The following is a 121896-nucleotide window of genomic DNA, read 5'->3' on the forward strand; positions in this document are numbered from 1 at the left end:
GATAGCTAAAACATAAAATCTGACTAAAATATTGTTCTCCGCCCTCACCGCCAACCCCACCCCAGCAAATTCTAGCCCACTGGCTATTTGACTGTCGCTAATCAATGTTACTTTTTTTCTGAACAGAAAATGAACTGTGCATCTCCTTTAAAAGAGTGGGCATTAGCCAGAGTCTGATTTCTCAATATAGTTGTGTCCAGAAATATTTTTTTTCTTTTAGAAAATGGAATATCTGGAAGAAACCTCCTTAATCATCGTTATTGCTCTGTTGAGGGAGAATAAAAATCATGATGGTTGTTAACTCACATTTTTGCACCATAGATGATGGTTTCTAAATAAACTGGATCATTGTGATTAATAAAACATAATTCATTAGAAAATCAAGAGATGTAAGAGAGGCAGCTGTGTCTAAACAGAAAAAGTCAGGAAGATTGGAGTGTGAGGAGGAAACAATGAGCAGGGATGGCGAGGAGAATAAACACATTTGGCACACTTAGTGGTGATATTGACAGAGATAACACACTTGAAACCAAAATATGGAGACTTAGGGAAACATTCTGTCTCCTTTCTCTCTCTGAGTATTGTAGGTCCATTTAATTTTTTTCCCCTTTATTGTGACCATCCATATATTTGGGGATACATATGAGAAGTATTGCATGCCATAATGTATTCAATATTTCTTGTCAGAAAATTCCCCAAATAATTTGATCAACATGTTTTGAAATTTTACACTATTAGCAAAGATGCTCCTTGAAGAATATGAAAATATGGTAGTATATAGCAAACCATTTCAAAAAGTACTAAAAGGACATAATACTCAAAGTCTTCTCTTTCCTTGCTGCTGCCAGATATGCTTTTCAAAGATATCCACTGTGAATGCTGTCTAATGTATATTTCCATTTTTATGAAACCACGTGTGTGCATGTTTTTTCACAGGTAGAACTATACTAAATACACTGTCCTCCATTTTTCACTCTAAAAAATATTTCCTTTCCAGCCTGTATTGTTTTTATGGTCAGCATTTTTAATGGATGTGCTATAATTTATTTAAGCATGCTTATATGGATGGACATTAAGTTAATTCCTATTCAGATCTATTACAAAAAAATTATAGAGTGAATTATTCATTTTGTTCACAAGTTTATATGGAGCATAAACTCCTAGAAGTATAAATACAGGTCAAAGGCTATGTATTATTGAATGCTGAAAGTATAATTCCATATTGTTCTGCAGTTATATGAGTGTTGGAATGTTTATAGAGTTAGAAAAAGCCAGTATGTATTTCAATTCAATTGTGTTCAAACATAAAAAGAACTCATCATTTAAACAAACATAAATTTTGACAAGTATAATTGCATTCTTATGCTAATCAGAAAGAAACGTATTTTGAGATAATTTTTTTAAATGTTCAGAGTTCTCACAGTAGGTAGATAATCTATATGGCCAATTATTGCTTTCTATTTCTATTTTCTTTGGATGATATGTAGTCTCTAGTTATCCCAACTGTATTATGATTAAAGTATTCATTTCTTAAATACATATTTAAATGTTTTTTATTTGTGAGTTTCATTCACTTTGCGTACATAATTTCCTTTTAGATTTTGGCAAGGACACTTCACTTCGGTCACCTCATCTGTGAATGGAGTTATTTGGTTTAGACGTTCACCAAGCTTCTCTTCTAGCTCTAATAGTCAGGGAAATCCATCAGTATTAAGTTCAAGGGAATAATCTGTACTTTCAGCATTATAGGAGCTTTGTATTTCAGTTTATATCTTCCAAATGAGGATATCTATTTGCTTTGCACATATGTGAAGGGAAAATATCAATGATTAGACAAAAAGGCACTATAGCAAAAGGGAATTATTCTTGCCAAATGAGCAGTTCTGTTCCTCTTCCTCTCCATAGTAAAGTACTTTTTACTAAAGTTTATATCTATTAAAATAATTAGTTTTATTTGCAGCAACTCAATACCAATTTGGGACAGCCACAGTTCCTTTGGAAACTGGTAAGTTTGCTAAATAACTTATACTGAAAGAGTACTAGGACTTCCTTTAAATAAATATCAGTTTAATCAAAAACATTTATTGAACTTTGATTTTGTTTGAGGCTCAAGCACTTATGTCATCTAATGAGAGGCAAGGCAATGGTGAGTTATATAAACAAAAAAAACTTCTACAGTTTAATTACCCAAGTTCCAGGTAGTTCAGTCAAGTGAAAAAACCAACTAAAGATTGATTCTCCTGACCTTCAGCTTTCTAAGAAGACTCCATGCTTCTGGCACTCACAATCAATGTTTCATTGGGACTAAGTTATCCATTCATCAACATGAGATATATTCTGTATTTTATTTAATCTTAAGAAACCCTTGCTCAGTCGGATAAAAAGCTAATCTCTGCTTTCTCATACTCTTTAACTTGAAATTCATGCATAACTGACATGTAGAAATCAGAGACAGAAAAACTCTGTTGGCCTAACTCTATTTCCAAACTGGTGCAGAAGGGGGTGAAAAAAATGAGTCCAAAAAAGAACACATGTATAAGAATTGGGACTCAACTCCCAGCTCCAGAGGTAAGCTGTTCCCACACCTGACAACACAGAGCTGAACACACTGTACCTTAAAGATGAATTTGCAGGTGAACTGATATCCTGCTGGGTTACAACAGAGGGCAAGTCTCCCAGTCCCACTCCTGGATCCTTAGCTCTGATTTGTGAAGGCTTCAGGTGCTGCCCTGAAATCTCATTGTTACAGCCCTTTATATATGCGGAGTTATACAGAAATCCCTCAGTTTTTCAAGGTCATCAGAACTAAATTAGTAGCAGAATCAGACAGTATATTTCCAGGGACATTGTAGCCTTCCCTAGTGGTGAGAGATGGCTCTAAACAAATTCCATCTCTTGCTACGCCACCCACCCCAGGGCAGGGGTGCTTCTGTTTTGGCAGATCCCACAAGTGCCATGACTTGGCCTGAACCAAACAAGATGATTTAGAACATGAACCGGATTATTCATGTGCCCTGTTTCTCTGAGACTTGTAAAAAGCCATCCTCTGTCACTCAACGTGCAAAGGGGACTGGAATGGTGGGACAAGTCACTACTGGGTGTAACATTACAGGAAGACTTAGAGAGGCATCTTGCTCTTTGGAGCCATTAATCCTTGAATGGAATCTGGTGATGACATATCACGGTCCGCTCAGTTCTCTACCAGTTGAAACAGGAACTGACCCTTGCTGAGTGTCTTCCAATAAAATGCATCCAAGTGAGATGACTTCTCATTTTAGAGTGGCTCTTATCCCATTTTGGAGGAGCACACTTTGTCCTTAGGGAAAAACATTCAGAATACTCACTCATCTGATAACAAAAATAGCTCTGGTTTTCAGCAAATCCTTCTACTATGCTATTAATTGCATGCTCATTCATTCAGTGGGTTATAATTATTCAAACTTACATTACATGTGACAACCTTATCTAACATTGATGTTTAATTTTTATCTTATTAAAGTGTAATATTTGATATTGAGTCTATGAAAGTACTTTCAGTTCAGACGCTTATTCGTGTCTGACTCTTTTGGACCCCATGAACTGGAGCATGCCAGGCTTCCCTATCCATCACCAACTCCCAGAGCTTGTTCAAACTCATATCCATCAAGTCAGTAATGCCCTCCAACAATCTCATCCTCTGTCATTCCCTTCTCCTCCTGCCTTCAATCTTTCCCAGCATCAGGATCTTTTCCAATGAGTCAGTTCTTCGCATTAGGTGGCCAAAGTACTGGAGCTTCAGCTTCAGCATCAGTTCTTCCAGTGAATATTCAGGACTGATTTCCAGGATTGACTGGCTTGATCTCCTTGCAATCCAAGGACTCTCAAGAGTCTTCTCCAACACCACAATTCAAAAACATCAATGAAAATACTTTAATAGGTCAATTTACTGTAAACTGAATGCCTACTTTAATAGCGGAAACAAATTTTACAGGAGAAAAATTTTTTCATAGAGAAAGAGAGGAATTAATTCTGAAAACATATTGTAGGTTACCACCAATACAAAAAAAAAACAATTTAAAGTAAGAAAAACTCAGCAAAAATGTTTCCAATGAGCACATTGAAACCTCAGGAAAAAATAGTGAAGCTGAATAACTAGCAGATGACAGATTACTTGATGACAGTTTCTTTCTCTCCCTCTTGATGAAATAAAATTCATATTTTATGGCAAGATATGAAAGTTTTATACGTAAGATTTTTCTTTGACCATTTGGGCTTCCTCCCTCCCCTTTAGCACTTGTTGTGCGTTTGTACTGACCAGACCTCCTTAGGAGATAACATTCCTTCTTAAGCTCATCCAGGGTCACAACTATTTAGTGGGTAATCTTTTGTCTTCATCTTGTAAGGGGCTATGATGACCCACGACCTACCACTTGCTTTTTACATGTAGATCTGGACTGTGTAAACTGTTAACAGTGCATCATTTGACATATAACCCTTTATCTCAAACTTATTTAACTGTGCTTTGACCTCTAATGGGTAGGAACAGTCCTCAGAGCTGTCTAAAACACTGTCCCCTGGGTTGTAATCTTCTGGGTGGTTTGAATAAAAATTTCCACTTCTTTCTTAGGCCTATTGATTATTTTTTTTCAGACATTCATAGTGTAACCAGTAGGATTCACAGATACCCACCAGAGGACACCTAGGGTTTCCCCAAACTAGTGTTTAGAGCAAAGCAGGGGCCCATTGAGCCCCACTGACTTCTCAATACTCCTCAGGAGTTCTTGTGAGTTATCCTGGTATCCAACTTTCATTGTTTCAGCAGTGATCCTGAAAGTTTTATTCAAGCTGTTTTTACTTAAGAAAGACTTGGAATCTTAAGGGACATTTCCTAAACACGGTCCTAGGAGGATGTGAGCAGAAGGCTGAGGAAAACAGGTGGCTGGGTTTTTGTTAAATTTGGCTTTGAAAAAAACCTAACAGCTTGAAACCCAAATGTTCATTGATAAGTGAATGGATAAAGAAGAAGTTTTATATATATATATATATATATATGAGGAACTAAAGAGCCTCTTGATGAAAGTGAAAGAGGAGAGTGAAAAAGCCGGCTTAAAGCTCAACATTCAGAAAACTAAGATCATGGCATCTGGTCCCATCACTTCATGGGAAATAGATGGGGAAACAGTGGAAACAGTGGCTGACTTTATTTTGGGGGGCTCCAAAATCATTGCAGATGGTGACTGCAGCCATGAAATTAAAAGACACTTACTCCTTGGAAGGAAAGTTATGACCAACCTAGATAGCATATTAAAAAGCAGAGACATTACTTTGCCAACAAAGGTCCATCTAAGGCTATGGTTTTTCCAGTGGTCATGTATGGATGTGAGAGTTGGACTATGAAGAAAGCTGAGCGCCGAAGAATTGATGCTTTGAACTGTGGTGTTGGGAAAGACTCTTGAGAGCCCCTTGAACTGTAAGGTGATCCAACCAGTCCATTCTAAAGGAGATCAGTCCTGGGTGTTCTTTGGAAGGACTGATGCTGAAGCTGAAACTCCAATACTTTGGCCACCTCATGTGAAGAGTTGACTCATTGGAAAAGACTCTGATGCTGGGAGGGATTTGGGGGCAGGAGGAGAAGGGGATGACAGAGGATGAGATGGCCACAAAAAGGAATGAGATAATGCCATTTGCAACAACATAGATGGAGCTAGCAATGCAATGACCAGACTAAGTCAAAAAGAGAAAGACAAATGCCATATGGTATCACTTATATGTAGAATCTAAAATATGATACAAATGAACATATCTATGAAAAAGAAACAGAAACAGACTCACAAACGTGGAAAACAGACTCATGGTTGCTGAACAGGTTAAACGAGGAACAGACTGGGAGTCTTTAGTTAGCAGATACAAACTATTATATACAGAATGGATAATTAACAAGGTCCTACTGCATAGCACAGGGACTATACTCAATATCCTGAGATAAACAAGAATGGAAAAGAATATATACATAATATATATATTCTTCCATTATCTATCTGTCTATACCAGATATATATATGTATATCCAGTATATATATATATATTTATATATGTGTGTGTGTATATATGTTTCTGCTGTACAACAAAAGTGATTCTGGTCAGAATCACTTTTATTGTACAGCAGAAGTTGACACAGCATTGTAAATCGAATATACTTCATAAAGTAAACAAAAAATCAAGTTATGATCTGAAGAAAACTTTTGCTAGTGAAATGAGATGTTAAATTATTCAGCTCCAAGGAACAAGGGAGACCCACTACAACCAGTAAATAAACACTGCATGACAGAGGCTAATAACCTAGTGCTCCAAGCACTCATAGGGGTTTTTAATCCTGTTAAAATGTTGGAAGGAGAAATTGAGACATGCAAAAGAGTCAACTGACTCAAGGGTAACTCCTTGAGTAGTTAGACTCAGAAGTAGTACATATTCAATCTACCACACTCTCCTCAGAAAGTTGTTCAGATCATATCTCATATGTGAATTAAGCTTCCAAATAAATAATGGGAAAATGTGTCTTAAAAGCCAAACAGCTCCCATCCAGGCAACCACCTACAGGAATGTCAGCCGAGTTTATGTATGCTTCAAGGACTTAATTGGAAATTAAAGGAAATTCTCTTCTGAAATGGCCAAGATGGGGTTCCTTTTGTTTGAATTCCAAAACTGATTTTTCACAAACAATTGAATCCAGCAGTTTCCTGGATCTCCGCTTGTAGGGTCTACCGGAAACAACAGTGGTAAGAGTTTTTCTCTTCCTAAAAGCAGATTAGCAGGGAAAACTATTTTTAGAGCTAGCTCTTTGGATCCTTTGACCTGGAAAAACTTCTAAATTGTTAAAATTTTAGAGAGCTCTCATTTTAAATTGTCTATCTTGATTGGTATTCAGAATTCACAAAAGGCTTCAAAATTCCAAAATAACCTCACTGAAAGATTTGTTTTAAAGGCTAACTAAAGGCTAATGAAACAGCTCAACTGGAATTCCATCACCTCCACTAGCTTTGTTCGTAATGATGCTTTCTAAGGCCCATTTGACTTCGCATTCCAGGATGTCTGGCTCTAGATTAGTGATCACATCATCATGATTATCTGGGTCGTGAAGATCTTTTTTGTATAGTTCTTCCATGTATTCTTGCCACCTCTTCTTAATATCTTCTGCTTCTGTTAGGTCCATACCATTCTGTCCTTTATCGAGCCCATCTTTGCATGAAATGTTCCCTTGGTATCTCTAATTTTCTTCAAGAGATCTCTAGTCTTTCCCATTCTGTTGTTTGCCTCTGTTTCTTTGCATTGATCCCTGAAGAAGGCTTTCTTACCTCTTCTTGCTATTCTTTGGAACTCTGCATTCAGATGCTTATATCTTTCCTTTTCTCCTTTGCTTTTTGCTTCTCTTCTTTTCACAGCTATTTGTAAGGCCTCCTCAGACAGTCATTTTGCTTTTTTGCATTTCTTTTCCATGGGGATGGTCTTGACCCCTGTCTCCTGTACAATGTCACGAACCTCAGTCCATAGTTCCTCAGGCACTCTATCAGATCTAGTCCCTTAAATCTATTTCTCACGTCTGCTGTATAATCATAAGGGATTTGATTTAGGTCATACCTGAATGGTCTAGCGGTTTTCCCTACTTTCTTCAATTTGAGTTCAATTTGGTAATAAGGAGTTCATGATCTGAGCCACAGTCAGCTCCTGGTCTTATTTTTGTTGACTGTATAGAGCTTCTCCATCTTTGGCTGCAAAGAATATAATCAATCTGATTTCGGTGTTGACCATCTGGTGATGTCCATGTGTAGAGTCTTCTCTCGTGTTGTGAAGAGGAGCTAAAAAGCCTCTTGATGAAAGTGAAAGAGGAGAGTGAAAAAGTCGGCTTAAAGCTCAACATTCAGAAAAAGAAGATCATGGCATCCGGTCTCATCACTTCATGGGAAATAGATGGGGAAACAGTGGAAACAGTGTCAGACTTTATTTTGGGGGGCTCCAAAATCACTGCAGATGGTGACTACAGCCATGAAATTAAAAGACGCTTACTCCTTGGAAGAAAAGTTATGACCAACCTAGATAGTATATTCAAAAGCAGAGACATTACTATGCGGACTAAGGTCTGTCTAGTCAAGGCTATGGTTTTTCCAGTGGTCATGTATGGATGTGAGAGTTGGACTGTGAAGAAGCCTGAGCGCCAAAGAAGCGATGCTTTTGAACTGTGGTGTTGGAGAAGACTCTTGAGAGTCCCTTGGACTGTAAGGAGATCCAACCAGTCCATTCTAAAGGAGATCAGCCCTGGGATTTCTTTGGAAGGAATGATGCTAAAGCTGAAGCTCCAGTACTTTGGCCAATTCATGCGAAGAGCTGACTCATTGGAAAAGACTCTGATGCTGAGAGGGATTGGGGACAAGAGGAGAAGGGGACGACCGAGGATGAGGTGGCTGGATGGCATCACGGACTCGATGGACGTGAGTCTGAGTGAACTCCGGGAGATGGTGATGGACAGGGAGGCCTGGCGTGCTGCAATTCATGGGGTTGCAAAGAGTTGGACACGACTGAGCGACTGAACTGAACTGAACTGAAAGGCTAATGATGGAAAAGGTACCTAAAACTTTACTGCTCCCCTCTAAGTTTTATTTGAGTAGTGGTTCTAGTGATCCTCTGTCTGAGTTGACTATTCACAGTGAAGACACTATTAAATGGTTCCCTTTAGAAATACAAACACCTGAGGCTGTGGATGAGCCCCTTCAGATCAAAAATGAACTAAGGGCCATAGTCAAAGAAATTCTTAAGCCTAGGGAGGATCCCCAAAAGTGTTTGTAAGCAAATTGCCTAGATTAGAGACCATCAATCTGACTATCATTCCAAGTCTGGTAGGAATATCAGACTGGTTATAGCTATTATTTGGTGTCTGATGGGAATTTTTTCGAGGGGGCCTTCTCCCCTAAGCTAAATGAGGAAAAGTAAACATTCTGACACAGGTGAATGGATATCTCAGTCTTTTGATACCATTTTGGTGGCCACTTAATTTTTTGAAAAGTTACAAAATGACTGTCCTTACTTTACAAATCTAGTTTTCATAGGTGGAAAAGGAAATGGCAACCCACTCCAGTAGTCTTGCTGGGAAATCCCATGCAGAGGAGCCTGGTGGGCCACAGCCCAGGATGTCACAAAAGAGTCAGACACAACTTAGTGACTAAACAACAAAAACACAGTCTTTATAGAACTGAGAAGAATGTGTCTTCAGTTCAGATCAGTCACGCAGACATATCTGACTCTTTGCAACCCCAACACGTCCGACTCAGTTGCAACACACCAGGCCTCCCTATCCATCATCAATTTCCAGTTTACTCAAACTCATGTCCATTGAGTTGGTGATGCCATCCAACCATCTCACCCTCTGTCGTCCCCTTCTCCTCCCACCTTCAATGTTTCCCAGCATCAGGGTCTTTTCAAATGAGTCAGTTCTTCACATCAGGTAGCCAAAGTATTGGAGTTTCAGCTTCGACATCAGTCCTTCCAATGAATATTCAGGACTGATTTCCTTTAGGATGGACTGGTTGATCTCCTTGCAGTCCAAGGGACTCTCAAGAGTCTTCTCCAACACCACAGTTCAAAAGAATCAATTCTTTGGCGCTCAGCTTTCTTTATAGTCCAACTCTCACATCCATACATGACTACTGGAAAAATCATAGCCTTGATTAGATAGATCTTTGTTTGCAAAGTAATGTCTCTGCTTTTTAATATGCTGTCGAGGTTGGTCATAACTTTTTCCCAAGGAGTAAGAGATGACAAGAGTGAACATCAATGTTCTAGGAATCAGCGAACTAAGATGGAAGGGAATGGGTGAATTTAACACAGATGACAATTATATCTACTACTGTGGGCAGGAATCCCTTAGAAGAAATGCAGTAACCATCATAGTCAACAGAAGAGTCTGAAATGCAGTACTTGGATGGAATCTCAAAAACAACAGAATGATCTCTGTTCATTTCCAAGGCAAACCATTCAATATCATGGTAATCCAAATCTATGCCTTGACCAATAATGCTGAAGAAGCTGAAGTTGAATGGTTCTATGAAGACCTACAAGACCTTCTAGAACTAACACCCAAAAAAGATGTCCTTTTCATTATAGGGGACTGGAATGCAAAAGTAGGAAGTCAAGAAACACCTGGAGTAATAGGCAAATTTGGCCTTGGAGTAGAGAATGAAGCAGGGCAAAGGCTAGTAGAGTTCTGCCAAGAGAACGCACTGGTCATAGCAAACACCCTCTTCCAACAACACAAGAGAAGACTCTACACAAGGACATCACCAGATGGTGAATACCGAAATCAGATTGATTATATTCTTTGCAGCCAAAGATGGAGAAGCTCTATACAGTCAGCAAAGATAAGACCTGGAGCTGACTGTGGCTCAGATCATGAACAGCTTATTGCAAAATTCAAACTGAAATTGAAGAAAGTAGGGAAAACCACTAGACCATTCAGGTATGAACTAAATCAAATCCCTTATGATTATACAGTGGAAGTGAGAAATGGATTCAAGGGATTAGATCTGATAGACAGAGTGCTTGGATGAACAATGGATGGAGGTTCATGACATTGTACAGGATACAGGGATCAAGACCATCCCCAAGAAAAAGAAATGCAAAAAAGTAAAATGACTGTCTGAGGAGGCCTTACAAATAGCTAGGAAAAGAAGAGAAGTGAAAAGCAAATGAGAAAAGGAAAGATATTCCCATTTGAATGCAGAGTTCCAAAGAATAGCAAGGAGAGATACGAAAGCCTTCCTCAGCAATCAATGCAAAGAAATAGACGAAAACAACAGAATGGGAAAGATTAGAGATCTCTTCAAGAAAATTAGAGATACCAAGGGAACATTTCATGCAAAGATGGGCACAATAAAGGACAGAAATCATATGGACCAAACAGAAGGAGAAGACATTAAGAGGTGGCAAGAATACACAGAAAAACTATACAAAAAAAGATCTTCACAACCCAGATAATCACGATGGTGTGATCACTCACCTAGAGCCAGACATCCTGGAATGCAAAGTCAAGTGGGCCTTAGGAAGCATCACTATGAACAAAGCTAGTGGAGGCAATGGAATTCCAGTTGAGTTATTTCAAATCCTAAAAGACAATGCTGTAAAAGTGTTGCACTCAGTTCAGTTCAGTTCAGTTGCTCAGTCATGTTCAACTTTTTGTGACCCCATGAACCACAGCATTGCAGGTCTCTCTGTTCTTCACCAACTGCCAGAGTCTATTCAAATCCACATCCATTGAGTCAGTGATGCCATCCAACCATCTCATCCTCTGTCGTCCCCTTCTCCTCCTGCCTTCAATCTTTCCTAGCATCAGGGTCCTTTCAAATGAGTCAGCTCTGTAAATCAGGTGGCCAAAGCATTGGAGTTTCAGCTTCAACATCAGTCCTACCAATGACTATCCAGGACTGATCTCCTTTAGAATGGACTGGTTGGATCTCCTTGCAGTCCAAGGGACTCTCAAGAGCCTTTTCCAACATCGCAGTTCAAAAGTATCAATTCTGTGCTCAGTTTTCTTTATAGTCTAACTCTCACATCCATACATGACCACTGGAAAAACCATAGCCTTGACTAGATGGACCTTTGTTGGCAAAGTAATGTCTCTGCTTTTCAATATGCTGTCTAAGTTGGTCATAACTTTCCTTCAAGGAGTAAGCGTCTTTTAATTTCATGGCTGCAATCACCATCTGCAGTGATTTTGGAGCCCAGAAAAATAAAGTCTGACACTGTTTCCACTGTTTCCCCATCTATTTCCCATGAAGTGATGGGACCAGATGCCATGATCTTCGTTTTCTGAATGTTGAGCTTTAAGCCAACCTTTTCACTCTCCTCTTTCACTTTCATCAAGAAGTTCTTTATTTCTTTTTCACTTTCTGCCATAAAAGTGGTGTCATCTGCATATCTGAGGTTATTGATATTTCTCCCGGCAGTCTTGTTTCCAGCTTGTGCTTCTTCCAGCCCAGCGTTTCTCATGATGTACTCTGCATATAAGTTAAATAAGCAGGGTGACAGTATACAGCCTTGACGTACTCCTTTTCCTACTTGGAACCAGGCTGTTGTTCCATGTCCAGTTCTAACTGTTGCATCCTGACCTGCATACAGGTTTCTCAAGAGGCAGGTCAGGTGGTCTAGTCTTCCCATGTCTTTCAGAGTTTCCCACAGTTTATTGTGATCCACACAGTCAAAGGCTTTGGCATAGTCAATAAAGCAGAAATAGATGATTTTCTGAAACTCTCTTGCTTTTCAATGATCCATTGGATGTTGGCAATTTGATCTCTGGTTCCTCTGCCTTTTCTAAAACCAGCTTGAACATCAGGAAGTTCACGGTTCACGTATTGCTGAAGCCTGGCTTGCAGAATTTTAAGCATCACTTTACTAGCGTGTGAAATCAGTGCAATTGTGCGGTAGTTTGAGCATTCTTTGGCATTGCCTTTCTTTGGGATTGGAATGAAAACTGAGCTTTTCCAGTCCTGTGGCCACTGCTGAGTTTTCCAAATTTGCTGGCATATTGAGTGAAGCACTTTCGCAGCATCATCTTTCAGGATTTGAAGTAGCTCCACTGGGATTCCATCACCTGCACTAGCTTTGTTCGTAGTGATGCTTTCTAAGGCCCACTTGACTTCACATTCCAGGATGTCTGGCTCTAGGTGAGTGATCACACCATCGTGATTATCTGGGTCATGAAGATCTTTTGTATACAGTTCTGTGTATTCTTGCCACCTCTTCTTAATATCTTCTGTTTCTGTTAGGTTCCTACCATTTCTGTCCTTTATTGAGCTCGTCTTTGCATGAAATGTTCCCTTGGTATCTCTAATTTTCTTGAAGGGATCTCTAGTCTTTCCCATTCTGTTGTTTTCCTCTATTTCTTTGCACTGATCACTGGGGAAGGCTTTCTTATCTCTCCTTGCTATTCTTTGGAACGCTGCATTCAAATCTGAATATCTTTCCTTTTCTCCTCTGCTTTTCACTTCCCTTCTTTTCACAGCTATTTGTAAGACCTCCTCAGACAGCCATTTTGCTTTTTTGCATTTCTTTTTCTTGGGGATTGTCTTGATCCCTGTATCCTGTACAATGTCACGAACCTCAGTCCATAGTTCATTAGGCACTCTGTCCATCAGATCTAGTCCCTTAAATCTATTTCTCACTTCCACTGTATAATCATAAGGGATTTGATTTAGTTCATACCTGAATGGTCTAGTGGTTTTCCCCACTGTCTTCAATTTCAGTCTGAATTTGGCAATAAGGAGTTCATGATCTGACCACAGTCAGCTCCTGGTATTCTTTTTGCTAACTGTATAGAGCTTCTCCATCTTTGGCTGCAAAGAATATAATCAATCTGATTTCGGTATTCACCATCTGGTGATGTCCTTGTGTAGAGTCTTCTCTTGTGTTGTTGGAAGAGGGTGTTTGCTATGACCAGTGCGTTCTCTTGGCAGAACTCTACTAGCCTTTGCCCTGCTTCATTCTCTACTCCAAGGCCAAATTTGCCTGTTACTCCAGGTGTTTCTTGACTTCCTACTTTTGCATCCCACTCCCCTATAATGAAAAGGACATCTTTTTTGGGTGTTAGTTCTAGAAGGTCTTGTAGGTCTTCATAGAACCTTTCAACTTCAGCTTCTTTAGCATTACTAGTCAGGGCATAGACTTAGATAACCATAATATTGAATGGTTTGCCTTGGAAATGAACAGAGATCATTTTGTCATTTTTGAGATTGCATCCAATAACTGCATTTCAGAATCTTTTGTTGACTATTATGATTACTCCCATTTCTCCTAAGGGATTCTTCCTACAGTACTAGATATAACGGTCTTCAGAAGCAAACAAAAGCCCATCAATCCTTTTACCACTCCCAAAACCTCCTCCATTTATCTTAAGAGTCTGATAAGTGTTAAAAAAATTTTTTCTGGCCCTAAGAGAACTAAGATTCCCAGGAGGGACTTGTCTTTCTACTCCTATGCATTTGATATGCAAATATTCTAACTCATCTTCTCCAGGAGACAAGTTTCTTCTCCAGAAACTCTTATGTTTAATACACAAATATCACAAAGGTAAAACAAAGAAGGAGAGATAATTAGGGACTCGACTTGTCAAGGACAGAAAGAGATCTTAAGAGTCTTTTCCACAAGTATTAGTAAAAAGGATGTAGCCATCTGGACAGATAACCTTGATTTGTTTCATCTTCCAGAAACCCAATTTGAATCCATCCCCTTTTGTAACTGATGAACCCATCAGTTTATATTATTGTAACTAATTCATGGATGTAATTTTGTGATGGTAACTATGGGGTGTCCGTTTGTGTTTTTATATATGTGTATAGGAGAAGGCAATGGCACCCCACTCCAGTACTCTTGCCTAGAAAATCCCATGGATGGAGGAGCCTTGGTAGGCTGCAGTCCATGGGGTTGCGAAGAGTCAGACATGACTAAGCGACTTCACTTTGACTTTTCACTTTCATGCATTGGAGAAGGAAATTCAACCCACTCTGGTATTCTTGGCTAGAGAATCCCAGGGATGGGGGAGCCTGGTGGGCTGCCGTCTGTGCGGTCGCACAGAGTTGGACATGACTGAAGCGACTTAGCAGTAGCAGCAGCATTGTAGATGTATGATATTCTCAAAGTTAATTTGTAAAAGAGCTCTATTTAATTGGTTTATAGGAAATTAAGCACTTGTATAAATACTCAGAAATATAAAAGAAACTGGTCAGCATGAGTTTTGAGTTCACATAATCTGAGAAATATTTAGTACTGTGTTAAAATCTGATATTAAAGATACTGTTTTGTTGGCTTAATTATTAAGACATGTCTTTAGAGTTATCAACATTGTCAACTACAAATTGGCACTTGCCATCTATCTTTATAGGGATTAAACTATGTGGTGTTGCAACTGGTGATTTTCAACACTTCCTGCAAGGAGTTCAAGGTAGAAAGCGGAAGTGAGGCACTCTGTCCTTGGGAAAAATCTGTCAGGACAGGACTTCAGATATTTAGATATATTCAGGAGCTGATTTTATGAGCCCAATTCTTGTATCTCCTCATGTCTAGAAATGCACTGAAATCCTTCATGGTGATGATTATTTCTCATGACTAGCAGAAATCTGGAAAAATATGTGCTTGATTGCATGTATTTCCCCATCACCAGAATCACATATATACTGACCTTCCCCTTGGCCTCTTTGGAGCAGTTTCTCAGAGCTATTTGAGGTATTGTCTCCCAGGCTGCAGTCCTCATTTTGCTCCAAATAAAACTGACCTCACAGCTCTCACATTGTGCATTTTTTCTAAGTCAACATTAAATATAATACTTTTATTATACCCAAGTTTACTAGAAATCAAATAAGATATTATTCCTGTTAAAAAGTTTGTCAGCAAGAAAAATAATTTGGTATGATGAAATTCTTAAGTAAAAGAAGAAAGGTAAATGAGATAAAATGTGTTAGATAAACTCTTCAGGAATGATTACATTTTGGGAGTAACCTTTTAAAAATAGTCTCTCCAGATTTTGGTAAGTTGAGCTTTGTTGAAGTAAAATGATGGGACTCCATTAAAAATCCAGATCATTTCCAAATAAGATATTGGAACATTGATTACTGCACACTGACTTCCTTTTACAGAGAAACTAAAGATCTTTATGAATATTAATAAATATGTTTGGTGCCACATTAAGAAAATTTCTATTTAAAGAGCATATATTTTCTAGAAACTGTAAGTAGTATTTATGTTTGCTAAATCTATTTAATGCTAGATGGTTCATAATTGAAAAGTAAAAGACATTGAAGCAGTAAAAGATAGTTCATACTTGCTTACTTAGTTTTTTAAAGAAACCAGGTTTTAAGGTGAAGAATTAAAATATATGTTTTAAAAAACTACTAAAATAGTATGGGAAACATTTCAGTATGTAAGGAAAGTAGGAGGTGTGTTTTTAGTAATAGAAGATGTGAGAAATGGAAGTGAGCTCTATTTAATTGGCTTATATGAAATTAAGAGAAAAGAAACCCTGAAGGAAAAATTTTATGCATAATAAATATTGGTTAATATTATATTGACTGATAAGGAAATTTTAATATTAAAGGTAAAGTGATACAAAATCTGACTCTGGTTTTCTGTTAAAAGGATAAATATTTCTTAAAATACTGATCTGCTTTTGATAGCAGATTCCAAAGTTTCTCTACCTTTAACTGGCAATCTATTATGACTTTCTGTATTTTCTTTCAAAATCTTTTATTGTCACTTTCGTTAAGTGAATAAGCATTGTTCCATATTTGACCAAGTGTTTTGAAACCTTTTGACATTTTTTTTCCAGGATGTTTTTCTGTTTGTTTTAAAATATTTATTTATTTATTTGTCTGCTCTGAGTCTTACTTGCAGCTCTCAGGATCTTTGATTTTCATTGCAGCACACAGGACATTTAGTTGCTACGTGTGAACTCTCAGTTGTGGCATGTGGGATCTAGTTCCCTGAACAGGGATCAAACCCAAGTCCCCTACATGGGGAGCATGGAGTCTTAGTCACTGGACCACCAGGGAATTTCCAAACGTTTTGATATTTTTGACAAACTTCCCAATACCGAATTCTAATAATATTTTGACCTCTAACCTTGGGATGTTTAACTCTTTTTCTCAGAAAGAGGGAAATATTAAGCTAATTAGGCTTTTTGGTATGTTAAATTACATGGGAAATATTGTTAAATGACTAGTGATAAACAGGTAACATTTTATGGGTAAATGTTACTAATATAGATTTTTAGAAATAATGAAGAAATCAAAAAAATCTGGTATGTCCTGGTAGAATCTTGCTGTTGTTGATATTCAGTTGCTAAGTTATGTCCAACTCTTTGCAACCCCATGGACTAGAGCACACCAGGCTTCCCAGTTCTTCACTATCTCCTGGAGTTTTCTCAAGCTCATGTCCATTGAGTCAGTGATGTTATCTAACAATCTTATCCTCGGCTGTCCCCTTCTCCTCTTGCCCTCAATCTTTCTGGACCTCAGGGTTTTCCAAGGAGTCAACATTTCCCATCAGGTGGCCAAAGTATTGGAACTTCAGCTTCAGCATCAGTCCTTCCAATGAATATTCAGAATTTATTTCCTTTAGGACTGACTGGTTTGATCTTCTTGCTGTACAAGGGACTCTTCTGCAGCATCACAATTCAAAAGCATCAATTCTCGGGCACTTGGCCTTCTTTATGGTCCAACTCTCATATCCATAAGACTAACATAGCTTTGACTATACAGAACTTCGTCAGCAAAGTGATGTCTCTGTTTTTTAATATGCTGTCTAGATTGGTCATAACTTTTTTTCCAAGGAGCAAGTGTCTTTTAATTTCATGGCTGCAGTGATTTTGAAGCCCCCCAAAATAAAGTCTGTCACTGTTTCCATTGTTTCCCCATCTATTTGCCATGAAGTGATGGGACCAGATGCCATGATCTTAGTGTTTTGAATGTTGAGTTTTAAGTCCACTTTTTCACTCTCCTCTTTCACCCTCATGAAGAGGCTCTTCAGTTCCTCTTTGCTTTCTGCCATTAGAGTGGTTTCATCTGCATATCTGAGGTTGTTAATATTTCTCTCAGAAATCTTGATTCCAGCAATCTTGATTCCACCTGCACTTCATCCAGTCTGGCATTTCACATGATGCACTCTGCATGTAAGTTAAATAAGCAGGGTAACAATATAAAGCCTTTACATACTCCTTTCCCAATTTTGAATCAATCCATTGTTCCATGTCCAGTTCTAACTGTTACTTTTCGACCTGCATACAGGCTTCTCAGGAGGTAGGTAAGGTGGTCAGGTATTTCCGTTTCTTTAAGAATTTTTCACAGTTTGTTGTGATCCACACAGTCAAATGCTTTAACATAGTCAATGAAGCAGAGTAGATGTGTTCTTGGAATTCCCTTTCTTTTTGTATGATCCAAAAATGTTGGCAATTTGGTCTCCTGTTTCCTCTGCCTTTTCTAAATACTGCTTGTACATCTGGAACTTCTTGGTTCACATACTGCTGAAGCCTAGCTTGAAGGATTTTGAGCATTATCTTGCTAGCATATGAAATGAGCACAACTGTACTGTAGTTTGCCCATTCTTTGGCATTGCCCTTGTTTGGGATTGGAATGAAAACTGACCTTTTCCAGTGCTGTGGCCACTGAGTTTTCCAAATTTGCTGGCATATTGAGTGCAACACTTTAACAGCATCATCTTTTAGGATTTAAATAGCTCAGCTGGAATTCCATCATCTCCACTAGCTTTGTTTTTCGCACTGCTTCTTTTTTTTAATTTAAATTTATTTGTTTTAATTGGAGGCTAATTACTTTACAATATTGCATTGGTTTTGCCATACGTCAATATGAATCTGCCACGGGTGTACACGTGTTCCCAATTCTGAACCCCCCTCCCACCTCCCTCCCCATACCATCACTCTGGGTCATCCCAGTGCACCAGCCCCAAGCATCCTGCATCCTGTATCAAACCTAGACTGGTGATTCATTTCTTATATGATATTATACATGTTTCAATGCCATTCTCCCAAATCATCTCACCCTCTCCCTCTCCCACAGAGTCCAAAAGACTGTTCAATACATCTGTGTCTCTTTTGCTGTCTCACATACAGGGTTATCATTACCATCTTTCTAAATTCCATATATATGTGCTAGTATACTGTACCGGTGTTTTTCTTTCTGGCTTACTTCACTCTGTATAGTCGGCTCCAGTTTCATCCACCTCATTAGAACTGATTCAAATGCATTCTTTTTAATGGCTGAGTAATATTCCATTGTGTATATGTACCATAGCTTTCTTAACCATTCATCTGCTGATGGACATCTAGGTTGCTTCCATGTCCTGGCTATTATAAACAGTGCTATGATGAACACTGGGGTACACGTGTCTCTTTCAATTCTGGTTTCCTCTGTGTGTATGCCCAGCAGTGGGATTGCTGGGTCATAAGGCAGTTTTATTTCCAGTTTTTTTAAGGAATCTCCATACTGTTCTCCATAGTGGCCATACTAGTTTGCATTCTTACCAACAGTGTAAGAGGATTCCCTTTTCTCCAACACCCTCTCCAGCATTTATTTAGCACTGCTTCTTAAGGCCCATTTGACTTCACACTCCAGGATGTCTAGCTCCAGGTGAGTGACCATACCATCAAGGTTATCTGGATCATTAAGACCTTTTTTGTATAGTTCTTCTGTGTATTCTTGCCACCTCTTCTGTGTATCTTGACACCTCTTCTTAATAGCTTCTGTTTTTGTTGGGTCCATATCATTTCTGTCCTTTATTGTGCCCACTTTTGCATGAAATATTCCCTTGATATCTCCAATTTTCTCAAAGAGATCGCTAGTCTTTCCCATTTTATTGTTTTCCTCTATCCCTTTGCATTGTTCACTTAAGACCTTTTAATCTCTCCTTGCTATTCCTTGGAACTCTGCATTCAGATGGGTACATCTTTCCCTTACTCCTCTGCCTTTTGCGTCTCTTCTTTTCTCAGCTATTTGTAAGGCCTCCTCAGACAACCATTTTGCAGTGCTGCATTTCTTTTTCTTGGGGATGATTTTGGTCACCACCTCCTGTACAATGTTACAAACCTCTGTCCACAGTTCTTCAGGCACTCTATCAAATCTAATCATTTGAATCTATGTGTCACTTCCACTGTATAATTATAAGGGATTTGATTTCAGTCATACTTGAATGACCTAGTGGTTTTCCCTACTTTCTTAAACTTAAGTCTGAATTTTGCAATAAGGAGCTGATGATCTGAGCCACAGTCAGCTCCCAGTCTTGGTTTTGCTGACTGTGTCTAACTTCTTCATCTTCAGCTGTAAAGAATACAATCAATCAGTATTGACCATCTGGTTCAGTATTGACCATCCTGATGATGTCCATGTTTAGAGTTGCTCTTGTGTTTGCTGTAACCAGTGTGTTCTCTTGGCAAAACTCTGTTAGCCTTTGTCCTGCTTCATTTTGCACTTCAATGGACAAAATGAAGCTTATTTTGTACATTGTACAATGTAGCTCAGCTGCATTCAGAGACCCAGATCCCTTCTGATGTGCTGTCTGTGTAAGCACAAGTAACGGCTGTGCCTGCGTTGCACAGATGGGGCTCCAGGTCTGAGGCACCCTTTCCTCTCACAGCTGAGCTTTTTCCTCAGCTTCAGCAGCTCTCCCTCTGGTGTGGAGCTGTGTTGTTAAGGGAGTGGGACTAGCTTAGTTGTTTTCCTCAGGCTGGGGTGTGTCCCAGAGTGGTCAGGGGAAACTGGCCAGTAACCAGTACAGTTATAGTCGCCTCTCTCTGTCCTGTTTCAGGAGTAAACAAGCAGGCACCTGCTTCCCTCAGCTGAGTTCAGGCTTCCCACAGCCCTCCTATTCGTTGCTCCAACCAACAAAACAGACTGGTTTTCTTGATGTTGGATCCCAGAATGGGAGCACCCAAAATGTGACTTGAACCACTCACTCCCCAGTGAGGATCTCTGCCCATGTTATCTTCCTCCTCTCCCTCCTACCAAGGGCACAGGTCCCGACCTTATCACTTCTAGTCCCTTCTTATCCAATTGCATGTGATCTTTCTCACTGAATTGGTTATAAAGGAATCTTTCTGTTAGTCTTGTTAGTATTAAGTGAGAACAGTTCCATAAGTAGATATATTGTGATGTGTTCATGAGGGAAGCAGAGTTCCATGTCCTCCTACTCCATCATCTTCATCTCCTCCTCTTTCTTCATTTATTTCTTTCTATCCCTAACACTTAATATCCAATTGTCCTATCTTCAGGTTGGCTGATTCTTTAAACTTCTGCCTGCTTAAATCTGCTAGTATATTCCTCTTGGGAATTTTTCAATTCATTTCTTATGCTTTTCAGCTCCAGAATTTGTTTGGTTCTTTTTAAAAAATAATTTCTATTTTTTGTTGGTATTCTCATTTCCATATAATTTTCTTGATTTCTGTTAATTCTTTTTCCTTATCGTCCTTTAGTCTTTCAAATACATGTAAAGCAATTGTTTTAAAATATTTCTTCTATAAATCTGATGTTTGAGCTTCCTCAGAGATGATTTCTGTCAATTATTCTGTTCCTTTGAAGGGCCATCTTTTTCTGTTAATTTGGATTCCTGTGATTCTTTTGTTGAAAGTTGAGCTTTGCAGCAACTAGGGAAATCGAATTCACCCATTCCCCAAAGCTTTTTTTTAATTGTTGAAGGCTGTACTAGTCTGTTTTGTTTTGAGAATTTTCAAAAGTATTTTTTAAAGGCTGTTACTTTTTGTTTCTTATTACCGAAGTCTCTCTTATATTAGCTCATGTTCAGCTAAAGTCTGGACAGATGTACTTGAATGGCAGGGCCCCTCTGAATTTCATGTGTTAGCTCTGTTCTAGAGCAATCCTTCAACATTTAGCTATGCTAGCTGTGAGCCTAGGCTAGCTTTCAGCCCAAAGTGAAAGCTTAAAGTCTTCTCAGGTTTTTTCTGAGCATGTATCTTGCCTGGGCTTGTGCATAGTTTCTAAATTCTCCAGTAAAAACCACTGATTTTGAATATCCTAATTTCCCAAATTGTCTCACCCTAACTCCTCCTTCCTCATGTGGTCTTTGGTATGTTTTCATCTGGAACCTTTTGCTCAAGTCACTATAGGTCTGTATAAGCAGTGCCTATCATTTTTGTACCTGAGTTCTCAGTTAGGCAAAAAAGAGATGAGCATCTTGTATCAGCCACTCAGATATCCCCTAGATAGGTTAGAATAGATGTACGCGATAATATGCAATAAATTCAGCTTCCTGTGGTTGACAGGGAATAACTGGGAACTGTGATGGTACCATGTAGAGACAGGAACTGCCACTGTGTTGGAAGGTATTGGCACAAGGGTGAGTAAAAATGCCACGTAGTTTTCCTTACATTTTGAAGATGATTTTTCTTAATTGGGCACTTTCTTTGTTATTATAAATCTTTCACTGTTTTCCAGAGCTCTGACAAAGTTGTTTCAGTTTCTCCTTTAAAAAACAAAAAGTTTCTATGAGACGATGAGAGCTTAGAGCTTTTGAGTCTGCCATTTTGCTGCCATCCCCTTTGAAAATAGTTTTAAACAAAACAGTATATTGCATGAGGAATCAGGGCAAGAAGGTAGGAAGTGTGGAATTTTATTCATGAAAGAGTAGCTTGATAAATTATTTTAGGTGTTGAGGAAAAAAAACAGAGTAAAATGAAATTCTTAGCTTAAAATGGAGAAAATGAAGTTTTATTTAAAAGGGATTGAAATAAAAATATTTGCTTTCAATTTTGACATTATAGTTTTCTTTCAGCCTTCTCACCAGTGTTATTAGGTCATTAAATTATTGAAATCAGTCAAAAGCCCTTCTCCAAGAAGAAAGATGAATGAGACCATCATCATCACTAGAGAAGCTGCTGACAGCACTGTCTTGTTAGCATTAATCTCACAGTAATCAAAATTAAATAAGTTGCCCTGGTAGAGACAGGCCAGCTACATATGCTGTCAATGGTAGGTAGACATAAACTTGAGGTTGACATACAGTTTGCAGGAATAAAACCCAATTTATGTAAAGAGGAGTTCATGCAGAAATTCTTTAATTAACATTCAGTTTGATGAGAGCTCCCAACCCAGGGGTCAAACCTGGGTCTCCTGCATTTTGGGTGGATTCTTTACCATCTGGGCCATCAGGGAAACCAAGATTTGTTGTGATACTTAGAAAGATAATTTATTTATTTATTACTTTTGAAAATTTAAACAGATGGGCTAACCCAGGTCTAAAGCAGTGATTTTTAATGCTGACTGAACTTTGGAACCATCTGAGGAAACTCAAAATTATGGCTGACCAGAGTGATCAGAGGCTTTCCTGATGGCTGAGATGGTAAAGAATCTGCCTGCAATACAGGAGACCTGGGTTCAATCCTTGAGTTGGGAAGATCACTTGGAAGAGGGCATGGCAACCTATTCCAGTATTTTTGCCTAAGAATTCCACGGACAGAGACGCATAGTGGGCTGCAGTTCATGGGGTCTCAAAGAGTCAGTGATGACTGGCAATTAATGCTTTCAGAGTGAACCACAGACTAGGTCAGAATCTCTGGAGATTTTTTCAAACATATTTATTGAGATATAGTTTGCATAACATAAAGTTAACCTATTAAAGTCTACAGCATAATGATTTTTAGAAGTAAATTTATAAAGATGTACAATTATGGTGGCTCAGACAGTAAAGTGTATGCCTACAATGCGGGAGACCCGGGTTCAATCCCTGGGTTGGGAAGATGCCCTGGAGAAGGAAATGACAACCCACTCCAGTACTGTTACCTAGAAAATTCCATGGATGGAGGAGACTGGTGGGCTACAGTCAATGGTGTCACGAAGAGTCAGACATGACTGAGCGACTTCACTTTCACTTTCATAATTATTAGCATGATCCAATTTCAGAACATTTCCATCATTTCAAATAGATTTAACTTGCTGGTTTGCTATTAATCATCACCTTTATTTTAACCTTTCATAAAAATGGAATCATACAATATGTGCTCTTTTACATCTTACTTCTCTCTTCTTACATTACACATACATTCATGTATGTTGTTCACCTTTCCCCATTAGATTACTTAGCATATATATTACAGTTCCTGTAAACTCCTGGTCTGATAATTCCAATATCTCTGCTACATATGAGCCTGGTTCTGATTCTTCCTCTATCTCTTCACACTGTGTGTTTTCTTTTAGTACGTGTATAATTTTTTTTTTTTTTTTCTGAAAATGAAACAGGCTGTTAGAGTGAGGTTTCAGTTATCTGGCTAGGAGTTAGGCTGAGTTTAGTGTTTGCTGTAGCTGTAGGTGTCAGGAGCTAAAATTTTCTCTGGTGTCCTTGTTTTTGTCCTTTTTACTACCTTTAGGTTTTCCAAGAGACTTCTGAAATGAGGTTTGAGACATACAGTTTTTTCAGTTTGGCCCTCTTGTTACTTAACAGGAGCCTTATTGATGTGGCAGTAAACTATGAGGGTGAAGGGGGAAATAGTCTATAGGCTTATGCTTAAGTCTCGGTCTTTTAGTGATCCTGTGACCATGGGCTGTGACCTTCACAAGTGCTTCTCAGTTTTTTCTTTAGGTGGCAAAGGTATACCAGAGAGCCTGAAGTTGGATATTTTCCTTCTCCCATGTTGAAGGCTAGCTGGAGCTGGAGTTGGGTACTTTTCCTACCCCGTTCAATTAAGCCCAGTCAGTTAAGGTTTTGCAGAGTAGTTTCTCTTGATAAAGCATCTTATTGAGAATACAATGCTTTGCATGCATTACAAAATTACTCTTCCCCCCCCGCACTCCTCTTCTTCCCAGAAGCATAAAGAGACTTTTCTCAGATATTCACTGTGAGAGCCTGGTTGGCCTCTTAAAAGTAAAACACAAAAGTTGTGCGGCCTCCATTAAGACTGGTTTGCCGTGGCATTTTTAACTCTCAAATTTGTCCACAGTGAGCCTCCAACAATTTGTCAATTACATTTTAATTTTTTGGTATAGTATAGTCAAAGCTATTGTTTTTCCAGTAGTCATGTACAGATGTGAGAGTTGGATGGTAAAGAAGGCTAAGCAACCAAAGAATTGATGCTTTTAAACTGTGGTGCTGGAGAAGACTCTTGAGAGTCCCTTGGACAGCAAGGAGATCAAATCAGTGAATCCTAATGGAAATCAATTCTGGATATTCATTGAGAGGACTGATACTTAAGCTAAAGGTCCAATACTTTGGCCACTTGATGCAATGAGCTGACTCATTGGAAAAGACCCTGATGAGGGCAGGAGGAGAAGAGGGTAACAGAGGATGAGATGGTTGGATGGTGTAATCAACTCAATGGACATGAGTTTGAGCAAACTCCGGGAGATAGTGAAGAACAGGGAAGCCTGGCATGCTGCAGTCCAAAGTCAGTCATAACTGAGCAACTAAACAACATGATATGAAACCATTTCAATATTAAAAGTTCCCAAATTTCAAACAAAGTAAGTACCCTTAACCTATAAAATGAAAGTTGCCAAAGAAGGGAGAAAATAAGCAATAAGGAAAATATAGAAAATGAAGCATAAAATAAGATGACAGAAATTGATCACAATAGAACAATAATTAAATAAATCAAGATAAAAATTGTCATATGATTTTTAAATCTCAAAAGAAATAAAATAATATTGAAAATAAAGTAATAGAGAAAACTTAGAGAGCAAATGTGAATGCAAATTTAGACCTAAGTCTAAATTTTGATAGAAGGTTGAATTCATGATAAGAATATTATAAAGAAGGAAAAGACTGTTAACTATAGGAGCAACAATTGAAGTATACATTCATGGCAATATAGCTAAATAAACCCACAGGCCCACATTCCCACTAAAGCTATATGAAAACAGTATAACCCGCAAATAGAGAAATACACATTATTTTAAACCTCCATGGAGCATTAAGACAAATCTCCATGTGAATCCCTCATTGGATCCTGTGTTACTAAGGGTTAGAGAATTGCAACATAAGGGAATTTTGTGTAAGACTCAAAGCTCCTTCTCTATATAGTTCAGGCTGGACTTAAAGCTTCAGGAGGATGCAGTGAGGGGAATGGCAAAGCACACTCAGAAAAGAGAGTATGTACGTAACATTCTAGGCCTGTCTGAAGAGGCTGCTCAAAAAGAGACTCAGCCCCAAGGGTTTGACCCCTAGTCCTACACTTCACCCTACAACCATTTAAGGTCAGTACCTTACCTCACCCTGACTCATTCCTGGCTTCTGGATATAGCACAAGTGCATATTTTGAATGTTCATGTTCCCTAAAAATTTAAATGTTGAAATCCTAACTCCTAAAGCTGGGAGGCGAGGACATAGGAATGTGCTTATGAGCTTTCATGAATGGGATTAGTGCCTTATAAAAGAGACACCAGAGATATCTCTAGCTTCCTCCCATCATGTAATAATACAGAGAGAAGACTCTGGCTTTGAACCAGGAAGAGAAGTCTCACTAAGGTAACCGTGCTGGGTGAGAATTTGATCCTGGACTTCCTAGCCTCTAGGACTGTGATAAATTTCTATTGTTTTTGATCAAGCCAGTCTAAGATATATTGTTATAGCAGCACTAACAGATTAAAACAACATGTTCCAAAACTTATGTAGAGAGTTGCTGCTGCTGCTGCTGCTAAGTCGCTTCAGTTGTGTCCGACTCTTTGCGACCCCAGAGACGGCAGCCCACCAGGCTCCCCCGTCCCTGGGTAGGGACTGTCTTATTGTTGCAAACTAAGAAGTTGTGGATAAGGAAATGGCAACCCACCCTAGTAGTCTTGCTGAGAAACCCCATTGACAGAGAAGCCTGTTTTGCTACACAGTCCATGGGGCTGCAAAAAATTGGACATGACTACCAAACAGCACTAAACAGCAACAGCAAGAAGTTGAGTAGAGACAACATATGAAAGGTTTTAAGTAGAAAATTATGGGTTATTAGATTTGAAAGTACTGGACTGATTAAGAAAAGATGAGTGTCTGTGTGTATAAGTGCGTTTGTAGTATGTCCCAAAGCTCTCTATGCAGTTTAAAGCTTTACTAAATCCCATGGACGGAGGAGCCTGGTAGGCTGCAGTCTATGGGGTCGCGAAGAGTCGACTATGACTGAGCGTCTTCACTTTCACTTTTCACTTTCATGCATTGGAGAAGGAAATGGTAACCCACTCCAGTGTTCTTGCCTGGAGAATCCCAGGGATGAGGGGGCCTCATGGGCTGCCATCTATGGGGTCGCACAGAGTCGGACACGACTGAAGTGACTTAGCAGCAGCAGCAGCAGCAACTCCAGAATTATAAATGCTTCAAACTTACAAAAATATCATCTGAAGGTTTAACTGTTGCCAGATGCAAGCATGTGTGTGCCCATTTTAAGCAATATTGAAACGTCAGAGTTTGGAGCAGAGAAAGGTTTATAGCAGGGCCATGCAAAGACACAGGTGGCTCATGCCCAAGAAAAACCCTTGAAGCCTTTTAGAAAACCTTTCTTAAAGGCAAAGTGAGGGAGGGGGATGGTTAGATGTTGCAAACTACTGGTGTTGGATCCTTTGTTCTAGCAGCTGTCCAGGTAGGTCAAGTCACCATCATGTCATGATATTCCTGTAAACCTCCAACAAAACAGATGTTATTTTCTGTTCAGCAACTTTTTATCTCCATATGAATGAGCTTTTAAAAGTCAATGCCATGAGAATAGGCTATCCTGTATATTTCAGGCTATAGACAACATTCTTCTACAAAAAAATACAAAGCCAGCATGACTAAACACAGTTTACCTCCATTTACAAAAGATGCAGAGCCATTCTGGGGTCCAGGGAATGGGTGAGGTCAGCCTGGAGTCACAGGAATGGGCAGAGTCAGCATGAATAAACATAAGCAACAAAGCACTAAGATTAAAGTAAAAACCAATCTAATGTGGAGTCAGATTTGTTCTTCCTTATTACATAACTACTTATAATTCTTTCATGTTTATGAATTTTTAAAAATAGTTTTATGTTTGCAGGTTGGTCTCTTTGATAGAAAATGGGATAAAACATATACTATTCAAAATTCACAAAACTAAAGAAGTCTCTAGATTTACATAAGACACAAACATGTGGGGAAGTTGGAGTTAAGGATAAAAGAATTTCTGAGTGTAAAAACTGCTGGCAAATAGCCAAACTTTCAGGGTCAACTTCAGATTTTCAAGAGTTCTAAAACTGGTAGGCCTTGGCTCCAGACCTCTAATGGATGAAGGAACCCAGTAATATCTGTACTCCACATGGAATGAATAGAAAATTGGCTAAGGTCTCTCTGAGTGGATGAGACTAGTTGGAAGGAGAGATCTAGAAGCCTCAGGAGGGTGCGGGGATCTGTGAGGCTCAATGAGAGGGAGCCATGATTCAGCCTACTCCTCTTCCTGCCCCTCCCCCACCCTTAGGACCCCTTTGTGACAAGGCCATAGCTCTGTGATGCAGGTCTGGGGTTCTGACCTCAAGTGAACTCCCAGTACTCTGTTGCCTAACGGCAACAGTGCATTTCAGAAAATGGAGAATTTCTTTTCTTTGAAAAGCATCAATTCAGAAAATGGAGAATTTCTTTTCTTTGAAAAGCATTCTTGCTACCTTGCTGAGATCCAGCTCAACTTCCTGGTTGGTTGATATCATTCTTGCGTTCTTCTATGGACTGGGGCTCTTCCTTCTGTTACTCCCATGCTTGCAGAGTAATCCATACTTACCACCAACTAGAAACTATAGAAACATCAGGAAGGTAAGAAACATTTCCCTCAATCCCAACAGAGATTATCTCTTTTTTTCTTATTCTTATATCCACTTTTTAAAATCACTCAGAGAGATTACTGAGATGGGAACTCTCAGGAAAGCATAGAACATCATCCTTCTAGGGACAAGCCAGGCCAGACAACGGTTAGAGTGGGCATAAAGATTTATAGCCCAAGATCTCAGGCCAGGAGTCCAGGTATGGTGGAGAGCTCTGGGCAAGTCCCAGATGCAGTGACCAATGGCCAAGGACTGAATTACTAAGAGTTCAGTCTCTGTAGGAAGACTGACCCCTGAGCACTGGTTCACTAGCCACCTTCCCATAGCAGGTGTTGAGTAAGACTTTTCCCTGTATTGGGACTGATCCTTATAAGTGCAATGTTGAGTCCCTGAGAGCCTCAGAGCAGAGGGTAGAGTGGAGGTCTGGCCTTGGGAAGCAGAACCCTATCTGACAAAGCTCACATGGGAAATTAGTTTCACACAACTGAGAATGTGTGTGTTTCTTGATCCGAGGAACAATGACAGAAGAAATCTATGGTGAGTATCACTTACAAAATCCTTCTTTGCACTCTTCAAAGAAAAAACTGAAAATATTGTTATCCACTTTAAAAATAAGTAAACAAGGAAAAAACCACAGAGGCCCATTAGTTAAATGTAGAAAGTCATACTGTTCATGAATACTAAGCATCTGTAGCTCACCTGGAGAGAGGAGAGGGTTGGGTGATAGTCTCTCCTCTTTTTTTAATCTCTCAGCATCAAGTGGAGATGAAGGGGAGGAGCCAGAGTAGGAAGAAACGTGAATCTTTGAAAGGTAAGCCTTTGCCATTCAGTCCTGCATGCCCCAAGAGTTAGTTTCCATCTCTCCTGTCCCTGAGGGCCCAGCTCCATGGTCTCTGAGGATGCCAGTGGCAGAGCCTATTCTTCAGGAAAGAGAGCCTTAGGGAGGCTCCTGGGAAGGAAATCAGAGTCCAGATACTTCCCAGAAATGTGTGCTTAGACTATGAAGCCATGAAGAACCTGGAAATGGGGTATGTGGATTGGGGTGGAACAATTGTGCCTGTGTTGGGAGGTGGTACCTCCAAGTCTAACTGTGGACAAGTTGTTTAACTTTGCTCAGATTCTTCTGTGAGATGATGCTGACCTTTCTCCTACAGGGCAGTTAAAAGGGCCAATAGGGAGTAACGAATGTGGAAGTACTTTGCAAAGGACAAACACTTGTCAAGTGAGCCTTGCCATCACTGGCAAGGCTCCTGGTTGCAGCTTCTGTCTCCTGCCTCCTAAAGCCACCTGGGGAGGCTCCCTGACAAGAGAGGGACATATGCCTTGGACATTGATGCTTGGGCTCTAGAGCTTAATCCCCCAAAGATTTCCTTTAAAGAGCCATTGCACTTAGCCTCCTGAAGCACTCTTAGGCCTCTGCCTTCACCACCATGACACAATCTCCTGATTTCCAGCTTGCAGAGATTGCCTGGAAGAACTGGAGGGGACTCGCCACTTGGTTTCACTTCTTCAAAGGTAATGAATCTTCCCCCTTCCCTCCTGGGTCCTCCTTCCTTCTGGAGCCAATAATGTGACCCCAGCCCTGGGAAGGTTTGTGAAAGCCCTAGGGTGAGGGACAGCAGGAGCATTATGAAGTCAGTGTGGGGGCAGAGGAGGGATCCTGGGCTGCAAGTGTCCACCCCTGCCTGGCCTGCCCAGCCCTCCTGGGCCCATCTGCTCCTGGTTGCAGCTTCTGTCTCCTGCCTCCTGCAGCCACCTGGGGAGGCTCCCTGACAAGAGCAGCTTTCATCACTTCTCCCGTCAAGATCTCCTTGATGAGGTGTGCAAAGCAGTGCCTGCTGGAGCCCACCAGCCATGCGGGAAACCTGTGGAAGACACCGCTCCTGCCATGCCCCTGTTGGCTCCTCTGACCAAGCATTGTCTACCTCTGGCCTCCATTATTTCACCAGGCCCGACAACTTCCTCAGTTTCTGTTCATTCACACACATCCCTGAGTGCCTCTCAGCCACTAGAGCCTTTTATTTCCCCAGACATCCTTTCATCCTCGCCAGTTGCTCTTTCCTCACCCCCACTGTATCTGCCTGATTCAGAGGCCTGTCCTCTGACAGCCTCCTCTGCCCCACCACTGCTAGACTCCGTTTTGACTCTTACTCAGCGTGACTCCTCGATGGCACTACCACTGGGACCTGCCCCACAAAGCTTGTTTCCACATCCTCCTTGGTCAGCTTCTCTTATCCCAGCTATCTCAGGCCTTGGTCATTCACATGGTCCCGTTTCAGCCCTGTCCTGGTGGCAGGCTGCTGCAAAAGCCTTGTATCTCTCAACCTCATCAGAGTACAAGTCCCAGAAAAAGCACCTTTCCCACAACCCAGCAGGGGCCTCATTCTGGATAGGCCCCACAGACAGACAAGTAGAGGCTAGTAGCCCTTTTTTGCTCAGCTCTCATGAACAGATGCTCCTAGATATACAAGTGACAAAGAGAGGTGAGATCAAGATTTGGAAAGAAAAAGAAAAAGATGAATCACATCTAAAACAAATGAGCCCAGACTGTCACCTGAATTCTTTGGGGAATATGTTGGAATCTCTGCATGCTGAACAGGACACCACAACCCCCCAGGCTTTCTGGAGCACAAAAGACAAACCAGGGCAGCTGCCTGGTCCTCAGCAGTTTTCATATCCCAAGGTCCTGGGGAACAATCTACAGCAGAAATATAACCAGCTTTTCTGGGGTCTCCCTTCTCTGCACAGTGAATCCTTGGTGGCCGCTGTTTCGATCCCTGAGACCTCTTCTGTACCACAGTCTCCTTTCTTATTCAACAGAATTTCTCATGCCTGCCCAGTTCAAATGCAAGCTAAAATATCTCCACTGCTTTCCCAGTTCCAGCCCTTCTCCCATCTAGAGTTCCAGTCTCAACCCTTTATTCCAACAATACCTCAATTCCAGCTGCCTCCTCTGGCTCAGATCCAAACCCAAGCACATCTAAAATCCTCTCTCCCAATCCTACCATCTTCTTCTTCAGCTCAGATTAGGACCTTTGGACTGTCTTGCCCTATAGCCCAGAATAAGCCACAGTTTCTTACCCCAACTGAGATTCAACATTCAGAATGGTCCTTGTTGCAGAAGCAACTAGAAAATGGGAGGACTTTATCTTCTGTAGTCAAACAATCTGAGGAAGTCTTTAATGTCTTCCCTTCCAACCTTCCTGAAGACAGCTGGGTGGTCTCCATCCTTCCTGAGAATTTTCCAATCAGTCCAGAGCTCAGGAAGCAGCTGGAACAACATCTCCAAAATTGGCTCATCCAACATCGGTGGGAGCTGCCCCAAAGGATCCAAGAGTCTTCAGAGATAAGGCAGCTTCAGGGAGAATTACCAAGCACATGCCAAGCAAAGGGCAAGGATAGACCCCCACAACCATCTTCGTTTACAGGTAAAAGCAGCAAGGAAGCACAGAAGGTGAGGTTCCAGCTAAGCCAGGGTGTGGGCAAGGGCCTAGGGCATATTCTGGGGAAGGTTCCAAAAGATCTGTCTAGGAAGTCAGAAAGCTCTGTAGTGAAGTTTCAGGAGGTGAACTCTGAGGAGTCAGAAAATGACCTAAGGCTCTTGAGGAGTGACTCAGGAATTGATTTACTAAGGAGCTTAGATAAGAACCTAGACAACATTCTGAAAGGCCACTTGAGCAGGAAGCTGGGGCAGAACAGCAAGGGTTTGGTTCCTGTGAATGTACATCAGTCTAGCCTTGATGTCAAGCATCCTTCTTCCAAGTCTGATACTCAGGAGGAGACCAGCAATCTAGGCATCCTGAAGGGTTGGGAACCCTGTGTGAACACCGGTTATAGGGTTTCCTTCCTCGATCCAGATACTCAAGAGGAACTGGAAGAACATATTACAAGATTTAGGGTAAAGCATAGGTGGGGCCTACCTCTCAAGGTCCTCAAGCCCATAAATCTCTTTAAATTGAAAAAGCCTCAACCCTCCCCCATGCAGTTTGTCTCTGCGCCCTCAGCCACCTATGTGCCTGAGTCCCACTCAACAGTAAAATTTGCTGAGTTCCTCGGAAAACCTCCTCAGGCCCATTCAAGAGAGAAGGTGATAAAAGAAGAGTCAGTTCCCACCCTGATAAGGCCTCTCCTTACCCCGTCACCTGTGTATAAGGAAAATCAGAGGGTGCTGGCAAGTATCCCGTGTGATGACTACCATGGACCCTCAGAGGCTTCTCTGACTGCACTGGAGGGCAGGTCACCTTCTCAGTCCTTCAAACTCAGCGTTGTGGGAAGAACCTGGAAGACTGAGACTGTGAAATGGACCAAGAGGGACAGCCTAGAGTCACATCCAGGCTCTACAATGGTCAGGAATGAACCAAGAGAGGAGAGTGGTAGTCAGGCCTCACAAGACCCCTACCAAAGGGTAAAAATGATGGAGGTGAACTTAGGATCCCAATCTTTGAGAAGTGAAGAGGCCAGGGAAGCAGCGGAGCCCAAGGAGTCTCCTGCTTTTCATCAACAGTCTAGAGTTACATTGGGAACCAAAGTGTTAAAAAAACCCCAAACCACAAGTGTACATAGGAGGAATTTAGAGGCCCTAGGGGCCAGTAAACACTCCCCACTCACTAGAATGTCTGTTTTCCAACATCTAGGTGAGCCATGCCTTAACACAGACGTTGCTAGTAAGTTTAAGTCCAAAGTAAAGGCGCCGTCAAACACCCAGCTTCAGCACTGTCCCGAACACACATGCCTTGCTGCAGACAACTTGACTTCTCCAGTGTCTCACTGCCATCCCCAGAGACTCCCCACCAGAGACAGATTAGCTTCCCAGACACTACGTGGCTTTAAGGCAGCCCAAAGGAGAAGCCTAGGGCAGCAGGAGCCCAAAACTTCAAAACTTCAGGATTCAGGGAAGAGCCAGAGCAAGATGAGAGCCCCTACTTACAAAAGAGAGGACTGTAGGAGGCATAAACCAGGAGAGCATAAGGAAAGCTTCAAAGAATTAGGGACCTCTCAAGCTGGAAATATGAGACGCCCTGCCCAGGTCTGGGGAATAATAGAGTCTTTTAAAAGCAAATGTCTCCAAGTCATGCCAGAGAAGAAACAGGGTCCTCAAGAAAGCCTCTTCAGAAAAAATATAAGGCTACTTTTAAAGTGGATTTTCCCCAGTAGAAAAGTTAAAGGTGGTGATGCCCTGCAAAACTGCAAGCCCAAATCGGCCACTGCCCAGAGCGAAGGACCAGTCGAAAGCAGATCAATCCTGAACAGTGAGAATGCTGAGGCTCAGGCACTTATGACAGCTGTTGGACAGATCCTAGAAGAAAAAATGACAACTCACCATGGACTTCATGCCACAAAGTTAAAAGAACCCAAACAGGAACTCCAAGCCCCGGTATGTAGGTGTTTCTGCTACCATAGGCTTTCTTCCTACCCACAGCAAGGGAAAAATATGGGTTATACAGCCTGTAGTCATCAAGCCACCTCCAAGGGCCAGAGTTGTTCTTTCAGAGAAAGGGAAGTCAGACATCAACAGAGCTCAAAAAGTGTAAGATTCAGTGATGAGCAGCTGAGCCCAAGGTGCCTCCCAACCTCATTCCCCAAGAAGACTGTGATTCCGGTCTGTCCCTGCCATTATGCACCAAGGATTCCAGGTGCCCCAGTCCACCATCAACACTGTCCAAGGCACTGTCATCTTTGGGGAGGGGTCTTGCCTGCTCAACCATAAAGTACTACTCTAGTCTTTCCTTTAGAAGAAAAACATGTCTCCAAGAAAAAATTCGGTCCATGTAAAGAAAGTTTTTCTTAGCATATCCAAGATATTTAATGTTCCCCGATACATATGTGTTTTTTTTTTCTCATAAGAATATATAGCATAAAGAATGCAGTCTGTGCTGTGCATTTTGTTTTCTAGATGGCGGGGGCTTGGAGGGAGGAATATAGAGAAAGTTTTTATCAGCCTAACCAAAATATTTACTGTTCCCCGATACATAGGTTTTCTTTCTCATAAGAATATAGTGTAATGACTGCTGTACACTTTGTTTTCTAGAAGGGAGGGGCATGGAGGAGCATAGAGGGACGAAGGAGAGTAGCACTGGAAGCTTGCTCCTTGTCTCGAGTCTCTTCATTGCACCTTATAATACTGTCATTACACAAACAAAAACTATGAGGTGGGAAAAAGCTATGAAGCCCACACAAAGGATTTGGTTCAACCAGTCTTTTTCCTGCTTCTGCTCTACTTTGAACTTTATTCAGCTATAGCAGATAGGTTTACAGAAGCATGACAGAGCTAGACATTCCAACTGAGGCTTCAGGAAATGTCAGAAGCAAGTGGATGGAAGTTTGGAGGGAATTAGGATACCGGGCTCTGAGTTTAGAAGCAGGAGAAATCTGCCCCTGGATCTCTTGTTAGGCAATATACAATACCTACCCTTGAGAGATCCTTCTCTCTATGACGAAGGCTGGGATTGACATATGCCCTATGAACCCCTTTGAGTTTAGCATTAATAAAGTGTACAGCATCACTCTCCACCTCCTCTGCTCTTCCTACACTTCAGAGCAGAGCGAGGATCTGCTCTGTGTGTGTAGGTGGGGGAGGATTAGGGAGGCTGCTGAGGGCTGTGTTGACCCCTGTCCCATACAAATGAATAGCTATGTTCATGGTCACCTACCTTCCCCTCTATGTTAACCCCAGAGAAGAAGTTTTAGATGAATAGAACAGGGCTGTGACTATGTACTATCTATCTGATGGTCATACACTGTGAATCTAGTGTAAGATGTAGATGAAGATAAAAGGTTGTATCCAGGGAAGAAGGCAAAGTGGTATCAGGTACCCATAACTGTGCAGTGAAAGAGAAGTCTCCTGACATACAGCCATCTAAAGGCCTAGAAGGGAGGAAAAGTTGGGAGTCCAGCAGCTCATCATGGCCCCACCCCAGGGTCTCTACCCTATTCCAACTCTAAGATCACAGACCTACAGAAAGCACCTTAAGGTCAAAACAGAAGGTCAAATGTGTAGAAGTAAAGCAAATCAGGGAAGATTAACACTATATTAAACAAGCTTATACATCACTTCTTGAGTTCTCAAAAGCATGATTTGACAAGGAGTGCTGTACTTAGTCACTCAGTCATGTCTGACTCTGTGTGACCCCATGGATTGTAGCACGCCAGGCTCCTCTGTCCATGGGGATTCTCCAGGCAAGAATACTGGAGTGGGTTGCCATGCCCTCCTCCCGGGGATCTTCCCAACTCAGGGACTGAACCCAGGTCTCCCACATTGCAGGCTAATTCTTTACTGTCCAAAATGGGGGGCGGGGTGCAGTCCAAGAGCGTTCCACTGCTCTGCTTCTAGCACAGCATTTCTTGTCCCCTGGCCCCCATTCATATGGGAAAGCAGGGAAATTAGGAAGAATTTCTCTAGAGTGATTAGGTGCATTCTGCCATGTGCAGGGTACACAGTGGACACAGCTCCTGGGAGTGTCTTTCCCATTGTGGAGAGTTTTGCTTCAGCATATGCTCCTGATTCAGATGGCAACAGAAATGGACCCCATCCCCCATACCTGTCCGACTTCTCAACATGTGGAACTGAGAGCTGGGGTGGTAAGGCAGAGTGGACACAGGACTGCTCACAACCCTGCTTTCTCCCTGGAGCCAGTTCCTGCCTCTGAGGTCTAATTTCCAAGACAGTCTCGAAAATGGGCAGAGCAGTGAGAATGGAGCCAGGACTTGTGGGAGGAGTCGGGACTCAGGGCTGGAACCTGAGCCTGGCTGTTACTGGATCCTCTCCAGGGCACCCAGAAGTGAGCTCTGGGAATGTGGGGAACCTGCACACAGACCTCTATGGCTCCTGCCTGGAGGAGACAGGTGATGCTGATGGAACAGGAAGAAAACAGAAAGAAGCAAGTCCCTTTGCCCTTCTTTCACTGCTCAATCTTCCATAAGGTACAGTAAGATCAGAAATGGAGAGAAACAAACAGAGACAAGACACAAAGACTTTACAGACACACCTCTCAAGAGAGACTTCTTGCACAGATACCTTCCACAGGGAGTCCATACTGAGGCCTCACTCAGGGACCTCATGTTGCCTCACAGACCCTCAGACAGAAACCTAGCACAGATTTAACAGACTTCCCAGAGATACTTTCCAAAGGGACCTCATACAGAGACTTCACCCAGAGACCTCATGTGGCCTCACCAGAGACTTCACATGGAAACCTCACAGAGAGTTCATTTAGGGACAGAATGTAGGAGATCTCTTGTGCCCTAAAGAGACATCTTACTGAAACCTTACACAGATAACCCACAGAGACTTGACACAAAGGCCTCACAGAGACCTCACATCTTTTCTTTAGGATCCATTGACAAATCTTCTTTAGTGAATATGAAACCACTAGCAAATTGGCAGCATAAAAAGAATATTATCTGTTGTGCTCCCTTGAGATCCACCATTACTAAGTGGGGAAATGCTGGGGAAGTTTTGTTCTTTTGTAATGTCATTGTCTCTGAGCCAAAGAATTATTCATTCCACATGTAGATCTGCAAAGTTAATTCTTAGGTGTTCCTTAGCTTGAGAACCACAAATTCTATTTTTTAATTTTTATTAGAAAAATGAAGAAAATGTTATTTCTTAAAAACACAAGTACTTGATTTACTTATTTTTTTAAAAAAAATTATTGGAGTTCAGTTAATTTACAATGCTGTGTTAATTTCAGATATACAGCAAAGTGAATCAGTTATAATATACATATGTCCACTTTTTTTAAAGATTCTTTTTGCATATAGGCCATTACAGAGTATTGAGTAGAGTTCATTATGCTCTACAGTAGGTTCTCATTATCTGTTTTATATATAGTAGTATGTATACTTCAACCTCAATTTCCCAGTTTATCCCTCCCCCGCTCCTTATCCGCTAGTAACCATACGTTTGTTTTCTACACCTGTGATTTGACTTCTGTTTTGTAAATAAGTTCATTTTTATCCTTTTTTTAAGGAAAAACACAAATTTTAAGCACAACACTTTCAGTCTCCAATGAGAAAAATATGTGTCCAATTTTAATTATCATCCAGTCATGGTATATTTCACATTTTTTACTTTATTGGAGGTAAGACCTGAATTTGAGATAGCTTACTTATTTCCTTCAGAAACATAAGAAAAACCTTCAACAAATGGATTCTAGGGATGAAATAAATCAGTAAAGAAGCATCAGGACTCACATTCACTTCCCAGAGGACTTTGTAACTAGCACATTATTTTGCGCATAACAGCTTGCAATGGGTTTGTGGAGTCTTGTTTCCTTCATTTTTTTAGCAGGCCAGTAATCATGTGAGAATTTTTCACAAGTCAAATTCTTGGCTATTAATATTTTAATATATTTTATCTGGCAAAATTATGTTCCTTAACATTATTTTATTTCTTAAAATGTAGTAACGCCCTAAAATGATATTAGACAATCCCAACACTCTGCTAACATACCTACAAGGATGGTCTATTAAGGATTCATTCTTAAATAATTCTATGAAATGCACATTTTATAAAATATCAGTTGGGATCCATTTTATATTTATTATAGGGTTAAAAATATATTGCTTTAAAATTTTTTGAAGTATTATAGATATATCACAGCCTATGCTTGAGATTATACATGTGACCTAATAAAATCACTGCTGCTGCTGCTGCTAAGTCACTTCAGTCGTGTCCAACTCTGTGAGACCCCATAGACGGCAGCCCACCTGGCTCCCCCGTCCCTGGGATTCTCCAGGCAAGAACACTGGAGTGGGTTGCCATTTCCTTCTCCAATGCATGAAAGTGAAAAGTGAAAGTGAAATCATTCACTCGTGTCCAGCTCTTTGCGACCCCATGGACTGCAGCCTACCAGGCTCCTCCGTCCATGGGGTTTTCCAGGCAAGAGTACTGGAGTGGGGTGCCATTGATGGTTACATTTCCCAAACAGAGGTAAGTTGTCTTCCCTACTCGGGTTTGCAGGGGCACCATTCACTGTGGAAACCAGAGGAACCCATCCCACCAACCCTTTCCAACCAGGGACCCACAATCTGTACTCCACAGGCATGTTGTACTACAGATATCTAAGTGGTGTTGATAAAACTTCCAGAAAGTTGTAAAGTAGTGCATTCCAGGCAGGGTGGATGAGGATTCAGAAAATGCTAACATGTTTTGTAGAAATAGAGATGATATACCATTATGGCTGTAAGCATTTTTGCACATTTCCTGGCTGCCTGGATCTGGGAAAATGCACCCGATTTTAAAGTTTCTCAGCCTCATTCTCTGCAGTGAAATCTACAGCTCTTCCTTCCTTTTCTGAGTCTGGAAGCTGGAATTCAGAAAATCTTTTTCTCTGTGATTTCACAATCTCTACCATCTGTTTCCAATGACCACTTCAACTCAGATATCTCTCAGTTCAGGGATCACTCTTAAACATCAAGACCTTAAAAAAGGTCTCTGCCGTTGTTATTCCCACCACAATTTAATACTACTAACATTTTACAATGTCAGTAAATCTATTTTGTAGAATGTGGCCCCTGGACTCCACCTACTAAATGTTATTTAGGCAAGTCATTTGTTACCTAGCTATACAAATTTTATAAAATCATTTTATAAAATTGTACTTCAAAAAATGTTATTTTACACAAATGGTAAATCTAGGTATTTAGGCTAAAATTATTGCTTTTAAAAATGTTGGTTCTTATCCAAAATATTTGCCAATTTTCTTTTCTTTTTGCATATAGTGGAAAATATATTTAAAAATAATTCAACTGTGAAGATATCACTATTTTATTGATTTTTTTCACTTTGTATACTTGTGTAACAAACCCTTATTATTGTACAGGAGACAAGAAAGTTTGTTTCTTGGGAAATATCAGCCTTAGAAACTCATTAGGTTAAAGCTTAGCATGTTAGATATGAGGGCAAACATCATATTTTTTTTTTTTTTCGAGATGGCAAAAAAATAGACCTTAAGAACTTGGCAACAGAAGCAAATTGAAAATTGAAATCCAAATCATTGAAATGAAATTTGTTGGAACAGTTTCTGTGTGGAGAGGCTGACTTCTAGGCACTGAAGAGAAATGAGGACAGAACTGAGACTAGCCAGCATCTTGCAGAGCTTCGCTCAGAGACGCTTTAATGCAAAGATCTGACTAGATTTCACAGAGAGACCAGGCGGGGGGTGCAGAGATCACTAAATCACATTCAAGTACCTGTTTATTTGGGTGATAAATTCCATGATATGGTGGATCAGATGCTGTTGAGGGGGACACTGGTGCAGGGGAGGTGTTGGGGAGGTTTTCTGAGTGATTTTGCAACTGTAAATTCATCGAATAGAGATGTTAAAAAGTTCTGCTCCTAGTAAGGAGTGTCCAATATGGTATTTTGGAACAAAAATGTGTATTTGGAAGAACTTTCTAGAAAAAAGCCATAATGAGAGGAGAAAATTCATCTGGGCCTGGCTAGTAATATTCTTCCTTCACAATTTTGTTGTGGGTTCCTGAGGCCTGGTGTCACTTCTTGGAGATCTGGTCCCAAGAACTGTGCCCTACTTTGTTATGCTCAGGGCAACCTGGGAACCAGGAAGTTGCTTGTCTGAAAGCAGACAAGGTTCTCCCTTCTACACCTATCATCTTGCTCTCTAGATGGACACATATCATTTACAGCTGAGAGATATGTGTTAACCAGCTTCGTTTCATAAGACACAATTCATATACTCTGTAGTAATGTTTCCCTCTGTCTTTTATAAGCTCAGGGTAAGAATCAGTGCTAAAATTATTCTACTGGAGTAATAAAATACATGATTTTTTTTCCCAAATAGTGATTATATTAGTTTGCTAGGGCTGCTTTAACGAGGTGGCTTAAACAACAGCGGGTGGTAAATTCCTTGATATTGTGGACCCAGCAATGCCAAAGAATGTTAAAACTACCACTCAATTGCACTCATTTCACATGCTAGCAAAGTAACACTCAAATTCTCCAAGCCAGTCTTCAACAGTATGTGAACTGAGAACTTCCAGATGTTCAAGCTGGATTTAGAAGAGGCAAAAGAACCAGAGATCAAATTGCCAACATCTGTTAGATCACAGAAATAACAAGAGAATTCCAGAAAAACATCTACTGCTTCATTTGGGATTCCCTGGTTACTCACAGTAAAGCATTTGCCTCCACTGTGGGAGACCTGGTTCCATCCCTGGGTCTGGAAGATCCCCTGGAAAAGGCAATGGCAACGCACTCCAGTACTCTTGCCTAGAAAATTCCATGGATGGAGGAGACTGGTAGGCTACAGTCCATGGGGTCGCAAAGAGTCGAACACAACTGAGGGACTTCACTTTCACTTTCTGCTTCATTGATTACAATAAAGCCTTTGACTGTGTGGATCACAACAAACTGTGGAAAATTCTGAAAGAGATGGCAATACCAGACCACCTTACCTGCCTCCTGTGAAACCTGTATGCAGGTCAAGAAGCAACAGTTAGAACAGAACATGGAACCATGGGTTGGTTGCAAATTGGGAAAGGAGTACATCAAGATCGTATATTGTCACCCAGCTTATTTAACTTCTATGCCAAGTATATCATGTGAAATGCCAGGTTGGATGAAGTAAAAGCTGAAATCAAGTTTGCTGGGAGAAATATCAATGACCTCAGTGCAAATGACAACACCCTTATGGCAGAAAACAAAGAGGAGCTAAAGAGCCTCTTGATGAAGGTGAAAGAGGAGAGTGAAAAAGCTGGCTTAAAACTCAACATTTAAAAAGCTAATATCATGGCATCTGAGAAGGCAATGGCAACACACTCCAGTACTCTTGCCTGGAAAATCCCATGGATGGAAGAGCCTGGTGGGCTACCGTCTATGGGGTCGCACAGAGTCGGACATGACTAAGTGACTTCATTTTCACTTTTCACTTTCATGCATTGGAGAAGGAAATGGAAACCCACTCCAGTGTTCTTGCCTGGAGAATCCCAGGGATGGGGGAGCCTGGTGGGCTACCATCTATGGGATCGCACAGAGTCGAACTTGACTGAAGTGACTTCGCAGCAGCAGCAGCAGCATGGCATCCGATCCCATCACTTCACAGCAAAGAGATGGGAAAACAATGGAAAAAGTGACAATTTTTCTTTTTGGGGGGCTCCAAAATCACTGCAGATGGTGACTGCAGCCATGAAATTAAAAGACAATTCCTCCTTGGAAGAAAAGCTATGACAAACCTAGACAGCATATTGAAAAGCACAGATATTACTTTGCCAACAAAGATCCACCTAGTCAAAGCTATGGTTTTTCCAGTAGTCATGTATGGATGTGACAGTTGGACCATAAAGAAGGCTGAGTGCCAAAGAATTGATGCTTTTGAGCTGTGGTGTTGGAGAAGACTTTTGAGAGTCCCTTGGACTGTAAGGAGATCAAACCAGTCAATCCTAAAGGAAAACAATCATGAATATTCATTAGAAGGACTGATGCTGAAACTGAAGCTCCAATACTTTAGCCACTTAATGGGAAGAGCTGACTCATTGGAAAAGACCCTGATGCTGGGAAAGATTGAAGGCAGGAGTAGAAGGGGATGACAGAGGATAATGGTTGAATGGCATCACTGACTCAATGGACATGAGTCTGAGGAGGCTCTGGAAGATGGTGAAGGACAGGAAAGTCTGGCGTGCTGTAGTCCATGGGGTCCCAAAGAGTTTGACATGACTGAGTGACTAAGCAACAACAACAATCTTCCCAGAAGGAAAAAGGGGCTGACTTTCTTGTCTCTCCCCAACTCTGGAGATCCCAGAGCCTTTTATATAAAAGTAGGTGTTGGAGAAGACTCTTGAGAGTCCCTTGGACTGCAAGGAGATCCAACCAGTCCATTCTGAAGGAGATCAACCCTGGGATTTCTTTGGAAGGAATGATACTAAAGCTGAAGCTCCAGTACTTTGGCCACCTCATGCGAAGAGTTGACTCATTGGAAAAGACTTTGATGCTGGGAGGGATGGGGGCAGGAGGAAAAGGGGACAACAGAGGATGAGAGGGCTGGATGGCATCACTGACTTGATGGACGTGAGTCTGAGTGAACTCCGGGAAATGGTGATGGACAGGGAGGCCTGGCGTGCTGTGATTCATGGGGTCACAAAGAGTCAGACATGACTGAGCGACTGAACTGAACTGAACTGAACTGAACTGAGGTAAAAGAGACAGGGAACAGAAAGAAAAAGCCTTCTAAACTTACCCTTGAAAACCAAAGCTTGTACATAAAGAAACTAACCAAAATAGCTTTCAGGTTCAGGCGAACTGGGAAATATTCAATATTAAGTTGATACTAATATTGTTTCAGTTTGTTGATCTAATTAATATAGGCATGCCATTAAGAGTCAAAGTTCATTTACATGGGACTGAATTTACTAATAAATATGATTTCTAACTTCACGACTTTAGAAAATATACTAGCTTGAATCTTCATTTTCTCTTATGCTGTGACCTACAACAAGGTATTAAAATATTCCCCTGTAAACAGAGATAAAACATCTTTGTTTTCTCTGTACCTGATTCTGCTAGAGTTTAGCTTCTTCAGCTAGCTCCCATGGACTTCATGATTTACTGCAACTGGATTACAACTATTTATACTAATCATTGCTTAATTTCTCCTTTGTTTCCCAATTGTTTGTGCATTTGTCTCCCTGTTATGCTATGACTTTGTCAGTGTTATTAGCTTCATTGCTTATATCTTGTCTATTTTATAAGATTGTCTCTTACTGTACCCAGTGTGTAGCCAGTCCTCCCAGCAACAATAATGATGACTAGGTGATTTAAAGCAGTTGATTAGAAATGCAGTTCCATATAAGATCAATGATTATAATGGTATAATTCTAGATAGGGGAAGAAACAACAAAAGGCAATATTTTTCTGGACTGCAAAAGACTAGTAACTACAGGTAGTGCAGAGAATTTTGAATACTGTTTTATGGCCTAGTCCAGTAACAGCACATTGAGTGGCCTGTTAAAAGAAATCTCCACAAGACCTGGGAATGACCATTTCTAGCACTGAGGGAAAAAATGATCATGTAATGCCCCGAATCCATGGTTATATTCATGAAAAGAAAAGCTATAACCAACCTAGAAAGCATATTAAAAAGCAGAGACATTACTTTGCCAACAAAGGTCCATCTAGTCAAAGCTATGTTTTTTCCAGTAGTCATGTATGGATGTGAGAGTTAGGCTATAAAGAAAGCTGAGTGCCAAAGAACTGATGCTTTTGAACTGTAGTGGAGAAGACTCTTGAGTGTCCCTTGGACTGCAAGAAGATCCAACCAGTCCATCCTAAAGGAAATCAGTCCTGAATATTCATTGGAAGGACTGAGGCTGAAGCTGAAAATTCAATACTTTGGCCATCTGATGCAAAGAACTGATTCATTGGAAAAGACCCTGATGCTGGGAAAGATTGAAGGCAGGAGGAGAAGGGGACAGCAGAGGATGAGATGGTTGGATGGCATCACCGACTCAATGGACATGAGTCTGAGTAAACTCCAGGAGTTGATGATGAACAGGGAGGCCTGGCGTGCTGTAGTCCATGGGGTCGTAAAGAGTTGAACACGACTGAGCGACTGAACTGAATTGATAAAGCAAAAGTCAAATTAACTTTTTTTTGACAGAGAAAAATTAGTTTAGGAAGCTTCATTGTGGCCTTCCCCTCAATGGGCCTTACAGATGCTAATAAGAGCAACTAAAAATATCAACAAAAAACTTGGAGGAAAAAGTCTGGCTATTATTTCAATGAGGTAAAAAAAATTTTTTAAGGAGTTACTTAAAATGAATAAAAAATTGTTTGGATGGTTATTTAGAATGGGATAAATAAAATAGGCATTTACAAGATTAAACAAGATTTGATACTACTACACTATGGGATGGGCTTCCCTGGTGGCTCAGCTGGTAAAGAATCAGCTTGCAATTCAGGAGACCTGGGTTGGGAAGATCCCCTGGAGAAGGGAATGGCTACTCACTCCAATATTCTGGCCTGCAGTCCATGGGGTTGCAAGAGTTGGACACAACCGAGTGACTTTCACACTTCACTTCACATACTACTGGCAAAGGTCAGTTTTCATTCCAGTCCCAAAGAAAGTGTCACTCAGTCATGTCCAGCTCTTTTCAATGCTATGGACTGTAGCCTGTCACACTATTCTGTCCATAGAATTATCCAGGCAAGATACTAGAGTGCATTGCCATTTCCTTCTCCAGGGGATCTTCCCCACCCAGTGATTGAACCCAGGTCTCCTGCATTGCAGGCAGAGTCTTTATCAGCTGAGCCACCAGGGAAGCCCAATCCCAAAGAACCCTAATCCCAACACCAAAGAATGTTCAAACTACCACACAATTGCACTCATTTCACATAAAATAGCAAGGTAGTACTCAAAATCCTTAGAGCTAGGCTTCAACAGTTCATGAACCCAGAACTTCCAGATGGACAAGCTGGATTTAGAAAAGACAGAGGAATCAGAGATTAAACTTCTAACATCCGCTGGATCACAGAAAAAGCAAGGGTAGTCCAGAAAAACATCTACTTCTGCTTCATTGACTACACTAAAGCCTTTGACTGTGGATCACAACAAACTATGGAAAATTCTTCAAGAGATGGGAATACCAGACCACCTTACCTACCTCCTGCAAAACATTTATGCAGGTCAAGAAGCGACAGTTAGAACTGGACATGAAAAAACAGGCTGGTTCTAAATTGGGAAAGGAGTACATCAAGGCATATATTGTCATCCTGCGTATTCAACTTATTTGCAGAGTACAACATGCAAAATACTGGGCTAGATGAAGCTCAAGCTGGAATCAAGATTGCCAGGAGAAATATCAATAACCTCAGATATGCAGATGACACCACCCTAAAGGCACAAATCAAAGAGGAATTAAAGAGCCTCTTGAAGAAAGTGAGAGAGTGAAAAAGCTGGTTTAAAACTCAACATTCAAAAAGCTAAGGTCATGGCATTGGGTCCCATCACTTCATTGCAAATAGATGGAGAAGCAGTGACAGACTTTATTTTGGGGGGCTCCAAAATCACTGCAGACAGTGACTTGAGCCATGAAATTAAAAGATGCTTGCTCCTTGGAAGAAAAGCTATGACAAATCTAGACAGCATATTAAAAAGTAGACACAGCACTTTGCCGACAAAAGTCTGTTTAGTCAAAACTATGGTTTTTCCAGTAGTCATATATGTATGTGACAGTTGAACCATAAAGAAGACTGAGCACAGAAAAACTGATGCTTTTGAACTGTGGTGTTGGAGAAGACTCAAGAGTCCCTTAGACGCAAGGAGATCCAACCAGTCAATCCTAAAGGAAATCAACCCTGAACACTCATTGGAAGGACTGATGATAAAGCTGAAGCTCCAGTACTTTGGCCACCTGATGCCAGGACCCAACTTGAGATAGGAGATAGAGTGGCTCTAGGTTGGACATTTGCAACCATCCAGCCTCCTCTTTGCATTTCCTGAAGCAAGAGATAGATGGGGTCCAGTTGAAGAATTTATAAGCAGCCTCTCGTGTGTTCTCGAGATGGAAGTAACAGCAGAATCAGGGTAAATAGCCTGTCTTTGTCTTTTGTAAACATCTCAAGAAAATAATCATGGCAAGGACAAAGAGAGGCAAAACCCTGTCTGAGTAAAAGATTAAAGGATCTCTGCTTCCCCCTTTTTAGGATGAGGGAGACACTACACAAGTACAGAAAGTCTCCTTGGAGTCAAGGATAATGCCAGGTCATAATGAGTCTTGCTACTCCCAGAAACCTTCACTTCGAGATCCACCTTGGCTAAGGTGTGTGTGCGCACCCCCAGGGGAGGGTCCTGAGACAAATTAACCAGGGGCTGGAGGGAGACAAAGCAAGATTATTGGCCTGAGGGAAGACAAAGACCGAGAAACTGCCCCCTAATAAAGGATTTAAACTTCCCAAAGGTGAGACTCTTTCTGAGCTCATCCTTGCACCTTTCTGCATGTAATTTTCCTTACTGTCTACCTTCTGCCCCCTTGCCTGAATTTGTTCTTGACTGGACAGGCAAGACTAGGGACCTTAACCCTAACTGCTGGCTCCTGTGGTCCAGTGGTTAGGACTCCCAGTCTGGGAAACAAAGACCTTGCTTTCAGCTACTTACTGCTCACCGCTGCTTACTGCATCACACATCCTGAACCAGATTCATTGAAAAAGACCTGGATGCTGGGAAAGATTGAGGGTAGGAGGAGAAGGGGGTGACAAAGGATGAGATGGTTGGATGGGATCACCCACTCAGTAGATATGAGTTTGAGCAAACTCTGGGAGATAGTGAAGGACAGGGAAGCCTGGCATTCTGTAATCCATGAGGTCACAAGGAGTCAGTCAGGACTGAGCCACTGAATAAACACAGTAAATGAACCATGAGGGACCCCTACTGGTCTCTAACATTGAAAGCTAAACAAGCCTGTTCTATTTACCCGTTTTAAATTATCTATTTAAGGGGCTACTAAACTTTACACTGAGGACGGAGGAGCCTGGGGGGCTGCAGTCCATGGGGTTGTGAAGAGTCAGACACGACTGAGCGACTTCACTTTCACTTTTCACTTTCATGCATCAGAGAAGGAAATGGCAACCCACTCCAGTGTTCCTGCCTGGAGAATCCCAGGGACGGGGGAGCCTGGTGGGCTGCCGTCTATGGGGTTGCACAGAGTCGGACACGACTGAAGCGACTTAGCAGCAGTAGCAGCAGCATCTGACCAATAATTTTGGGACAGTTAGGCCAAGGGGCCTGACTTCTGGGCTTTACCTGACTCTGGAGATAGGAGAGCCTTTTATATAAAAGTAAGTAAAATAAGACAGGGAACAACAACAACAAAAGCCTTCTGAACTCTCTTAAGATCAAAGCTTGTTGATTGGATGCTTATGAAAACTAAAGTTGAAGGTATACAGTTGGTGGAATTTAGATAAATGTATACAAATTGCTATATTTAAATGAAGTTTATATAAGGTGGTTACAGCTCTTATTTCATTATATTGTGGGAAAGACAAGGCATATAGATTGCCACTAAGGAAATATTAACTAAACATGCTGAGGATACCAACAGTTACCTGATTTATACAGAATAAGTAAACTGGGAATTAACATGCAAAGGTTAATTTTTTTTAAAAAGTAGTGCTTTTGCTTGGGTTTAATTTATAAACTTAGAAAAGTCTTTGCTAAATGCCTTATACAAACCTTTGAAGACATGATAAATTAAAACTTAAGTTATAAAACATAGAACTTTGTAAATTAAAATTCAGTTTTATTAAAAATCTTGCCACTGATTTTGGTAACTTTAGGTGACAGAACTGTTCTTTGAAAAACTAAATAATTGCCTTTGTCTTGCAAGTATGTAAACCAGAATATGAATACAAGCCTCTAGGAGCTGAGGCTAAGTCTAATTAAGCAGGCAAGTCTTAGGAAATAAAGAGGGGGGAAAAATGGCAGTTTTAAATCAAACTGCTGAGAATATTCCCTCAGCCAGACCTTACAGATAGCACGTCTTAACCACCTGAACAAGAAACTTTGAGGTATTCCAACTGTTTGTTAACTAGTAAGTTTATATCTATATTATAATACCTGGTTCATGCTAAGTTTTTAGTAAGCCATGAGATCTTGTAAATCTCTGCAAATTGTAGCTCATATAAATCATAGCTGCCATACAAAGAATACAATGATGGGGGAAAATAATAGTAGGTAAGGTATTATTATGGGGTTTCCCAGGTGGCACAAGAAGTAAAGAACCTGCCTGCCAAAGCAGGAGACATAAGTTTCCATCGCTGGGTTTCGAAGATCCCTGGAGGAGGGCATAGCAACCCATTCCAGTATTCTTGTCTGGATAGAGGAGGCTCATGGATAGAGGAGCCTGGTGGGCTACAGTCCATAGGCTTGCAAAGCGTCGAACATGGCTAAGCACACAGCACAGCATTTTGGTTTGTAACACTAGTAAAATCCTGTGAATTACACAAGTCTCTGAGCTTCCCTCTTACCCTCTAGAAAATGTGATAAATTGCGTCTATATCATAGATAAGAAATTTGAAAGGGAGAACTACACAGAGAACACACTGTGATGTCTGAAGAGAGTAGATGTTCACTAGTGATATTCCAGCTCAATGCTTCAGGCCACAGGCAGGCTCCTAGGGGCCAGCAGGAGACACCTGGAACAAGCTCTGATTCTCAGCAGGGCAGGTGCAGGGATCATTGGTGCCTAGAAGATACACAGTCAGGCAGATGCCATGGCTCAAGGAGCCCCAAGAAATGGCTAGCACCCAACTCCTGTGTGTAGCTACATCCCTCTTTCTGTCCCGGTGTCCTGAAGGTCTGTGCTGGCAAGAAGCAGGGCATCTGCAGCAACCCCTCTCCTGCCCCATCCTGTAAGAGGCACACCTCAGAATTGGGCAGTCAACAACTTCACCTTGTCATCTGGGACCCACTAGGAAGATCGGGGGAGGGGGAAGGAGATGAGGGGAAGGGAGGAGCCGGTCTGGGCTCTGGGAATTCTGGGGGAGGGGGAGAGGAAGGAGATGAGGGGAAGGGAGGACCCGGTCTGGGCTCTGGGAATTCTATGCCAAGTGGTCTCAGCAGTGGAGAAGAGGGAGGACCATGCAGTGGACTGAGAAGCTCAGACTGACCCGACTTTTTGCTTCCAGTTCCCCTCCCATTTCTGGAGCTGCGCCCCCACGCCCCCACCTACCCACCCACCAGGATGTTTCCTTTGCTCAAGTTCATTCCCACCCCCTCAGGAAGGTCCTAACCCTGACGGATCCATTGAGCTCCTTCCCCCGCCCCTGAAAACTGCCGCTCCCTCTCAGCAGGACGCTGACTCACACTGTATCTAGAACTGCAGAAACGTGGTGACCTCCCAGTGTCTACGCCCATCCACAATAGGAGGATGTGAACGCCTTTCTGGGGACGAGGAGTGCCCACTCCTGCCCAAGGCCACCTGGGCTACTTTGTAATCTCTGCTGCCACAACCCACAGATCCGCCTCCCCAACTTCCAAACCCTCCTCAGGGTGCCTGCAGGCAGGCCCACCCCTGCTCCTGGGACCCTTTCCTAGAATTCTGCGCAGGGTCTGTGTTTGCAGAACTCCACCTGAGATGCCCACGGTTCCATTTTCCAGCCCCCTGCCTGCCGCCCCACCTCCCACCTGGCTGTGGTCACACAGCTGTAACCCAGGGGACAGAAGTGTGTCTGCTTCAGGGCCCAGCCCGGAATCCCTCAATCCCATGGGGTTTCCTGGGTGCTGGGAGCATGTCTGTTCCTGGATGGCTTCAGGACAGGGGCTCTGTCACCAAAATTACTGAGCCAGGATTTCAGGCTTAGAACTTCCAGCTCTACTCGCCTCCCAGCAGGAGGGCAGAGGCTGGAGACTGAGTTTGTGATGGATCCTGACTGTGCCTACATGATGAAGCCTCCATCAAAACTCACGAACTATTGGGTTCAGAGAGCTTCCAGAAGCATGGGCACAGTCCCAGCTCCACAGAGCAGATACTCCTGTCTCCCAGACGCTCCCAGACCTCGCCCTCTGTGCCTCATCATCTGACTGTTGGTTTGTATCCTTTAACTTCATCCTTTCCTGTATTAGGTAACAAATCAGTAAACACCTCATGCGAAGAGTTAACTCATTGGAAAAGACTTTGATGCTGGGAGGGACTGGGGGCAGGAGGAGAAGGGGATGACAGAGGATAAGATGGCTGGATGGCATCACTGACTCGATGGACGTGAATCTGAGTGAACTCCGGGAGTTGGTGATGGACAGGGAGGCCTGGCGTGCTGCGATTCATGGGGTCACAAAGAGTTGGACACGACTGAACTGAACTGAACTGAACAGTAAACATAAGTAGTGTTCCCTGAGTTTCATGAGCAAATTGAACCCAGGGAAGGGAGCCCTGCTGCTGCTAAGTCACTTCAGTCGTGTTCGACTCTGTGCGACCCCATAGACGGCAGCCCACAAGGCTCCTCCGTCCCTCAGATTGTCCAGGCAAGAACACTGGAGTGGATTGCCATTTCCTTCTCCGTAGGTCAAAGTGGGAGAGGCCTGGAGTGGTGTGTGGAGCTGGGTGTTTGTTGGACCCAGTCCTTAACTGCAGTGACCCTCTCTTCATCCTGCATGTAATCCTCCAAAAATGACCCTAGTCTTTATTTCAAAGGAGATGGTTGCTCACGAGAATGATAAGATGGAAAATTCTGACAACACCAAGTGCTGACAAGGCTGGGAGGGGGCAATGACTGGAATTCTTGTGTTGATTTTTGGGGTGCAGATAGAACATTTTATCAGGAACACCATCTGCAGTCTCATAAATTAAGCATGTAAATACCATCAGATCCAGCAATACCACTAGGTATTTATCCTAACTACGTAAAACCATGCGTCCATGAGACTTGTACAAGGAGTCTTCTTGGCAGCTTTATTCAAAACAGTGCCTGTGAAGAAACAACCCAACAGTAGGTGACTAGATAAACAAATCCTGTTACATCTCATGCAATGGAATGCTACTCGGATTAAAAAAAAGAACAATATTGATAAATCTGAAAGAAATCGTACACCCAGACTGTCTATTTCCATGTATGTGAAGTTCTTGAACAGGCAAAAATAACCTCAACAAAGCCTAGGACGAGATGCAAGCCCTGGGAGGAGCCCCGAGGTCATTTGGCTGATGGAGATATAGGCTGGTTGCCGGCAACACAAGCGTACGTGTTTTTCTAAACTCATCACACTGTACATTTTAAATGGGCCCATTCGTTTGATAGCATGTAAATTGTCCCTCCAGGGAGTTCTTTTTTTTTTTTTTTTTCTTTTTCAAATGAGTTGGATATCAAGGTAAAGAAGAGGCAGAATTTGAAGTGAGTTTTAACGTGATCAAGAAACACTATGAATGTTAAGTCCATCATCCCTGTGGGTTCATTCAGTCTCAAGGCTCTCCTTCTATCTTCTTTAATTAAACCTACTTCCTATTTCATCTCCGCTGAACTAGCCTCCAGTCCACTTCCCCAGTCTGCTCCCTTCTCCTTCCATGAAGCCTCAGTTTCTAGAACGTGGTCCAGTCCTTCTCCCTAAACCCACACTAATGGATTCTCTCCCCTATACAACGTTCATCACTATCCTCCTTCTTGCCTAGTAGTACCTGTGCACAAGAACCGCTAGGTACATTTTCATGGTCAAGATTCCAGCCCTCCCCCAGCTGCCTATGCTCCCCTGGTTCACCACGCCCCCCGCGTTTCCTTCACTCCACGTCCCCACGTCCATGCCCTCCGTGCCCTGCGTCCCCACGTCCACGCAGGCCAGGTCAGTCGTCCATCGCCTCTTTCCCGTCAGTCCTTGGACTTTGCTGAGGCGTCTGTAAAGATTTTCATACCCTCTTGTCCTCTCTCTGTGAGGAGCCGCTCTCCGTGCTTCACCTGTTTGTTTTGCGTTGAACAGAACCAACTTGGTGACGAATTTGGTGATGAATTGGGAAGCGGTCCGAGAAGGAGGGAGTACAGGGGACATTGGCCAAAAGACTTGGCCCCTCAGGGGGATCGAGAGGCCCAGCCTGAGCCTCGGGTCCTTCTGCTCCAGAGCCGCCCCCCAGGTCCCCACCGGACACCCTGACCTCCTGTGCTGTTTCGTTTTGTGGCAGAAAAGCGGTTTGGAGGTTCGGGTAGAAAGACGTCTTCTGGGTGTGTAGCCTCGTTGAGAGACCCTCCTGTACTGGGTCATCAGATGGTCCTGACTGGACGGAGCTGGAGGCTGGTTGGAGGGGTCTGGAGACAGTTAAGGAAAGTCCGGTAGCTGAGGGGCTTCCTGGGTGGCTCAGTGGTAAAGAACCCGTCTGCCGATGAAGGAGAGTCAAGAAATGCAGATTCAATCCCCGGGTCCGGAAACTCCCCTGGAAAAGGAAATGGCATCCCACTGCAGTATGCTTGCGAGGAGAATCCCATGGACAGAGCAACCTGGCGGGCTACAGTCAATGGGGTTGTGAAGAGCCGAACCAGACTGAGTGCCCACGCGGCGCCAGCTGGGGCTGGAGACGCGGGTGCTGGTGTTCACGTCGGTCTATATGACTATCTTAACTGTTGAGAACTGGCTGCTGGGTTATTGGTGATAAAAGAATGGCCCCAGATCTTGGTTCTGTTCAAGAAACAGTTATCTAAAATGGTAATAAACTGAATATGCCACTCAACTCTGAAAGAGTTAAAGCTTAGGCAGGCAGTCCAAGGCCTTTTAAGGAGGAGGTGAACATTCTCGCTCATGCTTTCCTTAAGCCTTGTGCAACAATGTCTCTTGCCTTTCTTTATGAGCTAATGATCACACAGCACAATCTCTTACTCATGGAAATGTTTTTCTTAGGCTCTGTATTAATAATTATAATGGTAACAAATCTTGCCTGGGAATCTGTTTCTCAAGACTTGTACCCATGATTACATATCATCAGTGTATCTCGCCCAAAGACATTGCTCGGAACCAGTTCTTCTGGCTAATGTTGTGCCAAAGTTATCTCAGGAGGTATACCTTGGGGAAGGGTCTGGTGGTACTCTTACAACCCTGAGGTATTCTTTTTATCTGTTTGCAGCAGCCGGGTGAGAAGTATATAATGCCCTGCTTAACTAGTGAGGGTGGGTGCTCTTCTACTCTGTTTTGATGTCTATGTCAGAAACTTTTTCTATTACTTTCACTTTAAATAAAAATCTGAACAAAGCTCTGAGTGACTGAAATGCATCTTTGGTCCCAGAGTTAAATCTTCTCCTTCGGAGACCACAAATCCAGCAGCCCTGAACATCTTAAGCTATCAACTCTGAGAAAATTATACAAGTTAAGAAAATACACGTCTGCATGAGGTTGTGCAGAGTATGGAAGTGTGTGGATGAAGCAGCTGATGTGGAGAACTTATTTTATTAATCTTTGTATTTGTGGATAATTGTTGAAATTGGACAGTTGAAATAATACAGAGATTCTGTATACCCTTTACCCAATTTCCCTCATAATAACACCCATGTTAAACTGTAGTTAAACATAGTAACTAGCATATTGACCCTGATATAGTGACATGCTAAGTCGCTTCAGTCATGTCTGACCCTGCGACCCTATGGACTGCAGCCTGCCAGGCTCCTCCGTCCATGGGATTCTCCAGGTAAGGATATTGAAATGGGTTGCCTGGCACTTCTCCAGCGGATCTTGCCAACACAGGGATGGAACCTGTGTTTCTTATGTCTCCTGCATTGGCAGGCAGTTTCTTTACCACTAGCGCCACCATACAGTCACATACAGAACATTTCAGTGCCCACAAAGACCTTGTTCCTTGCCTGCATTTTAACAGCTATACCTGCTTTCCTCCTGTCCCTCCTGCTACCTCATTCATCCTTATCTCCATTTCTGTAATTTCCTCACTTCACAGATGCTGTTTAAATGCAAACAATACAGTATGTAACCTTTGGCTTTTTTCACTCAGAATAATTCTTGGGAGATTCATGCAGATTGAGGGCTTCAATGATCTTTTCGTTTTCATTGCCAAGTACTGTATCATTATATGGATTCATACAGATTGAGGGCTTCAATGATCTTTTCATTTTCATTGCCAAGTACTGTATCATTATATGGATGTATTACAGTTTATTTATCTGATGAATGACATCTGCATTGTTTCCTGTTTTGTGTTATAATAAGTTAAACTTCTGTAAGAAAAGCAAGATATGGCTATTGGGGACTAAGCTTCTTGGTGACCATAGCAAGGACCCTTACATTTCATTGTTGTGACCCCTGGAAGCAAAGCCACTTCAGAATGGGAGATGCTAATTGCAATTACGCTGTGTTCTCCAAAGTTGGGTGACCTTGACTTGTGAATCCACGCACAAGGAAGAGGTGGTTTTCTTTCTGCCTGTTCTATGCCTCCACCCTGACACACACCCACCTACACCCACCCAACCACCTACCCACTCACCCACCCACCCACTCCGTGGCCACAGTATCCTTTAGACTCCAAAGGAAAACAGCCTGGAAATGGATTCTTAAGTTACAATACAACTTTTTAAGATTTACGTTGTAACTAGGAAGGTGAAATGCTTTTTCACAGTCTCCTATGTTATATCAGAATAAACGTATGCAAAGAAGATATAAAGTGCCACAGGGAAGGAAAGAAACATGTTTTGCTTGGTCCTAATGAAAAGGACTTAACATTCCAGGTTCCTATGCAATATTGCTCTTTATAGCGTCAGACCTTGCTTCTATCACCAGTCACACCCACAACTGGGTATTGTTTTTGCTTTGGCTCCATCCCTTCATTCTTTCTGGGGTTATTTCTCCACTGATCTCCGGTAGCATATTGGGCACCTAGCAACCTGGGGAGTTCCTCTTTCAATATCCGATCATTTTGCCTTTTCATACTGTTCATGGGGTTCTCAAGGCAAGAATACTGAAGTGGTTTGCCATGATCCATCCGTCTTGGGTAGCCCCACACTGCATGGCTTAATTTCATTGAGTTAGACAAGGCTGTGGTCCATGTGATCAGATTGGCTAGTTTTCTGTGATTATGGTTTCAATATGTCTGCCCTCTGATGCCCTCTCACAACTCCTACTGTCTCACTTGGGTTTCTCTTACCTTGGACGTGGGATATCTCTTCACGGCTGCTCCAGCAAAACACAGCTGCTGCTCCTTACCTTGGACGAGGTCACCCCTCCTGACCCTGAAGGTGGAGTAGCTCCTCTTGGCCCTCTTGCACCCATGCAGCCGCCACTCCTTGGACGTGGGGCTGCTCTTCATTGTAAAGAGCAATATCACATAGGAACCTGGAATGTTAGGCCCATGAACCAAGGCAAATTGGAAACGGTCAAACAGGAGATGGCAAGAGTGAACATCGACATTCTAGGAATCAGCAAACTAAAATGGAAGGGAATGGGTGAATTTAACTCATATGACCATTATATCTACTACTGTGGGCAGGAATCCCTTAGAAGAAATGGAGTAGCCATCATGGTCAACAAAAGAGTCTGAAATGCAGTACTTGGATGCAATCTCAAAAACAACAGAATGATCTCTGTTCATTTCCAAGGCAAACCATTCAATATCACGGTGATCCAAGCCTATGCCCCAACCAGTAACACTGAAGAAGCTGAAGTTGAATGGTTCTATGAAGACCTACAAGACCTTTTAGAACTAACACCCAAAAAAGATGTCCTTTTCATTATAGGGAACTGGAATGCAAAAGTAGGCTCAAGAAACACCTGGAGTAACAGGCAAATTTGGCCTTGGAATACAGAATCAGTTCAGTTCAGCTCAGTTCACTCTCTCAGTCATGACACAACTTAGTGACTAAACCACCACCACCACCTAAGATGTCTCGCTCATCTTCTCTTGTGAGAACTCCAAAATTAAAACTCACTGCTGAACAACTGTAGACAGGAAAATGTTCAGTTCAGTTCAGTTCAGTCGCTCAGTCGTGTCTGACTCTTTGCGACCCCATGAATCGCAGCATGCCAGGCCTCCCTGTCCATCACCAACTTCCGGAGTTCACTCAGATTCACGTTCATCAAGACAGTGATGCCATCCAGCCATCTCATCCGCTGTCGTCCCCTTCTCCTCCTGCCCCCAATCCCTCCCAGCATCAAAGTCTTTTCCAATGAGTCAACTCTTCGCATGAGGTGGCCAAAGTACTGGAGTTTCAGCTTTAGCATCATTCCTTCCAAAGAAATCCCAGGGTTGATCTCCTTCAGAATGGACTGGTTGGATCTCCTTGCAGTCCAAGGGACTCTCAAGAGTCTTCTCCAACACCACAGTTCAAAAGCATCAATTCTTCAGCGCTCAGCCTTCTTCACAGTCCAACTCTCACATCCATACATGACCACAGGAAAAACCATAGCCTTGACTAGATGGACCTTTGTTGGCAAAGTAATGTCTCTGCTTTTGAATATGCTGTCTAGGTTGGTCATAACTTTTCTTCCAAGGAGTAAGCGTCTTTTAATTTCATGGCTGCAATCACCATCTGCAGTGATTTTGGAGCCCCCCAAAATAAAGTCTGACACTGTTTCCACTGTTTCCCCATCTATTTCCCATGAAGTGTTGGGACCAGATGCCATGATCTTCGTTTTCTGAATGTTGAGCTTTAAACCAACTTTTTCACTCTCCTCTTTCACTTTCATCAAGAGGCTTTTTAGCTCCTCTTCACTTTCTGCCATAAGGGTGGTGTCATCTGCATATCTGAGGTTATTGATATTTCTCCCAGCAATCTTGATTCCAGCTTGTGTTTCTTCCAGTCCAGCGTTTCTCATGATGTACTCTGCATATAAGTTAAATAAGCAGGGTGACAATATACAGCCTTGACGTACTCCTTTTCCTATTTGCAACCAGTCTATTATTCCATGTCCAGTTCTAACTGTTGCTTCCTGACCTGCATACAGATTTCTCAAGAGGCAGGTTAGGTAGTCTGGTATTCCCATCTCTTTCAGAATTTTCCACAGTTTATTGTGATCCACACAGTCAGAGGCTTTGGCATAGTCAATAAAGCAGAAATAGATGTTTTTCTGGAACTCTCTTGCTTTTTCCATCATCCAGCGGATGTTGGCAATTTGATCTCTGGTTCCTCTGTATTACCCTTTAAATTCAAAACATGGGCACATAACTGAAATTAACTGGGAGCTCCAGACAGCATAATTTCACAGTCAAATCAGGAGTTTAATTCACAAAGATCTTTCACACTCCCTTGTGTCATGATGTGAGGTCTCCTGGGGCAGGTCCATTATCCAGGATTTTATTAACGGGAAGCCTGAGATCTATTGTGGCCAAAAATATATAGTCTTGTTTGCTGATAACAGACAGTAGCTTTGGTTAATTTAAGCAGACTATAAATTTATCAGAATGAGCAAAGAGATGCACAGAATTATAAAAGCCTGGAGAAACAGCCATGGTAACTTATTGGAAGCTGATGGATGATGAACCACTGCAAAGACAACACTTTTTAAATTTCTCAGATATATACTGAGCAACTGTTGTGTTCCAGGTTCTACTGTAGGAATTGGGGGTTTAAGAGGAAAGCTGGCCATAAAACTACCTTGGTGTCATGCAACTGACATTCTAGCAAATGTGGGTCCTGGGGAACCTGTCCTGTGTGCCAGCATTGTTGTAAGTAGCTGAGACATCCTGACATTTCATTCTCACAATAAACCCCTGGAGGGGCCCTTGGAGCAACACTGGGTTCTCCCTGCTGGACAGTGCCACACCTGGTGGCTGGGTGTTACTGCTGCATGCTGCCTCCAGACTGAACTGCACCCCTACACCCCCCACCCCCCCCCTCCCCTCCACGGTGGCTGGAACCACCACCAGGGAGCACTAGATGCTGTCCCTAGGGCCCTAACCCCATCACAGGAAACTCTGCATCACTCACACTAACCCGATGCCCAGGGAAGGAGCACCCCATTGGCTCTGCTCACAAGCCTGGATGCTGACATTTAGGAAAACAAGTATCTTGCATCTCCTGTACATGGCAGTTGGTGAATGCGCCTGAAAATGAAAAATTAAATCTGATTCTTACATGCTGATACAGAAGGAATGCAGAAAGGTATGGTTGATTTACAAGGCACCAACATCCAGGATAAAATATGTTTACCTAAAACCTGAGGTAGTAGGGAGTAGCATAATCCTGCATATACGGAAGATGTGTGTGCATGCTCAGTTGCTCAGTCAAGTCCACCTCTTTTCAACCCCATGGACAGTAGCACACCAGGATCCTCTGTCCATGGGATTCTCCAGGCAACAATACTGGAATGGGTTGCCATGCCCTCCTCCAGGGGATCTTCCCCACCCAGGGACTGAAACCATGTCTCCTGCATTGGCAGGTGGATTCTTTACCCTTGAAACACATGGAAAGCCCTAGTGAATGAATAGTATGGAAGTTCCTTAAAAAACTAAAAATAGAACTACCATATGATCCTGTAATCCCACTACTGGGCATATATCCAGAGAAAACTCAGAAAAATATATAATTTGAAGAAACACATGAACTCCTGCAACATTACTAATTACAACAGCCAAGTTATAGAAACAACCTAAATGTCCATTTACAGATGGATGGAGAATATGTAATACATATGTATGCATGTGTGTAATACATATGTATCTATGTATACACACACATGAATATGACCCAGTCATTAAAAATAATGAAATGAAGCCATTTGCAGCAACATGGATGAACCTAGGGGTTATCATACTAGGTGAAGTAGGAGAAAGACAGGTATAATATTGCTTATATGTGGAATCAAGAGAATGATACAAATGGACTTTTAACAAAACAGAAATTGCATCACAGACATAGAAAGCAAACTTATGATTATGAAAGTGGAGGAAGGGGATAAATTAGGAGTCTAGGATTAAAATATATACATGACAATAAAACAGATAATCAACAAGGACCTACTGTATATCACAGGGAACTATACTCAATATCTTGTAATGAGGGATAATGAAAAAGAATTTTAAAAGAAAATATATGTATTATATATATATATATATATAGCAAAGTGATTCAGTTATACATACATATACACATATACATGCCATTTATTAATTTTTAAATGTCAGGTTAAGTATTTGAGAGGTCTTGACTACCAAGGCAGAGCAGCATGGCACACATGAAATAAAAGCAGTTATATTGTGTATTCTACATGCTAAGCCATGTTTTGGGGCATTCTGTTATGTGAAAACTCAATTCTCCAGACAAAACTGATGAGGTAGACAGTTTTCTTCATTTTTCAGATGAGCAAACATACAGGCAGAAATACTAAGAGTCTTGCCTGCCATCATATAACTAAGAGAAGCAAAACTAAAATTTCAACCTTGACCATCTGTTTCCTGTGTATTCTCTTAACTATCCATATTATCTCTTTATTCATGTGTTTTACATCTTATTGTGCTATTTGGGCCAATCAAAATGTTTGTGTGTGTTTTTTTTTTTGAATTAATATGTTACTCCGGTACAGAAAATCTCACATAGCATTAAATACATCTCTCTGTCTCAGATTTATCCCTTGAGCTGGCTTTGCGAGAAGGGAATGGTATGTTTCTATCTTTGAATAACCTTAATTAACAAATCTCCTTGCACAGACTATCTATCTATTATATATTATCTAGCCATCTGTCTTTGCTGAGTGAAAAAGAACATGTTTCTAGGAGTCAGTCACCAAAACACATGTTAAAAGAGCTTTTGAAAAGGAATGAATTATTTTTGATCCAAAGTGAAAGCTTTTCTGGGTAGTTAAAAATATCAGGAATGATTAGCAATCATTGATTTTTTTAATGTGACACTCATCTAAGTACTTTATAGCCATCTTTTGATGAAGTAATTGTAAAAATTAGTCCATGGTTTTACATTCCAAATAATGCTTACCAACAAAAGACAAATTCTACCCAGTCTTAATGGTCAACTAGGTTTGTTTTCAATTAATCAATAACCTTAATATATTGTCCCACAAAGAGCTAAAAATGTCATTCAAAGGATGAAATGCAACAATATTTAATCTCCTTCCCACTCAGCTAAACATTTTAAATTCCTCTTTGGTAAGCAAGATCTGAGGATAGGGATTGCAGCCTGTTTAAATACATATTGATATCAATTATAATTTTGCTCATCTTCCAAAGGATCAACCTTGAGGTTAATGTAATCACACTGAATAATGGAGGAAAACACCCAGAAACAGAAATATTTTATTTTAAAAAATGACCTCTTAAAATTCAGTTACATATGTTTTCAATGAAGAAGTTTAACTCAATTATAATGACTCATCAAAACAGTGTAAAATGAATCATTCCAGGACTCTAAATTCATTATGGAATTATTCTGAAATCTGCTAACTTTTAAAATTATGTTGGAAAACCCATCACTATTAAGTTAGCATTAATTTTTTAGAAAATTAGTAAGCCAATATTTTTGAAAAGTATCTGCCTCATCATTTTAAATTTGAATAATCCAATAAAAATCCAAAAAAAATGAACTTCGGGAGTTGGTGATGGACCGTGAGGTTTGGTGTGCTGCAGTTCATGGGGTCACAGGGAGTCGGACATGACTGAGCAACTGAACTGAACTCTGAATATAAGTTAAATAAGCAGGGTGACAATATACAGCCTTGACATACTCCTTTTCCTATTTGGAACCAGTCTGTTGTTCCATGTCCAGTTCTAACTGTTGCTTCCTGACCTGCATATAGGTTTCTCAAGAGGCAGGTTAGGTGGTCTGGTATTCCCATCTCTTTCAGAATTTTCCACAGTTTATTGTGATCCACACAGTCAGAGGCTTTGGCATAGTCAATAAAGCAGAAATAGATGTTTTTCTGGAACTCTCTTGCTTTTTCCATGATCCAGCGGATGTTGGCAATTTGATATCTGGTTCCTCTGCCTTTTCTAAAACCAGCTTGAACATCAGGAAGTTCATGGTTCACGTATTGCTGAAGCCTGGCTTGGAGAATTTTGAGCATTACTTTACTAGCATGTGAGATGAGTGCAATTGTGAGGTAGTTTGAGCATTCTTTGGCATTGCCTTTCTTTGGGGTTGGAATGAAAACTGACCTTTTCCAGTCCTATGGCCACTGCTGAGCTTTCCAAATTTGCTGGCATATTGAGTGCAGCACTTTCACAGCATCATCCTTCAGGATTTGAAATAGCTCAACTGGAATTCCATCACCTCCACTAGCTTTGTTTGTAATGATGTTTTCTAAGGCCCACTTGACTTCATATTCCAGGATGTCTGGCTCTACCTCTGTGTAAAATCAAATCAAGCTCCTGTACAACTAAAACTAACAAAACAATGGAAGTCAACTTGACTCCAATATAAAATAAAAATTAAATGACAAATTAAATGACCTGAGGTATGTCTAGGGGACATCAGACAGTGGTGACCCTACAGATTAGATATGTGATATGCTATGACATTAATATGACACTACCAAAGGTTTTCACTCAGTAGAATACAGAGCAACAACCCACTCAAGGTGCCTGACCTCATGTGAATGAAACTAGGTGAACAGAAGAAAAAGGACCGCAGGTTAATCAGGGAAATACCCTCAATTCTGATATTGGAAATCTCAAATGGGACAAGACACACTGAGCAGATACAGTGTCCCCAGGTACAGGATCCTGACCCATGTGCATGGAGTGAGACCCACAGTCTCCAGACCCTGCACCTGGGGTCACATGACCCTTGGTTAGGACACCAGTTTCTGCTGGTTAGGCCCCTCAGGAGTGGGTCCCTGTAACCACCTGGGATGGTATAAAGAAGTGTAAGATCAGTCTCCTCTCCCCACACTTGCCCCAGAGAAGTCTTCATCTCTTTCCTTTGGTTCTATGTGATTTTAACTGTTTTTACAGTTATGATAATGCTGGACACACTACCTTGGTTCTGGCAGGCTTGGTCCTTTCTTGCCCCACTGAGGTGTTGAGAAAACACACCAGACGCAGAGCTGGAAGAAGAGGGCCAGGTCTGTTCTCTGCTGAGCAAGGACAGCCGACTGGAAGGAGATCATAGCAACAACCTCACCTGCTGCCCTTTGGCCTTTTGTCTGACCCATGTGCCCTGTAATCAGTTTTCCAGGTAAACCTGCTACCTTCCCGCCATGCTTGTCCTGGTAAATTAGAATGAATACCAGGTAGCCCACCTGAGAAGTCTCCAGGAGCCCCATGGAGGGTGAACCTTGAAGGGGTAAAGATGCAAACAGGCACATGTCTCTATAAAGTGAATACCATAAGGTATTAATTCCTAAACACAAACGAAGTTCACATGTATTCATCCCTTTTTCTTAGCTTTGTGTGTGAGGCCTCTCCGTACACATGATCCTGACCCATGCAGATAGGGTGAAATTCACACAGTCCCCAGATCCCCAAACCTGGGGTCAACACATCCCCTTGGTTAGGACACCATGGCTATGGTCAGTGGGCTCCCAATGTGAAAGCAAGCCAGGCCCCTGCGACCTCCTGAGACCCTAGAAAGAAGTGTAGGGTCTGTCTCCTCTGCTCACAATTGTCACTGAGAAGTCAGGCCTCTCCTGTTTTCACTTCAGGCCTGTGACTTTTTGCTGGTTTGAGAGTTCATGCTTGAGTTGAACATACTACCTTGGTTGTGGCAGGCTCTGTCTTTCTTGTCCCGCTGAGATGTTGAGAAAACAGAATAGCTGGGCTGAAAGACGAGGGCAGCTCAGTTGTCTTCAGAGGAGAGTCAACTGGAAGGAGATCACAGCAGCAAACTGGCCATTGGCCGCCCATTGGCCATTGGCCTAATCCCTGTACCCTGGAACCAATGCATCAGGTGCACATGCCTCCCTACTCAAACTGAATGTACTGGTAAATTGGAATAATGACCAAGAAGCCCACCTGAGAAGTCTCCATGAGCCCCAGGGAAGGTAAACCTGGCAAGAAGAAAGACTACGAGCCCTACTGCACCACTGACCCCTGGGAGGGCCATGGAACACCACTCAGAGGAGAGCACACTTACTCAGAGAAGCCCACCTCAGCTCCAGACCCCAGACATCTGAGCACTGACATTCAGAGGCAGGCACGGAGTTTTCCAGGACAGAGGCCAGGCCAGATCTCTACCCAAGTCTCCATGTCTTACTGCACAGAGAACACCATCAGGTGTAAATGTTCTCATCTTAGAAAGCATGGCAGTCTCATCTAAACATAATCAGTGTAGACAGGACTTTGAAAAGTGAAAGTGTCAGTTGTTCAATCATGTCCAATTGTTTGTGACCCCATGGATTGTAGCCCTCCAGGCTCCTCTGTCCATGAGATTTCCCAGGCAAGAATACTGAAGTGGGTTGCCATTTCTTTCTCCAGGGGATCTTCCTGACCCAGGGATTGAATCTAGGTCTCCTCACTGCAATGGCAACCCACTCCAGTACTCTTGCCTGGAAAATCCCATGGACGGAGGAGCCTGGTAGGCTTCAGTCCATGGGGTCGCTAAGAGTTGGACACGATGAGTGACTTCTCTTTTATTTTTCACTTTCATGCTTTGGAGAAGGAAATGGCAATCCACTCCAGTGTTCTTGCCTGGAGAATCCCAGGGACAGGGGAGCCTGGTGGGCTGCCATCTATGGGGTCGCACAGAGTGGGACACGACTGAAGTGACTTAGCAGCAGCAGCAGCTCCTCACTGCAGACAGATTCTTTAGCGTCTGAGCCACCAGGGATGCCTGTAGCCAAGACTTAAAGTGGTCTGAACTTACCTTGTATGATAGAAGTTGGTCAGGTTTAAACTAGCTTAAAGCTGCTCTCCCAGGAGGCACAGGTCACATGCATGCAGGGTCTCTCATCGTTGGACAAGCAGCTCACCCTCGTGTGGGAACTACGGATGTACATTTCTTAAAGAAGAAATCATCACTGGGCTCCACACATCACCCACATCAGGAAACTGAAAGAACCTTTGTCATTAAACACTTCAACAGGCAAAGCAAAACTGTTACTAATATCTGGCCACATGACGGTCAGGATCCAGGGAAAAGCCAGGGATTTTTTGAGTTCAGCCCCATGTCCTGTAAAGACAGACAGGAAGTGCCCTGATTCCATCATCCCAGGCTTCCGGCAGAAGGCAGTCACATTGGAAGTCTGCTAGAAAAGGATATTCTTTATCGGAATAAAAATGTATTGTTGAAATTGCAAGCACACTAGTTATTATTTGCCAACCTCAAATATTTTTACAAGCTTAGTCCCCTGATCTTTGTAGATCATTGGCTCCTTTGTATTCAGATTTTTGGGGAATAAACAAGCCATCATTTCAAATTAATTTCTTATAATTCTGTTATTTGCTATTATACGAATGAAAGGTCACACTTGAAAAAAATACATAAGAAAACCCCTGCAAAAATCAGAGCCAAGAAGCCATCAGCTGCATGCATTTTGCCTTCTAACAGTTTCAACTTTCTCCCTGAAGAAACCTGGTAAAATAGGCACCCTGATTTTTTCACTTCTCTGTTCAAACTGTGCTAAAATGAAACGATTTTCATATCAACAAGTAAGAATTTCTGAGTTTTGAGATGTCACACCAGGGTAAGAGGTGCTGGAGAAAACAGAACACTCCTATGCTACTGGTAGGCAAACCACATCTTTAAAATAAGCTTAGTTCCAAAGTGTATTTAATTATGACACCACATGATTACATGAAGTATGAAGCAAGAGTCTAAAGGTCACAGGTAATATGTAACGACAAATTTGATATGTGTAACCACATATGTGAGAGTAAAAGCTACTGGTTTTTCCAGTACTCATGTACGGATGTGAGAGTTGGACCATAAAGAAGGTTGAGCACTGAAGAATCAATGCTTTCAAACTGTGGTGCTAAAGAAGACTCTTGAGAGTCCCTTGGACTTCTAGGAGATCAAACCAGTCATTCCTAAAGGAAATCAACCCTGAATATTCGTTGGAAGAACTGATGCTGAACCTGAGGCTCCAATTCGTTGGCCACCTGAAGCAAAGGGCCAACTTATTGGGAAAAAATCCTGATGCTGGGAAAGACTGAAGGCAAAAGGAAAAGTGGGTGACAGAGGAAGAGATGTTTAGATGGCATCACCAACTCAATGAACAAGAGTTTGAGCAAACTCCAAGAGATAGTGAAGGACAGGGAATCCTGGTGCACTGCAGTCCACGGGGTCACAAAGAGTCAGACACAACATAGCAACTGAACAACAACAATGTAAGAGTAAATGTTTCTTGTCAGATCTGCAGCTGGTATGCACAAATTGGCTTAGAATACTCTCCAACATAGAGTAAGTTGATTTAAGTAAGTAGGGCTTAACTAAGTCTGGTTAAGTGTGTCACAAGTGCATGAATCAAAAGGTGATGTATTCGTTCCAGGAGGGAATAGAATGTTACTTTGAACAGTCTGTAAAACCTATATCTAATCCACTCAAGATTTAAAATAATAAAACATTTATCTGAAATGTACAGCCTTCTGGAAAGTTGTGTTCTATCTATGAAAACATTTCCTCTCTGCCTTCCTGTTAATTGAGGCTTCCCTAGTGGCTCAGATGGTAAAGAATCTGCCTGCAATGCAAGACACCCAGGTTTAATTCTCGGGTTGGGAAGGTCCTCTGTAGAAGGGAATGACAACCCACTCCAGTATTCTTGCCTGGAAAACTCCATGGATAGAGGAACCTGGCTAGCTACAATCCATGGGTTCACAAAGATTTGGACACAGCTGAGCGACTTTCACTTTCTGTTAATAATTTTTCACAGATTTAACACTTTAACTCCTCAGTTGCTGATGTTATTACCAAAAAAACTTGTCTTCATGGTTGAGGGAGATGGAGTTGATCCATTGTGATTGCTGTCTGGTCAAATGACTCTGCCAATTTCTCATCATGTTTCTTCATTCAAAATATTTCTTTTTATATCCATCAAAGTCTACTTCTCACATCTTCATGTACACCAAATGAGAAATATCTGGTTTCCTTAAAGGAAACAATTACATTCACCATTGCAATGAAAAGAATAAAATACTTAGGAATATATCTACCTAAAGAAACTAAAGATCTATATATAGAAAACTATAAAACACTGGTGAAAGAAATCAAAGAGGACACTAATAGATGGAGAAATATACCATGTTCATGGATCGGAAGAATCAATATAGTGAAAATGAGTATACTACCCAAAGCAATCTATAGATTGAATGCAAACCCTATCAAGCTACCAATGGTATTTTTCACAGAGCTAGAACAAATAATTTCACAATTTGTATGGAAATACAAAAAACCTCGAATAGCCAAAGCAATCTTGAGAAAGAAGAATGGAACTGGAGGAATCAACCTGCCTGACTTCAGGCTCTACTACAAAGCCACAGTCATCAAGACAGTATGGTACTGGCACAAAGACAGAAATATAGATCACTGAAACAAAATAGAAACCCCAGAGATAAACCCACACACCTATAGACACTTTATCTTTGACAAAGGAGCCAAGAATATACAATGGAGAAAAGACAACCTCTTTAACAAGTGGTGCTGGGAAAACTGGTCAACCACTTGTAAAAGAATGAAACTAGAACACTTTCTAACACCATACACAAAAATAAACTCAAAATGGATTAAAGATCTAAACAAAAGACCAGAAACTATAAAACTCTTAGAGGAGAACATAGGCAAAACACTCTCCGACATAAATCACAGCAGGATCCTCTATGACCCACCTCCGAGAATACTGGAAATAAAAGCAAACATAAACAAATGGGACCTAATTAAAATTAAAAGCTTCTGCACAACAAAAGAAACTATAAGCAAGATGAAAAGACAGCCTTCAGAATGGGAGAAAATAATAGCAAATGAAGCAACTGACGAACAACTAATCTCAAAAATATACAAGCAATTCCTGCAGCTCAATTCCAGAAAAATAAACGACCCAATCAAAAAATGGGCCAAAGAACTAAATAGATATTTCTCCAAAGAAGACATACAGATGGCTAACAAACACATGAAAAGATGCTCAACATCACTCATTATCAGAGAAATGCAAATCAAAACCACAATGAGGTGCCTTTTCATGCCAGTCAGATTGGCTGCGATCCAAAAGTCTACAAGCAATAAATGCTGGAGAGGGTGTGGAAAAAAGGGAAACCTCTTACACTGTTGGTGGGAATACATGCTCAAAATTCTCCAAGCCAGGCTTCAGCAATATGTGAACCGTGAACTCCCTGATGTTCAAGCTGGTTTTAGAAAAGGCAGAGGAACCAGAGATCAAATTGCCAACATCCGTTGGATCATGGAAAAAGCAAGAGAGTTCCAGAAAAACATCTATTTCTGCTTTATTGACTATGCCAAAGCCTCTGACTGTGTGGATCACAATAAACTGTGGAAAATTCTGAAAGAGATGGGAATACCAGACCACCTAACCTGCCTCTTGAGAAATCTGTATGCAGGTCAGGAAGTAACAGTTAGAACTGGACATGGAACAACAGACTGGTTCCAAATAGGAAAAGGAGTACGTCAAGGCTGTATATTGTCACCCTGCTTAGTTAACTTTTATGCAGAGTACATCATGAGAAATGCTGGACTGGAGGAAACACAAGCTGGAATCAAGATTGCCAGGAGAAATATCAATAGCCTCAGATATGCAGATGACACCACCCTTATGGCAGAAAGTGAAGAGGAGCTAAATAGCCTCTTGATGAAAGTGAAAGAAGAGAGTGAAAAAGTTGACTTAAAGCTCAACATTCAGAAAACGAAGATCATGGCATCCGGTCCCATCACTTCATGGGAAATAGATGGGGAAACAGTGGAAACAGTGTCAGACTTTATTTTTTGGGGCTCCAAAATCACTGCAGATGGTGACTGCAGCCATGAAATTAAAAGACGCTTACTCCTTGGAAGAAAAGTTATGACCAACCTAGATAGTATATTCAAAAGCAGAGACATTACTTTGCTGACTAAGGTCCATCTAGTCAAGGCTATGGTTTTTCCTGTGGTCATGTATGGATGTGAGAGTTGGACTGTGAAGACGGCTGAGCACTGAAGAATTGATGCTTTTGAACTGTGGTGTTGGAGAAGACTCTTGAGAGTCCCTTGGACTGCAAGGAGATCCAACCAGTCCATTCTAAAGGAGATCAGCCCTGGGATTTCTTTGGAAGGAATGATGCTAAAGCTGATGCTCCAGTACTTTGGCCACCTCATGCGAAGAGTTGACTCATTGGAAAAGACTCTGATGCTGGGAGGGATTGGGGGCAGGAGGAGAAGGGGACGACCGAGGATGAGATGGCTTGATGGCATCACGGACTCGATGGACGTGAGTCTGAGTGAACTCTGGGAGATGGTGATGGACCATCACGCAGCCTAGCGTGCTGGGATTTATGGGGTCACAAAGAGTCGGACACGACTGAGTGACTGAACTAACTAACAGCCACTATGGAGAACAGTGTGGAGATTCCTTAAAAAACTGGAAATAGAACTGCCTTATGACCCAGCAATCCCACTGCTGGGCATACATACCAAGGAAACCAGAATTGAAAGAGACGCCTATACCCCAATGTTCATTGCAGCACTGTTTATAATAGCCAGGATGTGGAAGCAACCTAGATGTCCATCAGCAGATGAATGGATAAGAAAGCTGTGGTACATATACACAATGGAGTATTACTCAGCCATTAAAAAGAATACATTGAGTCAGTTCTAATGAGGTGGATGAAACTGGAGCCAATTATGCAGAGTGAAGTAAGCCAGAAAGAAAAACACCAATACAGTATACCAATGCATGTATATGGAATTTAGAAAGATGGTAATGATAACCCTGTATGTGAGACAGCAAAAGAGACACAGATGTATTGAACAGTCTTTTGGACTCTGTGAGAGAGGGAGAGGGTGGGATGATTTGGGAGAATGGCATTGAAACATGTATAATATCATATAAGAAATGAATCTCCAGTCTAGGTTCGATGCAGGATGCAGGATGCAGGATGCTTGGGGCTGGTGCACTGGGATGACCCAGAGTGATGGTATAGGGAGGGAGGTGGGAGGGGGGTTCAGGATTGGGAACACGTGTACACCTGTGGTGGATTCATATTGACGTATGGCAAAACCAATGCAATATTGTAAAGTAATTAGCCTCCAATTAAAATAAATAAATTTAAATTAAAAAAAGAAATATCTGGTGAGTTCAGATTATATTAAACACTCTTTCCATAGCTTTTCCCATGTCAGTTGAGTCAGAACAGGGTCAAGCAGGGAGAAGGGTTGCAATTTTAAATGACTTATAAGGCCCCTAAAAAAATATACATTAGACAGAAATCCTAGCTTTCACTGGTCTATACGAATGAATTACAATGTGTCTTTCTTATGAAATAGCAAGACATGACTAATAAGAGTTGCAACAAATTGGAGTTATGCTTGGAATGATTTGAGCTGAAACAGTTTGGATGAGGGCATATGAAGATGTGCTGAATGACACATACTTAAGGAGGTATCAACAAGTATGTATCATTAAGTTGATAAGGTATACTTTGTAAACAAAAATGAAACATTTAACTTCTTTTCACCACCTGACCCTTCCAGAATTTGCCATCACCACCTGAATCTCCTGTGACTTGATGGTTTATTGCCACCAGATTAAAACTAGTTACATGAGTCCTGGTTAGATTTGTTTTCTTTGCTTTGAAATTCTTTATGTTTCTCTCTCATAATATGATTTTCTAAATGCCACTATCTGTATCACTTATTTTGTCTACTTATAAGGGTATCTCTCACATTGTCCACTGTGTAACCATCTTCTGTGTGTATAGATATTTATATGTCTGTGTATATAGATATCTACATCTATATGTATGTATGATAAATATTTACATCTGTATGTACATAGATAGTTATATTTCTTTTTATGAAGATATTTATGTTTCTATGTACCCTGGCATTTATATCTCTATGTATATAGACATTTATATATCTATATACTTAGAATTTACGTTTCTGTGTACCTAGATATTTATATATCAGTGTTCCTAGACATTTATATATCTATGTACCTAGAATTTACATTTCAATGTAATCTAAACATTTATACATCTAACTACATGGATATTTATGTCTCTATGTACCTAAAATTTATGTACACATATGCATAAGCAAATAGATGTCTTACAAGTGTAACAGGGCCTGGAGAAAGGGGAATGCTCCTATAAATATAGTCAGACATGATGACTAAACAACAACAAAATGGAAAATATATTTGGTTCACCTGCCACCAATAACACATTGTATATCAGTGTTACTACAATATGAAATAAAGGTTAATTTAAACAAGAATGCACAGGGGTACTTCCCCGCAGTCCAGTGGTTAAGATTCTGTGCTTACCTGGATGAAATATGGAAAACAATTCTGATTGAAATTATATTCAGTTCAGTTCAGTCGCTCAGTCATGTTCGACTCTTTGTGACCCCATGAATCACAGCACGCCAGGCCTCCCTGTCCATCACCAACTCCTGGAGTTCACCCAAACTCGTGTCCATTGAGTTGGTGATGTCATCCAGCCATCTTATCCTCTGTCGTCCCCTTCTCTTCCTGCCCCCAATCCCTCCCAGCATCAGAGTCTTTTCCAGTAAGTCAACTCTTTGCATTAGGTGGCCAAAGTACTGGAGTTTCAGCTTCAACATCAGTCCTTCCAATGAAGACCCAGGGCTGATCTCCTTCAGAATGGACTGGTTGGATCTTCTTGCAGTTCAAGGGACTCTGAAGAGTCTTCTCCAACACCACAGTTCAAAAGCATCAATTCTTCGGCGCTCAATTTTCTTCACAGTCCAACTCTCACATCCATACATGACCACTGGAAAAATCATAGCCTTGACTAGACGGACCTTTGTTGGCAAAGTAATGTCTCTGCTTTTCAATATGCTATCTAGGTTGGTCATAACTTTCCTTTCATGGAGTAAGTGTCTTTTAATTTCATGGCTGCAATCACCATCTGCTGTGATTTTGGAGCCCCCAAAAATAAAGTCTGACACTGTTTCCACTGTTTCCCCATCTACTTCCCATGAAGTGATGAAATTATATTATGCCTGAAAATTATACTATTTTCAGGAAAATGTATTTACATATTCTCATCTAAGGCAAGCTTGTCAGAAACACACAGAAAACTGCCATAGGAAATCATATGTAAGTTCAATCCAAAATATGACACAAATGAACTTATTTATGAAACAGAAAGAGATTCACAAATCCAGAAACTAATGGATGCCTGTGGGGATATGGTTGTGGGTGTTGCCAGATGAGGGTAAAGGTTAAGAGATTAAAAATCACTATGTATAATGTATGGAAAATAATAGGATATAGTATGCAGCAGAGGGAAATAAAGACACGATTTTGTAATATCTTTAAATGGCATATATTCTATTAAAATATTGAATCACTATGTTGTATCTCAAAGCAAATACATAATGTAAATCAACTGTAACTCAGTTGAAAAAGAAACAGTGGATGGATAGCTACAAACACAAGAAATAATCAAGGATGAAGGTTAGCAAAGTAAAAATGGGAAATTTTTAGGAACAGAAATTCCCATCAAGAAATTAATTCAGATGAAATTGCTAAAAATGTTCATTGGTTCATCCGCTAGATGGAACAATATGAGGATCTTCGAAAAATATAACATAGAAGTGCCTTAGGAAGCAGTAATCACATGCCTTGATACAGTCAGAGAAAAGCAACATGTTCAAAGACAAGGGTACCCTTACCATCCCTGCCAGAACAGTTTCCATAGCAAGGACACTGGTGTGACCTAAGTGTACAAGGACACAGAAATGAATAAAGAAAACAGGTTCTATACACACAATGGTATATTAATCAGTCATAAGGAACAATGAAACAATGCCATGTTCAGGCACAGGCAAGAAGGTAGAGATGATCATAGCAAGTGCAGTAAGAGAGACAGGGAGTGACAAATAGGATATGATGCAACTTCTAGGTGGAATCTAAAAATGGATACATATGAGCTCTTCCAGCCAAGATAAACAGTTCACAGACTTAGAAAACACTCTTCTCACTTACTGTTAGCAGAGCAGAAAGGTTTTGGAGTGAGCTACCTGACTAACAAGTGTACACTACTATTGAGAAAATAAGCCCCAAGGACCTACTAGGTAACACTAGGAATGATACTCCACTTTGTGTCATAATCTATACATGAACAGTCCCTGAAATACAGCATATACACATCAATGTGTGAGTGAATCAAGTGACTATGAATTTAAATTAAAAAAACCACTGCCTTATAATTCACCTATATACTCAAGTTCAAATAACTGGATAAACACAATAAATATATAAACATATACTGACTCTATTCCCTTCATCGCATGGTTACCTTGGCTGGTATCACATCTGGGCAGGCTTGCGTCCCAAGGCTGGATTGTTGTGGGGCTCAGGGTCCTGGGAGGATGTGGCAGGCAGTGTGACCCCACAATGTTGCTGGAGTGCCTCTTGCCCTCTGCAGAAGCCCTCCATCTCTAGATACAGGTGAAGTAAATTAAGAGATTTGAATTAACATAGACACACATATATATCCAATAGATGATGGAAAACAACCTGCTGAATAGCAGATGGAAGTTTACTGAACACACTGTAATCACCTAGGTGGGAACAAGAACTTGAAAGAGAATAGATAAATGCTCATACATTAATGTACACCCAAAACACACATAATATCAGAAATCACTTCGATTCCAATATAAAATCACACAGAAATGACCCGGGGGGGTGGGGCAGGGTGGAAATGTGGAAGCAACAGTTAGAACTGGACATGGAAAAACAGACTGGTTCCAAATAGGAAAAGGAGTATGTCAAGGCTGTATATTGTCACCCTGCTTAGTTAACTTTTATGCAGAGTACATCATGAGAAACACTGGGCTGGAAGAAGCACAAGCTGAAATCAAGATTGCTGGGAGAAATATCAATAACCTCAGATATGCAGATGATACCACCCTTATGGCAGAAAGTGAAGAGGAACTAAAAAGCCTCTTGATGAAAGTGAAAGAGGAGAGTGAAAAAGTTGGCTTAAAACTCAACATTCAGAAAACGAAGATCATGGCATCCGGTCCCATCACTTCATGGGAAATAGATGGGGAAACAGTGGAAACAGTGTCAGACTTTATTTTGGGGGGCTCCAAAATCACTGCAGATGGTGATTGCAGCCATGAAATTAAAAGACGCTTACTCCTTGGAAGGAAAGTTACGGCCAACCTAGACAGCATATTGAAAAGCAGAGACATTACTTTGCCAACTAAGGTCCGTCTAGTCAAGGCTATGGTTTTTCCAGTGGTCATGTATGGATGTTTGAGAGTTGGACTGTGAAGAAAGTTGAGCGCCAAAGAAGCAATGCTTTTGAACTGTGGTGTTGGAGAAGACTCTTGAGAGTCCCTTGGACTGCAAGGAGATCCAACCAGTCCATTCTAAAGGAGCTCAGCCCTGGGATTTCTTTGGAAGGAATGATGCTAAAGCTGAAAATCCAGTACTTTGGCCACCTCCTGAGAAGAGTTGACTCATTGGAAAAGACTCTGATGCTGGGAGGGATTGGGGGCAGGAGGAGAAGGGGACGACCGAGGATGAGATGGCTGGATGGCATCACCGACTCGATGGACATGAGTCTGGGTGAACTCTGGGAGTTGGTGATGGACAGGGAGGCCTGGCGTGCTGCGATTCATGGGGTCGCAAAGAGTCGAACACGACTGAGCGACTGAACTGAACTGAACTGAATAATGCTGCCGCCTTGTGGCCATTTTCTGTAACAATATCTTGAAAAGCTGTGCTGATGGGCATCGAGTGTTCTCAAGGCCAAAGGGTCTCTTAAGTCAAAAACAGATGATCTTAACAAACGTCCTAGGGGTGGTCATCAGAAAAGAATTCAAAACAGGGCCAAGTTACAAGAAGCCGCCTCAAGAGGTAACATGAACTCACCCTTGAAAAGAAATCACATGAAAAGAGGTCAATTTCACAAAATATTAGAAATGCAAATCGAAACCACAGGAACTCGACAAACAGTAAAGGTGTGAAGGTGTGGAGAAAAGAGAGTATTCCTCCCCTGATGCTGGGAATATACATTTGTAACAGACACTATGAAGTATCGTTCGAGGGTAATTAAAACTAAGAAAATGAGAATGAGGTTAGAACACTCTCTAACACCATACACAAAATTAACTCCAAATAATAAAGATCTCAAGGTCAGGAGGGAGTCTATGAAATTCTTAAGGAAAACACAGGTAGGACACTGGAGGATATAAACTACAAGGTCTTTTGGGGTTTGGATGACAACATTACAAGGTCTTTTGGAATCATCCCTTAGAGCCATGAGAAATAAACCAAAAACAGCAAAGCATGACCTACTTCAATTTCAAAGCAGGTGCCCAGGAAAGGAAACCTTAAGGAATGAAGAAGGCAACCCAGAATATGAAGAAATATTTGCAAACCATGATATCCACAAGGAATTCATCTCTGAAACCAGCAAGCAACTCACAATTTGGTCAGATTTAAATAAAATTTATTCTGTAAAAGTATTGAATCATTATGTTGTATTGCAACACAAATATAGTTATGTTAATATACTATACTTAAATTACAAAAAATATTTGATGTAGAGCTACAAACACAAAAGAAAAACAAGAAGAAAAAAGAAACAAATGAAAATGGAAAACTTTATACAACAGAAAAAACCAATTGAGAAATTACTTTGGATGAGATTATTATAAATCACATAAACTAGATTTACTGCTTTAATCTTTGCTTCAAAAAGAACTAGTCAAGAGAGGCCAAAGAATCTACCAACAAGATAAATATGGACAAGGAAGTGATGCAAAAGTCACATTTTACCAAGCCCATGTTTTGATAATGAGTACCGTCATAAGATGCATAAAAATTTTGATGATTTTTTAAAAACAATTCAAAAGGTGTTAACTCTGAAAATGTATTTCTCATATTTTTATCTAAGCCCCAATTTTTCTGGATGAAATGTGTAGAATTTCCTATTTCAGGCAGGAAATTCTGCACCCCAGTTCTCCTGAATGAAATATGGGGAGTTTCACACTTCAGGCAGGAAAATCTGCACCTCAATTTTCCTGCATGAAGTATGGAGAATTTGACATCTCTTGCAGGAAAATCTGCACCCCAATTTTCTTGGATGACGTATGGAGAATTTCATATTTCAGGCAGGAAAATCTGCATCCCAAGTTTCTGGGCTGAAATATGGAAATTTTCTATATTTCAGCCCAGAAACTTGGAGTGTAGACTCTGCACCACAGGTTTTGGGCTAAAATATGGAAAATCTCATACTTCAGGCAGAAAATTCTGTGCCCCCAGTTTCCTTGCTGAAATATGGAGAAATTCACAATGTACCATTCCATGAGAAAAGAGGTCAGGGGAGAGTGTTCTGTGAGTGTTGACTGCCATATCTGTTGTTACCCTGATTAGTGAATCTGTCCTGTCAGAGGACTTCCCAGGAAGAAGTGGCAAGCAGCCTGTTTCTTTCAGAAAACAGAAAACTAGACCAAAGCTTTTGCTATAATGAATAGAGAAGTGAACCGGTGTGATTTTCTGGCAGGACTGAGGCTGCAACTATTGACCTCTCACAGTTGGAAAATAATTCTTTAGCCATTAGACCCCAGGTCCCAGGTTTTTAAAAAACCATATTTTCCTGCATTGAAAAGAGCTTTGTAAAACACATGTAGGAAGCTGTACCACTCCATGAGAAAGGAGTTCAGGGAAGAATGTTCTGTGTTCTTTGAGCGTTGACTGCCATAGCTGTTGTTACGCTGATTAGGTGAAACTGTACTGTCAGGTGACTTTCCAGCAAGAGGTGGCAAGCAGCCTGTTTCTTTCATTAAACTCAAAAACTTTTCCAAAGCTGTTTGTGAATGAAGAGAAAAATGAACCAGTGTGGTTTCCAGGCAGGTTGAGGCTGCAATTATAGAGCTTCCACAGGTGGAAAACATTGCTTTTACCATAAGGGCACAATTCCCAGGTTCACAAAGGCATGTTTTCTGGCTGTTTCAGAGTTGTATAAAGACACAGGTAGAACACGCTGTACCATTCCAATTGTGATAAGATGTCAGGGGAGAGTGTTCTTTAAGTGTTGACTGGCAAACCTGTTGTTACCCTGATCAGAGAATCTGTCTTGTCAGAAGACTTCCCAGCAAGAAGTGGCAAGCAGTCTCTTTCAGAAAACTCAAAAACTAGATCAAAGCTGTTGTTATAATGAAGAGAGACATGAACCAGTGTGTTTTTCTGGCCAAATCAAGGCTGCAACTATTCTGTTTTCACAATGAGAAAACACTTTGCCATCAGGCACCAATTCCCAGGTTCACAAAAACATGTTTCCCTGCATTTTCAGAGTTCTGTAAAAACACTCCTATGAAACGATGTACCATTCCTTGAGAAAAGATGTCAGGGGATAGTGTTCTATGGGTGTTGACTGCCATACCTGTTGTTACTCTGATTAGGTGAAATTTTACTGTCAGATGACTTCCCAGCAAGACATTGGAAGCATGCTTTTTATTTCAGAAAACTCAATTTGTTTGTGAACAAAGCAGTTGTAATGAAAAGAAAAATGAAGAAGTATGTTTTTCTTGCAAGTTTAAGGCTGCAACTATGCAACTTATACTGGGGGAAATACTTCTTTTGCCATAAGTTCCCAGTTCCCAGGTTTACAAAATCATGCTTTCCTGTAGTTTCAGAACTGTGTAAAGACCTCATAGGATACACTGTACCATTCCATGAGAAAACAGGTCAGAGGAGAGTGTTCTGTGAATGTTGACTGCCATACCTGCTTTTACCCTGATTAGGTACTGCTGTTACTCTGAAATGGTGCTGTTATGTGACTTCCCACCAAGAAGTGACAAGCAGCCTGTTTGTTTGTTTTTCAGAAAACTCCAAAATTTGACAGAAGCTATTGTATTGAAGAGAAAAATGAACCAGTGTGTTTTTCTGGCAGGTTTGAGGCTGGAATTATCCAGCTTCCAATGGTAAAAAATACAACTTTTACCATAAGGGCCTAATTCCCAGGTTCACAAAAGCATGATTCCTGGCTGTTTCAGAGTTGTGTAAAGACATACCTATGACACATTGGACCATTCCATGAAAAAGGTTGTCAGGGCAGTGTTCCGTGAGTGTTGACTGCCTTATCTGTTGTTACCCTGATTAGGTGATTCTGTACAGTCAGACAACCTCCCAACAAAAAGTGGCAAGCAGCGTGTTTCTTTTGGAAAACTCAAAAACTTAACCAAAACTGTTGCTGTCATGAAGAGAAAAATGAACCAGTGTGTTTTTCTGGCAGGTTTGAGGCTGGAATTATCCAGCTTATAAATGTGGAAAATACATGTTTTGCCATAAGGGCCCAATTCCCAGTTTCACAAAGGCATGTTTCCTGGCAGCTTCAGAGTTGTGTAAAGACACACCTAGGACACACTGTACCATTCCATGAGAAAAGATGTCAGGGGAGATTGTTCTCTGAGAGTTGATTTTCATACCTGTTATTATTCTCATTAGGTGAAACGATACTGCCAGGTGACTTCCCTGCCTGAAGTCGGAAGGAGCCTGTTGCTTTCATAAAACTCCAAAACTTAACCAAAGCTATTGCTTTAATGAGGAAAATGAAACAGTGTGTTTTTCTGGCAGCTTTGAGGCTGAAACTATCCAGCCTTCACAGTGGGAAAATACTTCTTTTGCCATCAGGCCCCAATTCCCAGGTTCACAAAATCATGTTTCCCTGCAGTTTCAGAACTGTGTAAAGACATTCCTAGGACACACTGTACCTTTCCATGAGAAAATAGGTCAGAGGAAAGTGTTATTTGAGTGTTGACTGCCATACCTGCTGTGACACTGATTAAGTGAAATAGTAGTCATGGGACTTCCTAGCAAGAAGTGGCAAACAGCCTGTTTCTTTCAGAAAAATAAAAAAATCAACCAAAGCTGTTTGCAATGAAAGGAAAAATGAACCAGTGGGTTTTTCTGGCAGGATGAGGTTGCATATTTCCAGCTTCCTAAGGTGAAAAATACAGGTTTAGCATCAGGGCCCAATTCCCAGGTTTACAAAAGCATGATTCCTGGACATATTGTACCATTCCATGAGAAAAGATGTCAGGGGAAAGTGTTTTGTGAACAAATTGACTTACAAACGCATGCTCAGAATGGAACTCATTCATAAGTAGGGGACTTACTGTAATATATAAAGCTTAGCTAGGACTAGAAATTCAGAAACTATGAAAGAAGAGACGGGCATATTTAAACATGTAAAAATTACTTGTGAATGAGAACTATCATATACAAAGTCAAGAGACAATAAGTTTTTTCTTAAGTTACTACACTTAATATATAAAGAGCTGTAACATACTGACAAGACAATCCAAAAAGCAAAATTTATGAACAGTTTATAAAGACAACCTGCAAATTAGCAAAGTGGTAAAGGAACTTTTAAACAGGTATATCAATATGTCCATTAAAATAAAACTAGTTATCACTTTGAAATCATAAAATTCCTCAAGGTTAAAGAATAATAGCTACTTTTGATAGAGGAGAAGCGCACATTTTTATCCTATTAGAATTAGGAAATATTAGTCTTATTCAAGAGAAATCTGGCAACCTCTGTTAAAATAAGAAAACATAATTCAATCCATCAATCTCATTTTTACAAGTGAAAAGAAGACTCTAGTTGGTAAGAGCATAATTATGCTGTCCTCTAACCTGTTTTCTGTGCCACCTCTTGAGGATAGCGGATCAGTTTTCCTTGTGACGAAACTGTCAATAAACAGTGGCAAGTGGTTGAAAAAAATACGGCATGTCCATACCATGGGCTCTTCAGCTGGTTAAAAGTACTATTGAGTTTAAAAGATGCCAAAATGCATGTATAATTCTAATTAAGATAATGAAAATACACGAGTGAGTGAAGTAGCTCAGTTGTGTCCAACTCTTTGCGACCCCGTGGACTGTAGCCTACCAGGCTTCTCCATCCATGGGATTCTCCAGGCAAGAATACTGGAGTGGGTTACCATTTCCTTCTCCAGAAAACACACATATGTGTGCACAAATAACATATTAAGGTGTCCATATGTGATCATGTGTAAAAAGAAAAATATAAGCTCATCAACATTGCTTATCTGTTGACAGACTGTTGATGGCTGGAGTTACTGAGAATGGAGAAAGTATACAATTCAAGAGACAAAATATGTCACACTTAATAAAGTTTTGCATGTATGCACATGTGTGTGTGTTTTTAATTAAAAGAGAGGCAATTTTTGGACTGGCCTATTTATCCTCACTTGTTCTACAGACATGAGCATGAAATCAAAGCAATAAACAAGATGAAAAATTGCTTCTAGAGGAAGACTTCTTCCACTGTATCAAATATATAGTTTCCTCCTAGTATTAATTTTGTGGCATTTTAAGAAAATGATATATTCTTAGAAGATTTACTTTTCTTGGTTATTTATCTGTTGTCAGTAAGGTGTAACTCGTGGACAAAGACATATACAAATTACAATAATCATAGGGCCTCTCTATTGTGTATGGTTAGTCACTCAGTTATGTCCAACTCTTTGCAACTCCATGGAGTAGCCCACCAGGCTCCTCTGTCCATGGGGATTCTCCGGGCAAGAATACTGGAGTGGGTTGCCATGCTCTCCTCCAGGGGGTCTTCCCAACCCAGGTCTCCTGCACTGCAGGTGGATTCTTAACTGTCTGAGCTACCAGGGAAGCCTTTTTAAAAATATAATTATAAATTACATAAATTATAAATGAATAATTTATAATTCTGACTTGTGTGAGAAAACTTTCTCACTTTTAAGAAATAAACAATTTTACTTGTGTATAAATACAGAATACTGAAAACTGATTTATGAAAGAAAATATTCCATTTAGTGCATTAATCTTCCTCTAACAGAAAATTTCTGATAACTTCCAGCTGTGGAGTTCTCTAGTTATTGCTTTTATAGGTTTTTCCCTCCAAAATGAGTTTCTCCAATGAAGTATAATTTATGAATGCACTTCTACTCAAATTTAATCAGACAAAAGTTCTCTCCCCTATGAATTATCTGATGCATAAATATTGGTTTGAGTGAAAGCGTTCTCATACTTACTGAATTAACAGAACAAGATTCTTTTTTGAAAAATTAACATAAACTGCACTTTAATTAAAAAATTTATATTTCAAGCTGTCTTAAAATAATTTTGCTGTAAATACAAATGAATTGTATTATAGTACTGTCATTAAAAGATATGGCTAACTCACACTACTTTCCCTAGTCAAGTCTGTACCCTACACTTCCCTCAATCAGTTTATACTGACCTTGGGATTTACCTACTTAAGGTTTAGTTCTCATATTCCACTGATAATTTTCCATCATCCATTCCTCAGTTAATTCCCAAGTATTCCTTGAGATACAGGGAGGCCCACAAAACAGTCTTCCTTTGTCCTAGGAATTAACAGTATGTTTATAAAAAGAAAAGTGTCTCTTTTTGGGGGGTGAGGGTCTTATTCATATAAATTATACTTTTTTAATGTATCTGAAAATAAAAAGGTTGAAAATCATCTTTCTGTGTTGACCAAAAAGTTCATTTGGGTTATTCCATACTATCGCATGGAAAAACAAACATTTTGGCCAACTCAATATTTTTAACTCACTGACTTCAACACCAGTTTTCATTAACTTAATTTTCTATTAATCATCCAAAGAAAATAAAAACATACTCTCAAAAAAGAAATCTAACAGAGTCCTTGCCAATCTCCTCTTTTTGCTAAAGTTTGACAATTACTATAATAAAATTTTATACCACCAGAAATTTTCTCACATTAGTTTATGAAGTGTTTAACACAAGAGTGAATGACAACTTCTACAACAAAAATTGGGAGTAAAGTCACATTACAAATCACAGCACTTACATTTTTATGTTAGTTGGAAAGTTTTGATTATATATATATATATATATATATATATATATATATATATATATATATATATTTCTGGACTCTGCATTCCAGGAACAGCTATCTCAGTAAATTGAAATTTCCTGCTAATGGCAGTGTAGGTAGTCTGTACCAGCACTCCCTCTGTGAATTAAAAATGGTGGAAGAAAATATTAAATATGTTTAATTTTGTGATAGTATTGGAGAGCTACAAAGGAAGTGAGAAATTGCAGGAATTAGAGATAAGATGTGAGTGTGTGCTAAGTCACTTCAATTGTGTCTGACTCTTTGCAATCCTATGGACCATAGCCTGCCAGTCTCCTCTGTCCATGGGATTCTACAGGCAAAAATACTGGAGTGGGTTGCCATTTCCTTCTCCAGGCGATCTTCCTGACCCAGGGATCAAACCCTCATCTCCTGCATTTACTGCATTGACAGGTGGGTTCTTTACCACCAGCACCACTTGGGAAGCCCTGAGATGAGACATAACCTCTGGAATTTGGAACTCCTTTTTTAAAAAAGAGGTGTCTGTTAATTCTTACAGCAAATATTGGACAAAAGAAGATTAACACAGCCTTTTGACAAATTTATGTGACTTGGATGATCGAAAAAGGAAGAGAGTTCCAGAAAAACATCTATTTCTGCTTTATTGACTATGCCAAAGCATTTGACTGTGTGGATCACAATAAACTATGCCAAATTCTGAGAGAGACGGGAATACCAGACCACCTGACCTGCCTCTTGAGAAACCTATATGCAGGTCAGGAAGCAACAGTTAGAACTGGACATGGAACAACAGACTGGTTCCAAATAGGAAAAGGAGTATGTCAAGGCTGTATATTGTCACCCTGCTTATTTAACTCATATGCAGAGTACATCATGAGAAATGCTGGACTGGAAGAAGCACAAGCTGGAATCAAGATTGCCGGGAGAATATATCAATAACCTCAGATATGCAGATGACACCACTCTTATGGCAGAAAGTGAAGAGAAACTAAAAAGCCTCTTGATGAAAGTGAGAGGAGAGTGAAAAAGTTGGCTTAAAGCTCAACATTCAGAAAACTAAGGTCATGGCATCTGGTCCCATCACTTCATGGGAAATAGATGGGGAAACAGTGGCTGACTTTATTTGGGGTGGGGGGCTCCAAAATCATTGCAGATGGTGATTGCACCTATGAAATTAAAAGACACTCACTCCTTGGAAGGAAAGTTATGACCAACCTAGATAGCACATTAAAAAGCAGAGATATTACTTTGCCAACAAATTTCCGTCTAGTCAAGGCTCTGGTTTTTCCAGTGGTCATGTATGGATGTGAGAGGTGGACTGTGAAGAAAGCTGAGTGCCAAAGAATTGATGCCTTTGAACTGTGGTGCTGGAGAAGACTCTTGCGAGTCCCTTGGACTGCAAGGAGATCCAACAGTCCATCCTAAAGGAGACCAGTCCTGGGTGTTCATTGGAGGGACTGATGCTGAGACTGAAACTCCAATACTTTGGCCACCTCATGCGAAGAGCTGACTTATTTGAAAAGACCCTGATGCTGGGAGGGATTGAGGGCAGGAGGAGAAGGGGACGACAGAGGATGAGATGGCTGGATGGCATCACTGACTTGATGCACATGAGTTTGGGTGAATTCTGGGAGTTGGTAATGGACAGGGAGGCCTGGAGTGCTGTGATTCATGGGGTCACAAAGAGTCAGACATGACTGAGCAACTGAACTGAACTGAACTGAAAGGAATGAAGAGCTTTCCAGGAGGCTCAGTTGATAAAAATGTGCCTGCCAATGCAGGAGATACAGATTTTATCCCTGGGTCAGGAAGATCCCCTGAAGAAAGAAATGGCAACCCACTCCAGTTATTCTTACCTGGGAAATCCCATGGACTGAAGAGCCTGGCAGGCAACAGTCCATGGAGTTGCAAAAGAGTCAGACACGACTTAGTGACCAGACAACAAATGGACAAAAGTAGAATTAAGGTCCTTCAGTGGAGGAGGGGCCTGATAAACCTCTCAAAGACCTAAATCTTGAAGAGTATCCCCTAAGAATAAGAGTGAAAAAAATTAAAGAAGCCTTCACAGGGACTGAAACCCAGTTTCGAATAATCTCAATATATGATTGGATGAAGGCAATCAGGGACTACTCGTGTTCCTAGACTGTTCACCTGTTAAAAGCAAAGACAAACCCTCTCTGAAAGATGATATCATCCAGACCATCTAATTATATCTACAATTTTTAATATATAGTATCTAAGCTGTTCATCTACAATCACAAGTTACGTGAGAAAACAAGATATCATCAAAACCCAATAGAAACAACAACCAACAGAAAAGGGCTAACAAGAAATCTAGACAATAGGGTCATCACTAGAAGAGATGGAAGATAATCAAGTAACTGCATAATTTGAATAAATAATAACTAAAAATTTCCCCAAGTGTGCAAAAAACCCCACTAAGCTACAGGTTTTTTAAAAAAGACTGCAAATCCCAAGCAGAATACATATAACATCGTACCTAAGCATATCACCGTCAAACTGTTGACAGCCTAAAACAAAGACATAGATTTTCAAGGAGTGAGAGAAAAGAATTTTAAAAAGAACATAACCTTCAAAGATAACTAGATTGAAAGCTTAATTTTCAACAAAACAATGAAAGACAAATCATAACAAAATATCTCAAAATACTAATAGGAAATAAAACTTAGAATTCTAAACTCAGTAAAAGCATCTTTTAAAAATGAAAGCAAAATTAAGACATTTTCCAACAAATGAAAACAGTTTGTCACCAGCAAACATACACTAAAAGAAATACTAAAGGCTGCTGTTCAGTCAGAAGAAAAAAGATTCAAGAAGGAAAATTAAAGGACAAGATAAGTAACAAAAAGGGTAAATATGTGCATTAATTTAAGTGAATATTGAAACAGTAATGACTAATGAAATAGTGATGATTGAACATGTCAAATACATATAGAATTAAAATGCATGACATCAATACCATATAAGTCAAAAAGGAAATAACAATATTCTATTCATCTTACAAAGAAAATGGTGAGTACTAATTTACATTAGTCCTTAATAAGTGAAGTATGCATAGTGTATTAATCTTACATAGTAAAATTTGAGACAAAAAGCATGACTAGAGATAAAGAGGAATATTTTATAATGATTAAGTTTCAATTAACCAGAAAGAGTATAACAAGTCTAAATGTAAATGGATGTAGAACCAAAGACTTAAAATATATAAAATGAACATTGGTAGCTATAAGGAGAAACAGATTCACAATTACTCTGGAAGACTAGAACACACTTCATTCAGTACCTAATAGAATAAAAAACCAACAAAAAGTTTTAAAAAAATAGAGTATTTGAGATAGAAATTAATTAAAATCAATTTGTAGAGATTAAGAGGAGATAGGAATACTCTTTCAAATGTGCTGCTAAGTCGCTTCAGTCGTGTCCAACTCTGTGAGATCCCACAGATGGCACCCCACCAGGCTCCACCGTCCCTGGGATTCTCCAGGCAAGAACATTGGAGTGGGTTGCCATTTCCTTCTCCAATGTGTGAAAGTGAAAAGTGAAAGTGAAGTCGCTCAGTCGAGTCCAACTCTTTGCAACCCCATGGACTGCAGCCCACCAGGCTCCTCCATCCATGGGATTCTCCAGGCAAGAGTGATGGAGTGGGTTGCCATTGCAACTTTCTTCTAAGAACACAAACTCAAATGCAAGACAATTGCCTCATGGTAATCACTGCAGATGGTGACTGCAGCCATGAAATTAAAAGACGCTTACTCCTTGGAAGAAAAGTTATGACCAACCTAGATAGCATATTCAAAAGCAGAGACATTATTTTGCCGACTAAGGTCCATCTAGTCAAGGCTATGGTTTTCCCTGTGGTCATGTATGGATGTGAGAGTTGGACTGTGAAGAAGGCTGAGCGCCAAAGAATTGATGCTTTTGAACTGTGGTGTTGGAGAAGACTCTTGAGAGTCCCTTGGACTGCAAGGAGATCCAACCAGTCCATTCTGAAGGAGATCCGCCCTGGGATTTCTTTGGAAGGAATGATGCTGAAGCTGAAGCTTCAGTACTTTGGCCACCTCATGCGAAGAGTTGACTCATTGGAAAAGACTCTGATGCTGGGAGGGATTGGGGGCAGGAGGAGAAGGGGACGACAGAGGGTGAGATGGCTGGATGGCATCACTGACTCAATGGATGTGTCTGAGTGAACTCCAGAAGTTGGTGGACAGGGAGGCCTGGTGTGCTGCAATTCATGGGGTCGCAAAGAGTAGGACACGACTGAGCGACTGAACTGAACTGAACTGAACCTAATATATCCCCTTCATGGATCATAGCCTTGTCGTGATGATGGGCCTTGCATAACTGAATGAAGCTATGAAACATGCCATGCAGAGCCACCCAAGATGGATGAGCCATAGTGAAAAATTCTGACAAAACACAGTCCACTAGAGAAGAAAAGGGCAACTCATTCCAGTATTCCTGCCAGAGAACCCCATGGACAGTATGAAAAGGCAAAAAGGTATGACATGGGAAGATGAGTCCCCCAGGTTAAAAGGTGTTCAATATGCTATAGGGGGAAAGCAGAGGGCAATTACTAATAGCTCCAGAAAGAATGAAATGGCTGGGCCAAAGGAGGAACCATGCTTAGCTGTGGATGAGCCTGGTGGTAAAATGAAGTCCAGCACTGTAAGAACAGTAAATATTGCATAGCAACCTGGAGTATTAGGTCCATGAATCAAGATAAATTGGCCATGGTCAGGTAGGAAATGGCAAGAGTGAACACCGACACCTTAGGAATCAGTGAACTAAAATGGACAGGAAGAAGAAATAGAGTGCCTTTCATAGTCAACAGAACAGTCTGCATTTTGGGTGCAGCCTCAAAAATGACAGAATGATGTCCATTGTGTCCAAGGAAAACCATTCAACATCACAGTAACACAAGGCTATGCCCCAATCACTAATGCCAAAGAAGCTGAGGTTCACTGATTCTTTGAAAACCAACAAGACCTTCTAAAACTAATATCAAAAAAGATGTCCTTTTTATCATAGGGCACTGGAATACAAAAGTAGGAAGTCAACAGATAACCAGAATAACAGGCAAGTTTGGCCTTGGAGCCCAAAAGGAGGCAGGGCAAAACTAACAGAGTTTTATCAAGAGAACATGCTGGTCATAGAAAAGACCCTTCCCCAGCAACCTAAGAGATAACACTACACATGGACATCACCAGATGATTAATACTGAAATCTGATTGATTATGCAGCCAAAGATGGAGAAACTCTATACAGTCAGCAAAATCAAGACATGGAGCTGACTGTGACTCAGATCATGAGCTCCTTATTGCAAAATTCAGACTTGAAGAAAGTAGGGAAAAACCACTAGGCCATTTAAATGGTTAATCAAATCCCTAAATCAAATCCCTTATGATTATACAATGGAGGAGGCAAAAAAATCCAAGGGATTAGATCTGGTAGACAGAGTGCCTGAAGAACTAAGGATGGAGGTTTCTAACACTGGTCAGGAAGCTGTGATCACACCAATCCCAATGAAAAAGAATGCAAAAGAATGCAAAATGGTTGTCTGAGGAGATATTACAAATAGCTGAGGAAAGAAGAGAAGTGAAAGGCAAGAAAGGCAAAGATATACCCAACTCAATGCAGAGAATATCAAAAAGAGATAAGAAGGCTTTCTTAAATGAACAATGCAAAGATATAGAGGAAAACAATAGAATGGGAAAGACTAGAGACCTCTTCAAGAAAACTGGAGATATCAAGGGAACATTTCATGCAAAGATGGGCACTATAAAGGACAGAAAAGCTAAGGACCTAACAGAAGCAGAAGAGATTGAGAGGTGGCAAGAATGCACAGAATCATACAAGAAAGGTCTTAATAACCTGGATAATCACAATGGTGCAGTCACACACCTAGAGCAGGACATCCTGGAGTGTGAAGTCTAGGGGCCTCAGGGAGCATTATTATAAACAAAGCTAGTGGAAGTGACAGAATTCCAGCTGAGCTATTTCAAATCCTAAAAGATGATGCTGTTAAAGTGCTGCATTCAATATGTCAGCAAATTTGGAATACTTAGCAGTGGCCATGGGACTGGAAAAGGTCAACTTTTATTCCAATCACAAAGAAAGTGTGTATGAAAGTGTCAGTTGCACAGTCGTGTCTGACTCTTTCCAATGCCATGGCCTATAGTCCACCTCTGTCCACGGAATCACCAGAGAAGAGTACTGGAGTGGGTAGCCCTTCCCTTCTCCAGGGGATCTTCCCGACCCTGGGATCAAACCCGGGTCTCCTGCATTGCAGGCAGATTCTTTACCATCTAGCCTAATCACAAAGGGCAATGCCAAACAGTTTAAATTATGATACAGTTGTACTCATTTCACATGTCAGTATGGTTATGTTCAAAATCCTTCAAGCTAGGCTTCAGCAGTGCATGAACTGAGAATTTCCAGATGTCCAAGTTGGGTTTCAAAGAAGTAGAGGACCCAGAGATCAAATTGCCAGCAACCATAGGATCATGGAGAAAGCAAGGGAATTCCAGAAAAACATCTATTTCTGCTTTATGGATTACACTAACGCCTTTGTTTGTGTGGATCACAACACAACACACTGTAAAATTGTTAAAGAGACGGGATTTCCTGACCACCTTACCTGTCTCCTGAGAAACCGGTATGTGGGCCAGGAAGCAACAGTTAGAACAGACATGGAACAACTGGTTCAAAATTCAGAAAAGAGTATGACAAGGTTGTATATTGTCACCCCACTTATTTAACTCATATGCATGCAGGGTACATGATATGAAATGCCAGATGGGATGAATCACAAGCTGGAATCAAGACTGGCTGGAGAATACCAACAATCTCAGATATGCAGATGATACCACTCTAATGACAAAAAATGAAGAGAAACTAAAAACCCTCTTGATGAGGGTGAAAGAGGTTTCAAAGCCAGCCTGAACTCAACATTCAAAAAACTAACATTATGGTATCTTGTCCCATCATTTCATGGCATTAGAAGGGGATAAAATGGAAGCAATAACAGATTCTATTTTCTTGGGCTCCTAAATAACTGCAGATGGTGACTGTAACCATGAAATTAAAAGACACTTGCTCCTGGAAAGAAAGCTATGACAAACCTAGACAGCATATTAAAAAGCAGAGACATCACTTTGCCAACAAAGGTCTGCTTAGTCAAAGCTATGGTTTTTCCAGTAGTCATGTACAGATACAAGAGTTGAACCATAAAAAAGGCTGAGCACCAAAGAATTGATGCTTTTGAACTGTGGTGCTGGAGAAGACTCAATCTTGAGAGTCCCTTGGACTGCGAGGAGATCCAACCAGTCCATCCTAAAGAAAACCAACCCTGAAGATTCATTGGAAGGACTGATGCTGAAGTTAAAGTTCTAGTACTTTGGTCACTTGATATGAAGAGCTGACTCACTGGAAAAGACCCTGATGCTGGAAAGATTGAAGGCAAAAGGAGAATGGGTTGACAGAGATGGTTAGCTAGCATTACCAACTCAATGGACATGAATTTTAGCCAATTCTGGGAGATAATGGGAGAGAGTGGAGCCTGGTGTGCTATAGTCCATAGAGTTGCACAGAGTGGGACATGACTGAACAACAACCGCAACAAACTTAGTATGTAATAAATAAATAGAGGATGCATTAACAAAATTGGAAGGAAAGAATTCTAGGTTTTAAAACTCACTTTCTTAACTTGTCTCTTTAGAAAAAGAAATCATTCAAAAAGTAGAGGTTTCTGTAAAAGACAATGAGAATCCAGAGTGCTAAATCTGTAACCTGTGGCTAACTTTCATGATCTCAGAACCAGCTACAGTGTAACAGGTAATCTTTGGGGCTGCTGCTTACATCATTGATCACTTTTGAGATATAGTCTGGGAGCACTTTATACCTCTTAGGCATGAGTTATCTGCTGCCATGGTAGGGAATTAATAAACAAGGAAACATGTTAGTTACCTAAAGATGCCTGTGAATATTCAAGTAAGTCTGTGGTTTTTGCCAATCTCGAAGTCAAATTATAAATTTTAAACTTATTAATCCAAATTTCCACACACTAATAAACATTGTAAGCTATAAATAATAGTGATATCCCAAAGAAAAGAAAAAAGTAGAGTCCATCTTTGTATCTTTAATTTTCAAAACAACTTCTAGATTCTTTTTATTATACATCTGAATTGTCTATACTGTTGCCTTGACTTCAGTGTCCATAGAGTGCTTGGACAATGAAAATTTTTCTTGGAAATCTACTCAAGAAATTCCTTTGGTCAACATTGAATATTTTTGCTATACAGGGCATGAACAACTCAACAGCCCTGATTTATAAAGCTGCTTATCCAAAACGTGAAATAAGAACTACTGGCAAGTCATTTCCTTGCACATGTACTATTATTTGCAGGTGCTTAAAAATCCCAGCATCTGTCAAGTAAACAAGCATGCCATTAATCACTGCTTAAACACTTTCTCCAAAGCGTCTGCCCATATGTATAAAACTGGACATAAGCTGTGAGATCCAGATATTCATACTTCTGACTAGACAGAGAAAAATATTGTTGGGTTACCCCTTGCTGCTTAGTCAAGCTATAGCTCCTCACAACTTTTTATCCCTACCCCATGATTGTGGCACTGGGCATTCTACTTCCTCAGTATTAGATTTCTGATGTACACTGAATTGTGCTTTCCAGTTAAAGTCTTTCCTAAAGTCACTAGATTTATAAGGTTTCTGTTTAGTATGAATTTTCTGGTGTTTAATAAGATTTGATCTGATGGAGAAGGCCTTTCCACATTCAGTACACATATAAGGTTTCTCTCCTGTGTGAATTCGGTGATGTTCAAGGAGTTGTGACTTCTTAATAAAAGCCTTCCCACAGTCACTGCATTTATAGGGTTTTTCTCCAGTATGAATTCTCCTATGTCGATTTAAATGTGACTTCTGGATGAACGACTTCCCACATTCAGTACAAATATAAGGTTTCTCTCCTGTATGGATTCTCTGATGCATAATGAGTGTTGATTTTCGTGCAAAGGCTTTCCCACATTCACTACACTCATAATGTCTTTCTCCAGTATGAGACTGTTGATGTATATGCAGGCCTGACTTTCGAGTGAAGGCTTTTCCACAGTCATCACATTTATAGGGTTTCTCGCCAGTATGAATTTTCTGGTGTGTAAAGAGATTTGATCTGTCCGTGAAAGCCTTTCCACATTCAGCACATCTGTAGGGTTTCTCTCCTGTGTGAATTTGCTGATGTACATGAAGTTGTGACTTCTTTGTGAAAGATTTCCCACAGTCACTGCATTCGTAAGGTTTCTCTCCAGTATGAATTCTCTCATGTGTAATAAAATGTGACTTGTGGAAGAAGGCCTTCCCACATTCAGTGCAAACATAGGGCTTTTCTCCTTTATGAATTCTCTGGTGCATACTCAGTGTTGACTTCTGAATAAATGCTTTCCCACATTCATTGCATTCATAATGTCTCTCTCCAGTGTGACATTTCTGATGTATCCTGAGCCGTGACTTCCAGGTGAATGATTTCCCACAGTCACTGCATTTATAGGGTTTCTCTCCAGTATGAATTTTTTGATGTTTAATGAGATTTGACCTGTCAGTAAAGGCCTTCCCACATTCAGTACATACATAGGGTCTCTCACCAGTATGAATTTTCTGGTGTATAATGAGATTTGTCCTGTGAGTGAAGATTTTCCCACATTCTGAACATATGAAGGGATTCTCCCCTGTGTGAATTCGCTGATGCACATGGAGTTGTGACTTCTTTATAAAGGACTTCCCACAGTCATTGCATTCATAAGGTTTCTCTCCAGTATGAATTCTCTCATGTGTAATAAAATGTGACTTTCGGATAAAGGCTTTCCCACATTCAGTACATACATGTGGTTTTTCTCCTGTGTGAATTTTCTGATGCATACTTAGTGTTGACTTTCTTGTGAAAGATTTTCCACACTCAATACATTCAAAGTGTTTCTTGCCAGTATGAGCTTTTTTGTGTATACTGAGATTTGAATTGCGAGAGACATTTTTTCCACATTCACTGTAATCATAGGGGTTTTTTCCTCCAGTAGGAATTCTCTGGAGTCTGAACAGATCTAACTTCTTGAAAAAGGCTTTTCCATGTGCACTGCATTTATAGTCAGTCTCCTCAGTATGAGTTTTCTCATGGTTTGAGTTGAGGGAAAATTTCTTCCCATATTCAGTGCTTACATAGGATTTTTCTCTTGTATAAACCTGAGGCACAGCAAATTGGGACTTCTGAGTGAAGATCATGTCACATTTGGTGCACTCATGATGTTTCTCTTCAGTATAAATCCTTTGATGTGCAAAAAGGTGTGTCTTACGGGTAGAGAGTTTTACACAATCAGAAAATAAATGGAAGTCCTCCCTACTATGATGTTTTTGATGCTGAATGAGAGCTTGCTTACTCAGAAGTTTCTTACATTGATTATATTCACAAGCATTCATTTCTGTATGAGAATTCATACGAGTAAAAGTATTACCATATCCAATAACCTTATCAAAATTTTCTGTTGCATTGTTTCTATTACATAAGCTTACAATAGGCTTCAAACTCTTTTGAAATGAGTCATAGCTATGGAGTCTTTTTCTTGAAGGAACAAGGTTTGTGTTTACATGAAATTTTTTCCCAATGTCTTTATTATAGTCACAGTTCCCCTTATTAGCTAGTGTATCCTTGTTGGTGAAGATGATAGGACTTAAATGTTTGTTCTGGTTTTCCTTATCTCTTCCTGTCTGTTTATCATCTTGCCAAAATTCTTCTAAAATGGAATATAGATCATCTCTTGGGAAGAGACAAATTCCCTCAAACCAGACTGAAACATCTTCAGATATTCCCTGTTTTGATGTTTCAAAACCAATATGCTGATCTAGAAAATAAAATACACAAAGAACAGTTAGCAAAACACAGAAGGGATGATAGAGTGGATACAAGGTGAACACAGAGAAATGGGAGAGGTTCTATATAAATGTAATAATAAATGTAATAATAAATATAGATAAATATATAAAATAAGAATATATATAATAATCTCTTTATATGAAATAATATGCAATAATAAAATAAGCCCTTACATTACATTTACTGTCTGATAAACAATAAAATTCAGATGTCTCAGGCATTGTTCTAACTCATTTAAACATCAACATAACTTTTTGCTATTAATGTTATTATTGTCCCTACTTTACAGATGAGGAAACTGAGCCAGAAGAGTTAAGAAATGTGCCCAAATCATGCTTAGTAATTGGGGAAGATGAGATTCAAACTGAAATATGCTGTTCTGAACATGCAGCAGAACTACATAATAGGTGTTAGAAGAACAAAGTGACAAACCATGTGGCTAAAAAATATTTCTGAGTCTAGATTCTTATTATCCTTCATCTATAAATCTTAATCTCTCTGCTTTCTCTATTCCCTATTAACCACTGTGCCCTAAATATAAATTTATTTATATACAGAAATATATTGTAGCCTCAGTCATCCTGAATTAGCTTTACCATTACAAACAGTAAATTTATATCTATGATTCAATTCTTTATGCCTGGTTTTGGGGTGCAGATACACACACTTAATAAGGAAGAATATAACAGCAAAAAGGGCCAACTCTGAAGCAGAGACAGAAGTTGTTCATTAAAAGCTGTCCCCTTTCTTCAACAGTGTTAAGCTTAAGAAAAACACCAATACAGTATACTAATACATATATATGGAATTTAGAAAGATGGTAATGATAACCTTGTATGCGAGACAGCAAAAGAGACACAGATGTATAGAACAGACTTTTGGACTCTGAGGGAGAGGGAGAGGGTGGGATGATTTGGGAGATTGGCACTGAAACATGTATACTATCATGCAAGAAATGAATCGCCAGTCTATGTTTGATACAAGATACAGGATGCTTGGGGCTGGTGCACGGGGATGATCCAGAGAGATGATATGGAGTGGGAGGTGGGAGGGGGGTTCAGGATTGGGAACTCATGTACACCTGTGGTGGATTCATGTCAATGTATGGCAAAACCAATACAGTATTGTAAAGTAAAATAAAGTAAAAAAAAAAAAAAAGCTGTCCCCTTCCTTCAACAGTGTTAAGCTTGTAGCCAAGCATGTGTCTGTCTCAAAACAACAGGCATATACAGCCTCATTTGTAGGTAAATCCAGGTAACTCATCTATCACCATTCAAATAAGAGTATGAATTATATTTGTTGTAATCAGGTCAATGTTTTAAGGAAGTAAGTATGTCTCCCATAACTCTTCCACTGGCTATATTACAGACTTGATAGCTCAGTTCTATGCTGCTGCTGATGCCCGAGACAAGAGATTAGAAAAACTACAGCCCTCAGGCTAAATCCAGGCCAGGTTAATGTTTATGTTCGCTAAGTCACTGTTTCTTGGGGTCTATCAATGACAGGAGGTGGGTTTTACTCCAATATACCATTCTTACCTACAATAAGAATCACTAATATCCCCAACTGTGGAATAGTGTGTAAGACATAGCAGAGTCAGTTCTGATGAGGTGGATGAACCTAGAACCTATTATACAGAGTGAAGTGAGTTAGAGAAAGATAAATATCATATTCTAATGCATATATACAGAGTCTAGAAAAATGGCTCTGAAGAATTTATTTACAGGGCAACAATGGAGAAACAGACATAGAGAATAAACTTAATGGACACAGGGAGAGGGGAGGAAAGGGTGAGATGTATGGAAAGAGTAACACGGAAACTTACATTACCATGTATAAAATAGATAGCCAATGGGAATTTGCTGTATGGCTCAGGAAACTCAAACAGGGGTTCTGTAACAGGGGTGGGATGGGGAGGGAGATGGGAGGGAGGTTCAAAAGGGAGGGGATATATGTATTCCTATGGCTGATTCATGTTGAGGCTTGACAGAAAACAACAAAATTCTGTAAAGCAATTATCCTTCAATAAAAAAAATGTTTTTAAAGACATAGTAGATTCTCAGTAAATACTTACATAAAAATCAGATTACTCTTTAAGACACAGTCTAACCTTGTATCCATTTCATTCTATCTCCAGGACCGTATAATGTTTGTAATATCCCCAAACACATTCTTTTAACTTTCATATTTTTGAGCTTCCCATGTGGGGCTAGTGGTAAAGAACCCACCTACCAATGCAGGAGACTTAAGAGACATGGGTTCAATCCTTGGATTGGGAAGAGCCCCTGGAGAAGGAAACAGCAACCCATTGCAGTATTCTTGCCTGGAGAATTCCATGGACAAAGGAGCCTGATGGGCTATACAGTCCATAGGGTTACACAGAGTCGGACATGACTGAAGTGACTTAGCACACATTACAGTTTTACTCACACATATTAATGTTTTCATCAAGCCTGAGGACCTCTAATACTAGATTCCTAGACATGGCTTTCATCTTTTGCAACTTTTCACTTTCTTTAGCTTATAAACCCACTGCTATGCCTGACAGTATTTACATTATTATCAATGATGTTCAATGTAAAGAATTTGCTCCTGTGGTAAAAAGTTTAATTATTCATAATTCCTCTGTCACAAACTGAATTACCAATTCAGTAAAATACAAAGTCATAATTCAGGCCAATAAAATGAATGTATGTAGGCTATCTTTCCACCAGTCACTAAAGTCTATTTTATTACTGAATCTAAATGTATATTCTTTTCCTTTTCCCCACTAAGCTTCCTTTTCCTGATCCTTTATTCCTTTTCAAAATTCATTTCCTTCATGGATCATTTAGGGTTCTATGCTCTGAAAATGAATCTCAAACCTCAGCAAAACTCTAGGAAGGCTCTCTTTTCTCTTAACTTAAAAATAAACACAGATATTCTGAGCCTGACAAAGTCATATTTAATTGGCATAGATGTACACAAAAATAAATGCTTAATGCTCAATGGCTTAAATTTTAAACATTTCTTTCAGTTGTCTTCCCTTTCCAATTACAATTATTGGTCATTTAAATTACTCTTAGCAGAAAAAATTTCAAATCCCTCTGAAATAGAGCAAAATATCACCTAAAGAATTTAATTTCACTAAATATTCTCTAGAGAAACATTTTTGAAATAGATAAAAGACTCAGTTGTCATTCAAATTAATGTCATTTTCTCTGAGTTTTTGTGGGTCAGAGAATCAAAAAAGGGAAAAAGCAATGTATACCGTAATACATCCAATAAAAGAAGTAAGTGAAACATGAGAGCAAAGTATAAGTATGTAGATTATCTGAATAGAGAGACAGATCAGAAAATAAAGGGTCAGACACAGGGGAATAATTTAAAAAAATGTTAAAATGAAGCAAACATGATTACAGAAACTAAACAAAGATAAATGTGAACTACAAATATGAGGCATGTTCTTCCTTTAGTTTATTAATCCATTGAGAGAATTTCTCATATGTTAGGTAATATTTTGTATCATATAGCTATGACAAGATAAGTATAATATTTTAACCAGTAGCACCTAGGAAAAAATTTTTTTTAAACATCAAAACAGGGTTAGAATAATTCAAGCATAAGTGAATGTAGACATGGTTTTAGGTTTTACTTTTCACTGGAAAGTAAAAGGAGGAGGGCATCTAAATGATACTTTCTAAAAGAGAAAAATTAGTAGAAAGAGCATAAAGAATTGTTTGAGAAGATGAGTCACAGGGAAAAGCAAAAATATGACAACATTGAAACAATAAACAATACAATATGACAACATTTAGAAAGGTGTGCCACTTGCTTTAGCATGCTACATTGTAACCGCTCTTCCTTCACACAGGTAGCTGCCTGATGGGCCCTTATATGCATAAGGTATCAACTGTTCCCCGGAAAGCTTATACAATGAGAACCAATCTGATCTGTTTCCTTAATTCTGGTGTCATTCATGGCTTATGCCAGAATTGAGACAAATGATTCAATTTGAGACACATACATAGGTCTTAGGCCACTTTAAGGAGGGCCTACTCCTTATATCTGTCCCAGAATACCAACTATAACTTCCAACTTCAATTGGTTAAATATATGACACAGTCTTGTGGGAATCAGCAAATGCAGCATAAAGTAGCACAGCTCAAAGTATGTACTCAGCAGCAGGCAGTAAATCCAGAGAACAAGAGAAGAAAGCCCCCTTGCTCGTGGTCATCATCCAAAGATCCTGCTTACTACATAAACTGTTAAGTCACCTGCAGAGAAGCAATGGACTCCCACACCAAATTTGGTTCAGATGTCAAGAGTGATGATTTGACACACAACCAATAAGATATGAAAAAGTTCATTACTCATTTAATGAGGCTTTTGAAGGGAAAGCTCCCAAGCAGGTCTAAAAGTGGCTTAACAGTGAGAAAAGGAAACTGGCTTGGGTTTTTTATAGTAGTTGGGGGATGGTGCTAAGCTGACTGGTACAGAGCAACTTGCCACTAGCACTAATGGAAAGAGCATCTGGGTTTTCTTATAGTTTGTCCAGATGTGGGGCAGAAGATGAAGAGAGAGGGTGACATTTGGAAGGTGTCAGTAGTCAAATACCAAAAATGAAATCAGAATCTATTACAAGATACATGATAAGATGTTCAAAACATTTTGTTATTAGAGAAACACAAATTAAAACAAATAGAAATTAAAATCCACTAGATTATGAGAAATTATTAGAAATATGGGCAGGGATGTGGAGAAACTGATGCCTTTGTATGTTTAGAGGATTGTAGACCAACACATCCAATCTGAAAAACAATATGGTTATACTTAGTGAAATAAAGCATTAGTATATTCATTAATAAAACACTCCCACTACTCTTCCTCAAGAAATTCTTGTTTCCTAAAAGAATAGTTCTTGAAGAAATTTATTATGGTACTAGCTATAGTAGCTGGAAAGCTGGACAAGTAAATCTGGCATATATATATATACTATGGAATGTAAGCATCAATTAGAAGCAATGAGCTAGGAAAACAGTGTAACATGAACCAATTTAGTGCTGAGAGGAAAAAAATAAACTAAGTAGGATATATAGCACAGTGGGGCTTCCCTGGTGGTACAGAGGTTAAAGCGTCTGCCTGCAATGTGGGAGACCTGGGTTCAATCCCTGGGTTGGGAAGATCCCCTGGAGAAGGAAATAGCAACCCACTCCAGTATTCTTGCCTGGAGAATCCCATGGACAGAGGAGCTTGGTGGGCTACAGTCCATGGGTCGCAAAGAGTCGGACACGACGGAGCGACTTCACCTTCACAGCACAGTACCATTTTTAGAAATTAAAATGGCCAACAATTTAAATTTTACAAATACCTGACAAATTCAAGAATAAATTGCAAGCAAACATATAAAATACAGTAGAGCAACTGCCTCTTGGAAGAATAAAAATGAAGAAGGGAGTGAGGATTAAAAGGGATAAATAAAAAAATAAAATAAAACTTTTTTAAAAATTGTAAAATAGGGGATTCCCTGGCTATCCACTGGTTAGGACTCTGAGTTTCCACTGCAGGGCATGCAGGTTCAATCCCTGGCCAGAGGAACTAAGATCCCACACGCTGTGGAGTGTGGTCCCCCAAAATTATAGACTTAAAATAAGAAGCTATCCCCAAATGTAAGTAATGGAAATCTCAAAGCCAACAGTTGAGGGAGAGGCATGGGAGATGATATAATATGGCCATCTCTAGATGACAATTCTGAAGCACCTTAAGGGAAAAGAAAGAAAATGAAGAGAAATAAGCAGGTGAGTGACCCAAAGTAATTTTTTTTTTAAGGCAATTTTATGAGTACCTGAATGTGTAAGGAAAGGATTTAAGACATCGACAGAGATTTTTTTTAAAAAACTTTTTAATGCTATAAAAAGGGAGAAAGAGCAAAACAGCAGGATCCTACAGCCAATGTACCAGTAACTGTAGCATATCCCTCTTAAAGAGTCAAGCAAAGAAGACACTGATATTGGAAGGGGCCTTAAGTGGGAATGGCTTCCCTGGTGGTTCAGAGGTTAAAGCGTCTGCCTGGAATGCGGGAGACCCGGGTTCAATCCCTGGGTCGGGAAGATCCCCTGGAGAAGGAAATGGCAACCCACTCCAGTACTCTTGCCTGAAAAATCCCATGGACGGAGAAGCTTGGTGGGCTACAGTCCATGGAGTCGCAAAGAGTCGGACACGACTGAGTGACATCACTAAGTGGGAATGGCATTTAGATGTGTAAGAGACCAATATCAGCTCTATCCATGCAGTTTCAAAAGTTCAGAATGTTAGAGAAATATCATATTAAAAGCACTTCAAAAAAGAAAAAGAATAAAAGCACTTCAAAGTTGCCAAACTCTGCCAGTAAAACTGTGATTTGGCTATACAATCTCCTATGCTTTTGGTTCCTACTCACCTAGACAGCTCTGGCTTGAGATTTTGCCATTCCACATAAATGGTTCTTCTCCCCACTCCAAGTTGAAAATGACTTCTGCTTTGGGAACTTGACACCCTGATGATAGGAAACAACAAAGCCCTCCATTTACTTTTCAGAAAAGTTTATGGGGAACAGAAGTATATTCTTAATGTCCAAAAGAGATTGTTAAGAACATAGAACAAAATAAGGACAAAACTATTACACACTTCAGATGTCCTACAGTCTTTAGAACTCCCACATACCTTAGAAACACCAAATTTCAGAAATTCCACTATGGAAAAAAAAAGATACACTCAGTTAGGTACAGCCTTACCCAGCAGAGCTGTGCTTACCCACTGAGATCAAGTTGAAATAGTTTTCCAGCATTACATCCCTGTATAGACTTTTCTGAGCAAGGTCCAATTGTTGCCACTCCTCCCTGCTGAAGTCTACAGATATATCTTTGAAAGACACTGATCCCTGGAAAAACACATGTTTATTCAATGAAAAGCATCAGGATTGTAGGATAAGAGCAAGATATTTATGAACTTATTTTTAATAATTTTTAACATGATACAACATATAAGATTCTCACTAAATACCTAAATTTGACATTATTATTTCAAGGGAAAAATAAATATTAAAAGTATTAGGTCATTCTTTCTGTGGCTCTAATAACATTCTGAGGTTTTGTTTTTATCTGTGTGCTGGTTACAAAAGAATACACTGAAAACTCATCAAGCTGCAAACCTGATTTCTGCATTCTTTTCCATGTATGCCGTATTTCATTAACACTTCAGTTAGAAAAGCAATGATTTTTTCAGATATAAAATCAGAAGCACAAGCAACCAAAGAAAAAATAGATAAATTGGACTTTATCAAAATTTAAAACTTTGTGCTAAAAAGGATACCATTAAGAAAGTGATAAGATAAGGGAATTTGCTGGCAGTCCAGTGTTAGGTCTCTGCACCACCACTTCAGGGGGCATGGGTTCAATGCCTGGGAGGGGAACTAAGATCCCCATGCTATACCCAATGACCCAAAATGAAAAAGAAACAACAATAACAACAACAAACAGAACAAACAAAGTGTTTACTTAAAGTGAAAACAACTCAAATATTATGGGGAAATGTCTGCAATTATATATCTGATAAAGGACTTGTGTAAAGAATATATAAATAATTCTTACAACTCAATAAAAGGATAAATGATCCAATTAAAAATGGACCAAGGGGACTTCCCTGGTGGTCCAGTGGCTAAAACTCCATGCTCCCAATGCAGGGGGCCTGGGTTTGATCCCTGGTCAGGGAGCTAGATTCCACATGCTATAACAAAAGATCCTGGATTCTGCTACAAAGCTCAAACATCCCTCATGCCACAGCTAAGACCTGGCACAGTCAAATAAACAAATGGACCAAGAAGAATACACATATATCCAAGGAAGACATACAAATGGCCAAAAAGCATGAAAGCTTCTCAATACAGGTCAATACAGTCAAAAGGGATATCAAAATTCAAAGAGATACCCCTTCAAATTCACTAAGATGATTATAAAATAAAAAATGCTCTGCTTGTGTGCATTTATATTTTTATTATTTTTGTAGCAAAATAATAAATGCAATTAAATCTTGAATTCTGAAATTTAAAAAATGCTCCAATCATTAGTCATCAGGAAAGTGCACCTACTACGATGGCTATAATAATAAAAAACAAAAGGACACATAATATCAAGTGCCAGTGGGAAAGTGGAGAAATTGGAACCCTCATATAGTGAAGGTGGGAATCTAAAACAGTCTGGCACTTCCTCAAAAGGAGTAATATGAGCTAATGGTTCCACTTCTAGGTATATACCCAAGAGAAATCAAAACATTCATTTACATAAAACTTATATAGCCATGTTCATAGTAGCATTATTATTAATAGTCAGAAACAACCCAGGGTATCAGCCAATGATGAATTTCAAAATGTGGCATATTCATAAAAGAAATTATTCATCCATAGAGAGGAATGAAATACTGATTTATGCTACACTGTGAACAAATTTTGAAAATATTATGCTAAGTGAAATAAGCCAATCACAAAAGACCACATATTATATGATTCCATTTACATGAGATGTCCAGGACAGGCAAACCTATTAGGACAGTAAGAAGATTGCTGGTTGCCCAGGAATGGGGTAATGGAAGGATGTGGTGGGGAGGGAGGTAGCAACAGCTAAAACGTATGACTTTGGATAGGGGAGGGAAAGAAAGTGTTCTAAAATTGGATAAAGACTGCACAGCTCCATGAATATACTAAAAATGATTAAATGTACACTTTAAATGGACAGTACATATGATATGTTTAGGTGAACCTTTTGAGGCACTGTCATATCCAGATGGCATACAAGAGTTTGTGACGGTCCAGGGTTTCTTCCAGGAATAAGTACATGCCAGATGAAATACTGAAACTATCTGTTTGAAAATACTGGAAGCAGTTAGGTGCTAAGACTCTACAGACAACATTTAAGGTTTGAGTTGATGTACGTAACCACTTTTACACTAGGAGTATTTATCAATTCTGGGTGTGGTAAAAGATGAAAATCCAGGCTTTGAACCAGTAGAAGGCTAAAGTTGGGTGATAGAGAAACCAGAATTCAAACACATGGCCAGTTTTTTCCCTAAGACATCTATCAAACTCTAGGGCTGTATGAGCAGAAGACTAAATACTTAAGCAGAGAGCCTCTGAAAAGCAAGGCAAAATGTTAGCAGTCTGATAAGAAAACACTGTTGGCACCTATCAAGAGAAGGGTCCACAGAGGGCAAACTGGCCTCTCAGCTGAAAATCCTGGATGGTCAGAGTGAACCAGAGGTAGACTATTATCAGGGCTTCAACTCAGTCTTGATTCAACATAACACTGTGCCTGACTAGATAAAGGTGATCATCCTCCACTCTATCTGCTAAGGGAAACAAGGATCCTCTCTTGAGAAAGTTTGTTATTGTTCAGTCACTAAGTTGTGTCTGACCCTTTGTGACCCCATGGACTGCAGCAAATTAGGCTTCCCTGTTCTTTGCTATCTCCTGGAGTATGCTCAAACTCATGTTCATTGAGTCAGTGATGCCATCCAACCATCTCATCCTCTGTCGTCCCCTTCTCCTCCTGCCCTTAATCTTTCCCAATGAATATTCAGGATTGATTTCCTTTAGGATTGACTGGTTTGATCTCCTTGCAGTGCAAGGGACTCTCGAGAGTCTTCTCTACCACCACCACTCAAAAGCAACATTCTTTGGTGCTCAGCCTTCTTTATGGCCCAACTCTTACATCCATATATGACTAATGGAAAAATCACAGCTTTGACTATTTGGACCTTTGCTGGCAAAATAATGTCTCTGCTTTTTAACACGCTGTTTAAGTCTGTCATAGCTTTCCTCCCAAGGAGCAAGTGTCTTTTTATTTCAAGGCTTCAATCACCAGCTGCAGTGATTTTGGAGCCTAAGAAATAAAATCTGTCACTGTATCCATTATTTGCCATGAAGTGATGGAACCACATGCCATGATCTTAGTTTTTTGAATGTTGAGTTTTAAGGCAGCTTTTTCACTCTCCTCTTTCACCTTCATCAAGAGGCTCTTTAGCTCCTCTTTGCTTTCTGCCATTAGGGTGGTGTCATCTGCATAGCTGAGGTTATTGATATTTCTCCCAGTAATCTTGATTCCAGCTTGAGCTTCATCCAGCCCAGCATTTCGTATGATGTACTCTGCATATAAGTTAAATAACTGAGAAAGATACCATAATCTAGATCCTTGACAATGCTTTATATGTGTTTTGATACAATAAAAGAAATGCCTATCAAAAAACAGAACAAAATATCTAAAACCACAGGGGAAAAAATTCAATAGAAATAGTCTTACAGGATTTTGGATTTAGATGAAAAGGTGGAGAATTTCATCAGAGAAATGGAACTTATACTAAAAAAAATTAAAATTGAAAAAAATTCAGTATCTAAAATTAAGAACTGAGAGGGGTTTAATAGCAGACTAACAGAATTACTGAAATGGAAGACAAGCAAACAGAAGATATCCAAACTGAACCACACAGGTTTTTTGAAATAAAAATAAGCACAAGAGCACATGATGTATCACATGTACAACACCTTGAAAAGGAAAAACATATTGTTGTCTGAGACAATAAAGAGGAAGAATATGAGGCAGAAGCAAAATTTGAAAAGGAAAGGTGAATGACATCAACTCAAAGACTCCAAAAGTTTCTCAAATTCCACTTTATAAAACTGTAAATACAGACTATGCAAAAACAATAATAATAATATCTTGTGAAGTTTAAAACATATGTAGAATTCAGATGCATAAAAATAATAATGTAAAAATGAGAAGCAGTCAATGGAATTAAGATGTTTTAGCATCTATTAAGAAGGGGGTAAGATAATAATGAGTTAAAGATGGATATTATAATATCTAGGGAAACAAAAGAATGCATCACAAACAAGGTAACAAAATAAAAATTAAAACCTGACTAATCTAAAAGAAAGTCAAGAAAAGAGTGGAAACAGACAATTCAAATATGAAACTAATAAAACTGGATATAAATTCAAATATATCAGTAATTGCATTAAATGTAAATAAGCTAAACAATTAAGTTAACACCAAAGACTGAGACGTCCAGCTAAAAAAATTTAGTAAGGTGCATTCTACCCTGTTCATCTTGCTAAACACCTAAAAACCTAGAAAAATATTCATATATAAAGCATCTATCTACACCCTTGACTTTCTCTCAGGAACATACTTTCCTACAGTGAAACTAATTATGGCATCTTTTGTAATCTTGATAGCCCCCAAATACCCCAAATCATCAAGTCTAGTTCCTTTTTGCTTAACAGTTCTTCCTCCAATCTATCGCTTAAGTTTCATATTTTATTGTAAGCAGGAAAAAGAAACCATGTCACATCTCCAATCCTTTACTTGAAATCACCTCAGAGAAAAACACAAGTACATCACTGACAAATCTGCTTTCCATATAACTACAGGACAAAACCCAGCTAAGCTTTCTGCTACTATATACCAGAGATGCTCCCTCCCCTACTTTCTCAGTTCCTTCTTGAGTCTTCACCAGAAGCACCTTTAACACCTGTATTCTTGTCAACAGTCTGTTTAAAATAATGAGATACTCTCTAAAACAATATAGTTTTTTTCCTACTGTGCTCCTCACTTTCTTCTAAGTTCTCTAAAAGAGTTAACAACAATATTTCTATTACTAGTCTGTTCAAGAAAATCTAGGCTCTTGCTATTATCTGCTTCCAATTTTTTACAGTTTTTATTCATTATCAAATTCCAAAGTCTTTTGACATTTTGGGGTATTTGTTGCAGCATCATTCCATGTCCAGGTACCAAAATCTGTAGTGGTTTCCTATTGCTGCTGCAACAAATTACTGCAAACTTAAAGCAACACAAATTTATTATCTGGATCTTCCTATCACATGCAGTAAGAAAAGGTGGGATGATTAAAGTAGAAAGAATGTCTTACAATTTCTGAGTAAAAATGACTTACAATCTAGAAATAGCTATGAAATTACTGAGGGTCAAATAAAAATACTTTTAGACATGCAAGGCCTCAAAAAACCTAATTGCCATACAATACTTTCTGGATAATATTTTCTAAAAATGAAAGCATGACTCAAGAAAGAGCCAAAAAACAAGAGGTCCAATTCTTGAGAGACATGAAAGGAATTCCTAGCAGCATGCCAAAGAAAGACCCCCAAGTCAGTGCATGAGAATCAAATAGAGAACAACTTTGGTAATGTCAAGAACTCCAAGGGAAGTTTCTTTCAACTGCTGAAATAAATAGCCTGTATTCTGGAGCCAAATTGCTTGGGTTTTACTCCTGGTTTCACCACTTACTAGCAGTGCAACCCAGAGCAATTTACTCAACTTCTCTGTGGACCTACTTCCTTCTCTGTAAAATGAGGATAATGATTATAGATACCTCAAAGGGGATGTGATTAAATCAGTTGAGAGAGAGAGTGTGTGTGTTTACAATGCCTAGCATACGGTAGGCACTATATTAATATTTATGATTGGTGTTAACTATCATTATATAATATATTTTAACATATTGTAAAGATATTTATATACATGGGAAGACTGTGGAGTTGATTTAGTGATCCAGATATGGAAAATGAAACAAATGATTAAACCAAACAATAATTAATTCCAAGTAAAATAAAAAACAGTGCATAAAAGATAAAAGAAATGGTTCAACTGTGAATATAATTAAAATAAACATATTAATAAATACAGTCTATTGATTTACCCCAAATTATGATATACCTATATTAGAAGGAGGGGAAGAAGAAATGTGCATATAAGTGCTGAAGCCTTAAATGTCTGAGAGTTAAATCCTTATTTTCCATTGTGCTAAGTCAGTAGATACTACCTAAAACTGAAAATCAAGAGGTACCAATGTAAACATGTGATTTAGACATAGGAATGTAAATACCGAAAGAATTAGTTTGATTGAGTTTAGAGTGATTACCTTTGAGAAGCTGGAATCTGAGGGATAAAGAAAAGTAAAAGGCAAGAAACAAAGTGAGAACTATACCCAACTGAATGGAGAGTGCTAGAGAATAGGAAGGAGAGATAAGAAGGCCTTCTTAAATGAACAATGCAACAAAATAGAGGAAAACAATAGAATGGGAAAGACAAGACTTCTTCAAGAAAACTGGCGCTATCAAGGGAATATCTCATGTTAGGATGGGCACAATAAAGGACAGAAAGGGAAAGGACATAACAGAAGCAGAAGAGATAAAGAAGAGGTGGCAAGAAGACACAGAAGAGCTATACAAGAAAGGTCTGAATGACCCGGATAACCACAAAGGTGTGGTCATTCTCCTAGAGCCAAACATCTGGGGTGTGAAGTCAAGTGGGCCTTAGAAGCATTACTAAGAACAAACCTAGTGGAGGTGATGAAATCCCAACTAAGCTATTTCAAATCCTAAAGGATGATGCTGGTAAAGTGCTGCACTCAATATGTCAGCAAATCTGGAAAACACAGTGGTGACCACAAGACTGGAAAAGGTCAGTTTTCATTCCAGTCACAAAGAAGGGCAATGCCAAACTATGTTCAAACTATCATACTATTGCACTCATTTCACATGCTAGCAAGGTTATGCTCAAAATCCTTCAAGCTAGGTTTCAGCAGTTCATGAACCAAGAACTTCCAGACGTAGAAACTGGGTTTAGAAAAGGCAGGGGAACCAGAGTCCAAATTGCCAGCATTCACTGGATCATGGAGAAAGCAAGAGAATTCCAAAAAATATCTACTTCTGGTCTACACTAAACCCTTTGATTGTGCAGGTCACAACAAACTGTGAAAAATTCTTAAAGACATGGGAACACCAGATCACCTTATCTGTCTCCTGAGAAATCTATATGTAGATCAGGAAGCAGTCATTAGAACCAGACATAGAACAATTGATCGGTTCAAAATTAAGAAAGGAATATGACAAGGCTATGTTCACCCTGTGTGTATAACTTATATGCAGAGTACATTATGTGAAATGCTGGGCTGGATGAATCACAAGCTGGAATCAACACTGCTGGGAGAATTATCAACAACCCCAGATATGCAGATGATACCATTCTAATGGTGGAAAGTAAAGAGGACTGAAGTACCTCTTGATGAAGGTGAAAGAGATTGAAAAAGCTGGCTTGAAACTCAACATCAAAAAGCTAAAATCATGGCATCTGGTCCCATCACTTCACAGCAAATAGAAGGGGAAAAAGTGGAAACAAGGACAGATTTTATTTTCTTGGGCTCCAAAATCACTGTGGACAATGACTGCAGCCATGAAATTACAAGACTCTTGCTCCTTGGAAGGAAAGCTATGACCAACCTAGACAGCATATTAAAAAGCAGAGACATCACTTTGCCAACAAAGGTCCTTTAGTCAAAGCTATGATTTTTCCAGTAGTCATGGACAGATGGGAGAGCTGAACCGTAAAGAAGAAGGAGTGCCAAAGAACTGATGATTTCGAACTGTAGAGCTGGAGAAGACTCTTGAGAGTCCCTTTGACTGCAAGGTGATCAAACCAGTCAATCCTGAAGGAAATCAACCCTGAATATTCACTGGAAGGACTGATGCTGAAGTTCCAATACTTTGGCCACCTGATGCAAAGTGATGACTCACTGGAAAAGACCCTGATGCTGGAAAGACTGAGGGCAGGAGGAGAAGCAGTCAACAGAAGATGAGATGATTAGCTAGCATCACCAACTCAATGGACATGAATTTGAGCCAGCTCCGGGAAATAGTGAAGGACAGAGGAGATTGGGTGCTGCAGTCCATGGGGTTACAAAGAGTCGGATATGACCTACTGACTGAAAAACAACAGCAACAAAACACCTAACCTTCTGAAAGTGTTCCACAAAATTACAGCTGTAGGAAAACTTCCAAACTCATTCTCTGATGCCACCATCACCCTGTGATCAATATCAGACAAAGATACCACAAAAAAAGAAAAGTACAGGCCAGTATCAATGATGAATGTTAGAGGCATAAATCCTCAACACAAAACTAACAATCCAAGTCCAACAATACAATAAAAAGATCATTCACTATGATCAAGTGGGACTCATGTACGGATGCAAGGATTTTTCAATATCTGAAAACCAATCGATGTAACACACAAACTGAGGAATAAAAACCATATGATTATCTCAGGAGATGCAGAAAGACAAAATTCAGCACACTTTCATGATAAAAACTCTCCAGAAAGTGGGCATGGGGGAACATTCCTCAACATAATAAAAGCCATATATGACAAATCTACTGCTTAACGTCATACTCAATGTTGAAATACTGAAAGCATTTTCCCTAAGATCAGGAATAAGACAAGGATGTTCACTCTCACCATTATTATTCAGCGTAGTTCTGGATGTCCTAGTTACAGCAATCAGAGAAGAAAAAGAAACAAATGGAATCCAAATTGAAAATGAAGAAGTTAAACTGTCACTGTTTGCAAATGACATGATACTATTCATAGAAGACCCTAAAGATGCTACTACAAAACGATTAAATCTCATCAGTGAATCTAGTAAAGTTGCAGGTAACACAATGAATACACACAAAATAACTGTTGCATTTCTATACAATAACATCAAAAGATCAGAAAGAGAAACTCGAGAAACAATTTCATTTACAATCGTATCAAAAGGATAAACTACCTATGAATAAACCTACCTAAGGAGACTAAAGAAAGACCTATACTCTGAAAATTATAAGGTGTCGATGAAGGAAACTGAAGAAGACTCAAACAGATGAAAAGATGTATCATGTTCATGGACTGGAAAAATTAATACTGTCAAAATGAATATACTACCCAAAGCAATCTACAGATCTAATGCAATCCTGATCAAATGACCAATGGCATTTTTCACAGAACCACGGCTTTCCTGGTGGCTCAGACAGTAAAGAAACTGCGTGTAATGCGGGAGACCTGGGTTTGATCCCTGGGTTGGGAAGAACCCCAGGTGCAAGGAATGCAACCCTTGCCAGTGTTCTTGCCTGGAGAATCCCTATGGACAGACAAGCCTGGTGGGTACAGCCATGGTATCACAGAGTCAGACATGACTGAGCAACTAAGCACAGCACAGCACAGAACAAACAAATCTCAAAATCTGTATGGAGACACAAAAGACCTTGAATAGCCAAAGCAATCTTAAGAAAGGAAAACGAAGCTGGAGGAATCAGACTTCCTGACAAAAGTAGAAATATAGATCAATGGAACTGAATAGAAAGCCCAGAAGTAAATTCATACACCTTTGTTCAGTTAATCTATGACAAAGGAGGCAAAAAAATACAATGTTGGACAGACAGTCTCGTCAACAAATGGTGCTGGGGGAACTAGACAGCTACCTGTAAAAAAAAAAAAGAAAAAAGATCATTCTTTAATACCATACACAAAAATAACCTCAAAATGGATTAAAGAACTAAATGTGAGACCAGACACTATAACACTTCTAGAGGAAAAAATAAGCAATACAATCTTCAACATAAATGTAGCCATATCTTTTTTATCGGTCTCCCCAAATAATGGAAATAAAAACAAAAATGCACAAATGGGGCCTACTTAAACCTAAAAGATTTTGCACAACAAAGAAAACAAAAAAACAGAATGAAAAGAAAACCCATGATTGGTATAAAATGTTTGCAAATGATGTGACTGACATGGGCTTAGTCTCCAAACTTTACAAACAGCTCATGAGGTTTAACATAATCAAAAAAACCCACTCAAAAAGTAGGCAGAAGACCTAAATAGACATTACTTCAAAGAAGACATACAGATGACCAAGAGGCACATGAAAAGATGCTTAACATTACTAATTAGTATACAAATGTAAATCAAAACTACAATGAGATATCATTCACACCAGTCAACATGGCTATCATCAAAAGAATCCACAAAGAATAAACGCTGGAGAGAGTGTGGAGATAAGGGAACCCTCCTACAATGTGGGTGGGAATGCAAAGTGGCATAGCCACTATGGAGAACAATATGGTGGCTTCTCTAAAAAACTAAAAATACAGCTACCATATGACTTTGCAGTCCCATCCCTGGGCATATTCCTGAAGAAAATCATGGTCCAAAAGGATATATGCACCCCAGAGTTTGTTCCAGTGCTGTTTACAATAGCTAAGACATAGAAGCAACCTAAATGTCCATCTACAGAGGAATGGAGAAAGAAAATATGGTATATATGTGTACAATGGAATATTACTCAGCCATTAAAAAGAATGAAATAATGCCATTTGCAGCAACATGGATGAACCTAGAGATTGTCCTACTTAGTGAAGTAAGTTAGACAGAGAAGGATAAATAGTGTATGATACCCCTTCTAAGAATCTAAAAATTGGTACACATGAACTTATTTACAAAACAGAAACAGACTCACAGACTTAGAGAACAAACCTAGATGCCAGGGCAGGGTGGGATGGGGCAAAGAATACGGGGAAGGAACAGTTAGGAAGTGTCTGATTGACATATACACACTGCTATATTTTAGATGGATAACCAACAAGGTCCTACTGTATAGCACAAGGAAGTCTGCTCAATATTATGTTGCAGCCAGGATGGGAGCAGAGTTTGGGGGAGAATGCATACATGTATATGTACAACTGGGTCCCTTTGCTGTCCACCTGAAACTATCACATCATTGTTAACTGGCTATACTTCAATATAAAATATAAAGTAAAAAAAAATCTATCAAAAATTTTTTCAAACATCAAGAGCCAGGAAGTAGTTATTATAGATGAAATAAATTACTTTTTAACGATATAAAGCATGTATTTCATTTCTATTATTGCTATGTCTTTCATGAAGATCAGAGACAATTTTGTAGTTCAAAGTTCATAACTTTTAAGTCACACAACTCACATATACCTATAATCCAAGTTTGACTTGGAGTTGATAGTCTCTTTTTACTGTCTCTGATCTTAGTTTTTATTTATTTACACTTGTCCATTCACTATATGGGTTAATAGATACCTTCTAAAACTCACTGAAAAGTAAGGAAAGCAGCAAATAAATAAATGAACAAATAAGAACTTACCAGGGACTTGGTCATTTCTGGCTCTTCTGGGAAAGGGGCAGAGATCTGAGAAAACAGATTGACAGAGGGACATAAGAGAAGGAACTGTGTCAATGTCATTTACTGTCCATGAACCTGACCCCAAAACTTACTTGTAGAACCGTATCACAAAATCATCCTGTACTGTACAAAGATTTAAATGCAGGAGTTTTATCACAGCATGGCTAATACCAAAAAAAATAAAAAGAAAGTTAGAAACATCTTGATACACAATAATTATGAACAGCTTAAATACTTTACAGGGCACCCATAGGATACAATATTATGTAAAATTAAAGTACTATAGAAAAATAAAATGGTAAGTAAAAATAAAAAGATGTACCAAACAGTATGAGTCCATTTTCATTGAATAATGTGTGTCTGTACACACGAACACATATATGAATGCATTCATGCACACAGAGAAAATCATCTGGAAGAAATATATTAATATGTTAACAGATATAACATTTGGATGATGGGAAAATTATAGGTAATTTCCGGTATAGACCATCTGGTGATGTCCATGTGTAGTCTTCTCTTGTGTTGTTGGAAAGGGTGTTTCCTAAGACCAGTGTGTTCTCTTGGCAAAATACTATTAGCCTTTGCCCTGCTTCGTTCTGTACTCCAAGGACAAATTTGCCTGTTACTCGAGGTATTTTTTGACTTCCTTCTTTTGCATTCCAGTCCCCTATAATGAAAAGGGCATCTTTTTTGGGTGTTAGTCCTAGAAGGTCTTGTAGGTCTTCATAGAACCATGCAACTTCAGCTTCTTTAGCATTACTGGTCAGGGCATAGACCTGGATTACTGTGGTATTGAATGGTTTCCCTTGGAAATGAAGAGAGATCATTCTGTTGTTTTTGAGTTTGCATCCAAGTACTGCATTTCAGACTCTTCTGTTGACTATGATGGCTACTCCATTTCTAAGGGATTCCTGCCCACAGTAGTAGATATAATGATCATCTGAGTTAAATTCACCCATTCCAGTCCATTTTAGTTTGCTGATTCCTAGAATGTCGACAGTCACTCTTGCCATCTCCTGTTTGACCATTTCCAATTTGCCTTGATTCATGTACCTAACATTCCAGGTGTCTATGCAATATTGCTCTTTACAGCATCAGACTTCACTTCCATCACCAGTCACATCCACAACTGGGTGTTGTTTTTGCTTTGGCTCTGTCTCTTCATTCTTTCTGGAGTTATTTCTCTACTGATCCAGTAGCATATTGGGCACCTACCGACCTGGGGAGTTCATCTTTCAGTTTCATCTTTTTGCCTTTTCATACTGTTCATGGGGTTCTCAAGGCAAGAATACTGAAGCGGTTTGCCATTCCCTTCTCTAGTGGACCACGTTTTGTCAGAACTCTCCTCCATGACTTGTCCGTCTTGGGTGGCCCTATATGGCATGCCTCATAGTTTCATTGAGTTAGACAAAGCTGTGGTCCATGTGGTCAGATTGGTTAGTTTTCATCCCCATCCCTGGCACTCAATTCCGCACTCCCACTCCTAAATTTTCTTTTCCAATTGCCAATCATTGCACACTGACCTCACCCCAGCAGCCATTACTCACAGATCAGAATCACTGGTTCCCATGTTCTACTGCTCACAGGCCCCAACTGAGGCACGAGATAGATGGGCTCCAGGTTAGACATTTACAGCCAGCCTCCTATTTACACTTCCAGATAGAAATAACAATAGGAACAAGTTAAATACCTGCACTTTGCCTCCAGTAGATACTTTAGGATAGCAGTCCTGGCCGTGGCAGAGAGGAGCTGAGTCCTGCTCAGATAAAGAGACCACATATTTCTCGTTCTTGAGGTCAAGGACACCTCCCTATCTATACATGCACAGAAAGTTTCCTCAGCAGTCAAAAAGGGAGGGAGCACCACCCCATAAGAGGTGGTGTCAACCTTCCCATAGGTTGCTGCACTGGAACCCACCTTGGCAAAAAAGATGTGCACACATATGAGGGAGGATCTAGGTCAGGTCAGTTATGAGGGAAAAAAAGTGAGATAACTGGCCAAAGACAGACAAAAACCTAGAAGAACTGCCCTATATAAAAGATATAACTGTCTCTTTATCATGCTCCTCCTCACTAGTGGGGATGCCCACACTCTTTCTCTCCAGGTATGTATCTCTACCTTGCTATGGCTTAACTAAACAAACTCTACCACATTATGCTGTGTCTCTAATAATAAACTTTACACCTGTTTTTGTTTTGTTTTTTACAGTTTTTGCCTCCTTAAAACATTTTTGCTTTCAAATAGGGCAAAAGCCAGAGAAACTCTGCTTCTGCCTCTTGCTGGTGGAGTGGATAGGATTCCTGGTTTTCACCCAGGTTCAATTCTTGGCCAGGGAACAAAGATCTCGCTTCAAGCCACCACTGTTCTCTCTACAAGATCATAATCATTCATTCTATAGTCCCTGATCACAGAGCCTCCAATAACTGTACCCCGTGGTCCTGACTCTACATCAATCAATCCCATGTGCTGAAAAGGAAAAACTCCTCCTGTGTGTTTTTCTTCTATTCTCACACCATCTACTTAGAGTTTTAGCATTATTCACACAGGTTAGGGACTCAGTCCTATAAGACTGTCCCACCCCAATTTCAGATGCCAACCATAAGTTCAGGCTCTTACTTGTGTTTCTGACCAACTGGCTACAATCAGATGGTCCCACAAGGTTCCCTCATATTACACTAATTTTCTAGAGTAGTTCATAGAACTCAAGAAAATATTTTACTTATTAGATTACCAATTTATTATAAGAGAATATAATTCAGAAAAAGCCAAGTAGAAGAGATGGATATGCAAGATATGTCAGAAGGAGTGCATTGCTCTCCCAGAATCTCCACATGTTTAATCTAGAAACTCTCCAAACTCCATTCTTTCGAGTTTTTATGAAGACTTCACTATGTACAGACGACTGATTAAATAACTAGCCATTGGTGACTCAACTTCCTACCTAACTTCAATCTCTAAAACTTTAAGAACTTGCTTGGTTCCCCTGGCAAACAGCCCCAACTGAGTGATTCACTAGGGGCTTTTCAAACATCATTTCATTAAAATAAACTCAGGGGTGTTTCAAAGGAACTTATTATTTATAACAACAACAACAAAAACCCCACTAATTTCATCTTTATATCTCTGGTGCTATGTCAAGAGACAGAAATAAAAGAGGCCCCTATAACTCTTATCACTTAGGAAATTAGAAAGGTGTTAGGAGCTTTGTGCTGGGAACTGTGGATGAAAATCAAAATACATATTTATTATATCACAATCCCGCATGCATCAATAACTGGCATCCACATCTTTATTACTACTGTTGACTGAAAAAAAATTCTTACCTTAAAAAGTGAGGATTATTTTTATTCAGTAGACTTACTGAGGACTTAAGTCCAGGATACAGCCCCTCAGACAGCTAAAAGGGACTGTTCTGAAGAGATAAGGGAGGAGCCAGAGTAAACGGGAGCTTTTGCAACAAAACAAACACCAAGTATTTGGAATATCAAAAGATTCAGTTCAGTTCAGTTCAGTTGCTCAGTCATGTCCAAGTCTTTGCGACCCCATGAATCGCAGCACGCCAGGCCTCCCTGTCTATCACCAACTCCCGGAGTTCACTCAGACTCACGGCCATCGAGTCGGTGATGCCATCCAGCCATCTCATCCTCTGTCGTCCCCTTCTCCTCCTGCCCCCAATCCCTCCCAGCATCAGAGTCTTTTCCAATGAGTCAACTCTTCACATGAGGTGGCCAAAGTACTGGAGTTTCAGCTTCAGCATCATTCCTTCCAAAGAAATCCCAGGGCTGATCTCCTTTAGAATGGACTGGTTGGACCTCCTTGCAGTCCAAGGGACTCTCAAGAGTCTTCTCCAACACCACAGTTCAAAAGCATCAATTTTTCGGCACTCAGCTTTCTTCACAGTCCAACTCTCACATCCATACATGACCACTGGAAAAACCATAGCCTTGACTAGACGGACCTTCAATGGGCCGTGAAAAATCACCCAAGGACTCCTCTCACTATCCACACACAGTAGATCTATACCATTAGTTTTCCTAACAAATTTACATACACACACAAACAATTGGGAACTCAATCAGTGAACAAATCTATGAATATTCCTGAATTTTAAAGATAAATTTTAAAATCTAAAACACATCCAAATCTGAAGTGCAAGTGAATGAACAGATTATTTACAGAGAAAGAATTTAAAAAATCAAGATGCCTCATCTGCAGTAATGAAAACTAAATGACATCAGAAGTAGCATCTAAAGGACAACTTCTCTGCTAGAGCCAAAGACATTTTCAAAAATGAAAGCACTTACAAAGTATCTCTTACCATTATCTGAGAAAAAAAAACCTACAAAACTATTCCAAATAAATGTAAAATAAATCAGGTGAGAAATAGCAAACAGAAATATATTTTTCAGCAATAACTTTTGCAAGATATATAATTATTGAAAAGGACAACGATGATGATATAAGAATGTAATCAAAGGGAAAAGTAATAACATTATCATATGACAAAACATTTCAGGAAAAAAACAGAAGTTATCTGGGGTATAGAATGGAAACAATGAACAAAAATTTCATCAATCCAATGAAAAAGGAAAAGAAAAGCAGAAAACAATGAATTAAAATAAATAGTAAACATTAAAATGGAAGGTATAAAATTGGGTAAATCAGTATTACACCAAACTGAAAAGGTAAAATTATCTATTGACAAAGACTAGATTATAGGTTAGATTTGAAAAAACCAAATTGTATTTATTGCAAGGAGTAGATCTAAACAATGAGTGCAACAGAAATACAAAATAAAGCCCTTGTCAAAGATAAATCATCCAATTGAAAGTGAAAGCTGGGATAGCAATATAAATATCAAAATGAAATTCAAGGTTGAAATTGCTTTTCACTGAAAAGTGAGATCCTATAATAATAGCATCCAATAAATTTTAAAAAATACAAAATGCATTAGCCATTAGATTTATGCATGCCTTTCCCCCAAATACATGCAAACAAAACTAGTAAAAAAGCACATAGAACTACAAAGTGAATTACTAGTAAAAAATTATTACTGCAACTCTTTAGAAATATGATGAATCAAGCAGACCAAAAATAAGAAAAGAAAGACTTGAAAAATACCAACAAGCTATATTTAATATATATTAGGAGAGGTTTATACCACACAAACAGAAAATATGCTTTCTCTTATATCCATTGAACAAAGCTCACTGTAACTTGTGTAGCTTGCCTTTAAGTCACAAAGAGAAAGAGAAATATCATATTCTAACACACAGGGAGGCCTGGCATGCTGCAATTCATGGGGTCGCAAAGAGTTGGACACGACTGAGCAACTGAACTGAACTGAACTGACTGAACACACATATGTAGAATCTAGAAAAATGGCTCTGAAGAATTTATTTACAAGGTAGCAATGGAGAAACAGAAATAGAGAATAGACTTATGGACATGGGGAGAGGGGAGGAGAAGGTGAAATGTATGGAAAGAGTAACATGGAAACTTACATTACCATGTTTAAAATAGATAGCCAATCGGAATTTGCTATATGGCTCAGGAAACTCAAACAGGGGTTCTGTATCAACCTAGAGTGGTGGGATGGGGAGGGAGAGGGGAGGGAGTTTCAAAAGGAAGGGGATATATGTATACCTATAGCTGATTCATGTTGAGGTGTGGCAGAAAACAACACAATTCTGTAAAACAATTATCCTTCAATAAAAAATAAAATTAAAAAAAGGAAAAGCTTGATAAATTATTAAAAGTTGAGACTTTGCAGTCTACAGTCTATGAAAATACAATAAAAATAAAAATAAATGAAACATATCAATAATTCAGGAATAAAGAAACTCAACTCAGGATCAAAGTGGAACATCAAACTGAAATTATACATTTCAAAAATAAAGATGTATATAAAAGAAATATCATACCCCTAAATGTATCCAGTATAAAATTAGGAAAATAAGGAAAAGAATGACAGTTACATAAAATGGGGGGAAATGGGGGAGTAGGGAGAAAACATTTTTTAAAAAGATAAAATTAATATAAATATAGTAGAGAGTATAAACATAATGAATACTTCAAAATGACCAATAAAATAAATCTTGATATTCCTAATAATAAAAAAGGAAGAAAAATGATACATAAATAACTAGGAATGACAATGTAGCTCCTAACCGGGATACAAAGCACATGACAATATATTTTTAAATCTCCAGCAAAGGGTACCATGAAGAAAACTTTCACATATTGAGGCATGGAGAAGTCGTTTTAGCTTACACATGGTTCAGACTGAACTTTGTGTGAACATACACAGCACATCTGCTTTAACCATTAAGGTGTTTGGAAGATAAGAATAAGTAACTCCCTTCTTATAGCATCCCCTTAACAGGAATCATGGTCCTTTAGTCTCACTGTATATGTATTAAATCTAGCTGCTTTAAAACGTCGAAGGAATGTATCCCTGTCGTGTTTGATATATGATCTTTGTTCTGGTAAGTTTATAAGGCTAAGGTGAAAACCATACTCCAACCCAGCAATTCCTCAGAGCCTCCTAGCTGTCTCCTGGGCTACAGTCCTCAGTTTGGCTCAAATAATACTAACAAAACTCTTTTCTACTCCTATTATGATTATTTATTATTTCCAACAATAATTTTTTAAAAATCAGAAATAGAAACAACCTAGTGAGCAGAAAAAAGAGAGGATATTAATGACCATCTACCATCTCTCCCCTTCAGATCCTTCATTTCTCAGGCCCCACAGTTACCCACCCCCACAGAATCCAGGAACCTGCCCACCGATCCAACAACAAAGATCCCACAGATCCCATCACTCCGCCTGGAGTTCTACCATCCACTATGACTCCCACCCCATGTCTCCAGGGATTCACCATTCCAGACCCCACCAATCCCGCCGGAAGCCACCATCAAGACCACACCGACCCCTATTATTCCATCCACTGGCGGCCTCCATCTCTGACTCCATTGTTCATCACGGACAGCAGCGACACCTCTTCACTAAATCCCCACCCCAATGCTCCCTGCACTCACCAGCCCCTCACCCATGCTCTTTCCAGACAGTGGTCATTTAGATGTCGCAGTGGTAAAGAATCTGCTTGCCAATGCAGAAGGTGCAAGTGGCATTGGTTGGATCCCTGGGTGGCAAAGATCCCCTAGAGAAGGAAATGGCAACCCGCTCCAGAAAATTCCATGGACAGAGGAGCCTGGAGGGCTACAATCCATGGGGTCGCAAAGAATCGGACACGACTGAGCGACTGAGCGCGCGCACACACGCACGCACGCACGCACACACACACACACACACACACACACACACACACACACACACACAGTCACAGGAAATACAACTCCACCTACTTCCTTTTTCTGGATTCCCTCCTTGCCCTTGTGGAATTTCTTAGGCTCCGCCTCTATATGCCCATGCTCAACAGTGGCTTCTCTGCGGAAATTTGCCAGTATTCAACATGGCGCTCTGCTGAACTCTGCCCTTCTCTAAATGATTTAAATTCGATCAATATGGCGGCGCCCATTTAGTCACTCAGGCCTGTGGGCCGCCATGTTGAAGTGAGGTAGACTTGTGTAGTAAAGAGCTGTCAGGAGGAAAGGGGGAACCGAGGGATGTATCCTGGAATTAAGCCAGGAACAACCAGAGCTGATCACTCAAAGCAGCCCCAGGCATCTTCCCTATTCCTGTGGATTTGAAGCACCTCAAACAATAATATTTAAGCCGCAATTATTAAGCACTCCATCCCCAAGTAACAGAATAAACATTCTCTCCAAGCATCTAGCGAGCATTTACCAAGGGATACCATAATCTGTGGGCTTCCCTGGTGACATCAGTGATAAAGAACCCGCCTGCCGATGCAGGAGACACAATGAGATGTAGGTTTGAAAAGAACATGAATGACAGACCTGTAACCAAATTGGCTTTGGACTTGAACAGCAATAACAGAACCTAGAAGATAAAAGAGTAATACATTCAAAAATTTGTGGGAAAATTGTTTCCAACTTGGAAGTTTTATACTATACAAAATTATTAATTACGTTTTGGTATAGAATACCAACATTTTAAGACATGCATGGTCTCAAAGTAATTGCTCTCCTATTCATACTTTTCTTAGGAAACTACCGGAGAAAGAAACATGAAATCAAAATAGCAGGATCCAGCGAAAAATCACAGCTGTGCAGGAGTGCTAGAGAGCTTTCATTGCAGATCTGAACAGCTCAGAATAAATATCTTCGAGAATATGAAACTGTCAAAATCAGTGTTACTGTGAATGCACTAGGAATTCATGGGGGAAAAAAAGGCCTTTGAAGGTAGCATGAAGAGGTTGGAAAAAAGTATTGTTTCAGAACATGTTACACTAGTTTCTCCCAGATACATATCCTCACACACATACATTTTCAATAAGTAGGCAAGAAGAAAAGCAAGCCAAGAAAAGCAATACAAACAGAGGGGCATGTATATATACACAAACTAGCAATAAACATGTCTTTGTACAGAGTGCTTAGCATTCTGATCCTACTGGATTTGATTTAGGTCATATCTGAATGGTCTAGTGGTTTTCCCCACTTTCTTCAGTTTAAGTCTGATTTTGCAATAAGGATTTCATTTTGAGCCACAGTGAGCTCCTGGTCTTGTTTTTGCTGACTGTATAGAGTTTCTCTGTCTTTAGCTGCAAACAATACAATCAATTTGATTTCAGTGTTGGCCATCTGGTGATATCCATGTGTAGAGTCTTCTCTTGTGCTGTTGGAAGAGGATGTTTGCTAAGATCAGTGTGTTCTTTTTGTAAAACTCTATTAGCCTTTCCCCTGCTTCATTCTGTACTCCAAGGACAAATTTGCTTGTTACTTCAGGTACTTTTTGACTTCCTACTTTTGCATCTCAGTCCCCTATAATGAAAAGGGCATCTTTTTTGGGTGTTAGGTCTAGAAGGTCTTGTAGGTCTTCATAGCACCATTCAACTTCAGCTTCTTCAGCATTACTGGTCAGGGCATAGACTTGGATTACCATGATATTAAATGGTTTGCCTTGGAACTGAACAGAGATCATTCTGTCGTTTTTGAGATTGCATCCAAGTACTGCATTTCCGACTCTTTTGTTGACTATGTTGGCTACTGTATTTCTTCTAAGGGATTCCTGCCCACAGTAGTAGATATAATGGTCATCTGAGTTAAATTCACCCATTCCAGTCCATTTTAGTTCGCTGAATCCTAGAATGTCGATGTTCCTTCTTGCCATCTCCTGTTTGACCACTTCCAATTTGCCTTGATTCATGGACCTAATAACATTCCAGGTTCCTACAGGATACTGCTCTTTACAGAATCTGAGCTTCCTTCTATCACATCCACAACTGGGTGTTGTTTTTGCTTTGGCTCCGTCCCTTCATTATTTCTGGAGTTATTTCTCCACTGATCTCCACTAGCATATTGAGCAACTACCAACCTGGGGAGTTCACTGTATCCTATTTTTTTGCCTTTTCATACTGTTCGTGGGGTTCTAAAGCCAAGAATACTGAAGTGGTTTGCCACTCCCTTCTCCAGTGGGCCACATTTTATCACTGGAAAACCACTAGACCATACAGGTATGACCTAAATCAAATCTCTTATTATTATACAGTGGAAGTGACAAATAAATTTAAGGGACTAGATCTGATAGACAGAATGCCTGATGAACTATGGACAGAGGTTTGTGACATTGTACAGGAGACAAGGATCAAGATCATCCTCAAGAAAAAGAAATGCAAAAAAGCAAAATGGCTGTCTGAGGAGGCCTTACAAATAGCTGTGAAAAGAAGAGAAGCCAAAAGCAAAGGATAAAAGATAAGATACAACCATTTGAATGCAGAGTTCCAAAGAATAGCAAGAAGAGATACGAAAGCCGTCGTCAGTGATCAATGCAAAGAAATAGAAGAAAACAATAGAATGGGAAAGTCTAGAGATCTCTTCAAGAAAATTAGAGATACCAAGGGAACATTTCATGCAAGATGGGCTCAATAAAGGACAGAAGTGATATGGACCTAACAGAAGCAGAAGATATTAAGAAGAGGTGGCAACAATACACAGAAGAACTGTACAAAAAAAAAAAAAAAAACTTCACGACCCAGATAATCACAATGGTGTGATCACCAACCTAGAGCCAGACATCCTGGAATGTGAAGTCAAGTGGGCCTTAGGAAGCATCACTATGAACCAAGCTAGTGGAGGTGATGGAATTCCAGTTGAGCTATTTCAAATCCTAAACGATGATGCTGTTCAAGTGCTTCACTCAATATATCAGCAAATTTGGAAAACTCAGCAGTGGCCACAGGACTGGAAAATGCCAGTTTTCATTCCAATCCCAAAGAAAGGCAATGACAAAGAATTGAGTGCACAATTGCACTCATCTCACATGCTAGTAAAGTAATGCTCAAAATTTTCCAAGCCAGGTTTCAGCAGTATGTGAGCCATGAACTTCCAGATGTTCAAGCTGGTTTTAGAAAAGGCAGAGGAACCAGAGATCAAATTGCCAACATCCACTGGATCATCAAAAAAGCAAGAGAGTTCCAGAAAAACATCTATTTCTGCTTTATTGACTATGCCAAGGCCTTTGACTGTGTGGATCATAATAAACTGTGGAAAATTCTGAAAGAGATGGGAATACCAGACCACCTGACCTGCCTCTTGAGAAATCTCTTTGCAGGTCAGGAAGCAACAGTTAGAACTGGACATGGAACAACAGACTGGTTCCAAATTGGGAAAGGAGTACGTCAAGGCTATATATTGTCACCCTGCTTAATTAACTTATATGCAGAGTACATCATGAGAAACCTGGGCTGGATGAAGCATAAGCTGGAATCAATATTGCTGGGAGAAACATCAATAACCTCAGATATGAAGATGACACCACCCTTATGGCAGAAAGTGAAGAAGAACTAAAGAGCCTCTTGATGAAAGCGAAAGAGGAGAGTGAAAAAGTTGGCTTAAAGTTCAACATTCAGAAAACGAAGATCATGGCATCTGGTCCCATCACTTCATGGCAAACAGATGGGGAAACAGTGGAAACAGTGGCTGACTTTATTTTTCTGGGCTCCAAAATCACTGCGGATGGTGATTGCAGCCATGAAATTAAAAGACGCTTACTCCTTGGAAGAAAAGCTATGACCAAACTAGACACCATATTAAATAGCAGAGACATTACTTTGCCAACAAAGGTCCATCTAGTCAAGGCTATGGTTTTTCCAGTGGCCATGTAGGGATGTGAGAGTTGGACTATAAAGAAAGCTGAGTGCCAAAGAATTGATGCTTTTGAACTGTGGTGTTGGAGAAGACTCTTGAGAGTCCCTTGGACTGCAACGAGATCCAACCAGTCCATCCTAAAGGAGATCAGTCCTGGGTGTTCATTGGAGGGTCTGATGTTGAAGCTGAAACTCCAATACTTTGGCCACCTGATGCGAAGAGCTGACTTATTTGAAAAGACCCTGATTCTGGGAAAGACTGAGGGCTGGAGTAGAAAGGGATGACAGAGGATGAGATGGTTGGATGGCATCACTGACACAATGGATATAGGTTTGGGTGGACTCTGGGAGTTGGTGATGGACAGGGAGGCCTGGTGTGCTGCAGTTCATGGGGTTACAAATAGTTGGACACGACTGAGCAACTGAACTGAACTGAACTGAAAGGGAAGTGTAGTTTCAGCGGCAAGTCAAGAAGTACCTAGGGATGAGTAAAATAGGGGAAGGAAATAATGACCAATACAGATTCAACTAATAGGTGCTTAATAAAATAAGACCCTGATGTTCTTCACAATTGCTTATTAAGCACCAACTATGTGCCAAGCTCTAGACAAGCAGTCGGAGTAGAACATCTCATTGTGGGCTATAGAGCTTGGGTTCTGTCTGATTTTATATGTCCTGTTGAATCAATTTAATCTCCTTTCTTCTTTCAGATGAAGAATTTAGACTTGTAACCACAAAAATGGAAATTTCTGAAGAATATTTCTTCCTTTTTGAGATGTTAGATCAGTGTGTACATGTCCATTTCAAACTCCCTAAATATCCTTCTTCCCATACTTCTCCCAGGCAACTATAAGTTTATTTTCTAAGTTTGTGGTTCTGATTCTGTTTTGTAAGTTCATGTGTATCATTTCTTTTTCCATTCCACATATAAGGGGTGTCACATATTTCTTTTTTATTTTTTATTAATTTATTACTTTATTTTAATTGGAGGAGTCATATGACATTTCTACTTTTCTGACTT

The 121896-nt window shown here is 40.1% G+C and overlaps 2 protein-coding genes across 2 annotated transcripts; one reads left to right on the forward strand and one right to left on the reverse strand.

The window, feature by feature from the left end:
• The first annotated feature begins 30159 nt into the window (after window positions 1–30159).
• On the forward strand, window positions 30160–33978 carry LOC128052091 (spermatogenesis-associated protein 31A6-like). The gene has a single exon (XM_052644546.1). It carries the CDS (start codon window positions 30160–30162, stop codon window positions 33976–33978), a length of 3819 nt encoding a protein of 1272 aa, XP_052500506.1.
• A 17395-nt stretch (window positions 33979–51373) lies between these two features.
• Window positions 51374–116709, reverse strand: ZNF484 (zinc finger protein 484). Its single transcript, XM_052644547.1, has 9 exons — window positions 116686–116709; window positions 109732–109803; window positions 109601–109645; window positions 98357–98483; window positions 98004–98099; window positions 89265–91553; window positions 78404–78457; window positions 61756–61908; window positions 51374–52002 (listed from the first exon to the last, which is right to left on the reverse strand). The coding sequence occupies exons 3-9, from the start codon at window positions 109613–109615 to the stop codon at window positions 51374–51376; spliced, it is 3363 nt and encodes a 1120-aa protein (XP_052500507.1). The 5' UTR covers window positions 109616–109645; window positions 109732–109803; window positions 116686–116709.
• Window positions 116710–121896: the final 5187 nt, after the last annotated feature.

The sequence above is a fragment of the Budorcas taxicolor genome, chromosome 8 (genome assembly GCF_023091745.1).
Source record: "Budorcas taxicolor isolate Tak-1 chromosome 8, Takin1.1, whole genome shotgun sequence".
In the NCBI taxonomy this organism is placed as follows: domain Eukaryota; kingdom Metazoa; phylum Chordata; class Mammalia; order Artiodactyla; family Bovidae; genus Budorcas; species Budorcas taxicolor.

Coding starts and splice junctions, on each gene's coding strand:
- LOC128052091 (XM_052644546.1), top strand. CDS start 30,160: ATGCCCCTGTTGGCTCCTCTGACCAAGCATTGTCTACCTCTGGCCTCC.
- ZNF484 (XM_052644547.1), bottom strand. Junction 78,458..89,264: donor CCCAGTGCCACAATCATGGG/GTAGGGATAAAA, acceptor GTTTATTGACAG/TTTCGTCACAAGGAAAACTG. Junction 61,909..78,403: donor AGAGGTGGCACAGAAAACAG/GTTAGAGGACAG, acceptor TACCCCTTCAAG/GTTCACCCTCCATGGGGCTC.